The sequence below is a fragment of the Heloderma suspectum genome, chromosome 3 (assembly GCF_057233095.1).
Source record: "Heloderma suspectum isolate Gila_16-S chromosome 3, 16-S_ref, whole genome shotgun sequence".
Lineage (NCBI taxonomy): Eukaryota > Metazoa > Chordata > Lepidosauria > Squamata > Helodermatidae > Heloderma > Heloderma suspectum.
In genome coordinates, this window is record NC_139460.1 from 83,735,314 (window position 1) to 83,876,668 (window position 141,355).

Consider the following 141,355-nt stretch of genomic DNA (forward strand, 5'->3'; position numbering starts at 1 on the left):
AACTGCTGAGACCTGGAAGCACATGGTGACTCTTGCTGCAGGGAGTCACCATTTTTAAAATGGCAACCTCCTGGAACTTCCTGGAGGTTGCCATTTTAAAAATGGCGACTCCCTGCAGTAAGAGTCACCACACACTTCCAGGCCTCAGCAGTTGGCAGCGGCAAAGACAGCAGCGAGGGCAGCAGTAAGGAGAAGACAGCTCAGGTAAGGACCTGGAAGCGCCAGGGGGCTGGGCCGGGGGAGGGGACAAGCTCCGAAGCGCACCAAGTGCTTTGGAGAGCCCCCAATCCACTCCGGGTCGCTCCGTGCTCCCTCTGCTTCGCCTCCAAAGGGGCAAAAAATGACCTGAAGCATCCCACTTCGACTCAGGGTTCAGGCCTTTGGCCAAAGCAGTGCACAGCCCCAATTACTACATAGAATCATAGAACAGTAGGGCTGGAAGGGGCCTACAAGGCCATCGAGTCCAACCCCCTGCTCAAGACAGGAATCCAAGTCAGAGCATCCCTGACAGATGGCTGTCCAGCCTCGTCTTGAACGCCTCCAGTGTGGGGGAGCCCACCACCTCCCTAGGTAATTGGTTCCATTGTCGTATTGCTCTAACAGTCAGGAGGTTTTTCCTGATGTTCAGCCGGAATCTGGCTTCCTGTCACTTGAGCCCATGATTCCGTGTCCTGAACTCTGGGATGATCAAGAAGAGATCCTGGCCTCCTTCTCTGTGACCTTTCAAGTACTTGAAGAGTGCTATCATATCTCCCCTCAGTCTTCTCTTCTCAAGGCTAAACATGCCCAGTTCTTTCAGTCTCTCTTCATAGGGCTTTGTTTCCAGTCCCCTGATCATCTTTGTTGCCCTCCTCTGAACCCTCTCCAGTTTGTCTGCATCCTTCTTAAAGTGAGGTGCCCAGAACTGGACAAAGTACTCCAGATGAGGCCTAACCAGTGCTGAGTAGAGGGGAACTAGTACTTCCCGGGATTTGGAAGCTATGCTTCGATTAATGCAGCCCAAAGGAGCATTTGCCTTTTTTTGCAGCCACATCACATGGTTGGCTCATATTCAGCTTGTGATCCACAATTCCAAAATCCTTCTCGCTTGTTGTGTTGTTGAGCCACATATCCCCCATCTTGTAACTGTGCATTTGGTTTCTTTTTCCTAGGTGCAGAACTTGGCATTTATCCCTATTAAATGTCATTGTGTTGTTTTCTGCCCAGCGCTCCAATCTATCCAGATCACCTTTTTGTTTCTGCCTTCCAAAGTATTAGCTATCCCGCCCAATATCTTGTGGAAGTGAACAAAAAAGTTACATTGCTTAGCATGGAATAAGTCTCACTGAACACAGTGGGGCTTATTTCAGAGTAAATATGTATAGGAGGAGGTCTACAAGCCTATGCACATTTACCTGAGAGTAAGCCCCCCTGAACATACTGGTACTTGTTTCTTAGTAAATATGCACAGGATTAGGCTACGTGGTATTTCCTGCATCTTGTCAGATAACTGAAGCAGAGGTTTTATACAAGAATCCAAGGGCCTACTGAGAGCTTTTTATGCTCTCCCCACTGAAGCTTGACTGGCACAAACACTGGCATCATTTTGGCACCAGGTTAAAACTTATTTGCCCAGGCATTTTAAAGTGTAATGTTGGGTTTGAGCTTACCTGTGCTGTTTCTTTTTATCCCTCTGCTATATTTTTATTGTAATTTTGTTTTATGTTTATATTGTATTATATTTGTGGATACTTTGGTGCGTTTTTTAATTTACCATCTTGGTATCTTAGGACAAAGAGCAGGTTAAAAGGACTCGGGGTGCAATCCTATGCACGTTTAGACAGACTTTTAGCAGGCGATGTAACAGGCAGAAAGGTAGCTTCCTCCAAAATAGGTTCATGAATGCGTGTATCTGTTTATTTTCTGACTCTCTTACAACCTGGAAAGTCAACACTTCTGCTCTTCTCTCAAATATTTTAAACTCTATGTAGCTTTGTTTTCTACCATACACTTCTGTAGCTTTAACTCTAGATGAAAGGTAGGAATTTAACAGGCAAAACATCTCTCATTACTACATTTCTATCCGTTGAATTTCTATTTACCATGAGGACTTTTTTTCAAGCAAAGGAGCCCTGCCAAGGAAAGGGGGGGGGGGGATTGAGACCTACCAGAAAATGTATTTCATACATATAAAAATGTCGTTCTGCCTTTGCTTCGACTTTTGGGGTGGGGAGACGCTCATGAACGCTTCCCAGCCCCAGTTAAGATCACGTCTGGCTTGTCTCCTGTTAGGAGCTGCTACTTTTACCCTTCTAATGACGGCCACGGCGTCAAAAGCAACCGGGAAGTCTAGTCGGCGGACAAAATAACTTTACCACAAAACTAGAAAACAGTTTGGGTGAGGCGTAGGCTGAGCCTCGGTTAAAATGTGAACGCTGTCATCGGCTATTGATGGACGCCGAGTGGCATGGCTCTAGATTTAGGCCTTGGCATCTTTACAGGGAAACTCCCGCTTTGCGTCGGAGATTACAGTGAACTAGCTCGTTGTAGACTGAGACTGCCAATGGAAACTAGGACGGCGTGTGAGTCTACCCCTCTATCTCTATGGCCCGTTGCTACGTTCGTTCCTAAACCGCCTCAGCTGAGTTTCGGACGATGGCGGAAACGAACGGGAGGGGAGGGGCTGTAGTCTCCCAGGCGTGCGCAGGCGCGTAGGCGTGAGCGGCAGTTCTCCGCCTCTTTTCCTGACCCCGCGTCGTTGACGGTTATCAGACCACAGAGATAGTGCCGCGTATAGAGATAGTACAGTGCGACAAGTCTATGGCGTCTGCGGGGCCAATCCATTTCCGCTGCGGTGGGCAAGGCGGGACCCGCGAGGACGATGATTCCTACGCCGTGGCACCAGCACGTGAGCCCGCAGGGCCCCTTCAGCGAGGTCTACGAGCCCGCCGAAGACACTTTCCTGCTGCTGGATGCCCTGGAGGGGGACGCGGGGGAGCTGAGGAGCGCCGGGTGAGGGGCCAGTTGGGCGTGGCTTGAGAGAGCCAATAGGAAGGGCAGGATGGGGGGCCAGTTGAGGCGTGTGTGGGATTGGTGGTGGCCACGTGTTTTTCCTTCCCGCCTTTCCCAACCTGGTGCCTTCCAGAGGTCATAGAATAGTAGGGGCGGATGGGGCCTATAAGACTGTCCACTCCAACCCCTGCTCAGTGCAGGAATCCAAGTCAGAGCATCCCTGACAGATGGCTGTCCAGCCTCGTCTTGAACACCTCCAGTGTGGGAGAGCCCACCACCTCCCTACGTAATTGGTTCCATTGTTGTATTGCTGTAACAGTCAGGAAGTTTTTGTTGCACTTCCTGTACAGGGCTTCCTGTAACTTGAGCCCATTATTCCGTGTCCTGCAGTCTGGCATGATCGAGAAGAGATCCTGGCCTTCCTCTCTGTGACAACCTTTCAAGTCCTTGAAGAGCGCTGTCATATCTCCCCTCAGTCTTCTCTTCTCAAGGCTAAACATGCCCGGTTCTTTCAGTCTCTCCTCATGTTGGACTGCAGCTCCCATCATCCTTGAACATTGGCCATGCTGCCTGGGCCTGATCACTTTATTCTCACCTGCCCCATCTAAGCCACTCTAAGTACCTCTCATGTGTCTTGAGCGCTGCTTACTTGCTCACAAACACTTCGACAACGCCTGTTCTAAGCACATCTTACATCATAGCAGTATCTTACAGCAGATTTCCTGAGGGCCGCTTGGCCCACTCCACACCTCTTTTAAAGCACACCTGGAAGTTGTTTTCCATGCACATACACAGCAAATGCGTTCAGAACTATGTACATCATGCAGTGGCAAATGTGTCTGCTGCTTCCTACCTCCTGTGCACGTGGCAGGCTATGTGGTGTGGTGGTTAGGACCAGCAAGGCCCAGTTTCAAACTCCCACTCAGCCATGAAGCTAACCAGCCCAGCCTAACTTGTCACATCATAACCTATTGCGCAGAATTGTTGAGGGGAAGGAGGGGGCACAGGCCGTGTGTACGGCCCTGAGCTTCTTAGAGGAAAGGTGAAATAAAAATTTAACAGGTGGTTACATTTAATTATGTTCCTAATGGATCTGCATTTTAATTTTAATTAGTGTTCAAGATTTTAATAAGAATGTATCCATCCAGAAATTTTATAAAGCTATAACCCTATGTATGTTTAGACACAAAAAAAGCCCTACAATTCACTGTATTCCCCAGTAAGCTCTTTAAGTTATGTAGGCACTGTTTATCTGAACTGTATGTAATGGTGTAGCCCTCATAGTCATCTCCTTGCGACCTTTCTTTATGCCAAAAACATTTAGAATTGACATCTGCCTTGAAGTAGGATCAGGATCTGGAGTAGTTTCAACTTTTTTGGCTTCGATTGTTGGACCTGAAGCATTATACATGTAAGTATATGCTATTTTAAATTATGCAGGATAAGTGAAGACTAGGGTGTAATTGACTCCTTAAAGGCATCCCTGCCTCATAATAAGACCCATATAAGGGTGCAATCCTATGGGGATAGTCGGCTGCCTCCAAACTCGAGATCTCCTCCATGCTCTGGCCCCTGCATTTGTGGCTAGATAGCTGATTTCAGCTGTCTAACCAGGGCGCCTCAGAGCGGGGCGGGGTGAGGCTGGACAGTGCATAGGAAGTGTTGTACTGGCATTTCTGCGGCCCCCGTCCCGCCCCGCCCCAGAAACACCCCCTTTTCAGCCGCTGAACAGCACGGATCCATGTACGAACTGTGCCTCCTACGAGGCGGAGGGGGCAGGGAGTCAGATTTCTGGGGACCGAAAAATCCTGTGGTTGTCTAGACTCTGTCTAGCGGCCATAGGATTGCACCCTAATTGTACTTAAGTAGTATTTTTAGTTAAGTGATAAACGATAGTGTTTTCTTTCAAAAACGTTTGAACTGAATACGAGAAGTGTGATTATGTGTGGGTATCAGTAATGCCAGTGGATCCTTCATTCAGTAAAACCAGTTAAGTCAAAGAAGATGCATAGCTTGAGGGGAAAGCATTAATATTGTATACCTGTCAGTTCTGCAAGCTAATAGCTGAGGTCAGATATTATGCCAAATCATTTATTTATTTCATTTCTATACTGCCCAATAGCCAAAGTTCTCTGGGCGGTTCACATGGTTCATGTTAACTGTATTCTAGAACTTAAACCATTGAGCGAGCAAGCAAACTATACTTTAGACCTGTTTCAGTGCTTAGCTTTATCAGTTCACTTCCATCTTCATATGTAGCAGCTTCTGTAGGTGAAGCAATGGGCATCATTCATCATGCCAAACCATGCTTTGCAAATCCTCTTCAAACCATAGGTTCCCATTTTGGTTTACTGGTAGACTACAAATTATGGTTTGAAAATTAATGCATTGTATTGATCATAATGAAGCTTCATTCACCAAAGTTTGGTGTGATGTCTGGGCAAGCAGAAGCCCACTGTTTTGGGATATTTGATTAGTCTTGGTAAACGAAGATTACCACTGTGCTTTTTTTTAAGGCTTGAGTAGCATATATCCCTCCACCAGTTAGAACTGTCCAGAAGGCTATATACTAATTATTTAATTACTGCTACAAATACTTTGGGGCCATACAATTAGTTCAGTGTAGAATCGTGAGCAAAATTGCCTTATGACCTGATTAACACTGAAGAACTGGGGATGGGTAGAAGTGCGAAATTCAAACTAGGGGTATTTGAATTCTGCATAGTCATAGCTAACAGCATATCTTAATTCAGGGATTGCGAATGTGTGGCCCTCCAGATCAGCCCTCACTATTGGCTATGCTATCTAGGGCTTATGGGAGTTGCAGTCCAACAACATCTGGAGGGCTGCGTTCTCCAACTATCTTGGTAGTTACAAACTATAAGAGAACAAGAGTCTCTTACTAGGAACTGCCACTTGTAGATATTTATACGTGTTGAATTATGACAGTTTTAATACCATCTCATCTAAATGATATTCATGTCCAGTTCTTTTTCTCAGTTGACCACCGATAGCTTGCATTAACTGAGATGTGACTCATTACAGGTGTACTGATATCAACCCTGTGGCAGGTCTCTGCACGGTGGAGACAGCTATGTGTAACAACGTTGACATTCAACCCATTATTGCTGATCTGGTGAGATTCAAGTTATAATCGATACTTCTGATAGGCCAGCTGAATTTTTTCAGTGCTTTGTTTTTTAAATAATTGCATTGTGTCACTCGTCTTAAATCACACTACCACAAAATTGCTATTTTTAAAATGTATTTCCACAAGCTCATCTTAGTGCATATTTTCTGTTTTATCATTTTACTAGTTGAGTGCTATCATGATACAAGGAAGGTCTTCCTGAAATGTCTCGCATGACTTCCCCTCTGCCAGCTTTAGTGGTGGTTAGTAGCTTATCACTGTGGCACGCTAGTGGACACTAGCTTGCACATGGTGGGCATCATTAGCAAAAACAGGCAAATGTTCCTTAGCAGAACAGCAGCATAAAGCATGGTGAGGCTCAAGTAAGATTGTTGTAGCAAAGACAACACACCTTATGAGCACAGAAGAAGAAAAGGTGTGCACTCTTCTGGGGCTGCTCCTGTTCCCCATTAGAAGGACATTTTTTGAGCTGGAACTCTGTTTATCTCATCACAACAGTTATATAAAGCATGTTATCCTTTCATAATACTGAACGCATATCCCTGTAACCCACTAAGGTGTTCTATAAGCATTAACCATTTTAATGTAGAGGTGCCCTTATTTTTTACTGCTGTTGAAGAGTAGTTGTAGTGAAACTATTCCCATTTAGTTTGGTGAATTAGTTGAAAATCTCATAAGGCTGTTTTTGCTTTATATGTGGATTCATTTTGTACTTCTCTTGAAATAAAGACCACAAGACACCTTTGGGATGGATAATGAATATTGTTTTAATAATAAGTCAGTCTTTTCTACCTGAATAGAGGTCATGTGCTCAAGCTGAACAAGCTTGTATACCTGTAAACATTTTCTCCTATAACATCTTACTGACTCATTAAAGATTGGTTTTCGATAAGCAGGTGATACACGTTTTCAGTAAGTGATAATTTTTACTTTTATTACATTTTACATAATGTTATTTTGTTTCAACTTACGTCTAGGTAACTGGATTATTGCCACGATTACATGGGAAAGTTGATGTGCTGTTATTTAACCCACCCTATGTGGTAACCCCTTCTGCTGAGGTAAGAATTTTATGAGTTCACATTTGAGAAAAACTTTTTTTATCAACCTATTGCATGTCTGGGTTTATTTCACTTCTCTGAAAATTTCAGAGGTGGACTCTGGTTATTTGAATTTAGTTTCTCCAGTTCAGCTGCAGCATTTCTAAATCTGTCTTTCTCTTTAACGAGATAATCTTGTGAAGTATTTCCATATTTTTCTTGTACTTTTGCTAAGTTTGCATGTGCATTTTCTAGATAGTTGCAGCCCGATCCTATGCATATTTACTTAGTAGAAAGTTCCCCTGTGTTCAGTGGAACTTGCACACCTACCTGGGCACATCAGCTTTCAGCCATAAAGTTTTACATTATAGGCAGAGGCAGACACAAGAGTTGAATGGACTTGCTTTTTATAACAGTAAAGACGCAATCCTATGCATGTTTAGAATGAATAAAGTCCTACGACTCCCAGCACAGCTGGCTGGGAATTGCTGGGAGTTGTAGGACCTTTTTCTTTCTAAACATGCATAGGATTACACTCGAAGTGTGCTTAGGCTTGCAGACTTAGTGTCCCAAGAATTCTTCTGTAATTGATGACTGTAAGGCCAGCCTGCAAAAACCCTAGTCAAAAAGCTAAAGATGTATGTGTGGCTGAAATAAACAAATGAATTCATATATGTATTACTTCAGTCTTTGCAGAGGTCAAGTTGTTTCTTCTAAAATGTTGTGTGGTCTAAGTGCAACTTCTCTGATTTCATTTATTCTAGGTACAAAGTCATGGAATAGAGGCAGCTTGGGCTGGAGGTAAAAATGGAAGAGAAGTTATGGACAGATTCATTCCACTGGTGTCAGACTTGCTTTCAACAAAAGGATTATTTTACTTAGTAACAATCAAAGAAAACAATTCAGGTAGCAGTATTCCGGTTCATTTCCTTTTCTCCTCTTAAACTTACGAATTCACTGAACCACTTTGAAAATATCCTAAAATCAGTATAGTCTTTCATTTGTCATATTAAATCTTTTCAGACAGAGGAATTCTTTTGAATAATTCTTTGATGAGTCTTGCAGGGGTGGGGATTGGGGATGCTAAACTGTGTTGTCACTCTGGAATATGTGGTCTGAGCTCCATTATCCATTATGGCAACCTTCCCCAACCAGGTGCCCTCCAGGTGTTTTGAACTTCAGTTCCCATCGGCCCCAGCCAGCATGGCCAATCATTAGGAATGCTGGGAGCGGTAAACCAAAACATCTGGAGGGCACCAGGTTGTGGAAGGCTGCAGTATGGTCTGTCTAGCATTCAGCTATTGCTATTTAACATCACCAGTGAAAACACAGAAGCCCTTTCATGCATTTCCGTGATGGGCCAGCCCCATCTTCTGAGGTCCACACACTTGAGTGTGGACATCTGCAAAGTGCATCTCATGCATAGACGCCCCTTAGCAGACATCCATGTTTGATGCACGCAGGCTGGGATGCCCCAGAACGTTAAGGATAGGACCTGGATGTGTGGCCCTGCTTCCCTTTTATCACATGGAGCTCCATCACACAAGTAACACATGAAAGGGGCTAGAATTACAGTATTTCCTCTAATACCAGTTTTAATGCTAAATGGGACCACCTAAAAATAAGGTAGTGCAACCTTCCCCAACCTGGTGCCCTCCAGATGTTTTGGACAACTCCAGAAATGTCTTGGCGATGCTGGCTGTGGCTGATGAGAGCTGGAGAAGAAAACATCTAGGGGAAGCTGAGGTACTGGTTTATTCATATGGAGAGAGACTATTGAGGTATGCAGAAGTATATTAGTTTGTAAATTAAAAAAAAACATAAAAATCCAAAACATACCCTATCACACATTTTTGAGTTACTAGGACCTACAGAATGTTGAGGATGAAAGCAGGGATAAAAACAGGAAGGAGGGGGGCAGAGATTGAATTGTCCTGCTTGAGATTCTAACTGCCTATAGTAAAGATCCAGGATAAGGGTCAGGGGGATTTGTATCATGAGGTTAAGAAACACTTTATTGCACTCCAGAAGGGGAAAGAAAAAAGGTCACCTTTGCCCTTTCCCAGTCTCAAGAAACCTTCCCCAATAAAGCAAACCTGATTTAGGGCTAGCCCCCAATCTGCATTTTGTAGTACAGTTGGGGCAGGTTTCAAGAGAACAACAAAACAGGTATCAGATATCCATTTCTTCCTCCTGGAACACCCCACACATTCCACCCTGCGAGCTTCAAGCAGAGTTACAAAGTTCCTGTTCCAGTCTGAAGCTCTAAGCAGGAATACTTGTTTGGGGCTGCAATATTTTGTTGAGAATCTTCACTGGTCTATCATTGATTAAACACACAGTAAGAGCTATAGTGGTGAGAAAACGTTTGTGAGCCCTAATGTTAATTATGGAAATTTCATAGTCTTACTGAGATAGCCTTCGTGAATCAAAACCAGTCCTTTTCTAAATATCCAATATGGTTTATATTAACCAATTTATATTCCATGACTTGTGAAATAACATGATGTATAAATTAGGCAAACAATGAGTACTTAAGAGTCAGGGTATGTGCAAAAGTAAGTGAACCCTTGGTTGCATAAGCTCAATTAAAAGGAATAATTAGAATCATGTGTTGAAGTAATTAGGTGGATCTTCAAAGGTGAGTTTGGGAGGCCCCACCCTATAACAGGATCAGAAACTTCCTGTGTTTGGTCTTCACCATACGGTTGTGTGTAGCACGTCATGCCACAATCAAAAGACATCTCTGAGGACCTCAGAAAAGCAGTTATTGCTGCTCATCAGTGTAGAAAGGGTTACAAAACAATTTCTAAGGATTTGGGGCTCCACCACTCCACTGTCAAGACAGGTAGTCTACAACAGAGAAGGTTCAAGACCACAGTCACTACCCAGGAGTGGTCGTCCTACCAAAACCTCTCCTCAAGAACAAACCAGCGCATCATCCAGGAAGCCAAAAAGAAACCTAGAGTAACATCCAAGGATCTGCAGGCCATTCTCGCTTTGACTAATGTGAGCATTCACGAGAGGATAGCCAGGAGAAAACCTCTGCTTCCTAAAAAGCACATTGCTGCCTGTCTGAAGTTCACTAAAGATCACATTGTCTTGATCCCCAAGACTTGTGTAACAATGTTCTCTGGACAGATGAGTCAAGGGTAGAAGTTTTTTGGCCTCAGTGAGAAACATTGTGTTTGGCAAAAAACAAACACTGAGTTAAAACAGAAGAACCTCATCCCAGTAGTCAAGCATGGTGGTGGGAATGTGATGATTTGGGCCCACTTTGCTGCCTAAGGACCTGGATGGCTTGTCATCATTAACACAACCATGAATTCTGCAGTATATCGGAAGATTCTAGAGGAGAATGTCAGGCCATCTCTCTGTGAACTGAAGCTGAACTGAAAGTGGGTCATGCAACAAGGCAATGATGCTAAACATACAAGAAGTTCTACACAAGAATGGGTGAGGAAGAAGAAATTCCGTGTTTTAGAATGGCCTAGTCAAAGCCCGAACCTAAACACCATCGAAATGTTGTGGCAGGACTTGAAGCAAGTTATTCATGCAAGGAAGCCCTCAAAGGTCACTGAGTTGAAGCAGTTTGGTAAGGAGCAGTAGGCCAAAATTCCTCCAAACCGACATGAGAGATTGACCAACAGTTACAGGAAACCCTTACTTGGAGTCACTGATGCTCAAGGGGGCGCCACCAGGTACTGAAGCTAAAGGTTCACATACTTTTTTGCACATAGCTATTAGATGTTGAATTAGTTGTGGATAAATAAATATTGAAAAGGCATCACGTTTGTATGTCATTTGTTTAATTGTGTTATCTGTTCTTTGTCTAGGATTATGGGGTTCGATTAAGATCTAACAACATTTTAGGTTGGAAATATGTGACATTCCTAAAGGGTTTACAAACTTTTTCTTGCCACTGTAGGTGCTCTGGAAAGATACAGAAGCTCTGGGCAGCAGCGTATCTTAAAAAGATGAAGCAGAGGGAAGTCAGGACTGATAGTTAAGTAGTAGAGGTGTAAGTAAGGAAGTACAAATGTTTTAAACAATTGAGGCTCGGCTAGTTCTTGATAATTATTTTTCAATTTTTTATAGCCAAGTTATAGGTAGAGAGAAATACTTGGACGTGTTAGATGAGATAGGCCTGCTAAGGGATAAGGAGTTAGGGTAGAGCCTTGCCTATTTTTCTATACCCTCTCCTATAGCTGCTCCCTGCCAGTGTTGGTCATCTAGTGTCAATCCTTCTGCATTCCTTTTACTCGCCAAAAAAGCAGGTAATCTAAAAGGGGAGGGGGATGTTGCACAATTAATACTTGGAAGAATTTTGAAGATGATGCTGACCAGTAATTAAGATAGCCTTCTATGGCCAGCTGCTGCTTTGAACTGAACTGTAATTTTCTGTTTTTAATTGCAGATGAAATTATTGAAATATTACAAACGTACGGTTTAAAAGGCACCAAAATACTTTCCAGACAAGCAGGAAGAGAGAACCTCTCAGTACTCAAATTCCACAAGTCCTGAAGACTCCCTATGGAGAATTTTTCATATGCCAGAAGCCACCTTTTAAAACACAAAACAAAACTAGAATTTAAACTACAATCAGTGGCAGTATTTGTTACAGGCCATACAAATAGAGGTGTCACTCTATTTAGAAAACGAAATGTATACTGTTTGCGTATGTATAAACAAAGACTTGTGAGACAAATTGTGAATATTGAGTGAGCACAGTTGGTATTATACTCCACTCATCTCCACAAGATGACCTGCTAAGGAAGTATGAAGATGTGCTGGCTATCATACCAAATTGCTTCTCTGCAGCATCTGGTATTGACAGAGATTCCTTCCGCTGCTTACTGTCTTGCTATTAAGGAACAGAAGAATTGTCTCGCTGGATCAAAGCAAAGCTGCATTTGGTACAGCATCCCAATGGTAGCAAACCAGATGGTTCTAAGAAGACCCTCCTTGCAAATGATATGGGCTCCATCACAAGTCCCACGGAACTTAATGGGGGTTACTAATGAGTAGATATGCATGAGACTGCACGGCTAGTGTTCCAGTTCTCTGAGATGGAGTTAACCAAAGTGCACAAACTAAGATTTTTACACACCATCCGTTTCCATCTGAAATGTCGGAATACTTCGTTTTAAGAGAGAATAAATAAAGAATATAAAAATAACCACGTATATTTTTGTATGTCACATTGATCACCAAACAGATTTTTATTTGTAAATAAGCTAAAACCAAATTAGCTTGTTTCACAGCTAAACCCAGTTGTAATTGTCTGCTGATTTTGTTTAAGAAGCTCACCGAAGCAAAGACGGTGATGTATTTCAGAAGAAGGTCTCTCGACAAAGTGGACAGGTGGATTTGTTACTAGATGTAAACCATTTGTACTAGAAAATAAAAATTAGAAAGCATTACAACTAGTTTTGTTTAGTAGACATTTAATACAAAATACTAACTAGCTAGACAAATAAGGTTCTTCCTACTTTCTTATTGGCTAAACAAATTAGGGTTATTTGACTAGACTTCGCAAAATTCTGTAAAAAAATATCTAGTGAACCCACACATTTTAGAAGTTAGAAGTTCTAAAGACATAATCCTACAAAGTTCTTATGCCTATGTGGATACTTAGAAATCCAACTGTAAGAATCCTGCCATATTCCAAGGATATTGTTGCCCTTAAGTATATATGACCATAGGGCAGACAAAGTCTATTATGTTCATATTAGCTCTTTGCCATATGTCCCAGTACAGCTATTTAAGAAATTCAGCTTTAGTATATAACTTGCCTAGGAGTCACCATCAAAAGTATATGATACAGTACAGAAGTAAATTATGTTGTCTTAAGGAATAGATGGTTCTAGAGGATCCATCTACTAAATTTTACTAAAATGATATGGATTCAGCAGTTATTTTGATTTCACTACTGCTAGTGGAGTGGAACAGACGTCTTGTGTGTATCATGCTTGTGTTTTTTCATTTAAAGCTTGGTTCAAATTTTGTTTATTTCAGGTACTTACCAGACAGGCTGAATGGAACTTTTTCTTGCATGTTCTGCAAGCTTTTTTGGGGAGAGAGTAGTTAGAGCCATGTATGACTGAGAAACAGATCATGCAGTCTTCAACACCCTCAAAACGTTTATCCACATTGTTTTTCCATAATGCTAAGCCTTCCATAATGCTTCCATTCTAAAAAGAGAGGAAAGTCGTCTCAGTAATGAATAATGCATTATTTAATGTTTTTATAGTATTTTATTTGTTCTATAATGACTCTATACTGGTTCACAATCCTTACAAATATTTTACAGGAAAGGTATACTACACCTTAAAGATATTTTAATTAATGCTGCCTACATCAGTGATGTTTTTACTGTAGCATTCAGCCATATTTGGTGACCATTTTGCTCTATTCTTGGAGTTTAGGTGCAGTCACATTCCACAGGACAAGTTCACCAGGCAGACATTTTAATTAATAGCTATTAATTTCTGGACTTCAGAATATGTTTGGGAAAAACCTATACTGGACAATACACATTTAAGAGCAAATGGCTTCTATAAAAGTAGGAAAGTGCTAAATGACAAGTTACCAAGCAACTCAGTAATGAAGTACTGTATCCATACTCCTGACCATTGCCTGATGGTGCTTTTCCTAGTCTTCTACCTCTCTGAAATGGCTGTGAATATAAACAATCTGAGGGATACTAATAACAAAGATATCGCCTTAGTTGTATTGAGTTCCACAGGTGGGCAACTTTACTGAAATTGTGGGCCTCAGTACTTCGTGGTTGTGGGCTGCATCCCAGTATTGGGTAGGGCCAAATCCAAAATTGGGTGGGGCTACCCCTTTTTTCTTTTCATCATTTATTCTCCCACTTTCTTTTACACCCCACACATCCATTCATGCACCCAAGCACTGAAAAGCGGCAGGAACATTGGTCTCTCTGCTAAATTTCTGGATCAGTACAGAGTGAGAACAGGAAACAAAAGGACAAGACACTACACTCTCTTTTCTTTCTCCTTACAGTGGAGGAAAAGTGAAAACAGGAGGCCAAAGCAGTGCTTAGAGCAAGGGCAGGCAGCTTCGGGGGTCTGGAGGCCATTTCCAGCTCCCCAGAGCTGAAGCACTCTGCCAGGAAAAAAAGTTGGTCTGCCGCTGACTTCTGGTGGAAAATCTCACTTGTTTTCAAATGAAGTTTGGCCATTTTACGCCTCCATAGTGGTAGCAAACGGCTATGGAAGCCTAAAAGGACCATATTTTGCTTGAAAATAAGTGCAAGATGGATATTTTAGGCTTCCTTACCAGTTACCCACTGAAAATCGGTGGCATACCAGCAATGTTTTTGCCGCCACTGCAAATTTGTGTAGCTCAAGGCTTGGGTGGCTCAGGGGGCAGCAAGGCTGTGTGTTAACCACCCCCATCTTAGAGCGTCATTCCAAAGGATGCTACTCCAACTCTAGCTGTTGTGTTTGAGCCTGTCAGTCTCTTTATCGCCACAGTGGCAGCTCAATCGCAACAGAAAGTATGCAGTTGCTGCCTAAATATATAGGAGATGCAGTAGAGGCCACACATTGTGAGGCCAAGTGGACTGTGGGTTGCTCTAAAGTGACAGAGCTATACTCAGCTTACCAGAACAGAGCTAGGAAATGGTGAATAATGGTACAGTTCTCCTATATCCACTTGCTGCCTACAGCAGATCTAATTTATCTAATTTGTGGAGAATATTACATGGCAAGGACTGAACTACCATGGTGCTTTTAGAATTAACACGAAACATACCTGATGAGTGAGGTATGTGCTCAACTGCAGCATCCAATTGCGCCATTGCTGAACTGCTACACCAACTCTCTTTCCACTCTCAACCGTTATGGAGCCAAGCGGGTAATTTGGGGGAAGCTGTATTATCAATTCAATGAATATATCGTCAACTGAGTAGGTAGCAATGACTTCTCGAGTAGCAGATCGAGCTTTTACCTGTGGAAAAACAAACACTCAGTGGACAGAATACTTCTCATTTTCAAAAGACACAAAGTATTAGGTATTTGAACACATACATGAGAGTTATAAATGTACAGTAGTGTACTTGCTAGGGAAAGTGGAAGGCAAATGGAAGAGGGGCCGACCAAGGGCAAGGTGGATGGATATTCTGGAGGTGATGGGCTCGACCTTGGGGGAGCTGGGGGTGGCGACAGCCGACAGGAAGCTCTGGCGTGGGCTGGTCCATGAAGTCACGAAGAGTCGGAAGTGACTGACCGAATAACAACAGTGTACTTGCAGTCCTCTTCTATCCCACTACCCACAAATGTTGGTGTTCAACCAAGTCCAATCCTCCCTCCCGATCCCCTTTCCTTTTGTGCCATGTCTTTTAATTTGTAAGCCTGCAGGCAGGGACTGCCTTATTTCTTATCTTTATAAGCCACTCTGGGAGCCTTTTTGGCTAAAGGGTGGGATAAAAATGCTAGAAATAAATAAAAATAAGTCAAACTGTAGTTCAAATAGGATTGAACGAGTACTAAGCAGATTCAGATCATAGCTGAGAGTGTTGCTACTAGCACCTTATGTCCTATGGAAAAGGTGCTTCCTACTGCGATCCATGCAACATTTTCGACATTGGCCAGAAGACAAACACTGAAAACAACTGACTACATAAGCGGTCTGCCACTCAAAGGACAGGACAATACCAGCACTAAAAATACTAATTTTTACAATGTTACCAGATAACTCTATACAGCAAGTTGATTCTCACTTATTTCATATAAGCACAAAAGAGGCGCTATCCTGGAAAAGTTCTGCTTCTTATGTGCTACCACAAGAATTACAAGGCATTTCAGACTTTACTCTGTTCAGTGATGAATAGTCACTGCAGTACGTCACAGAACAAGAAGTACTTCTTATAAGAATGTGTGGATTGCGGGTGATAAGGTGGTCTAGTTCAAAGCATTGATCACGCATTAATCTCTATTTCTGGAAGCAAGCTCAAATATCACTTCAAGCATCTGTGCTTCCAAAAACCTTCAGATTGCATTGTCATTTATGGTGTACTGTCACACATACCATACAATGAAATAAATATATGTAGCTAAGATGACAAATGTATGTAGATAATACCAACCATCATCCCATTAAACAGCTGTGTACTGGTCTGCACAGAAGATATTTCTTGTGAAGAGAGGACACTGCTAACATATTTGCTTGTAAATTTATCTACTATGTTGAAGACTCGTTTCTCACAGCTATTCCACCAAAGGCGAACCATGGCTGGCAGATCTTTTAACGTCATGCAGTAAACGGAGCAAGCCAAATGAGGGATGTGCGATGACAATGCTGATGTGTCTGGGGAACCAATGGGGAAAGAGTTTGTAGAGATAAGAGCAGTTGACGCATGCACCTTCCCTAGTAACATATCAGTTACTTTTATCTCTCAATAACGTGGGTCCAATCCTATTCAGAAGTAAATCTCATTGAGTTTAATAAGGCTTATTCCCAGTTAAGTGAGCATCTAATTGCAGCTAGAATTTGTAATTTATAACCTGGATAGAGACTAAGCAAATTCCATGGGTGAAGCCTGCATCTACCCACTGAGAATTTTAACTGCTTCCATGCCTACAGGAAGAGAAAGCTTAAAATGGGTCACAATTACACAAAACAAGAAGGAAGAGTCTCTGCCTCCCTGCTGTTTATCTCTGCCTTTCTGTGTTAATTTTCCTTATTTGTCCCCCTTCAACTCTAAAGGGAAAATTAGCCATAAAAGAGAAAGGTGAAGTGGCACAGCACAGGAATTATTTGTGGGTAAGCACCCCAGCCTTCCGTTTAACAAGGGAGGCTAGGGCATTTACTCATTAAAAAAATCTGCTTGTGGGAAAGGATGCCAGGTGGTGGCTTAAAACAGAACAGGACAGAGCCTATTCACAATTCCCTACCCTGGGATTGAACGGGACAACGTTCTTCATGAGAAATACTGCAGGGAAGTTGCTAGCTCTTTAAGAAAGTTCACATTTCTGCACAACAAAACCTACAACTAGGGCCTTCATTTGGGAACCATCCACCATGAGATGCAGATTGCTCCAGCTGTTCCCATTATGACCTAGGGATATACAGCGAGTGCAGGCATGCCAAGAACTAGAAAACGTGTAACAAACTTTTGTGGGATGCAAAGTGACCCTGGAATTCTTCAGGAGATGCTTCTTCTATCACTATGTAAATCCAACAGAAAATAGGATACTATATTATACAATATAGTGAAATAACTGCCCTGAAGGAAATGTTTCATTGTAGTCCAACAATAGCTAGCTTGAGATGCCAAAGCTAAAGAGTGAAAAGGCATTTTAATCCTGTTTTAGTATTTTAAAAAAATAAGCTTTTAAAGATTCAACTAGCTTGCAATAAAGTTTAAAAATAATTTGGACTGACCTCTGATGTCTAAATCAAGCTCTTCAGTAAAGTATGTTTTTACATCTTTATTTGGAAGATCAGCTGTTGATCCTGGAAAGCCTGGATTTTCAGGCATAAGCCTGAACAGGTGATACAATAGTTTATTCAGACTCTTAGTTCTTCGAAGGTATTGTGAATAAAGAGCCCGGAGCTGGTGATGAAGAAAAATGTAAAAATGATTTCCAATAAAATTTGTTCTCAGAAGCTAATGAACTGAAGGCATGTACACAATCAGAGGGAGAAATGGTTTAGTTAAGAATGTTCTTGTATTAAGACTTAATACACGCTCGTAGCACACTAATGGTATCGCATTGCTCAATCTATTTAAAAAGCTAGATAAAACTCTCAAATGCATATCTGTATGAAACAATTTAGCAATGTTGAGATGAAGTAAGTTCTCTGGGCAAGGTGACAGCGCTGTATGCCATACAATGGAAAGCCCATTATAACATCCCTATAGGCATGGAACATGAAGAGAAGTGAACACAGAAAGTATCATGAACAAGAAACACATTGTACAAAAAGCTCACACAACAAAACACCACGCCACCATCGTACCACCAATGCAGGTGGTGCTGCAGTAGTCATCTTTTATAGGCACAGGTTGTTGGATACTAATGAGTTATTGGTGCACAAGGAAAATTGGAATAGTGCATTCTTCCACATTTTTTAAAAATACCTGTAGGTGTGCTTAATGTTTACAGCAGTGTTGGGGAGCCTCTGGCCCTCCAGATGTTGCTGGACTCCAACTCCCATCAGCCCCAGCCAGCATGGCCAATGGCCATGGATGATGTGAGCTGTAGTCCAACAACAGCTGAAGGGCCACATGTTCCCTACCCTGGTTTACAGATAAAGCCTGAATTCATATTGAGTGTGTGTTATTTGTCCACCAAATTTTAAACGCCTCTACATTTATTGCTAACATCCCAAAAAGTAAGCCTAGTAAAATAACTTCTGGGTAAAAGATAACAGAACTGATTTATGCAAGATAGTATTCCTGTTGTCAGATATGAAAAGGAAAAATGCCCTATGCACTTTCCAATCTTTCCTTCTCACAGCTGGAAGTGTGAGGTCCATAAATGCAGATTGTACAAGATATTTATCCAACAGGAATGAGAATGACCACAAGTCTTTTTCAGATACATGGGAGTACAGTTTTCACACAGGCTAAAATAACAGTGGTGGGAATACCGTTAAAACAGATAGTCCGAAGCTCCACTTTCTGGGCAAAAGAAACTGTAATGTGTTTATTAGTATTTATTAGTATTGATGGGTTTCAAATAAGATGCTTTTTAAATTTCCTACTGCTGCTGATTAGATTTAGCAAGAGAAGCTGTGTAAAAATTAGTATTGTAGCTGAACTGATTTCTCCCTAGAAAGATGCAAAGAAGTGAAAATGATTTACCTGAGAAGATGCTGCCTTGAAGAAAGTTAGTATTAACTTCCAGGTGAGAAGGTATCCTAAAATAAGACAAAACTCCTCACTCAATGGCTGAACAACTGCAAACTCTCCAGCTGGAATGCATTCTAGGATGTTTTCTAGTAAGTCTTCCTGAGTAGCAAGAACAGTCATAAGAGCTGCTGGTGGGGACCTAAAATGAAGGCAGGAAGGTGTTAATTTTTACACTCAGATCAGTTTCTATTGCACTGAGTATGTAAACACTGACTGGGTTCATACAACACGACAACCCGCCATGGTCAGCGAGCCATGGCAGGTTGTCATGTCATCCGGACCTGGGAGAGTGATTTTATCATAGGTTGCCAGGATCAACTACAGAGCTGCTTGGCAAACGCAGCAAAAACCCCCTGCGCCTCAGTCCATGGTATCGCCAGTGCCGCCTCCAGCTTGCCTTGCCAATGATTGCCCTTCCACCGATGCCAAAACAGCACTTTGGAAGGACCGTCATTTGTTCGCAACCTTTCTTCTCAGTGCCTGAAAAATGCACAAATGGGGTCATGCTTTTATTATTATTTTAGTTGGTCTTTGCAAGTACACACTTACAGCTGTCTGATATGTGGTCTTCCCTGGTCAATTTCCTTGTATGATTCAGCTGTCAAAGAGAGCTGCAAAGTAAAGTAGGTAACATACAAGGAAACTGACAAGGCAAGCCTGCATATAGGTTAATTTGCATATAGTTGCAAAGGTCCAGGGGAGAAATAGTAGTAAGACAAAGGAGGGACCCAGTAGCGTAATTCAGAAGCAGAAAATGGGAGAAAAAGGTGATGGAGTAAGTGAACCACAAGTGGGGGTGGGCAATATCTCCCCCTTGGCAATGTGATCCTCTCGAGAAATAATAAAATAAATAAGTAAATAATAGAAAATTAAAGGCATACCATGCACTTTTCCACAAGATTCCCATTGAAGAACCAGGGGTACTCTATATTGCTACTGAAGTTCACTATTATCATCTTTAAAACAACATAGTAAAAAGTTTGGCAAATGGTTGAAATACTTTAAATTCTACTAAGATACACAACACCATAATTCATCATAAAAATAAAATGAAACATACAATAATAGTTCCTCTTCTTCATCACCATAAGATTTGAGATCCTCATTGTCAAATTTAGGCAAATCAGACATTAACCTAGCATTGGAAGAAAGGAAAAAACAGTAAAAGAATGTATCCACATTTTTATGGCCCAATACTTATCAGATTCTGAAAAGTGAGCACATTGTTATGCATTCTAATTATCAATTTACAGAAGTGCATAACTACTTGGGGGGAAACTGGTGCCTCAGTCCTAAACATCTGTATTGGTGATTTGCAATAACGTAGTATTTTTTGTGATACTGAGCTTGCACTGCTGTCCCTCATCCTCAGCATTAGCACTAATATTTTTTTCACTAGGCACAGTATACAGCAAAGATAAACCCACAATAGCTCACAACATGGAGAGATGAAGGGGCAGAAAGAGAAACGACTCTCCATGCTTCCCTTTCCCCCTCTACTTCATGCCCACACCAATAGATCCCCCTACAACATAGGTGCAAAACCTCAGGCCCAGGGCAAAATCTGGCTCCTCTGAGGGCAAAATCTGGCCCTCCGGGTTCCCCATATGGCCACACCCTCTTTCCCTGCCCCCCCAGTCAAGTGGTTTCCTGGCTTTTGTGCAGTTTTTCCCCATTTTAAATGGCTGAAATGCCTCTCCTAAGGCTAAGTTACCAGCAACATGAGCTGTAAGCTAAAATATGCTGGTATTTTTGGTCCTGCCCATTTTACCTTTAGCCCCACCCACCACTGGCATGCAGCCCCCAAACACTTCTCTGAGATGGAATTCAACCCTCTGGCTGAAAAAAGTTAAACTCTGCCACCCTACAAGCTGCCTCTATGGAGCGAATTAGTAGAGGGATCAAACAGGTGCCCACAAGACAACAGTACAATAGTCACCAGTCCCTCTGAGAGGAGGCACACAACAGGAGCTATTGCACAAGCCTTCTTCAACCCAGGAATTTCCTGATTACATGGGCTTGAGAAAGAAAAAGCAGCCAGTCACTGTGTCTTCCATTCCCAAAGCAGGAACAGAACTCTGAGGTCGGAGGTTCAGAAAGCTGAGTACTCAGGCTTGGTCAGGTTGACCAAGATTGCTACTAGTATATAGGTAATATATCACGTTTGTGCGTTAGGCTGAACAGTAGTACTCATTATGCTAATACATTCCCTGATCTTTTTTCCAAATACAACTTCTAAAGATAAAGTGAAAAATGATACAACAAGACACTGAACTGTGTTGAGAGGAGAAGACAGAATAACTTACTTATTTAACATGTGGTATACTGTGATTTGAACAGGTCTAGATCTGAAGAGAAGTAGTGGAGAAAATGTATTTAACAAGGTCTGTAGTTTATTAGGGAGATTTGTCTTCTGGCAAGCAACAAATTTGGCAGGAAGTTTATGGTTCAATAACTGATCCTTTGATATGTACGTTAAAGCTTTACCCAAAGATTTCAACATGGAGCTCTGGAATGATGTTTCCAGTACATCTTTTTCTTTTCCTGTTCAGAGGAAGCGTACAAGACAAATCACATTTTTAATTCAGTTTAGCAAATTTACAACAGAGTTTATAGAACTATTATTTCCACCTAGAAAAATCCTTCCAAAATGTTACACAGAAATATGATATCTTTAAATACTAGATTTCCATGCTTTTTTCAATGGATTGCAAAAAGTGAAGTATTTCTAGAACACTGCTAAATTCTAATCTCTTCTCAGCTGGCTCAAATGCCTAACCAGGTGAGGGGATGACTAGAATGTGTGATAATACATTAAGCAAACAAGTATGGAAGTGGATGAATTTTTACTGTATTATAGTCAATTAATTTTTATTACGTTTCAAAGCATCTGTTGAGTCTGCTTGGTCATACCTTTAACAGACTGTGAAAGGACAGTCGGGGTGTATTATTCAGTAGCGACAGCTCTTAGATACTTCAGGCCATACAGAACTGAACTATGAAGATTCTATGTTCTTAGGACTTTTAGATCAAACTGCAACCTTAAGAGGCAATGGAGCAGAGCTGAAAATGCATTAGAAGGATATACTCCCCAGTACCTTTTTTCAAAACTTGCAGTCATAAGACAACAAGATTTTATTTAGCCAGGGAAGTGCAGTGATGAAGTTGACATTCTGTTTAGACAGGGGAGAGGCTGCACATACTGTCACTATGAGCTGTGAATGGGGGAGTGTAAAGTATGAAGGGAAAGGAATGCCATGACAGAGTGTGCAGAAGGCTTCCCATGTCGTACTGTGCATCACCCTGGAAACTTTGATTATAGCTTATATTTGTGTCTCATCCCTTGCAGTTTAAGTCTTATTAAAAGAATCTTCACCTATAAAATAACATGCCAAAGTATTTGTCAGTTATTATTCCATACTGCATCCGTCAGACTGCAACGCTATACTCAATGGGCCTTATTTCTGAATAGGCACGTACAAGAATGCAATGGCAGTATACTTCTCATTTGCCACAAACTTACTTGTGACTTTTACCAACAAAGGTAAAAGTAAACTATGAATGCCTTCAGAAAAGAAGTCCTGCCATTCAGTTATGAGGTTTGCTGGAAGTTTTTCAATGATTTCTGGAGTTGCTGCTTGGAAATAAGCACTCAAGGCAGCACTCAGGTCACAGCTGACACAGGCAAACACTTGCACCAACACAACAGGAAAGACTGCTTGGCTGTCACTTGTTGTCTGCAAGAAAAGAAGACAAAGAGAAGCTTTTATTCTTTTCCAGTTTTGGAATTTCAATGCCATGTGACACCTATTCAGATAACAATTTTTATTTCAGTCATAAGTTATACATAGACATGGTTCGCACAACACAGCTGGGTCATCATTTAACCCACGATGAGCCACAATGCGTTCCAAGCATCTGCAGCTACCATTTTTAATATGCAACCTCCGATTGAGATTATTAGGGGTTGTGTGTCATGCAAATCTAGCCATTGTGGGTTATTTGAGGGTTAAACAACCCTCAATTAGTAGTAGGGTCATGTGAGGGTTGTTTAACCCTCAAATAACTCAGAATGGCCACGTTTGCATGACTTGGCGCAACCCTCAATTGGGGGTTGCATACTCAAAATGGCGGCCGCATGCAACCGAGATAAGCTGCCTGTGTTGTGCAAACTGGCACACATTCTTAATTTACTATAATTAAGCCTTCAATAACAAATCAAAGCATGTGCCCCAAGAGCAGGTTCTAATTGTCAATAGACAACTTCCTCTTTTTCCTCTTTAAACATACTGTATCTCTTACCCTTATTTTAATTATACTTCTCCCATATTTTTATCCATAATTCTTTGTGTACGGGGCCAGGCACAACACTAATCTGTTATGGTCCTGTAGATTTTGATAAAATACAATGTCAGTTATTTCTGCAGAGTTATGCTGTAATGTAGAAGAACTGGTAAGCCAGACTAATTTGCGTTCAGATCATCTTAAGTGTTCTGAAAATTTTGCTCCATAAAAACTGAAAATATTTAATATAGCCAGTAATAATGAATAATTATCTAACAGTCTTACTTACGCTTACATGATAGGCTGTTGCAGCATATTTTAGATTTACAAAAGGCAAGAAGTGCCACCCAGTGGATTAAAAAAGAAAAATATAGCAAACGCTATTTTACACAGAGGTCATATCATTCTCTGTGTTTATACATACTTACTTCTAACCATGCCAGCATGGAACACATGACAAAATCCCACTCACTCTCCAGCAAAGAGGAAGGATTATTCAGCAACAGAGAAACAAAACGGATCATCTCTATATTGAAACCAAGCAACTGTGGGTTTCCTTCTTGTAGATTGCTGGGGGGAAATTGAGAAAAGGTTAGCTTCTTTTTAAGAAAATAAATATATAATTTCATACTAACATCTGTATCACTACAAAAAGAGGAACCACCTTTTTTCTGCAGATAAGAATTCATTACAAACTAGAAACATTAAGGCAGAAAGTACAGGGCAAATTAACATGCAAACAAAAAACAAAATATTACTGTGTATAGATCCTTTGTCTTATTAACTTTATTGAACTATCCCTAAGTAATAATAACCAACATTTTCGAGGGGCACAGCTAGTTAATTGTGAAAGTCTATATTCCTATACTGAAAATCCTAGCACTTGAAAAACAGGGCTGCAATGTTTATTCAATTAAGGCACAATTTTATGCATGTTTAGACAGAAAAAAGTCCTACAACTCCCAGTATTCCCCAACCAGCCATGCTGTCTAAACATACATAGGATTGCATTCTTAATTGGTTAGAATAAGACATTTTAAAACCTTAAGGGAGCAATCCTATGGCCCTAGTCAACGGCTAGACAGCCAAAGGATATGTGGTTTTCTGGGAACCAACCTCACAGCCCGTCCTCCGAGGTCAGTTCCTGGAGAACAGACCTTCTTCCCCTTCCGCGCTGCCTCACAGGCAGCATGGAACAGCCCTGTGCGCTGCACTCAGAACAGGAGTGCGGAGCAGCCAAAACGGGGAGTTCCAGGGGGCATTCCCAGGTGGGGAAGGCAGAAATGCCAATACGACACATCCTATGTGTCATCCGGCAGCCTCCTCCCCCACTTGGCCTTCCCGCAGCTAGACAGCCAAAATCTAGCCGCAAATGCAGGGCAGAAGAAGTGCGGAGGGAACGATCCCCTTCGTGCTTCTCCTGCCCTGCATTGCATAGGTGGTCGCCGCCATGTTTGGAGGCGGCCACCTATCCCCATAGGATTGCGCCCTAAATAGACTAAAGAGGTGTCCCCAATTAATTGGGTAACATATTTATTTAAAGAAATTCTTTTTTAATATTACTCATAAAGATTGTGGATAACAAGCACCATCTTAAGAGGCATTCTCCTTGCTCTCACATACAGAATGAAAATATTTTCTAAGATAATGCCTACTATGCCCTATGTGTATTATCTAAGAAAAGAAGGAAATATGATCCTTGCTTCAGAAATATTTTTACCTTTACACAAATGTAAACTTGATTGTCTAAAACACATATGAAACCCTATTTAATTGGCTTGCAGTCCTATTATAAATATTACTAGTTGAAACATTCAGCATAGCCCAGTCATTAAAATATTATAGCAAAATTACTCACCAGCTGAAAAGAAAGCTGTTCTCATAGTCATTTCGCCAGGATATTATGATTTTTAATATTCCAGGCATTAGTTCTCCATAATCAATGCTTTCCCAATTCAAGCAGGAATTTAAAATAGTAAGATATCCAAAAGCTCCTAAAACAAAGTCAAATACCAGGTTAAAAAGGCCACGTTAAATGTCTTGGAACATAAGAAAAGCAATAAAATAAAAGCAGGGACAATATCAGATTTTTAAAAGTCACCAATCTTCCCATCTTTGCTTTCTAGATTTTTGGTGGAACAAGGGTGTTCTACAAACTCTCGATACAAATCTATGCAGCAGCAGCTTCATTTTAGAATCCTGCAATTTTCAATCTATGTCTTAAGCATCATGGTTGCAGGGGTAAATTTGAAAATGTGATGGGACTAGATAATCAGAAACAAAGAGACAAATAAAAAGAAGATGCTTAATATGTTTTTCCAAGTATCATGTTTTTCACATTGACTGGTTCAATTTCTGAATTCACCAAGTTAGTGAAACATGTCTTTCAGTGCTAGTTCGCCAGCTGCCATATAAAGGTATAAATTATGGAGAAAGGCTGGCTCTAGAGAGGAAGTGGGTGATGTCTCCAGTCCAACCCCTTGGCCAAGTCCTCCTTTTATAAAAAGAGCCTGCATCCTAGGAGACAAAGAAGGGAGAACCCCAACCTTCAGTGTCACTGTCCAGTGGTCTAGACAAGTAGGAAGAAGGTATTTTATTGTATCTTGTCCTTCCTCCAAGACATTCAAAGCAATGTAGATGACTCCACCCTTCACTTGTCTCTTTACAAGCCTGTGAGGTAAATTAAGCTGAGAAATAGTGGCTGACCCAAGGTCACTCAGAGAGCTTCATGGCCAAGTGGGGATTTAAACTGAATCTCCTCTGTCCTAGTCCAAACCACAAAGTCCAGTGCACTAACCACTATACCTCATTAGTATAAATTCTGCATATTGACCTGTACCCAAAAGATGCATGAGCAGAAAAACATTTTTGCTTGTGCAAGGTGCCCTCCTCCCATTTTTGCCAAAGCCCCTTCTCCAGTGCTTTATAGAAAGCTGCTCCTGAGAGTTGGGGGATGTGAGAGTGTTTATAGAAAGCTGCTCCTGAGAGTTGCGAGAACAGCACAGAATGCAAGGGGGGGGGACTGTGGTGGGTAGGGGGATTGGTGAAAATCACCCCCCCTTTCACAAGAGAAGTATTTTATACTCACGTATGGCACCTTTGAATTCAAGTCATGATGTGCTACTAAATCTGCAAATAAGCAATTACCTTTCTACTACCTTTATATGGTTCAACAATGGCCTCTAGTGCAGCCTTCCCCAACCTGGTACCCTCCAGAAGTTCTGGATTTCAATTCCCACCAGCCCTAGCCAACATGGCTAATGGTCAAGAATTCTGGGAGTTGTAGTCAAAAACATCTGGAGAGCACCAGGTTGGGGAAGGCTACTCTAGTGCATAACAAGTTACCTGTCTTTAGTGTGTCCAAACCTTTTCTCTACTTTCAGGAATGGTGCTTCTCATCTTTTGACTAACTACTGTCCTGTCCTCCCTGACATTCCTAAGGGATATTGAGAGATAAAAGCAAAAACCTTCCAAAGTTGTTATACTCAACTGTTCAAAAAATAGGACTGGCCTAAGATTTCTAAGCCTAATTGTTAAATGTCCTTTTTTATTTAACAAACTCTTCTACAAGGAAGTTAAATTTACCTTATTTATCTGGCAGGTTCTCTTGCAATATAGGTGATAATATGCCTTTAGAATGATGCACTTAAGTGAAATCAAGAATACACTGGACAGAACTAATGGCTCTTCAAAAGTTTTTTTTTTACTGTCATGAATGGTGGTAGTAATTCTCAATGGCAAATGAAGATCTCATTAAATGTGTGCATGGAAAATCCTACCTCTTACAAGTTATTGTAGCACTGAAGATAATATTTAAGACACTAACCATCAGTACTGAAGAGTTCGGTTTCATTGCATGTCATTAGTTTAGCAGTACACTGAATGACAAGCTCTTCCTTATCTTCCTCAAGTAAAAATGGAGACAGATTCTGAAGTGTGTGCAAGTTGCCTTCTGTTAATGGAAAAAACCTGTCCATGGAAATGAGACATCAAGAGAGAATTTGGGAATCAATGCGATGTCCACAACTCATACAATGCAAAGTAATGCTGGAACCGAGAGAGATAATTTCATTTGATGCTTTTGTTGCAAAACTTTATGAAGAACAGGACTCGCCTACACACAAACAAGACACTGAATGGGCAAAGCCTTTGTTTGAAACAGACAAGAATCTAGAGCACAAAGATTAAAAATCATATAGGGAGGAAGGACAAAGGCACGTTAGGAACGTTAGGATGTTTTCCAGCAAAGGACATTCTCACAGTTTTTGTGCAATGCAATCACAATCCTACCTCCATTTCATTTATGATTCAACCTTCCACCCCATACACATATTTGACCTATTCCTAGTAAGGTTACTTTATTTCAACAAAACCTATTCAGCAATAACGGTGTTTTAGATCTAGGTTTGTACCAACATCAGGTGCATTGCAGTATCATTACTATCCTGTACTCATATGACAGATGTACTTCTCCTGGAGAGGGGGGAGATCTATATTATATTGTGGCTCCAATTTGTGCGGTGACATGATTGCTAAAATGCAGTTTTGTCTCTGCCATCTGATTTGGGACTATAGTGGTGCTGGCCACATCATCCCACAATATAAGACAATCAGTGTGGTCCCTTCTTCCCATTTCCTCCTTAATCGATGTGGCAGTAGTAGGTGCAATCACAGTCTAAGAAGTACTAGCCTACTATCATACCTTTCTGTTGTACTGAAAAGTGCTTTTATTTTGCAAGATGCAATATTCTCTGTATCTATCAATTTAGCCATGGTTAAGGCCCAAAGTCGTCCATTCTCTTTCGATCTATGAAAATATAAGAATGTTTCTGTGATTAATCTAGTTTATTTAAAGGAAAAAAACACATTTCTATTTATTCTCAGTGTGAACAATTCACTAGCAGACAACCTTAAGATTCAGGAGTTAAGTGATACCCAAACACAAAAAATTGGGACGTTTGATGCTTTTTAAGGAAAGCTATTTGAGAAGTAACTGTATTTTTCCCCCAAATACACATACTTACCTACTGAATAATGTTTCTAAGAGGCAGGGGATATTACTATATGTATGTAATTTTTCACATGAAATATTCATTACTTCAAGGAGATGAAGAAATTCAAGAAGCAGGCAAGGTGGGTTGGCTAGTTCTTCAATCCACTGTAAGGCATACAGCTGTTCTGTAACTAAAAAAAACCCAGAAGAGTATCCAATCAGCATAATCCATCATGTGCATTCCTTGTCAAACGTTGGTAAAGTTTATTAAATGTGCAATCCAAAATCTAAAATGTATACATTAATGATCACAAGGGGAAACTGGCAAAGAGTCAACCCATGGGCTGTTGTGGGGTTATTGGAAGGTTGTTTCCCCCTCCAACAAGCCATGCCACCTGGGTTCGGATGACACAACACGCTGCATCCAGGCAATAATTATGGAAATCATGCCCCGCATGCGCCATGATTTAAATGAGCCACCGTGGCTTAAATAAGCTACAGTGGCTTATTCTGATTGTGTAAACCAGGTCATTATTTTTATATAGCACTATAATATGTATGACACTTTGCATTCCTGCTGTGATTTCATAACTCTGCTATAATCTTATTTTATGGGTGGAGAACTGAAGCTGAGAGATAGTGACAGGCCTCTGCCCCTTAGTTCTAACTCCAGCGCTCTATTTACTGGACCTCACTGGGCTGCCCTGGGCAAGAGCTTCTTACTCATACGGGAACTTTAAAGAAACAGAAAGCTTACACACACACATGCACACTCTATTTCCCATTCATTTCAGTAGAAGAGTCACCTCTGGGTACTCGAAGTATCCCTTTGCCCTGTCACTGAAATGAATAGGAAACCCTGTGCATGCAGGAGTTGTGCATGGGCAGAACAAACACAGAGCTTTGTCTCAGGGCCACATCTTTAACAAACATGGCTATGCAGTAAATCACAGTGTAAGTCATAACACAGAAAAGAGACACAAATGGCACTTGATTATAATCGTAATACATCCTTACCAACTCATAATTTTTGAAATATCAATTCTCTTATTTAATTTATATAAAATGTTTATAAGCCACATTTCTGCTTGACAACAGGACTCGAGAGTGGCTGATAATGAAAGAAAATTAAATAAGATGTAGTAAGATGTTTAAAAAAGTTTGAGTTTTGTAAATGTATTTGCCACTTACTGATATTTTCAAATTTGCTTCTTTCCACTTCGTGGTTTTCAAAAACCACTCCTTTTCCCAGTATCAATAGTGCCATTCTACTTAAAAGAGCTGCAGTACACAGGTGGCTTGGAAGTTTAGTCATGACACAAGGCTTCCGATCTGTTCCAGATATCTCACAGTTCATACTCAGTCTTCCTTCCAAAAGTGGTTTCCTTAACCACTGTAACAATACATAAGAAAAAAAAAATTAAACAAGTTTTCTATGGGGTTGTACAAGATCTTAAATATTTCATTGTTGTTGTTGTTCAGTCGTTCAGTCATGTCCAACTCTTCGTGACCCCATGGACCATAGCATGCCAGGCTTTCCTGTCCTGCGCTCTCTCCCGGAGTGTGCTCAAGTTCATATTCATTGCATCGGTGATGCTATCTAGCCATCTCATCCTCTGTCGTCCCCTTCTCCTTTTGCCTTCAGTCTTTCCCAGCATCAGGGTCTTTTCCAGAGAGTTTTCTCTTCGCATTAGGTGGCCAAAATATTTGAGCTTCAGCTTCAGTATCTGCCCTTCCAATGAGCACTCAGGGTTGATTTCCTTTAGGATGGACTGATTTGACCTCCTTGCAGTCCAGGGGACTCGTAAGAGTCTTCTCCAGCACCACAGTGGTGCTTCTCCAGCACCCCAATATTTCATTACCATTCACATAATAGGAATATCACATACACATCTGAATAACTAACTGTAGTTCAAACCAGCACATGAAACCCTCCTGAGAGGATCGCCTGGCACCTTTGCTGAGCTCTTTTTGGCACCAGGTAAAGACCTTATTTTCCCAAGTATTTTAGCCTTTAGTTTCTGTCATTTTAAATCTGTTACTGTATTTTAAATCTTTGTACTACTGCTAGGTTTTATTTGGTTATTATTTTTATTTTATAAATAAAAGTAGTTTTAAACGTTTATGTTGTATTTTATCATGTTGTATTTTATGGTTTTAATGGTTGTGAACCGCCCAGAGAGCTTCAGCTATTGAGTGGTATAGAAATGTAATAGATAAAGACATACATACATACATAAAATGCCAAGCGACACATTTATGTTACATATGGAACTTGTTGGCCTGCTCATTCATATTATATTATACTGTAAGCCCTTGCTACAACAAGACTTTACACAGAGAGCACTTTAGCCTCATGTTTGCAGCACCAACATCATAAGGCGTGAATTGGTCCTGAGAGGTTAACTTACAAGTAATCCCATAACCTTTAATGGGACTACATTAAGTACATAAATGAACTTGGGAAACAACAGTCTAAAATACTGTAGTCAAGAAAAAAAGTACCTCAATTTCATTTTGGGCATTTGATGGTACTTTATAGATTCACAATTTTCTCAGCCAGTTCAGTTTCTTCTTTTCGAAAAGGCATTTACAGAACACACACATAAACAGACACATAGGATGTAAGTAAGTCTATTACAAAATGGCTTTATAAGACCAGTGTCTACTTAAAACTGATAGTAGTTTGATCCTAACTTTTTACTCCATCAAGGGAAGGACATTCCATTCAAGGAGGAAATCTTTCCATGGGTGCAACTCTCTTTCCATTAATGGAGTAATTAGTTAGCATTCAAGTCATTCACTATCTAAAACTAGCATATTTAAAATACCCTTCAGATAAATATGTAAAGTTAAATTATTAAAATGTGTATCTTATATTGGCAAAAACTGCTGTGTTTACATCTCGTACTGGTTTTACTTCTTGGACCAATCTACTACAGAATTCCTCAAATGCAGGAACCTAGGTAGGCAAATACTAACAATTACTATTCATTGTGCAATGACTTTCTAGAAAGTTATATACCTCACTGGATAGAGATTCCCGCATCTTTTCCCATTCCAACTTGCTTGGAGTGAGCCACTCAATATAGTCTTTCAGAATATAAGCAGAAACTTCATCAGCTTCCAGCAGTTTAGTCAATAAGTCACTGACTGTAGAGACCAAAACCTGTAAACTGAGAAGAAATCAATATTTTACTTGAAGAATAGGACACACAAAAAATCAAGTAATAGCAAAATACCACACTTAATATTTGTCCACACAAGGATGTATTGATGATTCTTGCATTTTCAGACTCACACATAGTTTAAAACACAACGAGAATGAGCAACAGGCTCAGGCGCTCCCCCTCTCCCCTCTTTTCCTCCAGCACAGCTGTGAGGAGTCTGGAAGATTCCACTTCCATTTTTTATTACAGAATTACATCAGGTGGTAGCAGAGGAAGAAAGCAAAGCAGGGTGACCTGCTAAGGAGCAATCATCATTAGGATTCTCCCTCCTCTAACTGTCACCTAGCAGCAGCTATTACACTGGGCTGCAGCACTGCATTGCGTTGGGCTGCAGCAGAGGAAGTGAAGGAAGGAAGGCCACCATCAGCTCTGCTGAGAAGTCATCTTCATCAGACTCCTCCCTCCTCCAACAGCAGCCATTATGTCAACCACAAAAGGACTTCCACTGGCTGCTGAAGGAGCAGGAGGGGAAAGATTGTTTATTTGCCATCATCACCCTGGGTTTCCCAACTGCCACTGCCATGGCAGGGACAGCAGAACCACCAGCTGTCCACCATCTTCAGGCCACTGAATCTGGATTCAGCGTTGGTGGCTAGAACAACTGCCAGACACCAGGAAGCACTGCAGCAGTCAGTCCATCAGGGAAGCCAGGGGAAGGATTATTATTGCCATCATCATCCACCCTGGGCTTCCTGGGTGCTGCCGTGGTGAAGATCAGCAGTCGTTCAGCAGTTTCTACCAGCCAAGAGAAGACCTCTGGGATGCCTGTAATTGTATTTTCATGTGTTTATAATCTTGTAAGCTGCCTGTGAGGGCAGCATGTCCTATAGAGCAGGTTAAAATTCTTTTTTTTTAAATAGATCAACCACAATTTAGCATATTGTCTGAATCCTAAGCTGTGGTTAACTGAATCAAGTCATTTTCCTAAACTATATTTTGAACCTGGCTTGTTTCAACTCACCATAGTTCAGATTAACCAGAGAGCATCCAGGGACTCTTTTTTTGGGGGAGGGGGGAGGCAGATAAGGAAAAAAAAACAAAAGACTACACCATGGTTTGCATCTACATGGGGAAGACAAATCAGTGTGATGGTTTGAGAGCCACTGAGATGTAGCGGTTAGATTGGAGACTCGGGATCAAACCCCCACTCAGCCATGAAGCTCACCAAGTGATTGTGGGCCAGTCATTATCTCTTGGCATAACCTACGTTAGAGGGCTGTGAGAATAAAGGGGAGTTGGATCATGTATACCATTTTGAGCTCCTTGGGAGAAGGGCAGGATAACAAAGTAATAAATAAATGTTTGGCTTCTAAACAATGGTTAGCACAGATCATAGCTGGTGTGTCATCTAACTGAGCCAATGTCACCTATCCCTTAATCATGGCAAAGAACTGAGAATGAACTGTAGGATCAAGGGCGCTCTCTCTCTCTCTCTCTCCATCCCCTTCTCAAGCACAGTTTCTTTACACCTAACCATGGTCAACAGTTATGCAAGCATGGGCTTTCATAACTATTAGGGTTAGGCTTTTAAATCAGTTTCAAATCTTGATTGCAAAACCTGGATAGAAGATGGAACTCTGGTTACAGGACAGATATGTTAAATCTGTACTAGCCAAAGCGAACAAATTGTGTGGTACAGTAAATAGATACCTTTTAACATCCAACACCGAAGACTGAAGCTGGTTCTTGACCCAGAATGCAGACCTCTGCAAGAAGGTGCTCTCTTTATGCTTATCACTAAGCTGATGCACAAGTGAAGTTAAACCACACAGCCAAGTGTGCTTCAGCTTATTTACAAGGAAATCTACATCAATGAAAAAAAATGGTCCACCATGTTATCTACTGAACATATGGCAAACGTTAATCACATTGACCAGTCTGAAAGTTGAAAAATAAGGCTCCTGTCCTTGAGAGTTACTTATGAAAGAGGGTTATCTTGTTCTTAATTCACAACCAATTTTAATATAAATAAGTTCATTATTAAATACTACGTCAGAAAAATTATTATGCATTCAGTTACAGAAATTAATTCTGTAATTACTCTGTAACCTGGTAATTATCCATTTTGCCATGACATAATTCAGTGATATACAAAAGGATGGTAGGTTTCCAATGTTTTTGAAGTGGCATAGCATATTTATTCTTATCCTGCTTCAAAATTTAATGCTCTGCAATGATTAATGATTAGAGAGACTATGATCATTAGAGACTCTCTAACGATTAGAGACACTAATCAGTTGAATAAATAAATATAAATAAGTTGCAGTACATACAGTTATAGCATTAAGGGATAAAAACATATGGAATAATCAATATGTGGTTGGTCTGGCTAAAATCAGATATATGATTGGCCTGGCTAATCTGGCCCACAGGACACCCCAATCTGGCCTGCACCGCCTCTTGGGATTTAGGCTCTAAGCCCCACCCTCTGGAGGAAACCCCTCAGAGGGCATGCCCACTGCTATCTCTGAACAGAGATTGGAGATCAGCAGGAATTCCTCTGCTGGTGTCCAGCAGTGGCATCCCCACTGTTATCTCCGATTGGAGATAACGATTGGAGATAACAGGGGAGATGCCCAGCACAGGGCTTAGAAGTAGAGCCAGCGCTCTTCCCCCCACCTTTCATCCCCGTTGCTGTTTCCAAACTCGGAGGTAGCAGTAGGGGTGAGAGCTGGTGGGGTTGGGACTCTCCTGCATGAGGAGAAGGCCTACTGCTCATCCCAACCCCTGCCACCAATGAAGAGGGGTGGTGGTGCTACACCTCCTGATGTCATCCAGCATGCACGGTGTGAGGACAATCCACCCCTCCACCCCCAAACAGTTCTGTACCCTTGGGATAAATTATATTTATTACCTGACAAACGTGTTGAATCCTGGCTCTGTGCACACAACTGGAAAATGGTGAACAACAAATCTTCTGATGATGGCATCAACAAGCATCCTTTAACTGAGCTGAAAAAGTTAGAGGCTATGTCACAGATGAAAGACACCGAAGGTTCTGTATTGCCAGCTTCCGAAAGATTCTTAGCTTTAGACAGAGCTGCTTGAAGTTTATCAATAATCCTTTTAACATAAACTTCACCAATCAAGGACTCTATTGATTAAAAAGAGACATGCTGTAAGTTATTCTCTCATCAATGTGTGCATTCTGCAATCATTCTGAGGTAACTGGACCCACAGCAATCAGGGACTCTTCCTTTTTAGTGATCTCGGGGAAGCTGTATTCCTGTCAGGGTGTCCCTGTTACCTACTGAATCCTCCAGTAGCCAGAATCAACACTCAGACAAAAGGGCTGCTTTCCAAGGTTTTAATTCCATTCACCCTAATGAAGCATACAGATGCTAATTGCCTGAGACTCACAGGAACTACAAAGGAACAGCCATCTAGGGGTTTCTAAGGGTTAGGACGTCAGCGGATCTCCGTTTGGGAAAAATGCGGCAGCTCTCTGAACTTAAGGAGTGTGAGGGGAAGATCTCCCCTGCTCCTGTGGGGCCTCAGGGCGCAGCTGTTGACGTCGAGCCAATCAGGCTGAGCGCCTAAGCTCGGCTCCTGCAAGCTCTCGCTTGTGCCTGCGCCTCGCATCTAAAAGCTCAAGTTGTCCCTCCCTTTCCATGCCTGGGTCACTTTCTCTCCCAGGGGTGTGAGTGGGGGGGGGGCTCCCCCTCCAGCTGTGCCTCTGAAGTCTGAGAGAGTTCCTCTCCCATGAATTGTATCTCCTCCTCAGAATCAGAGCTGCCTTGTGACTCTATGGGCTCAGATACAACCCTGACAATTCCATACCCTGGAAATCCTATTAATTGGCATATTATCAAGGACAAATGCAATATTATATTGAGCAACTTACTGATACCAGTGTCTCACATTTCCCACCCATGGCAGGCTAGTCCTCTACTTCTTCCACATGAACTTGATTATTCCTCAGGAAAGCCAAAGTTACCTACCATTTTTAATCAGCTGAGATAATACCAAGCTTAGTAGTGTCCATCTTTCCGAATGAAAGGATTCTTCTGAAGCTACTGTAGTTTTCAAGCTTGTGTTACACAGATCATCAGCCAGAGTTACAAGCTTCTCACCTAACACATCTCCTTTTAGCCAAGTAGAACTTAAGGAATGTTTCTCTGAGCTTGAACATGCCTAAATCATAAAAACATACTCACAGATTCTTTCAAAGTTTTTTAGAGTGGTCATTTACTTCCTTATTTAAATCTCCAAATACACTCAGTTGTTTATTATAAATATCTATATAAACATTAAGTGGGTATTGATTATGCTAATTTACACCAAGAGATGAATGGATTCCTTATTCACTTTCAAATTCTAGTATCAGGGGCTTGGATAACAGAGGTGGGAGAAGCACTGCATCCTTCGAGTTTACCTGCTTTTACCCAAGCTTCCAATGATGTTGGCATAATGCAACTTCATTGGAAGTGACCTCTTCAGGCCCACCATGAGCCACAGCACATAAGATGTGTCCCTTATGTCCCTAAATCTGGCTCAAAAGCTAAAAGTAAGAGGAATGGATCTTACCCAGAGGACTTTCCTCTACTTACTTGATCCATTTCCCTTCCACTTCAGTGCAAGATTCTCAGGAGATGAGCAGGTAAGAAATTATCAAGACGCATATATGTGGAAAAGGGACCAGTGTACTCCTATCTGCCTTTTTCTCCTTACTGAGTTTCTAAGCCATCTGCCTCCACTCATAATGGTGCAGGCAAAGCAACCACTTTAATTTGGCAACTGCCTATTCCACTGAGTAGGAGAAGCTGGTGATAAAATTCAGATCCTAGGGTGAGCGTTTTTGTTGTTGTATTTTAAAGTGACTCAACCACCCCACATGAATAATAATCTTCAGTTAGCTATAAAGCTAATAAACATAGGATGCAGCCCATTCAGGTCAATGCAACTTTTACAGTGCAATCCTATATATGTCTATGCAGAAGCCCCACCCAGTTCAATGGGAGTAACTCCCAAGTAATTATGTACAGTGGTGCAGCCTGTTAAGCACACTTAAATTTCTCTAGATGGCACCACTTACAAAAATTTTGAGTAGACACAGAAATACTTTGGGACAGAAACCATGAATACCAAGAGTTCTATTATGCTTCCCCCACATCCCAAGGAAGTGCTTTTTTTTGGTATCGTCACCACCAATGGGACAGGTATTTCTCCAAAAAATGAAATTTAAAAATGGCTGTTTTAATTTAGTGAAGATTACATCTTTTTCCAAAACAAACTCTCATAAGGTTGCTAAGCCTAACAATTTGTACCATTGCACACAAACAGCAGTTTCTTATTAATTTTGTTCCTGTATCCCTGCTCACACTTAAACTACAGGATTTTTAAGAAATGGAATTACAGACATTCACACGTTTCTAGAGCAAAACTGAGACGAAAATGTAAAAGTACACATACATTAGAGACTTGCCAGACTGCCGCCAGAACATTTAGATAAATACATAGGGGTGTATCCAATGGCGGCTTTGCCTTGGCAGAAAGTGCTTCCCCTCGCACAAGTCAGAGCACCTCATTTTCATTGATCCCCCCCCAACCCGCTTAAGCTTCCTATCCCTTCCTGAAAAGCTGCTCCTGAGGTTTGAGTGACCCTCCAGAAAAGAACAGAATATAGCACAGGGGCAGAATGGGGTGGAAAACAGGTGCCCCAACTTATGCAGCCATACTGAACTTGGCTGTGCGTGTGCAAGAGAAGGTCTGTGGGCAGATGGGGGAGGGGCAGCAGCTGGCTTTGTCCTGGGGTGTTGTTGCTGAGGGGGAAAGCTGAAAAGCCTGACCACTGAAGCAACGTTGTGCTTCTCTGGATCCAAACCTCCTCTGCATAAAAATGCACAAAAAATCATGAGCATACCTTTTGAATTATCTGAAGAATAATATTCCACTTCAGACCGATCTGGGGAAAGAAAAGAAAAGCTTCAATAGTGTGATGAGGAGAAACTTCCATGATCTCCCAGAACAGCTTAATATTTTATTCTTGCTTACACACACAAAGACTGCTGCTGTCTTTCTCTCCTGTGCATTTACCCAAATACAAATACATCTGCTGCAGGAGAAGCCCCTCTTCCTTTTGATCGGTATGACAGACTGGACTATTTCCTCATGAGAACTAGGCCCCATCTACAGGTGCCTTTTACTCCAGGGCAGCTGCAAGTTTAGGTCCCTCGGGTCAGATGACACAGTCACCACTTCGCAGCCATCCGTGATTTTCTCCCGGAAAATGTGGATTTCCAAGGAGGCGTTTTGCTGTGATGTTTTTCATTTGCTGCAGGTTTCCCTGCGGTTGCGAGTCATCTGTCCTTTCCCCAAACCAAGTTCGCATTTTGCAGTAGGTGTGTTGTGGGCATGCACAGTGCTTGTGTCACTCTGTGACGCCCCTTTACTCCCCCCATCCCTTTGCAGCTGTGCAGTTACGGAGGCACAGAGAGGCGTTTTCATTTATTTAATCACACTTTCACACATTTTTGAAGCTTTGTATCTTCGCAATGATTGCTTTTGGACTCAGTGCCCAAAGGCCGGGGGGGGGGGGGTCTTGGGGAAGGACCAACTTTGCTTCGGCACCCATTTCGGAGTGATGGGTAAGCACGTACCACTCACACTTGTGAATGCAAACCATCGTGAGAGTCTCAGGCTGGGGAACTTACAAACAGATGGCATGAAAATGACGGAGCACAGAACACCCACTTTTTACCTAAAAAGGGACGGAAGGACACAATAGAAACCCTAAAATACAAAACAGCCACTGAAGTGTCGCACCCCCATGCTCATGGGACTGCACAGCTGTGGATTTAAGTATAATGGCAAAAAAAAGGGCATGGCAGAGTCTGTTAGGGAAGCCCGCAGTAAATCGTGACTGTATCACAGCAGAAGCTAATTCGAAGCTGAAATGCTGCACAGTTACAACGAACTGAAGGGTGAAAGCAGTGCCATGTAGACGGGGCCCTAGTTTTATGACTACCAAACTGAGAGGCTCCGTTGTGAATGGATCTGCTTGTAGAAAGACCACCCTTTCCCTCTAGAAGTAGCCTCTTCCTTCATACCCTGTCACCTACAGAAGTGGTAGAAATGCAGGAAGGGCCTTCTAAATGGCAGAATCCAGACTTTGGAAGTCTTTGCCCCAGGAGACTCATCTGGCATCTTCCTTGCTGACCTTCTGAAATGAAGTGTAGACCATCAAAAGCTGTTGCAGATTTTGCTTTTGTGCATTATGCTGCTCTGGGTTTTTTATGGTATAGTTTTAACATTTGTTAATTTTATTTTGTTGGATTTTTAAAAACTGTTTTATTTTACTCTACTCTGAGGACACTTCTGGGTGTAAAAGCAGATTATACATTGCAATATGAAATGAATAACTCAGTGTGGTTAGCACTAGTTACTTTTAGAAAGCTAATAAAAAACCTATTTCTATGACTGTATTAATGATATTTTTATCCAACACTAATTCTAAATATTCAAAATATTTCATCCTCATTTAGAAGAAATTACCTAAAAGATGGAAACCATAGCCAACAACAAGTAAAACAACTGCCAATCCAAATTATTAAACTAAGCACAGTCCATAAAGTCAAAGCACACAGAATAGATTTTAGTTTGTTTTATAAAAAAAAAAACCTGTACCTTTGTTAAGTCATTGAGAATACTCTCTCTCTCTGTGGCACTGCTGCAGCAATGGAGAATGCTATACAAAATATCAACCAAGAAGTCCGTCTCTTTTCTCCAGTCTTCTTTTAGCCAATCTATTAGGTTTTCATACAGAAACTGGATAGATGGATTTTCATACTGAAGCTTTACAGCTTCCTGAATATTGCTCCTATCTTCCAACAACACTTGGAAAACTCTACTAGAAGCAAAGTTGCTGAGCAGAGCAGAGAGGAACTTTAAGTGCTGGTCAGACCTTTGTTCATTGGTATACACAATACTCAGTTCTGCAAGTTTACATACTAAATCTTCTAAAGGTTCATTCTGTAGAGACGAAAGATTTTGCCCATGAATCCCATGAATAAGAGTGCCAGGTTCATTGCTACTTCTCATATCGACACAGTTCTCACGTACAGTGTTGCTTTCAGCTTCACTGTCTTCTGCAAATCTGATTTTTACACCTTTTCTTTTGTTTGGCTTCATCTTGTTTTCTGGGTTCTGAAGGATTTGTAGCAAAGAGGACACAGCAACCAAAGATTTCTCATCTGCATCAATTACATCAACATGTCCCACGCATATATTTGAAAGGCCATCCCAAAAGTTCAACAACATTCTCTCAAAAGTGAAATCTGTTCCATCAGCACTTGACACTTCTGCTCTTGTTTTCCAAAAATTTAAAATGTCTGCTACCTCATAAAACAAAGGGCCATTTTGTAACCTGGACTCTTTAATCACTGTGTCAACGAGGGGAATTAACTATAAAAGAGAAAAACACATTAGTGTTAGTGCTAAGCTGAAAAAACTGGACATCTTTTCCAAATTCTTCCTGCCACTACGAAAAGTGCCCACCTTTTTGTTTGTTTTTTGTCTTTTTATATGTCCATGTTGCTGAAGCAGTCAACACTCTCTGACTTGTTGGGTTGCAGCAGCAGGCAATGAAATGGTCACAGCAAAACAAGACAGGAAATAGTGGCCTGGTTGCCTCAGCAACTGGGACATGTTTACTCCTGCCACATATCCAGACACCTACCCATGCACTTGGCTCCATTTGCCTCCCTGTAATGTCAACACATAGAGTATCTGTACACCAGCCTAAAATCCTGCATTTAAAATGGGGCTTTCTGCTTCCTTTTTAAATGCAGGATCACAATGACTCCCTTTTTCATGTGCTTCCTTTTCCTCCACCCCCTTCCCCCTCCTTCTCCCCATATCTGAGTCTTCCATTATCTTTCATTGCTCTCACTCCTCTTCTTGCTGCGTTTACTCTTTTCACGGAGGAAACTGAAGCAGAACACAATGGAGTAATTTGATAGCTCATTATCTGCGATGATTTAAAAACAGAACAAAGGGCATTTAGTGCAGGAGACGCCTAGAATGATCACGGCATCATGTAAAGAGCCCGCAAACGTCCATTAAAGAGCAATCTCAATCGCAGGATAAAAGCTCAGTGTGAAGGAGCCCATAGCCACATCTAATTGGCTGTGTGGCAGCATCCCATCAAGGGTGTAAACTTGAGGATTGCACAGTAAAGAGGAAAGAAACCCCAGCAACATTGACAGAGATAAATAGCTCTGAAATAGCAGCAGCAGTTTGGGGCTGTAAAAAGGCACAAAAACATACAAACATTCTGAGAAGAGAGAAGTTTTTTTCAGAGAACATCTCTGCTTCAAAAATCCATCTTTCACTCTGAAAATGTTCAGATGATGAACATTTAGTGCAGACCTAATTGGTTTATCTAACATGTTTGTCAAAGTCCTAGGAGGATTTTCAGCCATGTCTGTAAATGAGTTGCTGAAGGTGGCCTTTTTGGTTGTCGTTTCTTTCCTTTAAAAATCTGTGTAGAGAGCTTTTTTCACCCTGTTTTAAACATTAGTAAAATCATCAATCATCAATATTTTAAGATCCCCCATGACAAAATACCTGGTCATTTATAAGCATTTCTTGTATTTTAATTTGTTCTTCTCCTTCACCTATATTCTGTAGTACTGTAAATCGTAAACATTCCATAAATGCTGTTATGATTGCTGAACATTCTGAACAGCAAACCATAGCTCTTTCAGTCAACAACCTAAGCAAATGCAAAATTAAGAAACAGTACAAGGTCATTATTGATTTCATGTTCAAATGTAATTAAGTAACAGTGCAGTAAATGGTACCAACTAGGAAGTCAGTATCAGAAATAACAAAGAAGGCAAAAATGAATTCTGAAACATACAACACAAAGTAGAATTAGATTAGAACAAACAAAATAATAATTAAGAGCAAGATTTTAAAAACATTCACCACATTACTACCAATAGGTATATACATGACAGTATCCAGACCCTTCATGGATCACTGCCTTGTTGTGGCGAAGGGGCTTGCATAACTCAGTGAAGCCATAAGCTATGCCGTGCAGGGCCACCCAAGACAGACAGGTCATAGTGGAGAGTTCTGACAAAATGTGGTCCACTGGAGAAGGAAATGGCAACCCACTCCAGTATTCTTGCCAAAAAAAACCCATGGAAAGTATCACAAGGCTAAAAGATATGATGCCGGAAGATGAGCCCCTCAGGCCAGAAGGTGTCCAATATACTACTGGGGAAGAGCAGAGGGAATTTCCAAGTAGCGCCAGAAAGAGTGAAGCGGCTGGGCCAAAGCCGAAAGGACACTCAGCTGTGGATGTGTCTGGTGGTGAAAAGAAAGTCCGATGCTGTAAAGAACAATATTATTTAAGAACCTGGAATGTAAGATCAATGAATCAAGGTAAGCTGGAGGTGGTCAAACATGAGATGGCAAGATTGAACATCGACATCTTGGGAATCAGCGAACTAAAATGGACAAGCATGGGCGAATTTAATTCAGGTGACCATCATATCTACTACTGTGGGCAGGAATCCCTTAGAAGAAATGGTGTAGCACTCATAGTCAACAAAAGGGTGGGAAAAGCAGTACTGGGGTACAATCTCAAAAACAATAGAATGATCTCAGTATGAATCCAAGGCAAACCATCAACATCACAGTAATTCAAGTCTATGCCCCAACCACTGAGGCCGAAGAAGCTGAGGTTGATTGGTTCTATGAAGACCTACAACACCTTCTAGAGCTAACACCAAAAAAAGATGTCCTCTTCATCATAGGGGATTGGAATGCTAAAGTAGGAAGTCAAGAAATCACCGGGATAACAGGCAAGCATGGCCTTGGTGTACAAAATGAAGCAGGACAAAGGCTAATAGAGTTTTGCTAAGAGAACACACTGATCATAGCAAACACGCTTTTCCAACAGCACAAGAGGCGACTCTACACATGGACATCACCAGATGGTCAATATTGAAATCAGATTGATTATGTCCTTTGCAGCCAAAGATGGAGAAGCTCTATACAGTCAGTAAAAACAAGACCTGGAGCTGACTGTGGCTCAGATCATGAGCTTCTTATTGCAAGATTTTGGCTTAAATTGAATAACGTAGGGAAAACCACTAAACCGTTCAGGTATGACCTAAATCATATCCTTTATGAATATACAGTGGAGGTGACGAATAGATTTCAGTGATTAGACCTGATAGACAGAGTGCCTGAGGAACTATGGACGGAGGTCCGTAACATTGTTCAGGAGGCAACAACGAAATCCATCCCAAAGAAAAAGAAATGCAAGAAAGCCAAGTGGCTGTCTGATGAGGCTTTACAAGTAGCTGAGGAAAGAAGGGAAGCGAAAAGCAAGGGAGAAAGGGGAAGATATATCCAACTGAATGCAGAGTTCCAGAGAACAGCAAGGAGAGACAAGAAGGCCTTTTTAAATGAACAATGCAAAGAAATCGAGGAAAACAACAGAATGGGAAAGACTAGAGATCTCTTCAAGAAAATTGGAGATCTCAAGGGAACGTTTTGTGCAAAGACGGACATGATAAAGGACCAAGAAGGCAGGGACCTAACAGAAGCAGATGAGATTAAGAAGAGGTGGAAAGAATACACAGAAGAACTATACAGGAAAGATCTGAATGTCCCTGAGAGCCATGATAGTGCGGTCACTGAACTTGAGCCGGACATCCTCGAGAGTGAAGTCAAGTGGGCCTTAGGAAGCATTACTAACAACAAAGCTAGCCGAGATGACAGTCTTCCAGCTGAGCGATTTAAGATCCTAAAAGATGATGCTGTTAAAGTGCTGCACTCAATATGCCAACAAATCTGGAACACCCAACAGTGGCCACAAGACTGGAAAAGGTCAGTTTACATTCCAATTCGAAAGAAAGGCAATGCCAAAGAGTGTTCAAACTACCATACAATTGTGCTCATTTCACATGCCAGCAAGGTTATGCTCAAAATCCTACAAGTTAGGCTTCAGCAGTATGTAAACCGAGAACTACCGGAAGTACAAGCTGGGTTTCAAAGAGGCAGAGGAACTAGAGATCAAATCGCCAGCATTCGCTGGATCATGGAGAAAGCAAGAGAATTCCAGAAAAACGTCTATTTCTGCTTCATTGACTACGCTAAAGCCTTTGATTGTGTGGATCACAACAAACTGTGGCAAATTCTTAAAGAGATGGGAGTACCAGACCACCTTACCTGTCTCCTGAGAAACCTGTACGAGGGTCAAGAAGCAACAGTAAGAACCGGACATGGAACAGCCGATTGGTTCCAAATTGGGAAAGGAGTACGACAAGGCTGTATATTGTCGCCCTGCTTATTTAATTTATATGCAGAGTACATCATGAGAAACGCCGGGTTGGATGAATCACAGGTCGGAATTAAGATTGCCAGGAGAATTATCAACAACCTCAGATACGCAGACGATACCACCCTAACGGCAGAAAGCGAAGACGATCTAAAGAGGCTCTTGTTGAGGGTGAAAGTGGAGAGTGCAAAAGCTGGTTTGAAACTCAACATTAAAAAAACTAAAATCATGGCATGTGGCCCCATCACTTCCTGGCATATAGAAGGGGAAGAAATGGAAGCAGTGACAGATTTTATTTTCTTGGGCTCCAAGATCACCACAGACGGTGACTGTAGCCATGAAATTAAAAGACGCTTGCTCCTTGGGAGGAAAGCTATGGCAAACCTAGACAGCATAGTAAGAAGTAGAGACATCACCTTGCCAACAAAGGTTCGTATAATCAAAGCTATGGTTTTCCCAGTAGCAATGTATGGCTGTGAGAGCTGGACTATTAAGGAAGGCTGAGCGCCAAAGAATCGATGCTTTCGAACTGTGGTGCTGGAGAAGACTCTTACGAGTCCCCTGGACTGCAAGGAGGTCAAATCAGTCAGTCCTAAAGGAAATCAACCCTGACTGCTCATTGGAAGAACAGTTCCTGAAGCTGAAGCTCAAATATTTTGGCCACCTACTGCAAAGAGAAAACTCCCTGGAAAAGACCCTGATGCTGGCAAAGATTGAAGGCAAAAGGAGAAGGGGACGGCAGAGGATGAGATGGCTAGATAGCATCACCGATGCAATGAATATGGACTTGAGCACACTCCAGGAGAGAGTGGAGGACAGGAAGGCCTGGCGTGCTATGGTCCATGGGGTCACGAAGAGTCGGACACGACTGAACAACAACAATCCGGAATGCTGATGTTTGGCATCTGCAGCTTTCACATTTATTTAAATATTGTAGGTTATCCATTTCTAAATATACACAGAGGTGTAAGAAAATTATTGAATTGAACAACAAGAAGTAGCAGTTCATACCCTTGAATTATGGAAATGAAAAATGTTGTCAAATAGTCCAACTTTGGTTCTGCCATACCATGTGGTATCTTGCTCATAAATGGCAAGAGATTAGGATATATAATAGTAGCAAGACCTCGTCCTCCTTCTCGAAGCACTGTCCACAATTTTGGCAGGACTCCCTTTTTTGCATTCACATGGCTCCAACAATCCTACAGAACAATATAAGGTGCAGAAGAAAATTAAAGAGTACTTAGCTAATTTGGAAACAGCTCTCTAACACAGCATTGCTCAATGGGTATCCACCTGGGCCACTGCAGAAGAAGCATGCCACCCTGCTATCTTGATCAAAATAATAAATTCTACAAATGTAGTTCAAAATTAGTGAATCCTAAACAGTTTTAAGTGATATTCAAACAATTACGTACAAAGATGTCGGAGATAAACCTGAACTTGACCTCTCTTCAAGAAGAGATCTATAAAGTATATGCTTTCACCCGGGGGGGGGGGGGGGGGGGCTACCTTAGGTCAGTGGCAGAGCACTTGCTTTGGATGTAGAAAGTCTTTGGCTCAATCCCCAGCATGAAATCCCGGACAGCCACTACCAGTCAGTGCTGACAATACTGGGGTAGATTGCACAATAGTCTGATTCAGTATAAGGCAGCTTACTAATAAACTGAATTTACTAAATTTCTTAAATTTTCAAGTGAGTGATCAAGTTAACATTACAGTGGACAATCACCTCTCCATACATTCATTCAGTAGGATGAGCAAGGCTACACTTATTTAAACCATTGGTCTTCAGCTAGTGGCTCAGAACCCAGGAGCAGGTTGCGCTCCAACTTAAAATCAGTTGATTAGTGATATCGCTGCCATTTTCTTGTTTCTTTAAGATTTTGATTTTTAAAAAATAAAAACAGAGTCATCAGATCAAAGAAGCATGGGCCTCCTGTACTTTTAATAGTTGTTTAAAAGAGGGTATTTTGGCAGGCCTAACTTTTTTGATTCATGTATGGCAAGTTGCATCTAACAAAATTCTCACTTTTGCGCAATTAGTAAAGTTACAGGAACTTCCCTGGCATCTCTTCACCCATACCCACGTACAATAAAAAAAATTAAAAGTGGGTCATATATTGTAGGTTGCAGTTAAAAACATGGGCCTTAGGTCTGAAAAAGTTGAAGACTACCCATTCAAAATCATTTGTGAATTATCAGTGCCTGTAAAATAGTTAAATCTTTAGTATTTTTTGAAACACATACTAGAGACAAGCTTTTGCCTACATGTTGGTATCAAATCTTTTTCCATAAGTACAGTCTGAAAGGTGAGCAGGTCTCTGAGAATTGAGAGAAATAATGTCTTCATTTAGCTTCCTGGATTACCTCAATGGTAGTAAGGACATGAAGTACAGCTTCCCAAAGAGCAGGGCATACAATGGCATCACTGTCATCAATACTGAGAAGAACTGCTGGGCAAACCCTTGACGCTTCAGCATTCATGGACTCAGGAATGTGCTGACAAAAAGCAGAAATCAGCTCAAAAAATGCTGAACGAACCTAAAGTAGAGGAAAGGGAGGAAAATTAAATATTTTCAAGCACTGACAATGGGCTATAATAGTTTATCACCTTCATATTGGGCAACCACAAACCATTCTTTAGAACAATTAATGACAAAGCCTAAGAGCCTTTTTAAGCATGTAAACTGGAATATGCACGGGCAGCAACATTTTCAAGTCTTGTTTTTTCTCCTACCAGCAGCTAAAGGACTTTGGAATTTTTTTAAAGTTCAAAAAAATAGCTTATCTAACAGTGCGGGACAAGGAAAAGGATAACTCAGAGCTAAATCTTGTCTTAAAAACAACAGGAAAACAAAAAGTAGTAAAGTTTGAAACTAGTTCAAGAATTATGTTGCTAAGTGATGTAACTGGTTTTCTTATTATGCCTTAAACAACACAACTTATTAAAATGCATGAACCAAGAGTACTAATAAAACTTCTCATTACGTACTAATGCTTACTTTACAAAGCTTAATGCTCTTAGGAGAACTACTATCCACAATGTACTTCATTTGAAGCTATCCCTTTAGTACAGGTATTCTGGAGTAAGTGCTTTGCAGATTGCAAACTCAAGAACTTGCAACCAAGGAGACCGTATATTAAATAAAATAGACAACATAATCTTCCACGTTGTTCCAGTAACTCCAAACTTATATTTTGCCCAAGACAAATGCTTTGAGAACTGGCGCACGTAGATATGAGTAGTCCTGTACATGACGAAAGGATAAGCAAATTTGGAATGCAGTATTTCATCCTTTGACTTTGATAGAACTTTTAGATATGTTCGCAGTCCAAACAGCACAGTACATTAACTCTTTAGTAGCAGTTTGTTATTTTTAATCCGTTTTCAAGAGCTGCTTTCATCCAAATCCTACAGATCAACAGATACCACGTTCCAAGAAATAAAACAGCAATGGATATGGGAAGGCTAAAATAATGTTGATTAAAAGGAAAAAAAATAATATAGATAGTCCAAATGCCCACAACTGATGCAATTTTATCTTTAAGGTCCACTTTGTAACAAACTTCTGATGATTGTAAAAAGGTAAAAAATACCTGTGGTGTGTTATGCTTCCCATATTTCCAAAATTTGTTTTGAGACAGTAGAGGCTTAAACTTCTCCTCCAACGAGCTATTCTCATTACTGGGCAACATACAAAGCAATTTCTTTAAAGCTAGCAAAGAACAAGTCAGTATTCGAAAGAATTTGGCTTCCCTTTCTTCCTCTGGCACAGTTCTGGGGGGAAAATTGAATAATAAGCTGTGTAGCTTTAAAGTTCATTTGCCAGTATATTTTTCATATTTGATTTTAAATTCCTTGTTAAAACAAGGCAGCACAACCTTACTATGAAAACCAGATCTTCTCTGTTTTTTGAATATCCCACACTGTACATGTACATAAAAGATCAGTCAGTCATAGAGGTTAGTGAGAAACATTATTTGTGTTAAAAATAAATACTGGCCTTCACCACCAATATTCCATTGCCAGGCTCAATTCATTTTCTCATTTACTATGGACATACTACACTCCTTATCTAAAACTAAAATTAGAAAAAAGATTCCCCAAGCACAAATTATGAGTAACGGAGGGAGCAATCCTATGGCCAATAGACACTATCTAGAGGGCCATAGGATATGCTGTTTTCTGGGAACCAACCTCAGAGCCCGTGCTCCGAGGTCGGTTCCCAGAAAATCGACCTCCCACCATGTCTGCACTGTGTCAGAGCGCGGAGAAGCCCCGTCCTCTGTGCTCGGAAGAGGAATGCGGAGCGACTGAAAAGGGGTGTTTCAGGGGGCGTTGCGGGGCGGGGAGAGCAGAGCTGTGTGTACAACACATCCAACATGTCGTGCAGCAGCCTCCTCTCCCGGTCAGCCCCCCCGTGGCTAGACAGCCGAAAACGGCTGTCTAGCGGAAAATAGCAAGGAAGGAGAGACGCGGAGGGAACGATCCCCCCATGCCTCTCCTGCCTTGCTTTGGATAGGCGGTCACCTCCGAGTTTGGAGGCGGCCGCCTATCTTGATAGGATTGCACCCTTAAATTACTAGATCAGACTGTACTGATCGAGAAACGGCAGACAGAAGGCACCCTTCTCAACAGACTACTACTTTGATCAGGCAGTCCTTTTTGGGAAAGACAGATATGAATTCCTGCATGTGCAAGGGCTTCCCATGCAACAGTGAAATGAGTGGGAAGCTGGGCACATACAAAGGGATGTGTGAGCTGACCTGTCAGTGAGGAAGTCTGCTCACACAGAGAGGCCAGCGTACGCGTACAAAGCTCTGAAATGAGAAAATGTGTCCTATCATTTAGCATGATTGATCTTGAACATGCTTTACTTCCTATGTTCAAGAAACTTCTTAGTTTTCCACACCTCTTGTGAATTAATACAAAATAAATATATTTTTCCAAAGGAAAAAATATATGTTTACATAGAAGTACATACTGTGGGTCACTTAGTGTATCAGGTGTTTCTTTCAAAAGATTGTCTTGTAGTACCTGGACAAAAAGAATAAAATAATAATTAATAGACTTTGAAAGAGGATGTATTTCTGTCCAATGACGGACTTTTTACACTTCTAAAAAGACAAAACACCACCTGCTTAAAACTTTAAAATAGTCATACAAACTGGAAAACTCACACTCAGAATTTCATCTTTACAAAACACAAGGGCTTCAGGTTGTTTACTTGGTGGAAATGCTTTTTCAAATGCCACTTTTGCTGCTGATGCTGCTGGAGAGTAAATATCACACTGAGCTATCAGCCAGTATCCCATAAGACTTCTTAAATGCGGAGCCAAATGTTTCTTCACTTTCAGAATAAGCTGCTCAAAAGCTTGCTGTGTTGCTTCTCGGACTCTGCGATCATGATCCTGTAATAATTATTTAAAAGAACACAATAATTGTATATGTGTGTGTGTAAACACACACACACACATATATTATTATTATATTATATTACATTATATATGTACACAACTCAAAGCTGTTTCTCTCTCCTGAGCAAAAACAAAAGTTATTTGCATCCATCTCCCACATTTAAAAATTAAGGTACCCAGATAACTTTAATCTAGGTTTTCCACACTGTTCTGTTAATATGGCTCAGTCTTAAAGCATAAGTAGCTCTATACCAAGTTTTAAATGTCTTTCAAAGCAAATCAAGTCACCCATCAAAATAAAATAAAATTCTGTAGTGATTTCTTTGACAATTATTGTAGCAAATTCTGAAAGGCATAACCGTGTCCATTTTTGTTATATGTAAGTCAATACTTACAATAGAAATTTTACAATAAATTCTGGGCCAATAAGGTAGAACTCCTCTAACGATCTCTGTTTCTCTCTCTTTACACATTGTTCCAAATTCCTGCATAGCCTGTAATTAAAAAGAGAGAAAATTAACAGGACTTTGAAAAAATAAAACATATCTTATTATCCTTTCCATATTCTTCCTCATATGGTTATTATTTTGAACTGAGCTCACATTAGGTACCTGGCTTTCTTTGGATTGCACTCAAAGACTGTCAACCCATCCTTCAGCAACCTCTGCTTATCAGACCATGATCTGCCAACCTCTTATCCTATTCACATGATCAATTTGATTTTGTGAGTTTCTGACACATTTTCAAGTCTATGGCTCAGGATATCCTATAGCTCAGCTCACGTTTCAGATATTTTTCCATAACATGTTACAGTATTTACAAGACTAGCTACCATACAGAATGGAAGCTCATGAAGGCTTCAAAACATCGCCATTCCCTGTATGGTTTACTCTTTTCTATATGTATCACATATATAATCTTGTACTACTTCCAATAATAAAAATGAAATTAAAAGAGAAAATATATTTCTCCGTTTCTTAAAACCCAAGACAGTTAACAAACATTGAATGCAAACAATAATAAAGTAAGGATCCAAGTTCAGCAATTATAGCACAAATTTCAACCAAATTAAACAAACTAAACAACAGGCTATAATGCAGCATTATTGGTCTGAAACACCCTGAAAGTGACTAATTCTTTCTCAAATTATTTCTCTTCTCATGTTGTCTGTCTAAAGATGCTTTAAATGCCCTTTCAGGATAGAAAAGCAGCCTGAAAATGTTAGTACAAATAAATAAATGCTGAACCTTTCAGAGCAATACTACAACCCTACCTTTAATTTGGTTATCACATCTCTTTTGGAAAGTTTTCTCAGCACCATTCGAAAGTCGGCATCTACAAGGCTATCTATTTCTTCAGCTCCTTGAACTGCAGGAACATATCCTAGGTCACTTGAAGATGTGCTAAAGCCAACAAACCCAGGAACAGTTCCTCGCTCTTTGGCAAGAAGTTCTGCTGCTCTACCACTGCTTGAAGGCTATTTTTGAGAGAGAGAAAGAGCGGGATTACTTTTAAAGAACAATTTAAAAGCTATGTATACTCACAACCCTGCTTGAGTTCATTTTTATGCCAGCTGCTGCAAGTCCGCATCTTAAGGCTTGTTTACCAACCTAAGGACACATTTACAGCCGAAGTGCCAGGAATGACTAACATCCTGAATAAGGTAATCTTCTTAGCCAGATACTAGTACATTAATATTCTAATCTCTAGCCACATTCCTTTTTCTTCATGTTTTCACCCTCCCATTTTCTTCTTTTTTCACGACTCTTATCTTTTCCCACTTGAGTTCAACATTTAGGATAAATTCTAGAAGAACAGACATGCAAGTCTACTGTACCAAAACAAGGAGTCCTGTGACACCTTAAATGACCTCAAGACATCTGTTAGTCATCGTAGTGCTACAAACTCCATATTCTTACATTTGGACAGGATAGATTTGGACTGTATTGTAAGTGACCTCCTATGCCCCATCCCTCTTCTGCTATATAGGGTACTAAGGCTGCAACAATCCTATGGTCCATGGGAGGGCATCCCAGGGGCCATAGAAAAGATTGGATCACCCCCTCGGAGAGCAGGAGGAGAGGGCTTCCCTCAGAGGGGGAGATCCAACCTCAAATGCCCCTTCTCACCCCTGCAGAAACTTCTGTGGCCCTTACCTCTCCAATGTTGGATCCCCAATGTCAACAGAGGCAAAATGGGGAAGGATCAGTGGAGGTGTGATGGCCAGAACAGGGGAGGCTTTGGATATGCAAGATCCAAAGCCCTTTCCAGTCCCGAGACAAGCCCTCACCGGGGGGGGGGGGGGGGGATTGAGAGAGAGAGAATGAATATATACCAGCCTTATAGCTGGCATACATAATTTCCCATCCACTGCTTCCAGTGGGAAGGATTTTTTAAAGGAAAAGGAAGGAAGGAAAACATTGCTCCTTTCTCCCCTCCACCCTGCCAGTGTGAGCCCCAAAGGGCTTTGGATAAGGCAGTTCCTTTACCTTCAGACCTCCCATCTCCGCTGGTAGCATTGCTCTCCCCATATATGTAATATTCAGATATGCATCATTTACAGCATTCCCAAGTGAGACAAGTTTAACAGAAAACTTCAGAGAAAGATGAAAGGAAGGTATGTAAGTGTGTCTACCTTATTCATGTATTTGACTCTTACTTTTGAGTTCAGCTTCTCCTCTGACTTGCCCATGAGATGCTTGATATTATTTTATTTATTTATACAGCACCATAAATTTATAAGATGCTTTATAGAATAACATATGCAAAAAAAAAAAGTCACAACGAGTTTACAACCAAATTTTCAACAATAAGGGAGACCAGAGATCGACAAGAATACAGGAGAAGCAAGGGTATCCAAATTACAGAAGCCCTGTTCAGGTAGGAACGAACACATGAACATAAGGCTTGGGGACACACCAGCTGGCCCCACCTCTGACTTCCACATATTTACCAGAACACACAAGGATTCCCACACATGAACACTGCTCCTGATCTTTTTTTAGGGCACAGAGCGTGCATACAGGGGCCTACACATGCAGGCTCTGCGCACAAGTTCTAAATAATTTCTGGAGGTCTAAGGTAGGACCACTGGACATGTCCCTGAAGCCCCCACCTTCCACTTTCTCTCATTCCCAAAATGAATACCTAAACAGAACTGACAAAGAAGAGAAATGTGAGACTGAAGGATAACACTGGATGAACCTTACGCATGAATCAATATTGTTAGTTGCATTTAAGCCTATTGAAAATCAAGGATCTTAAGCTCGTTTAACTCTGCATAGGACTGGACTACTTTATTCTCACAACAAACCTGAAAGGTAGGTTAGGTTGAATTATTAGATGAATATGGACAACCCCTTACCATGTGATAATATATGATAACAAACAGTTTACCAAGCAATACATGTACATCTGTATTGCCCTGCAATGGTAAGGAGAATTTTGCCACTTTTCAACACTTAAATTAGAAATATGGGGAAGCAGGGAAGTGGTAAAATTGTCCTTAATGCTTGTCAGGACAACACAGATTACAAGATTACCTGTTTGGAAAATTATCACTTGGAGTCTGGCTGTCTGTGAATACCCATAGTGATGTGAGCTTCATGGCTAAACAGAGAAGTAGACAGGTCATGTCCAGTAGTCTTATCCACCACACTATCTAGGGCATATACTCAAAGACACTTAACACAAATTAGTTGTACTCACTATGGGAATCTGTGAAAGAAGCTAGTGTGTGGTAAATGGATGGATCCTTTCTTTCCATTACATGTTTATGACAAAGTGGGGACTCGAATTCTTGTTAGTACAAGAATGGAACCAAGAACAGCAAGCTACTCTGCACTAGTTATCAAGTACAAAGCCAGGATAATCATTTACAGGTGACATGCAGATGCCACTACACCACGACCAAAGGAAGTCCACACACCATGGCAAAAACTTGTCATCAGAACTCACCTTCTTGACAATTATGATGTGTGTGTTTTTTACTATGTGATTCTACAGACTTCGTATGTTCATGTGTGTCTACATATATATCTATATAGATAAAGATATATATCCAGGTCATGCTTGTATCAAAATAAAACTTCTCAAAGGCCCAAAATACCACTAACACTTTTTTCACTCTTGAGGGTATAAGGGTACAATCCTACGCATGTTTAGACAGGGAAAAAAAGGCCTACAACTCCCAGCATGCCCCAACCAGCATGGCTGGCTGGGGCATGCTGGGAGTTGTAGGCCTTTCTTCTCTAAACATGCGTAGGATATGCGCCTTTGGGCAATTTCTGTTCCCCTAGACCCGGTTCCCCCACCACCTTTAAATGGGGGGAAGAAAGAAGAAGAGTCGAGCACCCCGTCCGTTAAACATGAGGAGGGGCTGTGGGAACAGGTCAGACACGCGTCAGTAAAGACAGAACTACGCACTCAGCAACTAGGAGCCCTGTTCACCAGAGCACGAATCCAGCTCGTCTGAACCTGTACCAACCTCCCATGGTGGGGAAGCTGTTTCTGCCAGGCTTCTCCCAGCCTGGCCAAGGGCCCTCCATGCCCGCCGCAAAACTTGATAGCCACAGGAAGGCGACCTCCGGGAGCGGTTTTCCTGGCTACCAACCGCAATATGTACGTATGTATTAAGAAACCCCACAAGGGCGCCGACTTGCTCACCCGCACGTTGCCCTTGGTTCGCTGCTTATTCTTGCCTCCCATAGTAGCGGTCGCGGCGACGTCGGGAGCAAGAGAAACACCCCGGCCGAAGACAGCTGGTCCGGGGCGAGAGTCGAGGAGGCGCCGGATCGCTTCCGGGATAGACGGAGGAAACCGAGGAGATGGCGGAGGCCGGGCGCCGGAGACTGGAGTCTCCACCCCTCCGGTCGGCGCTCCGCTGCGCCGCCCCACGCGGGGGAAGCGGCCGAAAAGGCTTCCCTGAGGCCGGTGGGAGGGAAGCACGCTCCGCTCTCTCCAAATCACAATCGTTACTTTTTCTCTCTTTCAGAACTGTGGCCGCTTTTGGAGGCTCGTGAGTCGTGATGAGTGCCGACGATTTCTCACACTGAAAAGTGTTTTATTATCACTTTGCCTCCTGCTCTTCTTCCAAGGAACTCAAGACAGCTTTCATGGGGGTTACAACTTTAATGGAAGCCTAAGTACACGTAACTGAAGCAACCGTATATATGTCTTTTCTTGCTGATCTCTGCTCTCACTTGTCTCAGCTGTGTTGATTTTAGATTGTAAGCTCCTTCGGGGCAGAGACCTGTACTTTTGTACTGTAGTCAAGGGCCATGCATATGGATCCCTTTTTCTATATGTGTGCGCATGTGCGCACATGTGTGTATATATATTGGGTTAAAAGCTAGTGACTTGCTCAAGGTCAACCAGATAGCTTCATGGCTGACTGTTCCATGGATTTGAACCCAGGACTCTCTGATTTTAGTCCAAGAATCTATCCACATCTCATGAGTATTTTGATTCTACAGTGCGCAAGAATTTGTCATTTTTGAGGAGTCATCTTTTAAGGGTTAGATGCTTGGGTCTACAACCTTGGTCACCAAGGTTCAGTTAAAAAAGGAAGAAGCAGCTCTTTAGGATTTATTCTGAACAGGCACGATGCCTCTGATACTCCCACCCCAAACCAACAGGCACTAAAACTAGGGCTTGGGGATGCCCTGATGAATATGGGTTTATGAAAATGAGATCATATGTTGGCATACTTGGAACCAGACAGGAAGATTTTTCAGTTTAGGGTTTGTTTTTAAAGTATGTACGTTCCTTGCAAGTTTTTTTTAGGACTTGCTTAGTGGGCAGATTAGTAATGGAGGATGTTTCCCTTAAAGACAGTTTGGCCATCATTAGTGATTTTCCCCTGTAACATACAGCTGCAGGAGAGTATTGGATGTTTTTTAGGTTGTATTCTTGGTTCACATATGGCAACGACAAGGCCCAGTAAGTCTGGCCAGGCTTTACATACAAGATCATGCTCTGTGATCCTGTATGAGCTTCTTCTACAATTCAATCCTGTGCAGAGTTTAGGCATGCCTAATTAAAAGCAAAGTTGTTTGGGCATCCATGATTTCTCAAGTATAAAAGATTATTATTACCCACTTTTCATTATAAAATAATCCCAAAGCAGGGTACAACTAATAAAATACAATAAAATCATACAAGACCAACTTAAAAAACAAACACACAGGGGAGAAGAGTAACACAGATGAATAGCATATTATTATTAAAGTCTAGCAATCCTTTATTGCTTTTTTTTTTAAAGGAAAAGCAATGAGGTTTGACAAAGCTTTCATTTAAATTTCCATGTGTTTCCCCCCCACTTCTTGATGATCTATTGTCCTTCAACTCCGAAGTACAGTTGAAACATATCGGCACATCCGCTGTCAAGTAAAAAATGATACAGTTGTCCCAAATCCATATGATTTCCTCTGGCACCATGAGCATCAAATATTTTTTCTTCAAAAGCAAAAAACTTGTTTTGTTTTTCCATTTCCGCTTCAGCCCCTTCTAAGTAAATGTCTTCTCTGTGACGGATTAAGATTCGCTGCCATGATAATCTTCTGATTCTAAATACAATGAGAATATTGCAAATTCAGAAAACACAGTAACCTAATCCAGCTAAAGTTACTCCTGACAATGTCCCATTGAAACGAATGAAACATGTTCATTGTGACTAATTTAATTTCCATTGAAAGTAATGGGATTTAAGTCACAACTGACAGTAGATAGATGGGAAATGATCTATTCTGAGATTGATAACGCAAGTCATAAGCCCCACTGAGACATTCTGAATGTGGTTAAAGTCAATGAACAAGAGGCAGGGTGCTAGCCCAGCCCCCTCCTTGTGCATTTTCATCACCCTATACTTGTGGAGGGCAGCTTTCTGGACAGCCTTCTGTATCTGCAGAGGCCCTCTACACAACCGAGAACCCTGATCTTCCAGATATTCTTCTGTCATTAAGATCTTGGACTGTAACATCACAGAACCAGCTCTGTACTCAGATATGAAAGGCGTGTGTGTGTGTGTGTGGGTGTGTCTACGATTACTCTAGTGTTATTGATTTAAGTAAATTACCCTGCTTCCCACTCCTACAAGGCCCTGTGAAACCATGTATCTCTTGTTATTGGTTGTATATGACTGATATTGTGGGGAAAAGGGAAAATCCCAGCATGTCAGAGGGGAGTATAAGGGTTAAGCTACCTCAATACTAACAAGGTAGCTTAAACCCATGATTTACTTAAAGGCAGAGATGGTAAGGGCTCCTTTGAATATTATGCCCATATATATATACACTCATTAAAATTATATATAACTTATGTTTTTATCTAGTAATTACAGAAAAAAAGTTAGTTTGTACAGTAGTAATGATGGATTTAGATCCAAGAGCGCTGAACTCAAATCTCTGGTCAGCTGTGAAGTGAACATGTGAAGGAGGATTACAGATCCACAGTAACAAAATATTAAAGTTTTAGGAATTTACTAACATTGAAATTAACCAACCAGAAGTAGAAACCCAAGAGCCTGAAATACAAGATATAACATATGAAAAACAAACCTTGCCCAAAATTCCTCACACATGCTCTGTGGGCCTTCTACGCAAATGATACCTGGTTTTCCAGGCATGCTGAATCCAGACAGAGAAAGTTCCTTAGACCAGTCAACAATATTCTTTCTTTTTTGCTTGTTATAAATGTGATGACTGTAAATCCAGAGTCTAGTGAAAATATTTTCTGACTTCTGAATACTTGATTTCTGAACAGTGGAAGATGAGGGATCCTTGGTCATGTAAGCAGCAGCATGATCTTTAACCCATTCTCTAGCGCTTAATATGCAGACCTCACCAGCACAGTTTTTCTTCAAGTAGCTTTTGAGATCTGTGTTCAGCTGACCCTGCTGTGATCGGTTTATGGATGGAGATCTAAAGAAAAAAAATGGTGTTGTTTGGAACATAGAATGAAAATCAAATTTCGGTTGTGATAAAATGCAAAAATTGTTCTAGATTATGCTTAATTTTCACTGAAAATGGGGTGGAACCAGACTTATGGGACTTGTCACATTTATTTCAATGTGTCTGCTCTAAGAATGACAGACAGAGCAATCCTATGCCCCCCAGATAGCATTGGGGGGGTGGGGATGGATAGGATAGTTGGGTTTCCTGGATCCTTCCCCTCCCCCACATAGCTGGTGTGGAGAGAGCCATATCGGCTACTTCTCCACACATGGAAAATGGAGCACCAAGACGGGGAAAAGGGGGTGTTCCTGGGGGCAGAGAGGGGAGGAGACCGGGCACCTGAGATACGATATATTCTATGGCTGCCCCAGCCTCCTTCCCTCCTCCTCCTCTGAGGTGCCACCGCTAGAAGGATGAAATCATCTGTCTATCAGAAATGCAGGGCAGCTGGGGTGCAGAGGTAAAGATCACCTCTGCTGTCCTCCTGCCCTGCATTGGATACACGATAGCGTCCAAGTTCGGAGGCTGTCGGCAATCTACATAGGATTGCCCCTGAAGTTTGGCTCCAACCCAGTGGAACTTAAATGAGCTTAACTTTAGCTACACCATGCTGAGTATTTGTGAGGTTCTGTATGAACCTCATACAGGTTCATGTATGAACACATGCTTTAGTTAAAACGTTTGCTCACCAACTTGGGCAAGCTCATGGTTTTCATGACCATGCTCATGCATACTACAAAACAAATAACTTAAGATTGTAGTCTTAATACTATCTGCAGATGAAATATATATGATAATCTACATTGGAGAAGATTATGAGTGTAATGTTCCTAGGGATGGCTGTTGCAGAGTAATCCTGTATGCTTTTGGCAAGCAGGATCCCCATGGCACCAGTTCAGCGAGCGGCAGGTCAGGTCGCAAAACTCGGGAACTTTCCCACCCCTTTTAATCCGCGACTTGCAATTTCCACAAAATCACATGTATAAATATTCACAGAAGTTGTAATTTGCACAAAATCACAGCCGTATATAGCACAATTTGCTCAAAACTGTACTATTTACAGCCACAAATTTGCACAAATCGCATTTGCTTTAAATATTCATACCTGCAATTTTGTGCAAATCATGATTTGCACAAACAAAAAAACAGCAGAAAACCATGAGCCTGCCCGAGTCGGCGTGCACTGAGTCAGGCCGGCTCGGGGACCCACGAGCCAGAGTCCGGGGGGCTGAGCTGGTGAAAACCCGCTGAGCTCCACCCTGCAACCAGATTCCCCCAACATCCTAAATGTTCCTGCCTTAATAAACTTACAGAGAAGCACAGTCATGATGGCTTTATGTACACATGTAGTTTGTGTTCTATATTTGTTTATTGGCATCTCGCTGGCACGTTGGCTAAAAATATCCATTTTGTTCTCAGACTAAAAGCCATTTGGTTTAAAGAATTGAAGGCACACAGTCTCAGCACTCATTCCTGGCTTAACAAACGATCATTTATCAAGCCAGCAATGTTATGTCTGAATCAGTCCAGATAGTAACTTGCTTCTTAGACAGGCTGGGGAATGCTGAGAGTTGGAGGACTTTTTTCAGTCTAAACATGCATAGGATTACATCCTTAGTGTCTTAGGGTGGAATCCTATACCTACTTAACTAGAAGTAAGCCCCATTGAACTCGGGGATTGCACTGTTAGTGTCATTATTTTGTAGTATGCCAATACTTTAGAAACAATCAAGGAATGCGATAACATCACACCTAAGTCCAGCCTTCCCCACCTGACCCTCCGGATGTGTTTGACTACAACTCCCATCATGGCTATACATCAGCCAGCATGGCTATATATCAGGAGTGGGCAACTTCGGGAGGCCCAGGGACAATTCCTCCCCCACCACCCAATCCCCTGGCAAAAAATAAAAAATATTTTTTAAAAAACATTGCATCCAGAGTGGATACGGAGTGTTGAAAAGGTCAAAATTAGCTTAAAGGGTTGACAAGTCTTCAAAATGGCAGTTATGGATGCCATTTTTATTGTTCCTTTCCTGGGTGAGGGTCCTTCAGTGGACTGTAGCCAACCAGCTCCAGATGCTCTTGGATGAGACGGATTATTTGGATCCATTTCAATTCGGGGTCAGGCCAGATTTTAGCACTGAAACAATCTTGGTCATCCTGAACCTATGTCGGGAAAGAGACAGGGAGTGTGATCCTGTTGATACTCCTGGATCTCTCAGCAGCTTTTAATACCATCTGCCATGGTATCCTTCTGGGGCAACTGTCTGAGCTGGGAGTGGGAGTTGCAGTGGTTCCGCTTCTGCTTCGATAGCCGGCTCCAGGAAGTGGTGCTTGGGGAATATTGCTCAACCCCATGGATTTGCCAGCACAGGATTCCTCAGACATCAGTAGTATAGAAATGAAATTAATAATATGTGCATAAATAAATATATGGTATTGGGCAGCAGACTTGAAAAAGAATCTGTTGAACTGTGGAGCACAAGTAATCCATAATAGAGTGATTTCCTCTTAAACCAAAGATGAGATGACAATCTTATTTAGTTGGGAAGGATCAAATCTTGCCACTTGTGATGGTAGAGATAGGAAGGGTTTTTTTAAGAATATACCTACATCAATAAGGAGTCACAAATTCAGATTTACATGTGATCGCCTTCTCAGTATATTAAAGGGTAGTGCTGATTGGTGAAAGCAAACTGATTAAACTTACACTGATAATCTACCACTTACTTGGGTTCATGTGTGGAAACACTTATTTTTAATTGTGGCCTGCAAATGCAAATATGTTACCTGATCCTGATATATTTACATTTATAACGCGCAATCCTATCGATTGTGCCCTCAGCGATCAGAAGCACCTGAATGTGGAGGTATCCAATCATCCAGTGCAGGGCAGGAGGAGCAGCGGTGGTGATCTTCCCCTCCATGTCCTCCTGCCCTGCAGATTTCACTAGCAAAGGCATTTCGGGGGGGAGGGGAGGAGGCTGGAGGAGGCTCAGGATAACTTGTATCCTGGACTCTCTGGTCCCCTCCCCTCCCTGCCCACCAGAATGCCCCCCTTTCCTCTTCTTCTGAGGTTGCTTTTCCGATCTTGGAGGGCAGCCTGTGCAGTTCTTTCCACGCTGGCTGCAAGCCAGCAGGGAAGTGGGAGGATATCCATCTCCCCCTTCCAAGGTCGGAGTGCTGTCTTTGACCTCGAAAGGGGGATTCCAAACAATCCTGTGGTCCCTAGGATGCTCACCCAGGGACCTTAGGATTGCACCGTAAGTCTCTCTGCAGTCATTAGGATCATTATTCTCTATGGGAAGGTTAAATGTGCACATTATGCTATACTATAACAAGCATAAAACATTTCAGCTTTTAGCCCATCTCTCTCCATTATGAAAATATATAGTACCTGATAGTGATTTCTGGAAGAACAGCTGGGTATTTTAACGGGAAAGCACAAGACAAAGCAAGTGGAACCTATAAAAATATTTTTAAAAATCAAAATAAGAGATTACTAAAATAAACCTAGTCTCCAATACCATACATATTTCTTTTAGGACAAGAGTACAGTACCTTTTCTCCATCAGGAGTTTCTAATTCTAAATTCAACATAAACTGTATTTTTGAAGATGGCACTTCCAAAGTACATCTTTCAACGTGATCTTTCAGTTCTGCTAAAGCCAGCTGGTCAATCACCTTAAATTCATCTTCATTAGGAAACATACTAGAAAGCAAATCTAATTCAGAAAGCTGTAGTTCAGCCTCTTCCAAATTGCTCATTTTGGATATGTTTATGTGATTCCTAAACAAGTTAGAGAAAAATAATGTTAGTATTGACAGCTTCTAGTGCTTCTAGGTCTGTCAGTGGCTATATTTAATGGGACAAACACTTGAAATCTTCAAGTGGTTCCAGAATAGTGGCATTAATTTCAATGTCAATTACAGTGTTCAAGGTTTGAAATCACAGATTTCCACCATCTGTTTTATTGGCAGCCCAATCCTATGGATATTTATTTGGAAGTAAGACCCAGTGGATTGGGGGGGGACTTACTCCCAGGTAAGTCTGTACAGGATTGCAGCCTTGCTTCCAAATAACTCATAGGCTTGTGAACTTACAATTCTATGCCTATTTACTGTGTTCAGTGGAGGTTACTGCCAGGTAAGACTGCATATTATTGCAGCCCTAAAGTATAATCCATCCTATACATGTCTATTCAGAAGTAAATCCTATAGAGTTTAATGGGTTTCCTCCCAAGTTAGTGGGTATACAATTGCAGCCATAGGCTCAGTAATGAGTGTACCTTATATGATATATAATTTTGCAAACAATGGACAAAAAGGTTTTTAGGACTGCACTTCACTCACCCTAGATGTTCATCTGAAAAAGATTGCATATGATTGGGCTGCATAACTTGTGTGAGAGAAGTAACTGCCACCCAACCAATTGTGCCTAAATTGCACTGTCTTTTATCTGACGGAACTTTGTCCAAACGTGTTCTGACACACAGTGTGTGTCACAGTGTGTTCTGACACACATGGGCAAATCTGAAATCGTGCATGCTCTGTTGATATCTTTTCATAAACACAGTAAAAGTGTAGAGCTATAATAAAAAAGAATCTGAACTTCCTGGAGCCCTTTGGCAATATTTTCCCCCTTTGAACGAAGACATATCCATGAAAGCTTCCCACAGAAAACAATGGAGAAAGCTAGGATGTTAGTGAAGCTGTGACTGGATAGCAGCAGGTTCACCCAGAATAAAAGGTAGCAGCAAAGACACGAGGTTGCACTCTTTCTAACTCAAAGACTAATGTGAAAAATATGAGATGTGTGTGGGTTTTCTACGTTTTAAACATTAAAAAAATGGTGCTGCCAATGCTAATACAGGCCATTATTCCCATAAGGCAGCTTAGGCTGGGGAGAGAGTGGCTTACAACAGCCTTGCTGGGTTGTCTATTACTAGTGAAGGGAGGAGCGTGAGGCTGATTTGGATTTGCAGCCAAATTCCACCCTGCAGAGCACGCTTTTAATTGCCTTCATTATCAGCCTTTATGAACCTGAGCACACTCCGGGAGAGAGCAGAGGACAGGAAGGCCTGGCGTGCTATGGTCCGTGGGGTCACGAAGAGTCGGACACGACTGAACATCAGCCTTAAATTGCCTTCAGTATCTGCTTTCAGCCCCTCGCAGCCCAAATCCAACGCTCAATTGCATGCAGAAAGTTTGTGCTCCATTGCGTTGCATGGAGACACGTTGCGTTTTTACATGCTTAAAAGGAGTGTTTAAGAAGGTTGTCATTGTGGCTGTTTTGTTTTTATATTTGCCTTTTTATATTTAGAAAAAAGAAACAGATCTTGGATGCGCCCGATCTCGTCGGCTCTCGTAAGCTAAGCAAGGTCAGCCCTGGTTAGTACTTAGATGGGAACTGCCTGGGAATCAGGCTTCCTCGTTGAGCAGGGGGTTGGGCTCGATGGCCTTGTAGGCCCCTTCCAACCCTGTGATTCTATGACTTCCTGCCTTCGTTGCTGCCTTGGGGACGGCGGTGAGACGCTGCTACCCGATCACAGCTACACTAAAATTCTAGATTAGTCCAGTTTTTACTGGGCAGCTCCCGCTTCCACCCTGAAAAGGAAGGGGGGGGAACCGGCGTCCAAAGTGAACCCGGATGCAGGACAATGCCGCGGTCCCATTATATGTTTATGGCGTTTGTCAGCACCGTAGACTGCCCCGCGCGCTTCCCCGCCTCGTGCGTCCCTTGGCTATTTCTTTCCCGACAGCCAACATACCGGAAGTTCCTGATGAGCGAAGTGGCCCCTCTGGCATAAGTTATCTATGCTCGCGGACCTCCCGGCGCTTTTCGGTGAGGCACAGGACCGTCGTCAGGTAGCCGTAAATCCCCACTTCGGACGTGGAGATGTGTCGTAAAATATTGAAATTTAGGACGACTTGCCCAGGGAAGGCGCGACAGCAGGCGCTTCGGGAGTCCCTCGCCTGCTAGGCGCATTGGCTCCGTCTCCAGCCCTGGCCGGCCGCTTCAGCTGCTCCCTCTTCTTCGCTGGGACGGAAGGTAGGGATGCTTTCCCATTGGTTTCGGCCGTTGTCAGTACGGGCAGAATAGGCGGGCTGAGAAGCGGCCAATCAGAGGACGGCTGGTTCTGACTCGATTCGGGAAGGTGCGATGCGTTCTAGTCGGGATTGCAGCAGCAGCAGGCCCTTGTCTACAGGGAAGGTAGAAGAAAATCAGAATTAGGCCATTTCTAAAGATCTGTGTTTTGTTGTCTCCCCACGCCTTTCGAGGGCGGCCCTCTGCAAAAGCTGCCACAGGACCCCCTATTATCATGGTGACCGTTCTTATCCCAACGCATGCTGGCCTGCTGCTTTCCTAATTTCCTTCCCCCACCCCCCTCATTTTGCAGGTGTCTTGGTTTAAAGAAGGAATAGGCAACCTGGTGCCCTCCAGAAGTTTTGAACAACTCCTGTAATCCCTGACTATTGGCCATGCTGGCTGGGGCTTATGGGAGTGGTATTTCAAAACACCTGGGGAGCGCCAGGTTGTCTGCTGCTGGTTGAAAGACTTGGGAGTTGGCAAAAACAACAAATAATCTTGTGGCGCCTTAAAGACTTAACAAATGTATTCTGGCGTGAGGTTTCATGGACTACAGTCTGCTTTATCAGATACACGTGTCCACAAAAGCTTATGCCAGAATAAATTTGTTAGCCTTAAAGGTGCTGCAAGACCGTTTGTTGTTTTTGCTGCAGCAAACTCTGGAAAGTGGGAGTTGGCATCACTCCTCTAAGCACATGTAGTAGGGGAAAAGGTGGCAGTAGCAACACCACTTTTGTATTGATTTTGCCTTCGAGAAGCAAAATGCTTTGCCCCTGTACCTGAAACTGTCAGCTTCTTAATAGTTCTGTCCCTGTGTGAAAAGGCTGCCAAAGGATCTATGGAACCCTGAACAAACATTAGCTTGGACCCGTCCCTCTCCCAAGGCAGTAGTATCTCCCCAAGGGACATCTGGTTATTCAGAGTTGCCCGCTCTCAACCTGGACCTTTTAACTATCACTCAACATGGAAAAGTTTATCACATAAATCTTTTCCTGGCATGGAGATAAAAGTTAGAGATAATTTTTTCCACTTGCTTAATTTCTGTATGCCTGTGTTAATGACACAGGCGAATAGCCATTAAATGAGTTGGCAACCCTGTCTAATAACAGATAAGTTCCCCTACCTCATCCCCAGCTTCCTAGTCTCTTAACTGGCACACAAAAGAAGGGAGGCGAGATATGCCTAGAAACACCTTATAGCCATGTACACATGAATGGTTACTTGACCCATCTAATAAATGAGCTTTAACTTACAAACTTTAATGCCAGTTCTCATTAACTCCTAGCTTCATACTAAAAGAAAAGTTAAAAGTGAGAAAGAAATGGAAATACAGACTTCTGTGAATGTTGCAGTCTTTGTCTCTCTGTCTTCCTAGGGTGCTGTTCTCCACCTCAGACATCATGGTTATTAGTATTGTAGGAAGCAGAGCAAAGAACAGCTCGGAGATAGATGCCTTCACAGGATTTGATGGGGGGGGGGGGCAGACAGGACAGACAGACAGGAGTATGTAATACTGTTCTGAAAACATTTATGTAAAGAAGCCAAGGTGATCACACTTGAATAATCCTCACAGATGGATTGTTTGCTAATGCTTTTGTGAATACATATATGTGATTGTCAGTATGTATTCCTATTGTGCAGGCACCCTAGTCATTAGGTACTAGTGGGAGTGAAATCTGAATGGACCTAGGCTGGTGCTTGTTTCTAGCTGACCTACATGAAATGAGACTTGCCTTGGTATGCATAATGACATACATAAAGACTAGGATCCAAAAAGCTACTGTAGATATCGCCACTGGGTCTTTGTTCAAATATTTTTAAAGAATTCCAGAGCAGTTTGCCATGCATCCTGAGGGTTACTATTTAAGAAGTAAAAGTCCAGACCTCCAATGGACACATGGAACTAGTCATGTGTTTCTTTGGATCCTTGCCAAAATCCAAATCCGAATGTCGGTTTTATATAATGGTGGCTGTCATGTAACAGGGAAATCAGAGTAAAAGAAAAATATGTATAAACATGTTTGGGATTGGCGAGGATGGAACAGCAATATAAAGCACAGAGAGAACAATAAAGCACAGAGAGAACAGCAAAGCAAGCCAGCCACAATCTGAAGTACCTGCCCACGTTACTGGACTGGCTAACTAGCTTGTTTCGTAATATCTTCTGTTGCAGAATGATGCAGTGCTCTCTGAGTATTCCCAAGTCAAAGGATACACTTTAAGAGCACAATCCTATGCATGTTTAGACAGACAAAAGTCCTAAAACTCCCAGCATGGCTGGCCGGGGAATGCTGGGAGTTGTAGGACTTTTGTCTGTCTAAACATGCATAGGATTGTGGTCTAAAATGTTTAAACGCACATCCTTCTTTCATAGTATGTTGTGGCTTAGTTTACAAGATCCCATCGGAGCAGCTTAACCTGCAATACAAGAACCTAGCTTAAGGGTGTAAACCTATGCATGTTTAGACAGACCCATGCTGGCTGGGGCATGCTGGGAGTTGTAGGACTTCTTTCTATCTAAACATGCATAGTATTGTGCCCTAAATTGTTAGCATTACCATCAGATGAATATTTACCCTCTGGAATATTGTCTCCAACACTTGTACATTCTTTTATTTTATTGAATTTATATCCCACTTTTCTTCCAAGAAGCTCAGAGGTTATCTGGGGTTATCTCATTTCACCCTTACAACACTAGGAGATAGGCTATACTGGGAGAAAGTGACTTGCCCATCAAGTTTTTGGTTAAGCAGGGATTTGAATTCAGATCTTTGTAGTCGAAGTCTAACACTCTAGTACACCACATGGGTGATCTCAATGAGTTGTGACCTTCCTGCACGCAGTATGCGCCTAATGTGCACCTTGCTGCTATAATCCAATCGATATGCTCTGGCCTGCATAAGTTGCTTTGTGGAGAGATGTGTAAACCTTGCATCTGGGTGTTGGATTTGGTAGCCCTTTTGTGCCTTCCGACTCCCATTCTTCTGGACCAATAAATAGAGAAGGAAGAAAAATATGCCTGGCAATGTGTACCCCATCCCTCCATGCTAATAACATTTGTTCTATGGTGCATCATTATGTTCCAGGTATCTGTTCACCTTGAAGAACTGAGTCTTCAGTGTCTGGTAACGCAGCTGCTTCTAGGTATTGAGGTGTCCTTGAAAATAATGATAATATCTCTTTCTCTCTTAAGCCATAATTGTTTGATATGAAGTAAAACCCTGGATTGCTAAAATGGGAAAGAGGCGAACAAAGGGAAAAAACATACAGCCGGATGACTCACCAGACATACTGGGTATGCTTTATGTGTACAAGTAGTATCGCACTATGATATAGTTCTGGAGAAGATGGAGTTTATAATCGCTACTTATTTCCTTGGCAAAATGTTTAATATCATTACAAAGAGGGTTGCCCTATTACAATTCAACTCCTGTAGAGAGAACAACAGTGTGTCTTGCTAAACCTGATTCTTCCGATTCACATTAAAGGTGTAATCTATGTATGCTAGTGATCTAACTTTCAGTTAGCCAGTAACAAGTTGGGTAGCAATGAATTTGCCAAAGGCTACAATCTAGAAAAAAAGTTTTCCTACCCTAATGAAAAGTTTGGGAGTTAAATTTAATTTTGCAGTTGATTGAATACTGTTGATTTCAATACGTAATTTTCTCTGAATTGGGCAAAATGTCTGACTGTTGCCTTGGAACCTTAATGCATGCTGACAGCCTTCCCCAACCTGGTATCCTCCAGAAGTTTTGGACTTCAGCCACCAGCCTCAGCCAGCATGGCTAATGGAGGGCACTAGGTTGGGCAAGTGTGCCTCAGGGACATAACAGGTGGTGAAAAGATTAATAGTAGGATAACATTATCCACAATATGACGATTATCAAAATAATGGAATTAATTCCCCTCTCTTGTCCACTCCATCCAGTATAAAAAACCTCTCTGTCATGCTTGCGATCCCATTATATCAAATTACTAAATGACTAAATCCTTTTGCTTAGTTATTAATGCAACCTCTTGGGATATCCATGTCTGCATTGAGTGTATGGACAGTAAATTAGTGACAATCTTTCTGTAGTGATCCTCATAAATGAAACCAATGTATGAGATGAGGAAAAAAGAGAATAAGAGAAATGTACCATTTTATTATATAAGGTAGTTTCTAATGGTGTCCCAGTACTAACACTAATGATGTTGCGCTGGTATAAACCAATCCTTGCAAACCAACTAGTGCTTGCTAGCTCAGTGAGGAAAAGCAGCAACTTGCTGCCAAAGCTCAACAACACAGCAGCTAAAGAATCACCCCTTTTTTGCTGCTGTGCTGCCGAATTTCAGCAGCAAGTTGCCATTTTCCCCATTGCACTAGCAAGCGCTAGTCATGCGTGCAAGCATTTTATTTATTTATTTATTAAATTTATTAATCGCCCATCTGACTGGTCACCCAGCCACTCTGGGCGATGTACAACCCACCATAAAACAATTTAAAACAATAAAATTTTACCATAAACATTTTTTTTTAAATACCCTAACCCACCCCAAATGCCTGCCTGAACAACCACGTTTTTAATGCACGACGGAAGCTCATTAAAGAGGGGGCATGACGGAGTTCCCTAGGGAGGGAGTTCCACAGAGTGGGGGCCACCACAGAAAAAGCCCTCTCCCTCGTCCCCACCAGTCTAGCTGTCCTGGCTGATGGGACAGAGAGAAGGCCATCTGAGGCTGATCTTGTTAAGCGGCCTGTCTGGTGTTGCTGGAGGCGCTCCTTAAGATAGGCTGGGCCGGAACCATATAGGGTTTTAAAGGTCAAAACCAACACTTTGAATTTGGCCCAGAAAACAACTGGTAACCAGTGCAACTCCTTCAGCACTGGAGTGATGTGATCTCGCCGGCGGCTGCCTTTAATCAGGCGAGCCGCCGCGTTCTGTACCAGCTGCAGCTTCCAAACCATCTTCAAGGGTAACCCCACGTAGAGCGCATTACAGTAGTCTAAACGAGAGGAGACCAGGGCATGTACTACCGATGGGAGCAGATGGTCGGGAAGGAAGGGGCGCAGCCGCCGTATCAGATGGAGTTGATACAGCGCTGTCCGGCTCACAGCTGACACCTGAGCCTCCATGGACAGCTGGGAGTCCAAAATGACCCCCAGGCTGCGGACCTGGTCTTTCAAGGGTAGCTGTACCCCATTCAACACCAGGTCAACATCCCCCAGCCTCCTCTTGTCTCCCACCAAAAGTACCTCGGTCTTATCAGGGTTCAGCTTCAGCTTATTCCTCCCCATCCAGCCACTCACCGTCTCCGGACATTTGGACAGGGATTCTATGGCCAACCTTGGTGAAGATTTGAATGAGAGGTAGATCTGCGTGTCATCCGCATATTGATGACACTGCACCCCAAACCTCCTGATGATAGCCCCCAGTGGCTTCACATAGATGTTAAATAGCATCGGGGAGAGGATGGAACCCTGTGGCACCCCACAAGTAAGTGGCCACGGGTCCGAAACCTCCTCTCCCAGTGCTACCCTCTGGTACCTGCCGGAGAGGAAGGACCGGAACCACCGCAATACAGTGTCTCCAATGCCCAACCCCTCCAGGCGGTCCAGGAGGATACCGTGGTCAACGGTATCAAAAGCCACTGAGAGGTCGAGGAGAACAAGGAAGGAGCATTCACCCCTATCCAGAGCCCTCCTCATATCATCCACCAAGGCGACCAAGGCCGTTTCTGTCCCATGCCCAGGCCTGAAGCCCGACTGAAATGGGTCTAGATAATCAGTTTCTTCCAAGTGTGCCTTCAACTGCACCGCCACCACCCGCTCAATCACCTTGCCCAAAAATGGCAGATTTGAGACTGGGCGAAAGTTGTTCAGAACTTGAGGATCCAAGGAGGGCATCTTTAAGAGTGGTCTTATCACTGCCTCCTTGAGGGCTGATGGCATCACTCCCTCCTCAAGGGAGGCGTTCACCACCGCCTTGATCCCCTCACCCAGTCTCTTTCTGCAGCTCATAATGAGCCAAGATGGGCAAGGATCAAGTAAGCAGGTGGTCGGCCTTACAGATGAAAGCACCTTGTCCACTTCATCAGGAGGAAGAAGCTGGAACCAATCCCACAAAACCGGTTTGCCACAGGCCGCCTCTTGCTCCCTAACTGTATCCACAGTGTGCAGAGTAACACACCTAATCTGATCAATTTTATCTGCAAAGTGCCTTGCCAAAGCCTCACAGGAGGCCTTAGAATGCTCCAGTGGTTCCGGAGCCACAGGACCGACCAGGCTCCAGACCACTTGGAACAGCCTCCTGGGGCAGCACTCTGCAGACGCGATGGAGGCAGCATAATATTCCTTTTTTGCTGCCTTCACTGCCACGTGATAGGCTGAAGATACAGCTCTAGCCCGTGTCTGATCGTCTTTGGAGCGAGACTTCCGCCACCGGCGCTCTAGCCGTCTCACCTCCTGTTTCAGAGCTCGTAACTGCGGATTGAACCATGGTGCAGTCCGAGCCCTGTTCAGGGGGAGAGGGCGTTTCGGAGCCACCCGATCTAATGCCCCAGTGATTGCGGCATTCCAGCCACCCACTAGGGTCTCGACCGAGTGGCCGTTGGCATGCCCCAGAGAATCCCCAAGCGCGTTCAGGAATCCATTTGGATCCATAAGACGCCTGGGGCGGACCATTTTAATGGGTCCTCCACCCCTGCGGAGGGGTTGTGGAATCGAGAAGTCCAACGTCACCAGATAGTGATCTGACCATGACAAGGGGGTGGTGGATATACCCCCAACTTCCAGATCACTCCCCGCTTCTCCAGAAACAAACACAAGGTCTAGTGCATGATCGGCTACATGGGTGGGCCCAGTTAGAATATGGTGCAGCTCCCAGGAAGCCATGGTCTCCATGAAGTCCCGAGGTGCTCCTGTGAGCAATGCAATATAGCATTGGTATATGCTAGCACAACATCATTAGCACTACCACTGGGACATAGTTGGATACTCTCCATATAGTTGTACTTATGTTTGTAACCTCATAAAAAGTTAATAATAAAAAAAACAGGACATTGCCATGTGACCTGGGTAGGGAGGGGGTTCCTGTATGACAAAAGTGGCAGTGTTACTGGCTTTAAGTTCATATACTTAAAAAAAAAAATCCAATGCCTTTCTTTAAGGAACACACACACACATTTTAAACAACAAATAATGCAATCTCTTGCTCAAGTGGAAGCATGAGAATTGTTTTAGATCCAACTTATATATAGGACTGTACAGGGTCTGATGGAAGCATTTCTGGAACACCAATAGCAGCTATTTCCATTCTGCTCAGTTCTTTGAATATTATTAAATATAAAGTAATATTGAATATTACTAATATTATTAGTTTTTCACCCCTGTCTCATCCTTCATCCAAGGAGCTGTGTGTGGATTCTGTAGGGCTGTCCTGCTTCATTCTCATAATAGCCCTGTGGGGTAGGTTAGATTGAGAGACAATCTGTCCAAGGCCACCCTGGGAGCTTCTTGGCTGAGCAGAGATTTCAGGCCAGGTATTTCCAGCCCTGCACCGCGTGAGTTCTAAATAATGCCCCTTCACCCACTCTAATTGTGGGTCTCACCTTGTTTAAACTTCCTGATAGAACCTGTGTGCAAACATCTTCGCAAAGGATTGGAACAAGGTCACCTGAAAAAGGTGTTGCAGAATGTGGACTGGAACTCCTGCCAGGATTGCCGGATGTCTGACAGTGGGACACATGAGAAGTCTGAAGAGGAAGCTGATGATAGACCAGCGATATGGTTATGTCTAAAATGTGGCCACAGGGTATCTCTCTTTCCCTATTATAGACATAACAAGTTTGGAAAAAGTGTAACTGATTTGTTTAATTAGTACTTAGTGTTATTCTTAACGATAGTAATTCAGATATTTTAATCTTGCTGTGATATAGTTTGCTGTTTTTATTAAATGTCTGAAACTTCGTACATGGGTATTTAGAAGGCTTTGGATCTGAGCACCATCTGGAGAGCATCTGCTCCTTGTAATATCAGACTACCTTTTCTGTACTGTTGAATGTTAGTATTTTTCCTGCTAGGTTTCAAAAAACCTGTTGGGTTGGATCCAGAGTTCACGTGGGCAGAGTTCTGCTCAAGTTTCACTCCCACTGGCAGAAGCAAGTTTCACAGAGTCCCTCTCAAGTCTCTATACCCCTCAAAAATCTGTTCTGGAGAACTGGGGGACCCTCCAGAACAGTCTGGGAGGCTGAAGGGGGAATTGATGAAATCGCCTGTGCCCTTCTCCAGTCAGACCTTCCAGTAGATCTCAAATCACTCCTATGAACGGAAGAGTGTAACTGGATCCAACCCAATAAATATGGAATTGCTTATGAGATACATTGCAGCTATTTTAAAGTCTCACTTAATATATCTTAATTCAATACGGATGCAATCCTATGGGGATAGGTGGTCGCCTCCGAACTTGGAGGTGACCACCTATCCAATGCAGGGCAGGAGAATCACGATGGGGATTGTTCCCTCCGCGCTTCTCCTGCCCTGCATTTGCGGCTAGACAGCCCATTTCAGCTGTCTAGCCACAGGAAGGCGGAGCGGGGGAGGAGGCTGCCAGACGACACATCGGTTGTGTTGTACCGGCATTTCCGCCTTCTCCGCCCCAGAGCGCCCTATTTTGGCTGCTAGTGCAGCTCGCGGGGCTATTCCATGCTGCCTGCAAGGCAGCGCAGAAGGAGGGGAAGGTCAGTTCTCCAGGAACTGTCCTCAGAGCGCAGGCTCCGAGGTCGGTTCCCAGAAAACCAGATATCGTATGACTGTCCAGCCACTGACTAGCAGCCATAGGATTGCTCCCTAAATATGGTACATTTTGTTTTAACTGAAAAACGTTTTTCACCACATGTGCTTGTTAAGTGTGGTTTAATCCTTGCGGTTGTCAACATTACAGGGCTGTGGCAGAAATTCTGAAGAACAACATGCTTTAAAACATTATGAAACACCAAGATCAGAACCTCACCCTTTGGTTCTCAATCTGGACAACTGGAGCGTGTGGTGGGTTTCTCAGTTTTCCAGTATCAGTTGGAAGGACATGTGGGGGGTTCCCTAAAAGCTATTGGAATGATATTTATGCAGTGTACTTGGTTGTATATAATTTGCTCTCTGTGTCTTGTACAGTGTCCTTTACACCATCTACATAGAAGCTATTACGAAGGCCATTACACCACTGATGCCCACATCACACATGGAGCACAGTACATTAGAAGAAATTAGACATGCTCAGACACCATTGGGATAAATAAGAAATAAGCTGTGCTGCATACCTTGGCCCACTTTATTGATCTAGAACAGCCTTCCCCACCCTGATGCTCTCCAGATGTTTGGACTACAACTCGCAGAATTCCTGACCGTTAGCCATGCTGGCTGGGGCTGATGGGAGTTGAAGTCCAAAATATCTAGGGGGTGCTAGATTGGAGGAGGCTGGTCTAGGACTTGAAGGCAGCTTGTCATCACTGTTTTGTGGATGTCTGCTGCTGCAGTCATGAATTCCAGCTGCAGTGGGACTAACTGAAATGGAACACCTGTTCTGACATATCAACATTCCTACTACATATTGTCACCTACATTCTTGGATTGGGATACTAATGAAAGGTTTTGTATTTAGCCCCAAGTACAAAAATATTCAGATTTTTAATGGCAGTGACATATATTTCGTAAATGTGTTACATATTTTGATAAGCTTCACTTCTTTAATGATTCCTACCCCTGTCTTATCATTGTGCTGTTCTGAAAAATAATGCTATCTTGCACACACAAAAATCTTATACATTAACAATTGAGGATTGCAGTGATAATGCTAGGGCTATTAATCATAGACTGGTTTACTCGGTTAAGAAGAATATGTTAGAAGTAGCTTCCAACAGGCCTGGCCCAAGGTATGTTGCCACTTCAGGTGAGGTGGCGGTGCGGGCCCACCCAGCCTACTCACCCACCTGCTCTTCTTGCTGCCACTGCCTGCACTCCCAGCCACCAGCCATGCTCTCGCATGCCCTCCTCCCTCCCTGCTTGGCTGGCCTCTCCCTTCCTTACTTGGCCAACCAGCTCAGCTAGTCACTCGCTCCTGTCTTGTGCCCCAACTATCGTGAGAGGTCCCGCAAACTCTCACAAGAGGTTGCCCAGGGCCAGCCTCTCATGATAGCTCATAGGAGCCCCGCAGGTGGCTGGGGCACGAGGCAGGAGTGACAGGACAGGCAGGAGCAAGTGGCCAGCCAGGTACCCGAGCAAGTGGGTGGCTGGCCAAGCAGGTAGGTGGGCAGGTGATGGCCGCCCACAGTAGGAAGAAGGCGTGGCCCTCCTGGCAGGAGCAGGGCAGAGAGCAGTGCAATTCACTGCTCTTTCCCGCTTTGCAACCTGATACAGGCGCTTGACCCCACATGATGGTGGGGCCGGCCCTGGCTGCCAATATAGTTGTAGTTACTGGGTTTTAAAAATCAAGCTTAGTTCCCACCCCCTAAAATTACCTAGGATTGCCTATTATACACCATTGTCGCTACTGGAAAAGTGAATCATAGTCAAAGAGTTCTGATAATATTTGGATATCAGAGATCTTGCTTTAAAGAATGATGAAGATGATACCTCTAGCCCAGGGTAGGCGAGCTTTTGGGCCGTGAGCATGTTCCGCAATTTGTCCTGGGCACCAGCAGAAAATGGCTGCCATGGGAGGTGTGGCAAAGGACAAGTAACCTGGCCACAAGACTGAGTACAAGGCTGAGGTGGCGTCTGAGTCCCAACACTCTATACAACTCCTTTGATCCCACAGTGTTCAGCAAAAATAGAACCCTATTTCACAGCAAGCCCAGCTACCAGTAAGAAAAAGTGTTAATATTTTTTTAGATAGGAGGGATAGGACATCTTGGTGGGCACCAGGAAAGATATCCAGAGGCGCATTGGTGCCCGCAGGCACCATGTTGCTTACCCCTGCTCTATCTTTTCTCTTTTTCCTTTTTTTTTTAAAGTTTTGATAATGATAGTTGCATATCAAATGCAAATATACCTTTATCTAAAACTTGCGTGTGTTATGCTGTGCCGCAGTATCATGACACTGGAGTTTGATGATAGCCACACTCTTAACTGAGAGCCTTTAGGTGGCGGCGTTTTTAACTGACCTGCTTTGCTCCTCTTTCTGGAAACAGGTGCTACTCGTGTGATAATGAGGTCCAGTACAATAGTTCTACCCAGTTGGGCCAACTTGTGGGTTATGTTAGAAAGCAAGCTCGTATGAACACCCAGGATACAGGTAAGTTCCTAAAAAATTTACAACAAGCCTACTTATAATGTGTGCTAGTAGTCAGTGAGTGATGGTGGGGAGTGCTTAGAGCTTTAAGTAGTTGCATCCAACTGATGTTAGAAATATGGTTGTTTTTAACTGCCACCTTTGAGATTAGAATAATGCCAAATTTCATCCATACGTTAAATAATGAATAGCCCCTGGGGCTTGGGAAGGAAGAAGCAAAGAGAATGTGGACTACCATATTTTATCGGCATTTAAATTAATTTTGACTAATCTCATATTGAGCTTGAATTTGTAATTATTATAGCCCTGATAATGGATGCCTTGGCAATGACTTTTTTGCCTTTACAAGTTATCTTATTTATTGACCCACCTCTGGGCATTTTTAATATAGTAAAAGTCTCCCAGAACTCTCTCTTACCTTCAACCGGTGATGGGGGGTTTCTGGGGGAAAAAACCCTCCCAGTCTCTCATATGAAGAGGTCAGTTCCAGCATGTGCAGTGGGTAACACACTTGTCCATATGTGTTTTACCTTTTCAGAGAAGAAAGGACAAGTTTAATGGTTTTCTGCTGTTTTTGGTGCCAGCCCTATGTGTGTTTTCATAATAGCTAGTTTTGCCCTAAGTAGTGTTTGCAATTTTGGCACTCCAAAATTGGGCGTTGCACTTTGATTTATAACGCAAAACAATTTGTTTATTTCAGCTTCTAAAGATGAAGAAAACAAGCCATTGGAAAACAAAAAAATAAAAGACCACATAAATGAGGAAGAGAGGGAGAAAAAAGAGAACTTGATCAAAGACGACAAATTTCATTTAAATGGCAATGCTGAAGTGACGGTGAAGGGTCTCAGTAACTTGGGCAATACATGTTTCTTTAATGCTGTTTTGCAGGTATGGTGGAAATTGCTGAGTTTCCCAGATTTTTACTTTGTCTGCCCTTATGTGTATATTGAAGGGTCACCAGGAGTACCACTATTTCCCAGTTTTATTTCTGGGCTAATTTCAAGGGTGGAAGGTCTTGCATCTAAAGCTCTGTGTAGCCTGGGCCCAAGCTACCTGATGAAACACACACTCCTGCATGTGCTTCCCTCATCACTGAGTTCCCTTAGTGGGACTCTGGTGCAGGCGTTGCCTTGTTTGGAGATTACATGGTCTTTGACAAATTATAAAACTTTCTCTGTTGGAGCCCTAAGCTCATAGAATTCATGATTGCGTCATATTTGCCTGATCCAGTTTAGATGAACAATTAAGAATTTCATTTTTAAGCGAATAGTTGGACATGTATTATTTACTCTGGGTTCACACAATGGGGCTTTCTTGCCTCGTCCCCAACACTACAGCCCCCTGTGCCAACCTGCCAATGTTGAACAGCAGCCAACAGACTTTAGTTGGCAATCTATAGGCTTTAGGTTATTGGAGAGAATGAAGAAACATCTGAGAAGGTGTTTTAAGGAGACCTTGGCTTTTACGCAGCTGATGATCCTTTTGGGGAAAGAACAAAATGTGTGTGTGTATATGGAGGAAGAACCTTGGTTATTCGATGGAAGTACCTGATGAAGTATGTAACGGGGTGCTACTGGATGCCTGTAGTTTTGCTTTCTTTGTAGATCTGTTATTTCTTTAAGAAAATACAGTTAGGGCACAATCCTATCCAGATAGGCAGCCGCCTCCGAACTCGGAGGCAACCACCTATCCAGTGCAGGGCAGGAGAAGCACAGAGGGGATCGTTCCCTCCATGCTACTACTGCCCTGCATTTTCGGCTAGATAGCTGATTGCAGCTGTCTAGCTGTGGGAGGGCTGAGCGGGGAAGGAAGCTGCTCTACAACACACTGGATGTGTCATACAGGCATTTCCATCCGCCCCGGAATGCCCCCAGACACTCCCCTTTTCGGCCACTCCGCGCTCCTCTTGCGAGCGCCGAGGATGGGGCTGTTCCGCGCTGCCTCCAAGGCAGCGTGGAAGTGGGGGGAGGTTGGTTCTCCGGGAACCGACCCCGGAGTGCGGGCTCCGAGGTCGGTTCCCGGAAAACAAGATATCCTATGGCCATCTAGCCACAGTCTAGCGGCTGTACGATTGCTCCCTTATTTATTAAAGAATCTAGAATACAGTGCCTTTCATTCCAACATCACTGCATTTGGGTTGTTGGATCTTTGGGTGGGGTTTATTGTTCATTAGCTTTAGGTATTATGTATTTGGATCTTACTACATGTATGACACATATGTATACACTTTGTAATAAAATGTATGTAGGACTTTTGTGTGCATATTAGAGTTCAGTGGTTTACTTATAGTAGTTGTGTGCTTTTTAACATGTGAAAGTTGTTGTTTTTATGCAACTGTTGTCCTCATCTTGTTTTGGTTTTTTGCTTTTTCTTACAGAATTTATCACAGACACCAGTTCTGAGGGAACTGCTGAAGGAAGTTAAAATGCCTGACTCAACCATTACAATTGAGCCACCAGAATTCTCAATAACAGTATGTAGGCTGCTGCTTCGTGGTGCGTTAAGATTTTTAAGAGATGGATTTAATTATCCGAGCAATTTTTTTCCAATAGGTCAATATTGCAATTCTGTAGACTTCAGGCATGTTTCAACACTGTCAGCTTCACCTTGTTTGCAACTTTGTTGCGATGTTTCCCCAATTGCATCTTCTCCTTTTCCAGTTTCCACAGTGCTTAAAATCCCAGCTTATCATTGCTATAGCCTGTTTCCACTGAACTCTCATCGAGTTCCACTGTTTAGAGTTCCACTGAACTCTAATTATTTTCTTGATGGCTGGGTGGAGTCTGAGTGGAGTGTGGGTTGGGTCTGATTACCTCATCAGTATTCCCGCCTCCTCGGCCATATTTCCAGGACAAAGGAAGGAGACTCTAATGGAGGAGTTTGGGATTTTTAAAAAGGAATCAGCTTTGCTCTGAAGAGAGGCTTTCCCCCTCTCCCCCCCCTTTCTCCTTTCCCCTGAAAGTCCAGATGCACCTGCATTTCAGGAGCACGCCTCATTGAGCACAATGGAAGTTACTTCTGAGTAGACATATATATGCTTGCACTGGGAAAGGGTGGGGGGAGAATACAAAAAGGGAAAGTAGCCCCGATTTTAACCCAGAGGACCGCATTGACCACAATGGGAGTTACTTCTGACAAGACAGGAATGGGTTTGTTGTGGGAAAGAGAGCAAAACCAGCTCCCATTTTAATGCACAGGATCTATATGGAAGCTATGAATGAGTTACATCCTAAGACAATGGGCCAAAGCCTTGAGAGATTGTGCTTAATCGCATTTAAGGAATTGGGCTTAAAAGTGTGCCATTTCAGTTGAGGGGGATCTCTGTAAGTACTGGTGTGGGCATTCAGAGGGCAACCCTCACTCAGCACAGTGGGAGTTACTTCTGAGGAGACAGTAATGGGTTTGTTGTGGGACAGATAGTAGTAAACACAAAGATGGAATCCAGCCCCCACTGTAACCCGCAGGATAGCTATAATGAAGCTGCAGAGTACTTTCTTCCTAAGGCAATTCATCAGCGCCTCGCTTGGTCGCTTAAACGCATTTAAGGAATTGGGGTTTAATGTGTGCCATTTCAATTGAGGGTGAATCGCAGCCTAATCCACTGCAATGGGAGTTACTTCTGAGGAGACACTAATGGGTTTGTTGTGGGAAAGAGACCGAAATCAGCCCTCATTTTAACGAATAGGATCTCTATATAGAAGATGTGAATGAGTTACGTTCTAAGGCAATGGTCTCGAAGCCTCGAGATCGCGCTTAATTGCATTTAAGGAATTGGGCTTTGATATGTGCTGTGTCAATTGAAGGGCTTCTCTGTTATTTCTTGGTCATTGAGAGGGCAAGCCTCATTCAGCACAGTGGGAGAAAACACTCCTTGACTGGGGTCATGGGCTGTGTTCTAGTGCTTATTTTCAATGATGTTTTAAAAGTTGGTCCCTCAGCATCCTGCTCCAAAACAGCAATGAAACTTCTGGAAAACAGGAAGGGGAGGGGTTGGGTCACTGAGGTCAGAGCAACACACCCACCGGGCTACATGCTCCATGGGCAGGACTGTGATACCGGACCCAGTGCGATTGTGGAAACAGGTCAGTAATGGAGCTGTGGTAAGCTGGAGAAGTCAGACTATAAGCAGTCTCAGAAGAAGCAGTTTTTCAGCGTTAAAATGCGGGGCTGGTGCTGAATGGCCACGACGTCATGGAAGCACGAAGACCTCACCGCGCAGCCAGGTTGGAGTACATTGCTGGTGAAAACACAGTCTTAGTCTCTGAATCAGGATTGTAATCAGGTCACAGTGATTTATACAATGGCTGGTTCAGAAGTAATGCTAAACTATGATTAATATTACATGAACAATCCTTGGGCATGTGCACTCCTCATCCCTTCTCCTTGGGCATGGCCACAAGGAGGGCAGAAACTTTTGCACCATTTTTAACCAACCACAGTTAATATTCTGTCCAAACCTGGATGAACTGTGGCTCATCTTAACTGTGGTTTAGGGAGAAAAACAAATTCCATAAAGCATGGTTTGAAGTTTGCTCATTTCCCTAAACCATAGTTAAGATTAACCACAGCTTATCCCCTGAACCTCATCAGAAGGTTTTCTAGGGGGCAAAAGTGGCTGCAGTGTAGAATGTCCTTTTGTGAGTACTTCATTGGATAGAGTCCATTTCATTTAGAAAAATATATATGTAGTTTGCTTAGGAGAGTAGAGTTATTTGTGTGTGTCTCTGCAGATGAGTTGTCAGATTGCTGCTTAAAATATATATGTTGTTCGTGTTTTCTTTATGTGGCATTTTAGGAACCTCTGGTAGTTATTCTGGATCAGCCGAGACCCCTTACATTAGCAATGTGTCAGTTTCTGACAGAAATGCAAGAGACAAAAAAAGGAACAGTGACCCCTAAAGAACTCTTCTCTCAGGTCTGTAAAAAGTAAGTATCTTCCCATGTAATAACATTAGTGCCAAAAACCTACTTAAATACCACATATTACACGTACTGGTTGGTTTATAGTGAAATTGGATTACTGTTAAGATATCTTCCATCATCTACATCATGAGACGTTAGCATTGTTTTATCAGTGCTTGAAGCTGAAAACATCAGTACAGATCACTTGAACGCATAGGGCCAGTTCAGACACAATCATCTCTGCTTAGTAAACCATGCTCACATGTGCTGGTTTTGACACTTCTATCATAATTTATTTAAACCACAATTTCCCATTATTTCTGAACTGTAAATCTGTGGTTTTAATGTTGGTTTGCTCAACAGGATATGACATCAGGGTATGATTTCTTAAGCAGAGATCATTACATCTGAACAAGCCCACACAGAAATACTTTAATACCGATTAAAAGGTGTAGTGTACTATGCAGTTGTTGGTGCTACTTATTCCAGGAGTGGGTAAAACAAGCTCTTTTAAAATGTATTTCCCCCTTTTGACATGACTCCTTAAATTCCACATCAGCTTCTCACATGCTCGTTACATGAATTGGGGACATCTGCCTATTGGAAAACACATTCCATAATGGTCATGCACTAAATCTGTTTAAACTGGGCGCGGCTGTACCTTTCAAACTTGGGCTACAAGGTTTAATAGATTAATTTACCGATTCATCAACTCAAACTTCATTTAATGGGTATCGTTTTGAATCAGCAAGAGGAAATTGTAATTGATGGAACTGAGTTAAGGGCACATCTATTTATTCTGAAAGCTATTTTTAGGCTAGGTATTGGTTGTGATAGAAAAAGAAAATGTGGTAGTTATAGGTATCTTGCAATTTCAATATTTCATGGACATTTTATCAAGGTTTTGATAATTTGCCAATGTATTTAAATTTGGTCATCTGCTTTTTAATTGAACAACCAAAAATTATTTAATTGTTACCAATTCCTCTATACATTTTAGTATTCAAACATCAGGCATGTTATACAATGTGCAATATGCAATCCTATACACAATTACCGGGGAATAAGTCTGGCATTTCTAAGAGGAAGATTGTAAATCTCTTAAGAAAACCATGTGTCTGATCTTCTGAAGACTATCAAAATTATACAGGGAACACTAAAATGAAATACTTGCAACATTTCTAGGATGCTTGTTATAACTTCCTAGAACAGGTTTTTTAAGCCCTGGAGATCTGTTAAAGTGATGTGAAACTTTGCTTTTCCCTACCAAATTTCTTTTGTCCATTGTCTAAATGTTTCTACAGAAAATACACCTTCTAGGAACACAGGTTTGTATATACTTTAAACTGTATCCATGTAACTTTGTTTTTTAAATAGAGCTATAAGGTTTAAAGGCTATCAGCAACAGGACAGCCAGGAGCTGCTTCGTTATTTACTAGATGGGATGCGAACTGAAGAAGTCCAAGTAGGTATTTAGTACGGAATGAATACTGTGACTGCAGCCTGGAACTCCAGATCCTCTTTTGTGCATACATAGCATTGAGGAGAGTGAGGCAGTTCATTGGGGAGTTCATCCAGCAAAACCTAGTCATGAACTGATGTGGCAAATCTTCCATAATTGCACCACCTTATCCCCGCTGTACAGTTAGGAAATTCAATAATTAGATCCCTCTAAGAGTTTTCTGGATTAAATTATGGGTTTCCAAAAGCTAATGCAACCAAGCGTGGCCTCTTAGCGTGAGTGTAATTAAACTCATCTTATTTTTTAGGCTTCCCAGATCGAAGACAGAAATGCCAAGCAATTTGCAATTGATGATTGGCTCTTTACTAATAAGAAAGGAATCCAGAAAATAGGTGCTAGGTTTTGCACTTTGAGCGTCTTGGGGTCAGTAATAAGATAGGCACTCTGTCAATGCCCGTATTAGATTTACAATAGCTTAGTACACATAAAATTGCAAATAGCCTAATAAAACATTTAGGCTGATAGTAAAACCAGGAATGCCATCGGATAAGGAGGGAACTTCTCAAATTGTAAATACAAGAGATGTTTTGTATTTGAAAACGCACAAGACAGGATGGAGTCAGAGAAATAATTCTTAAGTCAAATTCACATCTGTAACATGTCATGGGATTCTGGAATGTTTTATATGTATGTTATATGTGTCAATCTTATTAAGAAGTTTGGATTTCAGACATAGGTGATTTTGGAATAGAAATGTATCCTTAGGAATGTATTTTAATGATATATAAATGAAGTATAAATAAGCTAGATACATAGCCTCCAGAACGATATAAAGAAGATTCTGAACACACAATACTGGGAACTATCCTTTGGATCAGCTACTCCCAATGCGTTGCTTGTAGACAAGCCTCATAGGCGTCATCACTGATACTGATATTCTTTTTGCTCTACTCAAAGCCTTGATTTAAGATGATGTTGAATGTATAATGTGTTTGAATCTATGCAAATATAAGCTTTTTATTTAGTATTGTTATGCTTATATTTTGATAGGAAAGAAATACACAGATCCAGTATGAGAGAGTGATTTCTGGAAAATAAAAAACTTGTATATTCTATATCTAGAGTGAAGAATTTAATCTTACTCTCAGATGGCATCTTTGTTGCACGAGGGATCTGAATATGTTGAGTCAAACAGGGAGCCTAAAGTTGTCTACATACTGATAACATATTTTGAGAGAACTTCTGAACAAGGGCATAAGCCAAACTGAGTCCTCTTGAAAGCAATGGATGGTATTTAGGCTGCAGTCCTATGCGCACTTACTGGGGAGTAAGTTTATGCTTACTGGGGAGTAATTCTCAGTAAACTTGTAAAGAATTGGGCTGTCACAACTTTTTTCCTATTAATTTTATTGAATTGAACTTCAGCATATACAAAAAAACCAGTACCAGAAATAAGAAAAAGATACTTCTCTGAATACAATAGAGAGTATTTCCCCCACACCTCTCAGGAACAAGTAATATGAGCTGTCCAACCACATTGTATAGTCACAGCTAACTTAACTAGCAGTCACAGCTAACTTAAGTAAAATAGATTTTAATGAAGCTTCATTACAACTAACATTGGGATTCTGTCCCATATACATAGTGGAGCTCCTGTGTGCTAACCAGAAATATTGGTCATATTTATATTAATGGGTTGTATCTAATTGTTGTCACTCCACTGATGGAAGGCTCTTGGATCCGGCAGAGACTTCTGTCAGCAGTAATTTGCAGTAATTTGCACTCCAACAGGAATGGAGGCAATTTGCAGTAATTTCACCCTTCTCCCTGCAACCCCCTGTGCCCCCCCATTTGTTCTGGAGAGTTGGGGGACTTTTCAGAACATCATGGGGAGTTGCACTAGGGGCTGTTGGAGGAGGGGGAATTGCCAAAATCACTTCCCCATTTTACTGTTGGACGTTTCCACTGGACCAAAGAGCCTTCTGGCAGTGGAGGGACACCAACTGGACACAACCTGGTATACGTACATGTGAGTGAGAGGGAGAGAGAAAAAGAAATATAAACATGCACAAGTATTCTACATTAAGCACCATGTGTTCACAAATAGGAGTAACATAGCCTATAGTATAATAATCTGTGGAACAGCATTTCTGTTTAACTGTTATGATGGTTGCTGAACTTTAAAAACCCCAATTACCTACCTTTGTAAAACATTTAAAATTATACTTGCTTCTAGCGGACTTGTGCTGGAATTCTTAAGGCACTGAATAATTCTATTGACAAAGAAAGTGAAGAGCTAAAAAAGAAAATCAAAGGTAACTGCTTCTAATCCATTCATTATCTTGGGCATTCTTTGGAAAGACACCATGCAAATATTGTCTGGGATCCAGGGAGCTGTGTATGGAACAAATGCATTTTCCTACTTTCCCCCAGAAAAGCCACTCTTGAGGGTCAGGGGACAGAGCATAGGGGGATGCATCTGTGGGTTTAATTAAACTTCTGCCCCATGTGCACATTGAAGTGCCTTCCACACAGGCAAATTCCGAGTTTAATAAATAACCAAAAGTTGCTTTAAGAACTATTTGTATTTCTTTAGATCAGGGGTGCAAATTTGGGTGTAGGGCTGGATGATCACCCATCCAGCCCTCCGCAGTCCATATAATGTCAGGTGTTCCATGGCCCAAGTGCCACGTGGATCTTCCACCCAGTGCTTGGACCAGGGACCATGCCTTGCTGTCTGTGGGCTTTCCCGATTAGGGAAGCCCAATGTGCAGCGAAGCCCCGTGCACAGAAAAGCCAAGTCCTTACCCCTTCTCCAATGGCAGCGCTATGGGGATTAGGTCACCCCTTCTCCAGTGGCATTGCTATGGGGATCTACCCCATCTTTGCATGCCCCACCTCCTTCTCACAATGGGGGAAGGAGGCAGTGCTGACAGAGGAGAGCAGCTGAGTCCCCTGCACTTCTCTGCTGGAGGAGCAAAAGGGATTTAGCCGCTTCGCCTGCCTCACTTCCTTCTCCCATTACCGGAAGGAGGCAGGGTGAGCTAAGTAGAAGGGGACTTGGCCACATGTGGGGGGAGCAGCCACTTTCCCCGGCACAGGAGAGGCCCAACACCTGCCGCCCCCAGCCCTCTCTTGCTGTCTCTGATCAGACATAACCGTGGGGGCTCTGCTGTTGGAGTGTGCCAGCAGGGGAATCCCTGGTGTTATCTCGGATCAGAGATAGCGGCAGGGTGAGGGGATTCCTCCAGGGAGCCTAAGCCTTGCCCCCTGGAGGAACCCCAAGATACTTTGTGGGCCAGATTGGGGACCCCACAGGCCAGAGGTTCTGCACCCTTGCTTTAGATAGTCTCCTGATAACATCTGTAGTTCTGTTAGTTTACATTCAGCTAGCACAGATATAGAATTATGCTTTTCTTACCCCAGCAATGCTTCCCTGTGTTTGGCCCACGCAGTACACTTCTCTGTAGTTTATCTGATTCGATCTCTGAATGACATGGATTTGTGTGCCCCAAATTTGGGGGGGCTTCGCCATTTTGGCCTCATGTCTTCACAGGAAATGCTTGTGCTTAAGTTGTGGAAAAGTCAACAGTGCAAAAGAAGTGAAAAATCTGTCTTGTGTCATTTTGTTTCAGCAGGCAGCATTGCTCTTATGAAACTCCAGTTGCTTGCCAATTCTGTTTTGTTTAGTGAGATTGGATTCAGAAAGTAATCTTGAAAGCAGTGAAAAGTTGATTAAAATCAGAAGTATTTGTATAATGCAGTGTAGCATCACAATAAATAACCACTTATTTATTGCTTTATTAATACATTGTCTGGCATTTCAGAGTATGAAAAGAGAAAGGCAATGCAAAGCTTTGTGGACCGGATTTTTGGTGGAGAATTAACAAGCACGATCATGTGTGAAGAGTGCCAAACTGTAAGTGCCTTTCCTTGCGATGTAGTTCATAAAATTCTGTTTGGTGGCAAGGAGAGTGACACAGGCTTGCATATAATGTCAGCAAAATGTGGGTTAATTAATCAGTTGTTAGGTTAACTTTGGGTTGTTTAACCCACGATCAACCCGTAGTGTTCGGATTCAAACGGTTGACTCAGGCAGTATTTTGCAAAGGAGATGGTGGACACATCCTGGATCAATATGTGAGCCAGAATGCAGTTATGCTTTGCTATTCCCTCCTCTCAGAACTTCATGATGAAAAATTGTGATGCAATTCTCCAAACACACAATGCATAGAAACATGCATATATTGGGGGAGTCTATACATACACATGCAAAGATTACTGGGAAAATGTACAAAAAAGCATGAATGAAAAATACTTGCAAAATTGTGCATATGAGGCAAAAATGTGTACAAAAATGCATATATTTGACAACTGCACACAAAAATGCATTGGGACTCTTTCAAAAAGTCCCAAACCAATGAGGAAACAGGATGGGTTTGAGGACTAGAAAAATAAGAAACTGAGAGAAACCAACATTGATAGATTTTGTCCATCCCTGATGATGGATAATATGCCCAATTCCTTTAATCCCACCCAAACACACACACTAAAATAGAAAGAAAACAAATATTTGGGTATTTGATCCCTCATTCAATTACTGTTGAGAAATGGCATACTTGTCTACCTTCTGGTAAAAGCAAGTGGAAGCTTATTAATTAATTCCCCACTCTAATACAAAGCAAGTTAAGTATCCTAAAGCAAATTGTTTACAATTAGCTATGCTGTAAGATAGTCTCGATTAATTTGTGCTTCCAGATGGTTCTGGAAGCTTCTCAGGTGGTTCAGGAAAATAGAGAACCAGTGTGGTGGTTGGAGTGTTAGACGGGGATTCTGAAGATCCAGGTTCTAGTCCCCACTCAGCCATGAAGCTCACTGGGTGACTTTGGGATAGTCTGACTCAGCCTAACTTACCTCACAGGGTTGTTGAGGATAAAATGGAGAAGAGGAGGAATATGTAAGATGCCTTAGGTTCCTTGCAAGAAGAAAAATGGCGGGATATAAATGTAATAATAAATAAAATAGATATGCAGTCTTTGGGATGCTAAGTCTTCCAAAGGTCTTCTAACCAATTACCTAGGGAGGTAGTGGGCTCTCCCACACTGGAAGCATTCAAGATAAGGCTGGACAGCCATCTGTCAGGGATGCTCTGACTTGGATTCCTGCATTGAGCAGGGGGTTGGACTTGATGGTCTTGTAGGCCCCTTCCAACCCTACTATTCTATGATTCTATGAACTAAGGAGTGCTTTTATACTATCCTCTGCACAATGTTCCAAGTTCCTGTGGACTACACACATGCTCAGTTTTCCAGAAACTATGAGTTCTGCTTGTTTTTCAGTAAATTTGATTTCATATGTCCTGATTTCAAGATCTAATGTCTGTTCTAAAGTCAGGCAATTTTTCTAATAATAGGTTAAAATGTTTATTTCAGGTTTCTTTAGTGCACGAGTCGTTCCTTGATTTGTCACTCCCTGTTTTAAATGATCAGGTAAGCACAGAGGAATCTGCTTTTGTTTTTAGCTTGTAAAATCGAGGCTTTATTATCAAGATCCTGAAGTGGGGCAGTGGGGAGGAGGAATGAAAATACATTCCCCCTAAAATAATCAAACATAATAGTAACTAATAAGAGTGCTTCTTTTGTCACCCCTCTGTGAGCAGTCTTTATTGGAAGGAAGGCATGATGATAAATACTAAGTTTGATATCTGACGTTTTACAAAGAAAAGTGTAATTTCATTGGCTGGGATCCAAAGGACTCTGCACATGTGAGCGGATGGGTTGCTGTCTTTTCTTCTTCCAGCAGAAATGCCTTGTGCCTCAAGGAATGTGGGAGTCCTCAGCCTTCAGGTGTGGTTTTCCAGGGGAGCGGGGAAACACTGGGCTTGCAGTAGGAGAGAGAATTCTCAAAATCAGGCATTTGGTTGTACAAATGTATGTGTATCGTGCCATTGCTCACATGCTGTGGGTGCTTTCTCCCATGCCCCCCGCATATATAGAATTCCTAAAAGGCTAATGGAGTAAACCAGTCCTCCACAGTAAAACAGCAGGACATGCTGGTTTCTCCTGCTTCCTTTGTGCAGTTAATCCAGTGGTTAACTTCACAAAAAGATTTCTGTGCGATTGCTTATGAAGGAAACCCTTTGTTTTAGGGTTTGAACAACGCCAAGCAGATGGAAAGAAAATTCCACTTCCCTGCAAATTATTGTGAATAATATCAGAATCCAGTTGAATATTTGCTTTTTCTTGTTTTTCTTCTACATTCGTTTGATATGCCAGTCTGAAACCTATAATGTAGTGGGAGTGTCTTCCCATCCCTTATCTAAGCTGTTCATATATTTTTTAAGGCCGGTAAGAAAAAAACAAATGAAAAAAATGTTAAAAAGATACAGGAAAAAAAGATAGAAAATGATGAAGACAACATGGACAATGACTCTTATTCAATGGAGAGAGAGGAGACTCCTGGTACAAGTAAGCACCTCCAGAAAAAGGCAAAGAAAATGGCAAAGAAGCAAGCAAAGGTTAATAACGTAGAAAAGTATAAAGCAATTCAGTACACTTGTTTTTTAAACATGAGTGGGTGACTCTCTGATTGACTGGGGTGTTTTTAAGTAGATTGAAGAATTGCTACTAGTGCTGTGGTGAATTTTGTAAGGTTCGGTTTTTATGCAAAGTTCTCAGGGAGGTGGGGGAGAGATAAGCGGTCTCCAAAAAATGTCCTCCACTCTTAAGCAGTTCTCCACTCCTGTTTACATCTGTTGCTTCTCTGATGCCCTGCTGCTTCTACACATGTTTTACTTTACTTGAAAGGGCTTCTTGATTGCAGAATCAGGGATCCCAAACAATCAGAAATCACTTAATGTACATGATGATGTCATCGTGCAAAGTAGCCACACAACTTAGGGCAAACATAGTCCTCTCAATGTTCTCGCTTGACTGAAGGGAAAGAAGAGCATATGTATTTCTGTTGCCTCGGCATTACAGCCAGTTCTCCATCTTAACACGACCAAGTGGTTTTATTGCCCAGCAGCACTGCATGACAAGATTTCCATCTGTCCTGTGCCCATCTTTTGGCACAAATTCTGGTAAGCTAACACAAAACACCAGAAACAGTTAGAACTTTTATTGGTAGCAAAATCAGGTTACATAGATGAGCTTTGTAGCTCTCACGGCAAAAAGTAATGGTTACAACTCTCCAGAACTCGTATGTTGTTGTTCAGTCGTTCAGTCGTGTCCGACTCTTCGTGACCCCGTGGACCATAGCACGCCAGGCCTTCCTGTCCTGCGCTCTCTCCCGGAGCGTGCTGAAGTTCATATTCATTGCATCGGTGATGCTATCTAGCCATCTCATCCTCTGCCGTCCCCTTCTCCTTTTGCCTTCAGTCTTTCCCAGCATCAGGGTCTTTTCCAGAGAGTTTTCTCTTCGCATTAGGTGGCCAAAATATTTCAGCTTCAGCTTCAGTCTCTGTCCTTCCAATGAGCACTCAGAGTTGATTTCCTTTAGGATTGACTGATTGGACCTCCTTGCAGTCCAGGGGACTCGTAAGAGTCTTCTCCAGCACCCCAGTTGGAAAGCATCAATTCTTCGGCGCTCAGCCTTCCTTATAGTCCAGCTCTCACAGCCATACATTACTACTGGGAAAACCATAGCTTTGATTAGATGGACCTTTGTCGGCAAGGTGATGTCTCTGCTTCTTACTATGCTGTCTAGGTTTGCCATAGCTTTTCTCCCAAGGAGCAAGCGTCTTTTAATTTCATGGCTACAGTCACCGTCTGCGGTGATCTTGGAGCCCAAGAAAGTAAAATCACTGTCACTGCTCCCATTTCTTCCCCTTCTATATGCCAGGAAGTGATAGGGCCAGATGCCATGATATTAGTTTTTTTCATGTTGAGTTTCAAACCAGCTTTTGCACTCTCCTCTTTCACCCTCAACAAGAGGCTCTTTAGATCCTCTTCGCTTTCTGCCATTAGGGTGGTATCGTCTGCATATCGGAGGTTGTTGATAATTCTCCCAGCAATCTTAATTCCGACCTCTGATTCATCCAGCCTGGCGTTTCTCATGATGTACTCTGCATATAAGTTAAATAAGCAGGGTGACAATATGCAGCCTTGTCATACTCCTTTCCCAATTTTGAACCAATCGGTTGTTCCATGTCTGGTTCTTACTGTTGCTTCTTGACCCTCATACAGGTTTCTCAGGAGACAGGTAAGATGGTCTGGTACTCCCATCACTTTAAGAATTTGCCACAGTTTGTTGTGATCCACACAATCAAAGGCTTTAGCGTAGTCAATGAAGCAGAAATAGACGTTTTTCTGGAATTCTCTTGCTTTCTCCATGATGCAGCGAATGTTGGCGATTTGATCTCTAGTTCCTCTGCCTCTTCGAAACCTAGCTTGTACTTCCGGTAGTTCTCGGTTCGCATACTGCTGAAGCCTAGCTTGTAGGATTTTGAGCATCACCTTGCTGGCATGTGAAATGAGCGCAATTGTGCGGTAGTTTGAACACTCTTTGGCGTTGCCCTTCTTTGGAATTGGAATGTAAACTGACCTTTTCCAGTCTTGCGGACATTGTTGAGTGTTCCAAATTTGTTGGCATATTGAATGCAGCACTTTAACAGCATCATGTTTTAGGATTTTAAATAGCTCAGCTGGAATACTGTCATCTCCGCTAGCTTTGTTGTTAGTAATGCTTCCTAAGGCCCACTTGACTTCACTCTCGAGGATGTCTGGCTCAAGTTCAGTGACCGCACTATCATGGCTATCAGGGACATTCAGATCTTTTCAGATCTTAATCCAGATTCCAGAAATCGTATAGCTGATGATAATAAACTATAGGCTCATTACTTAGTTCCAAGAACAGTCAAAAGCTAATAACTATACCCATGTCAGAGATCAATACAACTTGGTTTCCCTGTTGCAATCTCTGCGGTGCAGAATACAGGGCATGGGGCTCAAATAATTCCTGGCGTAAGCCATCCCAGACAATCAAAGACAAGGGTTCTAGGAAAATACCAATGTAAATCTACACACACATAGAGATTTAGTCCAACCTTGAAAACTTGGTACCTCCCTGCTACATGGGTCAACACCTATCAAATCCAAGAGTCAAAGCATAGATTCAAAAGTAAGTACAAAGAAAACCCACACATTCAGAGATTTCGACAACCATAGCTTCCACTTTGGTACCTCCACGCTACACAGGTCAAGGCTTAGAAAAATCAAGGAGTCATGATCAGTCCAAGCCAGCAGGCACTCTGGGCTAGCAATCCATAACAAACAAGAATTCAGGATCTATGAAAAGTATAGCAATACCTTCCACGGCAGGTTCTTAATGATTCACAGATCAAACAGACAATTCAGGTGAAACACACTGAAGTCCAGTTGAGAAGTGTTTCTCACTGCTCGGACGGAGGAAAGTCCCAAACCTGAAGGGACAGTAAAAGATGAAGATTAATGATGACATTTGCAACAAAGTCTCCCAGCCTGGGTACTGGCTTAAAAGCAAGGGTGGGGCTGCAACAATGCACCTCCTAGCTGTCAAGTGCTCCTTGGCGGCCTCTTTCAGTTTAATCCAGTAGCCAAGTCCAGACACAGACAAAGGGATTCTTTTCAAAGCTTTATTCCTCTTTTACAACTTAACGACTCTACAGTTAGCAACTAGCTATGAGCCGCAGAGTACCTATGCCCTAAGTGGGAACAGTTGGTCCCCGTTTGAAGGAGAATCACTGACAGACCCTAAACTTATGGGCTAGGGAGAATCCCTCCCCTTTTTCCTTGGATCCTCTGGGCGCAACCGTTGTTTGCGCGCCAACCGGGCACTACGCCTCCTTTCTGCGCCCTCCATTTGGCGCCGCTCCCTGAGTCAGCATCGCGCGTCCAGTACGTCTTCTTCCCGCGCTCTCTCACTCCTGGGACTGCTATCTATGCTAGGAATGCCGGTGGGAGGAATCTCTGCCAGCTGTTGGCCCTGGGAAGGATGAGTGCGCTCCTCTCCCAGGAGTGACTGCTCTTCCTCACAATCAGAACTACTCTGGGATTCCATGGGCTCAGTGTCCACCCTGACATCAGCTATCTAATTGACAGGGGATTTTAGCCCATAAACAAGTTCTTTGCCAAACAGGACGTTTCTGTTCTGCCCTCTTAACCTGATGTATCAGCCTGTGTGACACCTCTGAAACCACCCACCCCTGCTGCTCATTTCTCATGGAGAGGCGGTTAGCTATCTTAACTATAGGCATGACGTTCAAGGTTGACGGCTGGACAGGAGATACTCCCTCCCCCGTGCATTCCTCTGAGAAAACTGACAGAGATAAGCTCATGTTTATGGGGCTGATTAGGCCTAAACCACCCTTGCCATTGCATGAATAACTAGGCATAGCCAAACTCTCAGGCCTTGGGCTTTTCGCTACTGAACTGGGCTCCAAACCCTTCAGGATCACTTCGATGGCAGTCTAACTGTAAAGTACAGAGCCCACTGCCGTGCTGGGTGCCGACACCATCCCAGTCCAGGTCCAGACACAATACATGACTAATTTCAGCAGGATGCAGATGTGCATCTAAGGGCACAATCCTATGGCCTCTAGACAGTGGCTAGATGGCCATAGGATTGGTCATTTCCCAGGAACCGCCTCCCCTGCCGCCTCATAGGCAGCGTGGATCGTCCCCACTCTCCGTTCTTGGAAGAGCAGTGTGGAGTGGGGGAAAGGGGATGTTCCCGGGGTGGGGTAGGGAGTTTGTAAGTGCTGGTACAACACTTCCTATGTGTCATCCAGCCTCCGCACTCTGATGTCCCATGGCTAGACAGCTGAAATCAGCCATCTAGCCATGAATGCAGGGTGGCTGGAGTGCGAAGGAGACGATCCCCTCCACGCTCCTCCCACCATGTATTGGATAGGCATTTGCCTCTGAGTTTGGAGGCGGCAGACTATCCCCATAGGATTGCTCCCTAAATGTATCTATCATCTATCTACACACTTTTACTTTTCAATGAGAGATGTATTCAGATGTGCATTCCTATCCGTACTCTGAATATGGGAAATGCTTCCCTCCCCACACAGCACCTCATCCCATATTATTCAGGAGCCACCCCCACCAAACCCTCCAGAGAGGATTTTTAGGAGGTTCAGGAGGCTGCATTGGGGAGGAAGGGACAAGAAACCTTCCTTGAACTTCCTATATTAACTCATCTTAGGATCCAAGCCAGTGGGATTAACCTCTGAATAAGCATGTATAGGGTTGCACTGTAAGGTTTCTTTTGAGAGGAGCACATTTATATCCTTGGAGGGAGGACAGATACAAATGTGGCAAGTAAATGCTTACCTCCTTAAGCTCTTACAACTCATTATTGAATTCAGAACAAGTTGTTCTTTTAAGCTCACACCATTTCCAAGTACTCATTCCAACTCTTACCTTCTGTTTCTCCCTACTCTTTGTAAATGAAAACAAGAGATAAATAGTAGGACACTGTTACTTCAATAAAGCTAGGGTATCTCTCTTTCAACTTGGATATGTTTCCTTCTATTGGCTACCCCATAGGCTGCTTTCAAAGAGAGCACCAACCCATGGTTTGGAGTTACATGAAGAGCACTGGTGAGTGTTGTGCTCATGCCCTCCATCTCCTCGGTAAACTATCACTTGCTCAAACCTTTGTTTGTCTACAAAACAGTATTTGATCCCAGTTTCTCAGCCTGACTTGTAGGTAAACTATAGTTTGAACATACCATAGTTTGCTGCATTCACAAGCACATGCTGCATTTCATATCATAGTTTGCCAAGAAACTGAAAGTCCTCTTGGAGATTGAGGCATGCAGGGGGTCAGCCCAAGGCTATCACTGCTTGCTTGTGGTAACACCAAACCATAATTTGGCTTTGATGCAGCCATATTGCTTATAACTCATAAGAACATACCATTATTTAACTCAAAATCTCAGTTTATATACCATGAGCTATATCACTTACATTTCTCTGTACAGCACAAATGAGTGTAATTTGCCTTATGGTATAATTTCTCCACTGTGTATCTCACTTGACAGAGCCAGCGCCGCCAGCAAAAATTTCAAGAAAAGGTGATTCCGCTGACGGATAGCTGTGCCACTGAAAAAACTGAAGTTGATCATGATTGCACTAATGAAACAGTAGAAAGCAATGAAATGGTAGAAAGTAACTCTAAGGTTACTTGCCTAAAACAAGAGGAGGAGCCATTAAATCCATATGAAGAGCATTGTGTGGATCAAAAAGATAGTAGAAATGGGCAAGAGATAACAATGGAAGAACAGAATAAAGAAAAACACAATGAAAATACGGACGGTTCTGACCAGGAGGCAAACAATGAAATCAGTATGGATGTTGCCACAGAAGGATTGGTCTCTACTGTAGAGTGTGTCAATACATTTGATCATCTGTCTCTCAAGGAAGATAGTCTTGAGAAAGAAGAGGCTATTGTCAATGACTTCAACAAATTATCCTTGGATGAAGAACCTGGTGATGATATAGACAACTTGAATGAAGTTCATAACTCTGAGACAAAAATGTATGAAATAGTGAATGAGGATCCAGAAACAGCTTTTTGTACTCTTGCGAACAGGGAAGCTATGAATGCAGAAGAAAATTCAGTCCTTCATTGCTTATATCAGTTCACTCATAATGAGAAACTTTGTGAGAACAATAAACTGCTCTGTGATATATGCACACACAGGCAACTTTGTGGACCAAAGACAACTGGAAAAAGTATGCTAAGTATCTTACATCTTTTCTTAATAAGCCAGCCTAGTATAAATGACTTCACAGAGCATTTGTTTTAGTAGAGCAGAGATGGAAGTAGAAAATACATGTCTACCTGTTGTAAAGGTATGAGACTGTTTTCATGTAGCATTGTCATAAGTAAGCCTAGACTACTTGTGAGCTTTGAGTGAGTAAAAAAATTGGCTGAAGGTGTCACTTTGGAAACTGTAAAAATTATATGGCAAAAATGAATGGGGATAGCAATTTTGTCTCTAAATACACTTCATAGGTTGGGGTACTTGCTGTGGTCGAGAGCTGATTCCAGCGTACAGTTCTTGTACTTCTGAGGCAAAAGTAGAGGATGATATCTCATAACCAGCCCTCGGATCTCTGTGTTGCTAACTGTAAAAGTTATATTGTTCTTGTGAAAGAAGATGCAGAGGTGGCTCTTGCATTTGCCCCATAGCATGCATGAACTTGTTTTGAGGATATAATTTATTAAAGTTGTTACATCAAAGAGAAATCCACCACTCACCATAAACTTGGGAGGAGGGTGGCATAAATGGTGGTGTTTTCAAGCAATCTTAATGGAAGGTTGGATCTAGCCAAAGTTGAGTACACTTAAGTCTTGTGGAACTTTGTGGGGAGATAAGCATGTGCTTAGTTCTTTACATTGAAATCAGCAGGGCTCAAAATGCTTAATTTGGGTGGATTATGCCTGATTCTGTGATCAGCTCTGTGCTACATTAGAACAATTTCCCAAGAAGTTGTATTCTTGAATATCTAATACATCACATTCTGTGTTTTCTTCTTTCCTCCAGATGCCAAGAAACATGTATACACAAATGCCAAAAAACAAATGCTTATTTCTCTCGCTCCTCCAATTTTAACTCTTCATTTAAAAAGATTTCAGCAGGTATAACTTATTATCTCTGTAAAGTAAGTCCTAAAACCTTGGCTTGATCACTCCCCGGTAAGCAGCATTTGCTAATGGTTAGAGCAGGGATGCAGAGCCTCAGGCGCCAAATTGGGTGCACCTGGGGTCTCACTCTGTCCTTCTGCGGTTCCCCAGATGGCCATGTCCACTTCTCATGGCTCCCCCTAGCCACCGATCATTTGATGGCTTCCCGGCTTTTGTGCAATTTTTCCCTCCATTCTAAAAGGTTGAAATGCCTCTCTTAAGGCTTAGCTACTGACAATAAGAGCTTTAAGCTAAAATATGCTGCCATTTTTGGCCTTGTCCCTTTTGCTTTCAGCCCCATCCACATCCACCACTGGAATGCAGCCCCTGAGAGCTTCCTCAAAATAGAATCTGGCCTTCAGGCTTAAAGAGGTTCGATACCCCTGAGTTAGAAAAGTGTTCAGGAGAGAGGCACTAGTGAACAGGATCTCTTCACTTATTGCCATATTACATTTGAGCTATAAATCTTTTAAATTGATCATTAGACCTGTTGCCTTTAAGAACAGAGCCTTTTCTGGTCGTCAAGGGCATAAGGTTCTGCCATTTTATGTATTTTATTTGTATCTTTTCCCCCCTCTGGTTTCCTCTTAGACTGGATATAATCTCCAAAAGGTAAACAAGCACATAAAATTTCCTGAAGTAATGGATTTGGCACCTTTCTGCTCAGTTAAGTGCAAGGTAAGCAAGAGGAAAGTCTATTTGACTCCTTTTTCCTGCTAGGCATCCCTGAGTCTGTCCTTAATTGGTTCTCTTCCTATCTGTCTTTCCATGTTTCCATGCAGAGAAGCTTTCCCTCCCTCCATTGGAGTCCCCTAGGCTTCTGTTCCATTGGCCCTCTGATATTCATGCTCTCTACACATTGTCTCTGGGTGGCCTCCTCACCGCTCGTGCTTCTCAGTGCTATCTACAGCAGTGGAGAACCTCCGGCCCTGGGGGACAAAACAACCCTCCTGGGGTTCCGATCCAGCCCTCTGGGGGGTTCTCCAGATGGCTACCCCCCTTTGCCTGGTCCCACCCCCTTTCCCCCCAATCACCAGTTGTTTGGTGGTTTCCTGGCTTTTGTGCAGTTTTTTCCCCATTCTTAAATGTCTCTCCTAAGGCTGGCTTACTGGCATTAAGAACTTTAAGCTAAAATATGTTGGGATTATTGTTTTCTTATTTTGGCCTTACCCCTTTGCCGCCCTGTCCACAACTGGAATTTGGCCCCTGAAATGGAATTCGGCCCCTTGGAATGAAAGAAGTTCTGCACCCCTGAGCTACATGCTGATGACACCCAGCAATACTATTCATTCATTTCTATGCCACCCAGTAGCTGAAGTTCTCTGGCAGTTCACAAAAATTAAAACCACAAAGTGCAGCATAAAACAATATAAAATATGAAAGCCTAAAACCAGAATATAATAGTACAACCAGAATAAAACCTACCAGCAATGCAGAGATTTAAAATACAGATTTAAAATACCAAAGCTAAAAGACTAGGAAGCTAAAATGCTAAAATCCTGGGAGAATAAAAAGGTCTTCACCTGGCTTCGGAAATAGTACAACATAGGTGCCAGGCAAACCTTTCTAGGGAGCTCATTCCACAACTAGGGTGCCACAACAGAAAAGGCCCTCCACCTTTCTGTGCTAGAACTTTCCTCCCTCCTTCCAATCCCACATCTCCCAAGCGCGTTTTTTTTTATATTTCTACTTGAATGCTTCTTTATTATCTCAGCCTCAATATGTTCAGGACCAAACTTCTCATCTTTTCTCTCAAAGCCAGCACTCATAGTTTCTTCTGCTTATCTATTGACAACATTATCCATCCTGTTCAACAGACACATAGCCTGGGCTTGCTCTTTGACTGCCCTCTCTCCTCCCCCACATTACTAATATTCAGTCTGTCACCAATCGCGCCACTTTCCCCTTAACATTTCAAAAAATGGGCCTTTCTCTTCGATCCCCCAGCAAAACAGCTCTGGCTCATACCTTGGTCATCTCTCAGCATGACTATTGCAATTTTCTTCTTTCTGGTCTTGCATTATCTCACCTTGGTCTCCTCCCCTCTATCCAGCTCTCTGCTACCAAAATCATTTACCTGTTATTGCTCTGAGCATATGACGGACGCTCCTTAAATCCTTGGCTTTTTACTCCTGTACCTGCACAAGCTTCTCATCCTTCCAAAAAGAACAACCACCCACCTTCCATGGCCTTGTCCCCCTTACCTCTCCACTCTTCTATCCTAACACAACATGGCAAGCTGTACCATAGATTTCAGTATACGTATCTATCTGCCTTGTATCCCGATACATCCCTTTCTGTGACCTTTGCTCCCCCAGCTTCACTACCCTCAGCCACCTGAAACTCTCCTGCTCCCTGAAACTAGTATAGTGGGCAGCAAGGGTCTTTTCTCCCTTGCTGCCCACTATACCTGAAACTGTCTCCCAGAAAAAAATGTGGGTTGCTACCCCTTTTATATCCTTCACATCCCTCCACAAAGCCTTTGGCACCACCCCCTAGTCCCACACCTTACTGCAACTAAGCCCAAGTATGTGTAAGTGCAACAATTGCATGTTCATCTCCTGTTTTCCAGTCTGTTTCCCTACCCTTTTCCTGTTGTCTCCCTTGTGTCATTTTCTAGATTGTAAGCCCCTTGGAGCAGGGACTTGCCCGTTTATGGATGGCACTGTATAATCTAGTCCAGCACTGAACTGGTGCCCAGCATCATGCCCCTGGGAAGCTCACAAGTCCAGCATGATGGAGGTAGCTACCCCCGATTGCTTTCTACCATGTGCCCATCTCACAGTTCCAGTGGCTTTAAACATTGATGAAGTCCAGGCCTGCGGTAGGACCTTGCCTGGATACCTCATAGAGTGAAATGTGATGTAGGGAGCAGTATTGGTGCTCCTTCGGCTGGTGAGACATAGATTGGAGATGGCCTGGGAACTATGTGAAGGCTGTTTTGAGCTCTTTGGATGAAGGCCGTGGTGGAAGCGAAATAAGATGCATTCCTTGCTGCCTCCCTTCAAATGCCCCAGTGTGGTTTGAAGAGCAGTAGTCTGATTCGGAAGCTAGGCGTATGTTTTCTGGGCCGCCCTGCTGTTGGGGGAGCTAGGGCCTACTGGGATATTTATTTATTTATTTATTGCATTTATACCCCGCCTTTCTCCCTCTCGCAAGGAACCCAAGGCGGCTTACATTATCCTCCTCCTCACCGTTGTATCCTCACAACAACAACCCTGTGAGGTAGGTTGGGCTGAGAGTCTGTGACTGGCCCAAAGTCACCCAGTGAGCTTCCATGGCCGAGTGGGGACTAGAACCCGGATCTCCCGGCTCCCAGTCCGTCACCCTCGCCACTACACTACACTGGCTCTCAGGGGAAAGCTCCTGTGTCCCTCAACACTTGACTGCGAATCCTGTGTAAATCATTTTTCCAGCTTCCCCATATACTGGGTTCTAGGACAGCCAGGAGAGGCTGCTCATAGTGTGAGATACCCCCGTTTTCCCATTTACTTGGCCCTTCTGGGTCAGCTCTTTGCTTTCTGAAGCAAATACCTTGCCTCCCCCCGCCCCCCAATATATTCAAGAGCTTCCTAAATGGGCATGAGCATTCTTCCAACTCATCACACAAAATAAAGGAACAGGCATGGAATCTAATAAACCTTGTTTTGCTCCCTTTCCAACTTTTTAGACCAAGGTTTTGGAACCGAACATCACCTTAAGGCTGTTCTTGGCTCAAGGCACCTTATTCCTATATGCTGTTATCAGAGGTGTGAAGTGAAAATCTTCCTCACAGCTCACGGGTAGGCAACTTGTGGCCCACAACTCCCATCAGCCCTAGCCAGCATAGCAAATGGTGAGGGATGATGGGAGATGTAGGCCAAACCATCTGGAGGGCCACAAGTTCCCACCACTGTAGCTCGTTAGTAGAGCTTCCTTTTTGTTTTAGAGAAAGAACATTGCTACTTTCCTGTCTATGCATGACCACTTTGCTTTTTCTGCATGCTTTATGCCAATTTTAACTTTTTAAAGTGGGATGTGCAGTTCAGGTTCTAGTTTCTGCCCTTCCCAGATAGATGCCCGATCACCCACTCTTCAGCCTCTTCCATGATTGTAAATTCCTCTTTCCCAGCATTCCAGTTACACCCCACGTCCTCCTTTTGGGCTCAGATTCAATTCCAGTAAACTATTTCTTCCTAGGCCTTGTTCCTTGCCACCAGTCCCTTCCATAAAGCTTTCCACCCTCTATTGTCCTAAACACTGTGGATGAAGTAAAAGGAAATACAGTTGCACCCTTAGAACAATTTCATTTCCCAATGCTGGAGAATTTATACCAGTGGGTTGGGGTTTAGTATATGTAAACTTTGGCTGTGTTATGTTTGGAATACTGGCTATGCCTTGCATTTTTTCCCAGGTTTTCAGCAAGATGCAGCTCCCTTTTATTTTTAAACACTCTTGCTAGTGAATACATTACCACTTCCGTAAAGGGTTTCCTGTTTAGTCTACTTCAGATCAAAATTAAAAATTATACTGTACGTAGATGTAGAGGAACCACAACATTCCACAGTGTTTTTTGCCGATATGTAATAAAGTCAAGCTGTTTCAAATACTTTGGAAATGTATTGTCCTTTCACAGAATGTTGCAGAAGGGAGTTCAAGGGTATTGTACTCCTTGTATGGAATTGTTGAACATAGTGGTACTATGAGATCCGGCCACTACACTGCCTATGTGAAGACAAGAGCTACTAACAACCGAATTTCTGATCTTGTCCTCCATAGCAAGATTCAACGAAGTAAGTAGAACCAGTATTCTTTTGCCCAGAAGACTAATGTTAAACTAAACCCCTATGAATTGGCCAGACTGTAATAATTAAGCAGAGTTCTTTGGATTTTTTTTCTCTCTTCAACAGCTTCAGAGACCGAATCATCCAAAGGACAATGGTTTCATATTAGTGATACCCATGTGCAAGCAGTGCCTATATCCAGAGTGCTGAATTCGCAAGCATATCTCCTATTCTATGAACGACTACTGTAAATGACTTAAGGAGTTGTCCCCTACAGATTTTTTTTTTGAAACCAAGGAAGTGCAACCAAAAATTATCATGTTCAGTTGAATATTCTCTCTACCCTGATTTTCTTTAGTCCTAATTTGTATTTGAACAGAAATTACTATTCATGCTTTTAAATAAAAACACATCCTTAAGTAATTGTTTTATCTGAGACAGGGAATTAAATGTGGCAACTAACACAAATTTACCACATGCTATGGTACTCAAAACATTTTCATTTTAAAATGCATGCACAGTTAGAGGAAAGGGACAATGAAGTGGCTGGCCAAATGGGGAGACGAAAAAGACGGCAAGATAAAGCAGCAGCAGGGGTGGCTGTACCTTTTGGACATGGCAACTGCTACTTCCTCTGCCTCAGAAGAGCAAACTGGTATTGGGGAATGACGCTGGAAACTGTCGTGTGTGCCGTGGAGGGAGATGGAAGGGGCGTCCTCATCTAAAAAGGACCAGAGGGAACTTTGAAAGAAATTAGAAAGAAATAAAAGGATAGTAATAAACTAGGTATAGAGAAGGGAAGCTGTTATAGGAGGAAATGAATGTTGGTGGGAGGGATAAAAAAAATGGCAGCTTAGGGACAGAGGGGAATCAGGTAGATTGTCTACTGATATGCACTTACACATCTCTGCTATTTGCAGGCTACAGGCTCCTCAGTTTGTGTACAGTATGAACAATGAAATATGCAGCCATATTTCATATAAGCCAGCTCTGAATTGAGAATTCATGTTTTCAAATGGATTTTATACAGCAACTTGCATTTAGTATCCATCTAATAGTTTAAAGGGTTTAAACAGCAATGCGTACTCAAACAGAAGGAAGCATCTTTTACTGAAACTGCTTTTATTGAAATAGTACAAGACAAGCATCTAATAGAGATTAGTCTCATAATTTAAAGGTAAGGAATTCACATGACAAAATACACAAGCCCCTCCAGAAGTACACTGAACAGTTTCAATCACTTTGGTCATCATCCAAGTCCTTCTTTCCTGATGGCGGTTTGGGGCCACCAGCTGGTTTTGCCATGATGATCTACAAGAGAAAGAAGAAACTTGGGATTTTTACCTACAATTCATGTAGCCTGCAGTTCACCTGAATTAAAGTGTTGGCATTCACGATTATTTGATATGTATCTTTATTACCCTTTACACACTGACAAACAGTTTGTATTATAAACAGCTAGAATAATTAATGCTTTAATTTCTTCAGGTATGATCATCTACATATTATCATGCCATGGTTGATTGGCAGTGTTTAATAGGTTTTCTGCTCTTTGTTTTATAAAATATTAGAACAGCTATCAGTGAACTACCAGAACTGAAATACTAATTCTTTAAAACCAGCAAAACAAAACCTATTAGGTACATATATTCATGTTAGTGCTCCATTTAAAGAAAAGTGCATTTCAAGGCACTATACTTCCATGTGAGGAAAATTAATGCCTTCATGAAGCAAAAGTTCTGTGGCTTGGCTTTGCATGCAGTTTTTAAAGCCTAATAATTGTAATATTTTGACTCAATTAACAAAAAATACTTAAAGGCCAGTTGCCATTGTCAATTTCTACTCTATCCAATACTCCTGAGGTGCCCAAAGATGTTTTGAAATTAATGTTATTTATGATTTCTGATCTCTATGGTTACAGAACACACGCGAATTGTCTCCAAAAAACTGACTAAATCCTATGGATAAATTCTCAGCATAAATGATCCCAGGTATACTTTTGAGTGCATTATATGTTAACAAGTGTCAGTCAGCCAGGCCAAAGTGCTATAGAATACCCTTCACAAAATGTTAAAATCACCAAAATAAAGGGTCAGCACAATATGGGCAGTATCCAACAGTCATTCTGCAAACTCCACTACGCTTGCGCAACTGGGTGCACAATGGGTTGTGCAACCATAACTTGCTTTATTTATTAGTAATACTTGTATACTGCTTAATATTGTAAGCTCTCTCAAGTGGTTAGATTCTCTTCTTGTGCATAGTTTGGAACCTAATTTCTGCTAGCACAACATCACTGGTGCTAAAAGAATAACACCATTAGATACTGCCCCTATGCATATAATACTATAAATAGAATCATGCATATTCATTTTTAAAACCTTATTTTAGAAATATCTAATACAATATGCAGCACTCTTAACTCAAGCAGGTTGTTAGATGGTGATGTAGCCTACACACGTGTGATCTTGGAAGCAAAAAAACGCCCATCAACTTCAGGCAGTGTATAAAGGTATTCATGCAAAGTCTCTGTTATCAACAGAAGACATGGTACCAAATCTTACTGCATGCTACTGTTCAGGACCATCTTTCCAGTCATCCTTGTCCCAGTATTCTGGTGCTTTGGGGGCTTTTGGACCACCTGCTGCTTTTGCCATAATAATCTACAGAAATTTCACATCAAATACAGATTTCTGCTAAGTTTCGTTAAAAGAAAGTCACTGCATGCCAACATAAGAGTTTGAATGCTGCTTTTTAGTGTGCAGCTGATCATTCGAAAATACACAGAAAAAGTTGTTACCTGTGGTTCCTAACAAGACTATATACCAACACGGGATACTAAGTTAACCACAAAAAGCAGAATTTCCAACCATTCCTAATTTCTAGGAACCATACATGAGCATTACAATTGTTTGCATAATGTATTGATTTGGTATGAAACCTAAGGTACTAAAAAGTCCATCATGCGAACTTACCTGATCAACTCTTAGTACAGTTACTGCAGCGTTTGTAGCCAACTTAATGCCCCAGTATTTCCCAAGATGTGTATCTAGTACACCAGCTTCCAACATATCTTTCACAGCTGCTGCTTCAGCCTGTCAAATATTAGCAAAATTGTCATGGCTAGAACACTTCACAGCCCCCTCCTTTACATCAGGCCTTCTGCTCTGATAGTATCTTCTAATAGCCTCAACTTTAAAACTTTCCTCATACTTTTCAGTACTGACTTATTTCAATAATGTTCCGTTTAATAAACTTATCAAAGAATCATAGGGTTGGAAGGGGCCTACAAGCCCATCAAGTCCAACCCCCTGCTCAGTGCAGGAAGCCTGATTCCCAGGTGGTCTCCCATCCAAGTACTAACCGGGGCTGGCCCTGCTTAGCTTCCGAGACTTAGTATACATATCAGAAATTATCACTGTTGCCCTCTATGATTAAATATTTTTTCATCTTTCCCTTTTATTACTCTTGTGAACATTTATAAAAATAATTAAAACGGGATCACTGTTTTGATATGAGTCTTCTTGTTATTTCCCAGAATTAAGAGGAATCTGCTTTTTTTCCCTACACAATTATTTACAGAATTAAAATGGGGATCCCGTTTCAAAAATCAGTAAGCCTTGAGTCATAGTCCAATCAACGTTAATACACCAAGTTCCACTGATTTCAATAAATGAGTTCAGTATGTGCTTGGAACCTGCCATACTGAACAAGAAGGAAATAACATGTTTAAACATTATGGGTGGTACAAAATAGCCATGGTACTTTGTATTCAACTTGAAGAAAACATATTTTTCTAATAAGGTTGATATTATTTGCTTTTTTTCAACACCTCATTTCATCAAAATATTTGCTACATTTCTAAATCACCCAACAGCCAAAGCTTTCTGGGCCCCAACTGCATGACTGCTCCACAGCGCTTTGTACCACGTAAGAATGTTACAACCGATGGACAATTGAACGGAAGGCAACCAATAAGGCAGCATATATAATCCAAACACGAAAAAGCATGGCATAAAATTCTAGCTGTGCTGTAATTCCAGAACACTGTATGTTTATGATGCTGACATCAGGATGTTCCAGCAGCTTGAAATCTGGACCAGACAGTGATTGGTGAACAAACGGTGGCAAACGTTTTTTTAAATACAGCAGATGTTGCGTGATTAAATACCTATCTTGTTTGTAAGCTAAACAACTCACGATGGTGTGATCATCCCAAAAGATGCGTCTTCGAAGTAGACCTGGGTCTAGAGCTGATCAAACCCTGGGCTAACTCTAAGGACATACCTAGCTTGCCTGGGATTGTTGACAGACCCTCAGAACTGGTAGGGCTTGTCACCAAGAAAAGCAAAAGGTACCATTTCTGCAGTTGATGCAGTAAGAGAAAATCACACCAAACATGTGCTTCATGTAACCATTCTGTCTGTCCTATTCATGCAGTTATGAAATGTGCATAGGCCGCTCATGTAGTGTGTCCTATGGTTGCAAGACCTCAAAAATGTCTTGTTACAAGTAATTCACAACTCATCATTATCACACTGCTATTCCAGTGTAACATCATTAAATCAGTTTCATGTATGTTAGTGGCACATTATTTTTTAAATATGGGGTCAGTTAAACCCACATATCATTTATATAGGCCTTTTGTATTTTACATTTTGGGCTATTATTGATCCCAGTGACTTATGTGCAACTATACTGTTTTACTGGAAAAGAGAAGGTCAATAAAGGCATGATTTTTTTACCTGCAAATTAAGTCATGCTTAATAACTTCCACCACGTATTTTATTTGCCTGGCACTCTTGCGGTACATTTGAAACTAAAACTTGTTTGGAAAAATTGACTGTGCCACTGATGGACGGTTAACAAAACAAGTGTTTTGGTCTATTATCTAAAGTTATAAATAACTGTTCCCTTGCAGACCCTCTCTCCCCAGGAACAGCATTACAGAGCTAGAAATTACCACTGCTGGAAGTCATACAAACTTAGTCTTACCTCAATATCAAACCCAACATTTTTGTTGCCTTCTTGATGTACTGCATAGAGCTTAGAAATAAGTTCATTCGCCTTAACTCCAGAATTTTCAGCCAGTGCTCGAGGAATGGCCTCAAATGCCTCAGCAAATTTTTTGATAGCATACTGATCAAGACCTGGACAAGTCTAAAGATAGATATGCTTGTTAAGTTCCATTATATGAAAAACTAAATTTCATAAGGAAAAGGAATTTACAGCTTACCTCTCCATATGAAGTGATCTGTTTAGCCAACTCTATCTCTGTTGCACCACCACCTGGAACGAGGCGCTTATCCTACAAAAGAATGGTAGTAACCACTATATGAAAGGTTGGGGCTTCAAGGGTTAATTCAAGCACAAAGGCTTCAGAAGAGTTTTGGTTTTTAAATGCTGCTTATCAAAGGTTGCTATCTCGGTAAAACAGTATATAAATTCTCTGTATGGTGTGAGGAGCAGTCCGAAAGACTGAGTTGTCATGGTAAGTTCTCCCATTTTGTATATACAAACATACCTACACATACCCACAAGTATACAATGTATAATACTATATAGCATATTCAAATATACTAGTCTTTCTGCAACTGCACCTGATCAGTGTCTGCATTTAACAAAACCCACTCCACATTACTAAGTTATCTGCACAGAGGACTTTACTCACCCGAGTGAGTACTTTGAAAGTGTTTACACCATCGTCCACTGCTCTCTCTACATCATCCATGAGATTCTCTGTAGAGCCACGAATTACTATTGTAGAAATAGCACCATCTTCCTTTTCTGGAGGCGGGGGAATCAAGATGTGACTTGTGAAATGTGATTAAATGCAAAGGTTGTATATGCAACCTAATAAAAACCATGAATCTAATCCAGTATACTAAAATGATACAAAACATACCATGTTTAAATACAACTACTTGTGTTTCTCCAACTTCTGACAGGTACACACTGTCACAGTAGCCCATTTCTTCTAGATTGGGTGGTGTCTGGGAAAGAAAGGAAGATGAATTATGCCTATGTCAAGAAGTACATCTACACTAAGAGAATCTTTGTTGTTTTTACATACCAGTCTGGGGAGGGCTGTAGCACCAACTGTTTTACACAGTCTTCTGAGATCCCATTTAGAATTTAGCCTTCAAAAAAAAGTATTTACATATGTTAATATAAATCATGGGGGAGGGGGACTCTCTCCATAATCTGAAAATTCTTGTTAGTACAATGGAATAAACATTTTCAGATATGTTTGTTCACAATCAACATTTAGTTGGTCAGTAGAGACCCTATTGTAGGGCTTCTATCAGAAAGAGCACAGCATTTAACAAATTGATTTCCCCTCACCCCCAGCCCACACACACACACACACACACACACACACACTTGCATAAACACTGAAAGCATATACTAATCTGTGTTAAGCCTTCCAGAACTCACATTCTTGTTTAAGAAGTGGTGCCTTCCTGGATCAGATCCAAGTGTACCAAAACCAGCATTCTTTGCAATAATCCCAGCAACCAGCAAGAACTAGATCAGCCTCCACCAACCTGGTCCCCTCCAGGTATTTTGGACTTCAACTCCCATCAGACCCAGCCAGCATGGTCAATGGTCAGGAATGCTGGTAACTGTAGTCAAAAACATATGGAGGACACCAGGGTGGGGGAAGTCTAGCCGGTCCACCAGGGCACCACGACCTATCTGCCTCCCACCACCTTTCTTCTTTAGGCACAAGTTGGAATTCTGGTAATGGATTGAGCAGAGTGCCTCTCCTTTACCATGTCGTGACTTGTAACAGCAACCCTGAAGTGTCCCCTTAAAGCATTCTCCGCTACTGAAACTTCTATGGTGCTTGCAGAGTAAGAAAACTCCTGGCAAATAAAGTGTGCTTCACTATACTACACTGCATAATACAAGTACATACCAATACTGCATTTTCCACTGTAACGTGCATCCCAACTGCCTGAAAACCTAAGCTGGATCTGCTAACCATACACTGGACGTAGCAAATAAAACCCCACCTCCACTAGAAGACGAGTGACCACCTCCTTATAATTATAAACAATATTTGAAGCAAATAGTGAGAAAATGGTGCACAGGCAAGAAATGAAGTCTCCTGTGCTGTGATCCCAAGCTCCTGTTAAGGGGTGGGAGGAAGGAGAATCTCAAGCAAGGGATTCAAAGATGTATTTAACCAGTTTGACCCTACATTATCACCTGAAGTTGAAGTCACTGTGTGATGAACATGCATATTATTAACTCGTACTCTGAGATGAGTATATTATATAGTTTAGTTAATATGACAGGAAATTTGGACTATTTACATCTTTGTAAGCCTTACCTGATTAGCATAAGATTGTATTTGTTAGCATAATGAAGGGCCATGTCTGCCACTTTTCCACCTGTAACTATAACATTTGCACCAGCATCAGCAATGGCCTTGACTTGTAACTCCATTAGGTTCTCCTCTCCTTTGCTAAAACTCATCAGCTCTTCAGCATTTTTGATCAGTACAGTTCCCTGCAAACATAAAACATTTTTCCCATCACTCACAAAAGCTGTATGTCAAATTTCTGCATTAAAAAAAAATTAAACTCTCTCATTCTATAAATGATATGCTTTAAGTATACTTAACCTGAAAAATGAAGGAACAGGCAATTCCAGATCTGACATCTATTACAGTAGACAGAACCATGATCCAAACGATACACACTATAAATCAGTAGAAGTAACATGTGTGTCCAAGATCTGTTCTCTTACCAGCAGTACCCTGTGGTTTTCTTGCCTAGTGATTACTATTGGGAACAGCCTAGTGATTACTATTGGGAACATTCCAGCTGATCAGATGTTGAGTGCATTTATCTAAAAAGTCTAACACAAAGAGGCTTCAGACATACAAGAACCCAAGTGTCCTCTCCAGGATTACATTATGCTTCAGCCTGTTTTGCAAAGGTTTTACTCTAGGCCACCAGCATGTATTTCGGAAAACCAACTGAGGTTAGCAGTCTACAGAATTCCAGAAGCCAATTCTAATGAAGCCAAATGCTTAAAGAATAAAAAAATAAGGTAGAGATCTACATATACAGGATTGCCTGCAGAAACCCCAGCACAGATATAACCAGCCAAGATTTGCAGTAACTGATCTCTCTACCTCAATCTTACGGCATGAACAGAGCATATAGGGAAAGATGGAAGGACAGGAAACAGGGCCACTCCACTGGCTCAGCTGAGACACCAGCTATTTTTGGCTCTTCTTTCCTTTTAACTGCTTCCATTCCAGTTAGCCATGATAAGAAAACTAGTAACATCCAGCTGCATTGGAGCAATGTTACAACTGGTCATTATTTTTTAATTTATTACATTTCTATACCACCCAACAGCAGAAGCTCTTTGGGCAGTTCACAACAACTAAAACCATAAAATACAAGATGATAAAATACAATATAAACGTTTACGAGATTACAAGAACCTTATAGCATTAAGAACTGGTGCCTGAGTTTTCTGATTTTCCTTTTTCTTCCCCATCCCTTTTCCCTTTTGTGTCATGTCTTTTTAGATTGCAAACCTGAGAGCAGGGGCTGTCTTAGTTTTTTAAATCTGTAAACTTGTTTGGGAACATTTCTGGCTGAAGAGCAGTGATACAAATGCTTTAAATAATAATGATAATTTCCAGAAGACACCTATAACATACCTTAGTTTCTGTTATCATACCATCAAAAGGACAAGAATACACAGCTATTTTAGCATCTTTGACAGAAGTAACATCACCTTCAGTTTCTTTTTTAAAAACCATGCCATGCAATACTGTAGATGCACAAATGCCAGAACCCTGAAAGAATACAAGTGAAACAATCATTATATCCCAAATAAGTCACTGAAATAACATTTTAATTTTTAAAGTAATTCATTATTACTATATTTTATACATATATATATAGTTTTATATATACATATACGTATATAGAGAGCTTATTATTATATATTCTTATATATAAACTATGTTTATATAAAACTCTGAATATTTCTCCTTAGAAGCATTCAGCCAAATAAAGTGTGGAGTACTGATTTTATCTCTCTCCATCTATTCCTTTCTCCACACAATAAAAGGTGACTTAGTCCAAATTTGGTCCAATATTTCCCATTTATGCACCAATAGCATAAAATAGGTTGTCACGATTCACCATTATATTGGTATTATCAACTCTTCCTTTTCTGTAAAATCGACTTAAGAATCTCAGCTTCTGTATTTATACATATATCCATCCATGAAGTCTCTACTCTTTGAGAAAAAGTTTGAAAATATAGGAAAAATGTCTGCTGAAGCCTCAAAGCCTCAACTAGTACATTTAAAACCCTCTCTTCTACTTGGCTCCAACTCAAAGTTCAAATAATTTAAAAGATGAGTAATATTAACATTTGGTAACGTGTGTACACACACACACACACACAGATGTTCTATTCCTAAAACTCTAAGCTTATCGAAGTAATGTTTCAACCAATAAGTATAGTGATCAGGAAGTAAATTCTGATAAAAACAATGACACTTCTAAGTATAAGCCCCTTTAGGTTTTAGTCATACACTACTGAAAAGATAAACAAATGACAACTTACTAAGATCTTGCATACTCTGATGTTGTCGACGTTGAAGTGGCCAGATTCAGGAAAAATAGATACTGTGAGAATTTAAAACAAAGAACACATGATTTCAGGAAAGACTGTTATATATTAAATTCTAATCCATCAGACCTCTAATTTAGTTACTTCAGTTATACATTAGGCTTGTATGGGAAAGCAGCCAGTGAAAATATTATGCTTTATATTATGAACAAGTAAGTTTTATTCTCCTGTTATAGGTATTGTTGCAGATCTACCATGCAGGGACAGAAATGCATGTAACTGTGAAAAGCAACATTCAATAACAAGAAATTCAGAGTTAAGAGGAGATCAGGGAGTGACTTCAATCTTTGTTCCTGTTACAAAAACCATGTTTGGTCCACATTAGCAAGAAAAAATGGGGAGAGCAACCCTATGGCTGCTAGACAGCAGCTAGACAGCAACAGGATATGTGGTTTTCCAGGAACTGACCTTCCCCCCCTTCATGCTGCCTCGCAGGCAGCGCAGAACAGCTCCATGCTCGGAAGAGGAGCACCAAGTAGCCAAAAGAGGATGCGGGGGGGGGGGGGGGGCATTCCAGGACGGGGAAAGCAGAAATGCCGGTATGACGCATCCTATGTAGGCAGCCTCCTCCCGCATTCCGCATTCCCGTGGCTAGACAGCCAAAATCAGTTGACTAGCTGCAATTGCAGGGCAGAAGAAGTGCAGAGGGAATGATCCCCTCCATGCTTCTCCTGCCCTGCATTGGATAGGCAGTCGCCTCTGAGTTCAGAGGCGGCCTCCTATCCCCATAGGATTGCACCCTAAAGATGTTACAAAACAAAGTTTAGACAAAACAATACTAATATTCACTCACCACATGCCTGAGCAATAAGCTTAGTTAGAAAGATTTCACTGCCACATTGTTTACTCATTATTGAAGTTTGCAGCAAAGATGCAACTTCTTCAACATCCCGAAGGTTTTTTGCAGAGCAGCACACTAGATCAGGTAGAATCTCTAGGGCTTTCTTGCAAGCTTTCTCATAGCCTTCAATTACCTGCAATTAAATACAGTAACACATCGGTACCATCGTACACGCTGTTGTTACAAGTCCAAAGTCAGTCCGGTATCTTTGAATTGAAAACAATCTCCCTAATAGCCTGCAAAGGACTCTTACAAATCACAGTGGGACAAAATCAAAGTGTTTTATTGCATTTTAATGTATTATGATTTTAAAGGTGTTTATATTTTTACTTTACTTTACGATTGCTTTGGTATTTTATGTTGTTAGCCACCCTGTGTTCCAGAAATGGAAGAAGGGTGAGATACAAAAATATTGAATGAATATAAAGTATTAGTGTTCTTCAAAGATAATTCAATTAATTTGAGAAAAGAAGAAAATGAGGTTGAGGCTGCAATCCTATGCTCATTTGCCTGGGAGTAAACCTCACTGAACTCAATGAGAGTTTACTTACTTCTGAGCAGACAAGTAAAAGATTGAGCTGTGAGTTTTACACATGGTCCTGGAACATTAATTTGAATTACAAACAAAATAAAAATTACCTCTGAAACAGAAAGACCCATTCTTAGAAGCTCCTCTGCATGTTCCAGGAGAGCTCCAGCAAAAACGAGAACAAAATTTGTTCCATCACCAACTTCTTGCTCTTGCATATGAGAAGCCATGACAATCATTTTTGCTGCAGGATGCTGAACCTATTCAAGATTGTTTATCAAAGGAAACTATTAAGCATATTCATGAATATTCAATATATAATAGCATGCTCCACTATGTATTACATTGCAACAAGACTTCAAGACATTTAGCTCATACGCTGCTCCTAAATCTTTTGAGACAAGACATTGTACACATGCGGAATGTAGCAAAGCTGCACACTTCTCCATATGCTCTTAACAGCACACTTTTCTTATAAATAGCCTGAATCAATTCACTTGTACACACAACTGCCTGTAGTTCAAACTTCTTCCAACACTATGCTGTCCTATCTTTCCCCACTCCTGCCCAAAAGGTGTTACTTCAGATCCTCTCACAGGAAAATGCAAGTTAAAAAAAGCTTAGCTTGGTAATGGATAGCATATGAAGTATCTAAAGAAATCATTTCCATGTACAATCCAGCATACTTTAAGCAGATTCTGAAAGAGACAGGCAAGAACTTACCTCCAATTCTCTTAATATGGTAGCCGCATCATTAGTAACAAAAAGCTTTTCCAAATGATTTATAACCATTTTATTCATTCCTAAAACAAACAAAATAGTATTCCTCAAATACTGTTATGCATTTTTGATTGAACATGTAATATAGCTAGACAGTCAATTGTATAGGCTGTTAATAGGATAGCCATGGTAATAATGTGCAACTGAGAAGCGGAAATGAATTTCAAAATTAGAAGTTTACCAAATTCCAGTTAATTCTTCAAACACATCATGGCTTTGTTTCCTGGGTTTGTCAGCAAACAAAGATATGATCAAGTTATTATCTAAGGTGTTATCAGATATTACAAAGGTGACGATACACTATATAGTCACCTTTGTAAGGTAGAAATATATTTATGAATATTTTTTTAAAATCTTACCATTTGGTCCATAGGCTGTGCGAGTTGTTTGGGCAAGCTCTTTACATGCCTGAATGTTTCGAAACACAGCTTCTTCCAAACCTGAATAATGCTACAGATACAAAAAAAAAAAAAAATCAGAATGAGAGACCTTTACATAAAATAGTAAGATGCATGCCAAGAATTTAATCCAAATTCAAACCTAGTATTTCTAAACTACCAAAACAGAAGCTATGCTCATTAATGCTTTCTAGTATACAGTTTAACAACCAGAACGTTTGTTTGTTCATGTTTAAAATGTCTTTGTATAAATTAGAGATGTCAACCATTGAAAGAGCTTTCTTCAGACATGGATCATTTTTATTCAAAGCCAGAGCTGAGAGTACTTTTTGTTGGGGAACAAAGGAGATCCTCAGGCAATTCTTGGATGTGCTTGTAAAACTCATGGAGGGAGTAATTCTATGCTTCCCCACTCGTCCGCCAGCAGCATCGGGGAGGACAGGATAGAATAGTTTGGTTTCCTGGCTCTGACCTCAGAGCCAGGAAACTGTGCTCCCCGCCCCCTACCCCTTGTAGCCAGCGTGGAGAAAAACACCCCGGCTACCTCTCTGCACTCGGAAAACGGAGCACAGAGATGGGAAAAGGGGGCATGTCTAGGGGAAGGGAGGGGAGATCAGGGCGGCTACAGTAAGACATATCCTATGGCCACCCCAGCAGCATATTACAATTTTTGAGGAAATTAAATCTCTTTAATTTCTTGCTGAAATTTAAGGTAGTAATGTGTAGCATCAACTAACTGAATGCAATTCAATATGGCTATTTTTCAAACCCTGAACTGCAATACTATCCTGCAATAGTATTCTGAAGTGTAAAATGTTGTTTTAGTGACCTCACATTGTATCAATATGCCCAGTTTCCCATCACAGCTCTTCCATGCAACAGATTATCAAATGCTGCATGTCCTCATGTTTAAAGATGATAAAGGATTATTTCTATTCCTTCTTATCTTCCCCATCCTGACCTGTCCTTGCAAGAAAGTAAAACTGAGATCGGAAGCATGTGTTTAATCTCCCACCCACATTTTTCCCTCACAGACGTATACACACTTGGAAAAAGTTGATTTTTTTTTTTCATTTTGACCTCTGTTCCCTGAATGGAACAGGGAAGTTTCTCTTTTGCCACTAGTAACAGGCATGGGTGAACTACTAAATTCTGCCTCTTTTTCCATTACCACAGGCATCTGCTACACAGCCTTCACTATTCCCTCTCTCTGGTTTCCAGTGAAGTTAAGCAGGCTTGGGAAAAGCCTTGCCAATTTCAGAAATGCTTTTTCTGTTGGTTTGTTTGTTTGTTTTGTTAAAGTGGTATTGTATACAACAGCACTTGTGCACATATACAAGAAGGGAAGTAACATGTTCTGATGACAACTGGATAAGCTTTTCCCTGACTTAGCCCATTTCACTGAAGACTAGAGAGGGGAGATGGTAGCAGTAGGACAGACAAGCAGACATTACATAAAGGATGGTTACACAGTAAAAACTCCTTCCAACCATGTCATGATGACACTGCATCCAAATTTACACTTACATACACTGAATGACATTTGCCATTTTGTTACCCATTTGCCCACTTTAGAGAGATCATTTAAAGGATTTAACAATCCTTTTTTTTGTTTTTACCACCCTAAATAATGTGGCGTCATCAGCAAACTTGCTCACGATAGCTCATCCCTAGCTCCAGATAATGTATGAAGTTTACAAATTACAGAACCTTTGGGGACCTCCCCCCATTCTTGTTGTTGTTGTTCAGTCATTAAGCCATGTCTGACTCTTCGTGACCCCATCAACCATAACACGCCAGGCCTTCCTGTCCTGCACTCTCTCCAGGAGTGTGCTCAAGTTCATATTCATTGCATCAGTGATGCTATCTAGCCATCTCATCCTCTGCCGTCCCCTTCTCCTTTTGCCTTCAATTTTTCCAAGCATCAGGGTCTTTTCCAGGGAGTTTTCTCTTCGCATTAGGTGGCCAAAATATTGGAGCTTCAGCTTCAGTATCTGTCCTTCCAATGAGCACTCAGGGTTGATTTCCTTTAGGATTGACTGATTTGACCTCCTTGCAGTCCAGGGGACTCGGAAGAGTCTTCGCCAGCACGACAGTTCGAAAGCATCAATTCTTTGGCACTCTCAGCCTTCCTTATAGTCCAGCTCTCACAGCTGTACGTTGCTACTGGGAAAACCATAGCTTTGATTATACGAATCTCTGTCAGCAAGGTAATGTCTCTGCTTCTTACTATGCTGTCTAGGTTTGCCATAGCTTTCCTCCCAAGGAGCAAGCGTCTTTTAATTTAATGGCTACAGTCACCGTCTGCGGTGATCTTGGAGCCCAAGAAAATAACATCTGTCACTGCTTCCATTTCTTCCCATCTATATGCCAGGAAGTGATGGGGCCAGATGCCATGATCTTCCTTTTTTTAATGTTGAGTTTCAAACCAGCTTTTGCACTCTCCACTTGCACCCTCAACAAGAGGCTCTTTAGATCCTCTTCGCTTTCTGCCATTAGGGTGGTATCGTCTGCGTATCTGAGGTTGTTGATAATTCTCCCGGCAATCTTAATTCCGACCTGTGATTCATCCAACCTGGCGCTTCTCATGATGTACTCTGCATATAAATTAAATAAGCAGGGCAACAATATACAGCCTTGTCGTACTCCTTTCCCAATTTGGAACCAATCGGTTGTTCCATGTCCGGTTCTTACTGTTGCTTCTTTACCCTCGTACAGGTTTCTCAGGACACAGGTAAGGTGGTCTGGTACTCCCATCACTTTAAGAATTTGCCACAGTTTGTTGTGATCCACACAATCAAAGGCTTTAGCGTATTCAATGAAGCAGAAATAGACGTTTTTCTGGAATTCTCTTGCTTTCTCCATGATCCAGCAAATGTTGGCGATTTGATCGCTAGTTCCTCTGCCTCTTCGAAACCCCGCTTGTACTTCAAGTAGTTCTCGGTTCACATGCTGCTGAAGCCTAGCTTGTAGGATTTTGAGCATCACCTTGCTGGCATGTGAAATGGGCGCAACTGTACAGTAGTTTGAACACTCTTTGGCGTTGCCCTTCTTTGGAATTGGAATGTAAACTGACCTTTTCCAGTCTTGTGGTCACTGTTGAGTGTTCCTAATTTGTTGGCATATTGAGTGCAGCACTTTCACAGCATCATCTTTTAGCATTTTAAATAGCTCAGCTGGAATACTGTCATCTCGGCTAGCTTTGTTGTTAGTAATGCTTCCTAAGGCCCACTTGACTTCACTCTCTAGGATGTCCGGCTCAAGTTCAGTGACCGCACTATCATGGCTCTCAGGGACATTCAGATCTTTCCTGTATAGTTCTTCTGTGTATTCTTTCCACCTCTTCTTAATCTCATCTGCTTCTGTTAGGTCCCTGCCTTCTTGGTCCTTTATCATGCCCGTCTTTGCACAAAACGTTCCCTTGAGATCTCCAATTTTCTTGAAGAGATCTCTAGTCTTTCCCATTCTGTTGTTTTCCTCGATTTCTTTGCATTGTTCATTTAAGAAGGCCTTCTTGTCTCTCCTTGCTATTCTCTGGAACTCTGCATTCAGTTGGGTATATCTTCCCCTTTCTTCCTTGCTTTTCGCTTCCCTTCTTTCGTGAGCTACTTGTAAAGCCTCATCAGACAGCCACTTTGCTTTCTTGCATTTCTTTTTCTTTGGGATGGATTGAGTTGCTGCCTCCTGAACAATGTTACGGACCTCCATCCATAGTTCCTCAGGCACTCTTGTCTATCAGGTCTAATCCCTGAAATCTGTTCCTCACCTCCACTGTATATTCATCAGGGATATGATTTAGGTCATACCTGAATGGTTTAGTGATTTTCCCTACGTTCTTCAATTTAAGCCGAAATTTTGCAACAAGAAGCTCATGATCTGAGCCACAGTCAGCTCCAGGTCTTGTTTTTACTGACTGTATAGAGCTTCTCCATCTTTGGCTGCAAAGGACAGAATCAATCTGATTTCGATATTGACCATCTGGTGATGTCCATGTGTAGAGTCGCCTGTTCTGCTGTTGGAAAAGAGTGTTTGCTATGATCAGCGTGTTCTCTTGGCAAAAATTAGCCTTTGTCCTGCTTCATTTTGTACACCAAGGCCATGCTTGCCTGTTATCCCGGTGATTTCTTGACTTCCTTCTTTAGCATTCCAATCCCCTATGATGAAGAGGACATCTCTTTTTTTGGTGTTAGTTCTAGAAGGTGTTGTAGGTCTTCATAGAACCAATCAACCTCAGCTTCTTTGGCCTCAGTGGTTGGGGCATAGACTTGAATTACTGTGATGTTGAATGGTTTGCCTTGGATTCGTACTGAGATCATTCTATCGTTTTTGAGATTGTACCCCAGTACTGCTTTTCCCACCCTTTTATTGACTATGAGTGCTACGCCATTTCTTCTAAGGGATTCTTGCCCACAGTAGCAGATATAATCGTCACCTGAATTAAATTTGCCCATGCTTGTCCATTTTAGTTCACTGATTCCCAAGATGTCGATGTTCAGTCTTGCCATCTCATGTTTGACCACCTCCAGCTTACCTTGATTCATTGATCTTACATTCCAGGTTCCTAAACAATATTGTTCTTTACAGCATCGGACTTTCTTTTCACCACCAGACACATCCACAGCTGAGTGTCCTTTCGGCTTTGGCCCAGCTGCTTCACTCTTTCTGGCGCTACTTGGAAATACCCTCTGCTCTTCCCCAGTAGTATATTGGACACCTTCCAGCCTGAGAACGCATCTTCCGGCCTCATCTCTTTTAGCCTTGTGGTACGTTCCATGGGGTTTTCTTGGCAAGAATACTGGAGTGGGTTGCCATTTCCTTCTCCAGTGGACCACATTTTGTCAGAACTCTCTGCCATGACCTGTCCGTCTTGGGTGGCCCTGCACGGCATAGCTTATGGCTTCACTCAGTTATGCAACCCCTTCACCACAAGGCAGTGATCCATGAAGGGAGCCTCCATTCTTACATCCCTCCATTGTGAGAATTGGTCATTTATTCCCCCTCTCTGCTTCCTTTTCTTTAATCAGTGACAACTCCATAAGAGATTCATCCTCTTCTCCCACAACTACTAAGTTTGTTCAGAAAAAAATGATATAGTTAATGTGAAACAATGGCATTTACTTATTTTAAAATCATAATTTATTAGATTTGTGTTCCGTTCTGCCTCCAAAGATCTTGGTATGGCATAGTCTTTCCCCACTCCCCACCATTTTAGCCCCACAACCACCCAAGTTAGGCTGAGAGGGTGTGACTGGCCCAACATCAGCCAAAGCACATCTTACTTACATCTGTATGACTTAGTGTGCTCAACATAGGGTTGCCTATGAATAAGGTGCAGAATATTATGGAAAGGCTGTTAACTGGGGGCCACAAATAGGGAGCATGTGACTCCCTTATTGAAACATCACCTGCTTTCAACTTGTTTCCAGACCCAGTTCAAAGTACTGGTGATTACCTTCAAAGCCTTTTATGGTTTGGGGCTAGAATATTTGAAGGGCAACCTTCTCCTGCATGAATGGGCCTGTTTGTTAAGATCTTTAGGTACAGGGCATGAAAGGACCTGGATCCTTTTCCACATGCGTCCTACGTTCGAAATACAAGGGCCAGGTTTGCCTCCGGGCAGTAAGGTATTTATGCTGTTGAAAGAACAGCGTGGTCCTCATGCCCATCAGTCGCCACCAGGCTTGTAATCAGGGTGCACAGTTCATGGTAGCTGGGTGAATTCTACATAATGCTAGCAGAGCACCCTGGGCCTCCGGCTGCGGAGGTGTACAATATGCGGGTGGCAAGAAAGGGAAGCACCGGAAGCTGCGCAAAGTCACTGACTGCGAGGCAGCGAAGTTCGAACGAGAGGCATTAAGCCGGGCGGCCAAACCACGACTGACCTTCCGTCTCTGCCATTTTGGGCCGGTTGTGCCTTCAGAACCAGAACGTAGCAACTTCCCTGGATGAAAAAGACCGGCCCGGCCGAACCTGGCGCGCGCCTCTGACGTCAGCGAACACAAAAAACGGGGGAAGGGGGTTCTTGCTGCTGCTGCTACCCCCACCCCCTTCGTGCGCGAGCCCCCTGCCTACTAGGCAACGGCGCGCCGGTGAGCGCGACCAGAGGCCCGTCAGATGGCTCGAAGGCTGAACCCAATCGCTGGGCGTATCCCTTAACCGACGGCGGGGGAGGGGGGAGAGGAGAGGAGCCGCTGCCCCAGCCGCATCCATGCCTCAAGTGCCCCGCGCGCTCGTGCCCGCCTATCAACCGCGATCGCGCGCCTCGCATTAACGGGTTTCCAGCCCACGGGGCGATGAGGCCCAGTAGCCCCACCTCCCGACAGGCGCATGGAGCCGGCGCCGTAGAACGGCCGGGCCTAGTCTTCGCTTCTGGAACCTTCCGCGCTCCTTCCACGCCGCCACCCACCCGGGCTCCCCTCTCTCACCTTCGCCCCTTCCTTCAGCATCTGGGCGAAGCCCGGGGCCTTCGGGACGTGCAACGCCATGTCTGCTGCTCTGGGCCACGCGCGGACGACACCCGAATCAGGGGGCCTCGCGGCTGCGGCGGCGCGCGCAACTCACGCCGCCTCGCCCCTTCTCACGCAAGCGCGGAGAAAGGCGAAGCCGCCGAAGCAAATGGCTGCGGGGAGCGGGGCGGAGCGGGGCATGCGCAGATGGAGATCAGCCTCCGGGTTCTCGCCCGTCCGCCGAGTTTGGCCTCTGATCGAGGAGCGGCGCCAGAGGCCTGCTGTGGCGCGCCGTCCCGTGCCCGCCCTGTGGCCCCTACCCAGCCCGCTCATCTACGTGTAGCGGCGCGCTTTGGGCGCCCTCGTGTTTTGTTGTTGTTCAGTCGTTCAGTCGTGTCCGACTCTTCGTGACCCCACGGACCATAGCACGCCAGGCCCTCCTGTCCTGCGCTCTCTCCCGGAGAGTGCTCGAGTCCATATTCATTGCATCGGTGATGCTATCTAGCCATCTCATCCTCTGCCGTCCCCTTCTCCTTTTGCCTTCAGTCTTTCCCAGCATCAGGGTCTTTTCCAGGGAGTTTTCTCTTCGCATTAGGTGGCCAAAATATTGGAGCTTCAGCTTCAGGACCTGTCCTTCCAATGAGCACTCAGGGTTGATTTCCTTTAGGATGGACTGATTTGACCTCCTTGCAGTCCAGGGGACTCGTAAGAGTCTTCTCCAGCACCACAGTTCGAAAGCATCAATTCTTCAGCGCTCAGCCTTCCTTATAGTCCAGCTCTCACAGCTATACGTTACTACTGGGAAAACCATAGCTTTGATTAGATGGACCTTTGTCGGCAAGGTGATGTCTCTGCTTCTTACTATGCTGTCTAGCCCTCGTGTTACGCGCGTTATAAAGAGAACTGTGGAGTTTGGTCTCGCTTTTAATTTTTATACTCTGTATCGCTTCTTGTTTTTAAGAGCTCCCTTTCTCTGAAGAGTTGTACATTCTGGCAGGTGCAGCTTTGCAGGTAGAGGCGAGGTTGCACCTGCTGATTTTCCCTCTCGTGGAAAATATGTAAAGCAAAGCCGTGTCTCGGCTTCTACGTGGCAGATTCCTTAAAGGCCTGAAACTCTTGTCTCTGTTTCTTCCATATTGAAGGAGAAACTGCGAGGACAGTAGATTATCTTGTTGGCACAGCAGCTCACCCCGCAGCTTTGAATCGTCGTGCTTCCGAAGTAATTGGGTCATAAATTTTAAGAAAGTTGCAAGACTCGCAGGGAGGGAGGAACCGGGGGTGGGGGGGTTCAGTAAAAGTTTAGTTGATGATGAGCAGACATGCGCGCTAGGCTTGGCTGATATCACTTATTTAGCCACACTATGATCATAAATGTAACTGGTGAGTGTTGATCTGCACGGCCTCTGGGTTGACAGAGCTGCCTTCGTTGCACACAAATAAACTCGAGCTGGATCTTACCTGCGTGTCCAGAGCTTAATTGGAGGGCAGCTGGGCACGGACCTCCAAGTCCAGTTTTGGACTTTTACCACACTCTGCCCTACAAATTGATGTTGTGGCCATTATTGTTATTACTACTACCACCACCACGTATGTATGCTGATTTTGCTGTACAAAGAACAGATCCCAGGCCCAAATACCCACAAAGGACTTACAAGCTAAAAACAGACTTGGGAGAGCAATAGAGTAGGGGTGGGCAGAAAGTACGCCTCCAGATGTTTGGGATCAGCCCCCACCATCCCTGACCAATAGCCATGGTGGCAGGGGCTTCTGGGAGCTGTAGTCCACAACATCTGGAGATATACTTTCTCCCATCCTGCATAGAGGAAGGAAAATTGAAGCAGGGATGAATGGGGAAGAATATGCGATTATGTCAATTACACATACTTTGACTTAAGATATTGCAAGGGATAAAGACCAGAGGATTGTGACACAGGCTTTGTGGAAAAAGTGGGTTTTGAGGAGGGATTTTATGAATGGGGTGACATCATGCAGATGTTTTGGAAGGCAATTCTAAACAAAAGAGGCAACAAGGGAGAAAGGGTGAAGTCATTTCAGGGAGCAGAAGATCTTCAGAGCTGGGTCACAAGCATGATGTGTCAGGTTATAGTAAAACAAGTGCGGGGTAAGGTTGAGACGAGAAGCCAGTGTAGTGATTCATGGGGGAAACACACCCTAAGGGTGCAATCCACTGGTGACATGTACCTTAGGTATGGATGCAACCCACGTGTAGGTCCCAACCGTCCCTGTGAAGACTAAGGAGTTAGGTCAATTGGCTGCATGAGAAAAATACTTCCTAGCAGGAGAAGAAAAGGCAAAGTAGATTCGGAAGCAGTAAATGCTTGTCTGAGATGTGTAAGCTGATACAGAATAGTGCAATCTCCATACAGAAATCAAATATTTTTAATAAGGCACAATCCTATAGGGATAGTCAGCCACCTCCGAACTCGGAGGCGACTGACTATCCAATGCAAGGCAGGCAGAGCACAGAGGGGATCTTCTCCACCCTCTGGCCCCCCTGGATTTGCGACTAGATGGCCAATTTCGGCTGTCTAGCCAGAATCAGTTCAGAGCAGGATGGGGGGAGGCCGGACGGTGCATAGGAAGCATCATACCAGTGCTTCCACCATCCCTGCCCCCAGGAATGCCCCCTTTTCCCCCACTCTGCACTGCTCTTCCGAGCGCAGAGCCGGGGACGAACCATGATGCCTATGGGGTGGCGGGGGAGGGGCGGGGAGGTGGTTTTCTGGGAACTGACCTTGGAGCACGGGCTCCGAGATCAGTTCTCCAAAACCAAAAAATCTTATGGCCGTCTAGCTGCTGTCTAGCGGCCATAGGATTACGCCCTTAAGGGCACAATCCTATCGACTGCACCCTTGCTGTTCAGAGGCCTCCAAGTTTTCTATGCCCTGTTGAGCTGAAGAAACAAAACAGGAAGTACCCCACAACCCTAAGCAATATAACAGCATAATAACTGTGTTGGGCTTACTGGTGATAATAAATACATATAACATAAGGTAGTAATGTTTTTTATCTGTGTAGTTTAAAAGCATACATCTAAACAATAAAAGAGAATACAATATTATTGTGCTGAAAAAAACTTACCATGCCAAAAGTAACTAATACCATATGGACCAAACGCATTTCAATATACATTCTTCCTCCGTGGTCTAGTACAATTAGGATATGGTCTACTATATAAAAGGTATGCCAAAGAATGAATCAACGTATGTATGCAAACACACTGGATGCAACAGATTCCTCAAAATTACAGACAATAGACACTGCAGTGGTTAAACCAAATTATAAGTCTTGCTCAACCTCCTCTAATGTACCAACCAAGGCATGTACATGTTATGATAGCAAGTAAACTGCAAAGGGACCAAAGGTCTACTATAATGAACTGTTTTTAAGGATGGCAAGAAACTGCACTGTCACACAGATGGTTAACCGATGAAATAATAGGGTAGCTCAATTATATAAAAGGTATGCCAAAGAATGAACAAACATATGTATGCAAACACATTGTATACAACAGATTCCTCACAATTACAGCCTCCCCATCCTCCATCTTGGGTGATTTTTGCTAGATGGACTTTTTAGCCTGTCTAGCAAGGGTGCTTTGGAGGAGAAGGGGGGGCTGGAGGAAGCTCAGGATAACTCACATCCTGGCCTCTCCAGTCTCCTCCCCTCCCCACCCATGGGAATGCCTCCTTTCCTCCTCCTCCGAGGTTGCCTTACCAGCTTCAGAGAGGCAGCCAGAGCAGTTCTCTTCACGCTGGCTGAGAGAGGGAGGGGTCTGTGGTTGGATCTCCAACTCCTTCCAAGGTCGGAGTGCTGTCTCCAACCTCGGAGGGGTTTTCCAAGCTGTCCTATAGTCCCTGGGATGCTCACCCAGGGACCATAGGATTGCTCTCTTAAGCATAGTTAGTTAAGACCCCAAAAGTGGAAAAACTATATCCTTCAAAGCCAGCAGACTAGAACAATTTTGTCCTCCATATCTTTAAATGTTTGCCAACACATGACAGAAAGGGATTAAAACCTGTATTAACATGAGTTCTGTGCAATCTGAAAATAAGTTAAGGGCACAATTCTATCCATGTTTAGATAGAAAATAGTCATATAACTCTCAGCATGCCCCAGCCAGACCGTACATTATGGAATAAAAATTAAAAGAAAAGAATGAAAACAAATATATGCTGACTTTTATGTTTTGAGGAACAAGATAATGAAACAAAAGCATCACAATGGCTTTGAACAGTTATCCCAGTTGTTATGGTGTGATACAGAAAATGCATTATTTTAAGCAAGGCATATTGATCGTGGCAGTTTAATCAGAGTAGTATCCAACTGTACCCCAGCGTTAGTGCTAATGACATTGCACTAGAATAAATAAATGCTTGCACGACATAACTAGCACTTGCTAGGGCAATGGAGAAAAGTGGGAATTTGCCACTGAAATTCTGTGGCGCTGCCACAGAATTAGCATCAGTTTAAGCTCACACAACATAATTAACACTAGTTCTGGGGTACAGCTGCATACTACCCTCAGTTTTTCCATGCATTGTTTTTTAAAATGTAAGAATTTTTGTGTGGTGCTTAGTATTACAATTTCACAGTGTGTAATGCAATAAAATATATTGCTTAAAGCTGCAATACTGTTACCTGGGAATAATGGAATTGCACATAACGCAACCCGATAGCTGATATGCGGAACATAAATACAAGTTCTGAACAGAAATGCAGTAACTGTATTTATATAATACACAACCTAAATAGATCCATACTTTCTACCTTCAGGAAACTTTTTGGGGAGCTCCAGAAAAAAGCATGTAAACCACTCTCATCACTGATAAAATGCTTATTTTATTGAAGGAGGCACAATTACCAAATGTCAACAACAATTTATAGACATAAATAATTCAGCTGATAATCTAGAGCTTTATTTTCATGCTTGTAATAAAACCTATACTAAAGAAATATGTCAAACTAACATCTTTGATGTGTCCTTATTCTAAGGGTTCCTCCACTAGCACATATTACAAACCATGACATTAAGGTGGTGCAGATCAAGCATGCTGATGTGCTAGAGTTGGGTTTCCAATGTCTTATTCAAATATTAAGGTATCTTCTTAAAATGTCTTCCTAATAACATCTGACTAAAATAACTAAAAGCATATGTTCCCACACACTTGGAATGTGTCTTGAATATTTATTTGGGGCTCAACGTCTGGTCATGACTTTGAGTTGGCCTTGATCTTTATTTAGCCACACGGTTTATATTCTGCAGGGTGGTTGGCCTTGATAGAGGACCATCCAAAGGTCACAGACTTGACTGTTGGCAGTTGTCCTCTTTTTACCAGCCAAAATCTATTACTGTACAGATGGAAATCCCCAGCTTATCTGCACACACATTTTGACAAATTTCATTGGTGGTTGCTAATGTTTTTACAAAAATTTGCAAAATTTTGGGAATGAGAATGTTAGAAGCTTCTTGTTTCACTGTACAGCCTAGGATTTGCTGCAATTGGTAGGTGGAAAACTTTAAAAGTATTGAGAAAATGAAAATGATACAATATGTACAATACAAACGGTATTTAGGGCAGGGTTAAACTGACAGCAGTGCTTACTTTCTAGAAATATAAGAGGTCACAAGTCACAAAAATTATCGAAGATTCTTTTTTACCATAAAATTGTGATCAGAAATAATGCGTTGGAAGTTGCTGTCGTGACCCTCACCCTGGGCAGCAGGTTGGACTCCAACCTAAATGAGGAAGGATGAGCCATATCAGAAGAACCAGCATCAAAGGGCATGCTAGATCCAGGCCCCAACATGGGGCCAGAGCTTATGAGTCAAGAGAACCTTCATGGGGATTCCCAGAGAATGCAACCCTTAAGCCTGAGGCCCCCAAGAAACTGACTGCCTCCCACCTGGGACATCACATTCCCCAGATCACCAGTACAGACATCCAACCAGCAGAAAACTAATGGAGAGGAGATGGAGTGCTAGGCTCCAGGCAAGGAGACTGACCCTTTTAGTTCACCATCTCTAGGAAAGAGATGAGAGCCAGGAGGGGTAATCCATGCTGAGTAGGATTTAAAAAAAAAAAATTAATTTGACTCCAGACTTTATTGGAGCAAGTTTCTGACCTGGAGTTCTCTAAGGTCCTGCAACTCTGACCATACCTGCTGGACTGCATTGCCATCAGGTGACCCAGTGTGTCCCCTGCTCAAGGACAGGTCAGAACAGCTCCAGTATTAAGTCAATCTGTTAGATTAATTGATTAAAGCATGTTTAATTGTGATTATAAACAAGCTCCCGGTTAATTGGGCAACGGCTTTTTGAAATAGTTACCTTTAAAATAGGTATTTACAAAATCTTAAGACGGCAGTCTTCACCTTAGAACAAGCATTCCTGTCCCACACAGATGGGAATACCTCTTCTACTATGGGGCCTGATTCAACGCATGCAGGCATCTTAAAAAGAGAAAACATGAAATCCAATTACTGAATGGTTCTTCTGTCTAGCATTGACTCAGAGGGGCTTCCAGCACACATGCACGAGATCAGGGACAGTAAAAGATGAGAGAAGGAAAGGTAATTGCAGAAAACACCTGAAGAGTTCAGAATCAGAAGTTCTATACTTTCTAACTTCAGGGAACACTTTGAGCGGAACTCAATGAGCTATCAAATTACAGCATTTATCTCCGATCTTTTGGGCTTCTTCACACAGAGCTTTTACCCCGCTACTGAGATTGGTTACTCGCTGAGGTCTGCAGGTCCTTTAGATGATGTTGTTAACCTCCATGGCATCTCCCACACTAAATGACCTTTATTCCATTTTTTTTTTAAAAAAAAAACAGAAATTATGAGCTATCAAATTACCACACTTGAATTCTGCTTGAGTTCCCTCATGAAAAAGGAAAAGCGGCAATAAGAGGAGCTAGACCGCAGCGCCATCTAGCAGCTGTATAATGAAACATATGGAAGACTCAAATAAGGGGGGGAAAGGAGGGGGAAAGGGGGGAGCGAGGAAGCATGTGTAAAGGGAATCTGTCATGATCCTGCATTTAAAACTGAAGCTGAACACACCGTTTTAAATGTGGGATTTTAGGCTGGTGTAGAAATGCTCTTTTAAAAATGGAATAAAGGTAATTTAGTACAGGAGATGTGCTGGAGCTTAACGACATCATCTAAAGGACCCGCAAACTTCTGTGAGTAACCAATCTCAGTAGCAGGATAAAAGCTCCTTGTGAAGAAGCCCCTAGTCTCACCAAAGAATAGTCTTTCAATATGGCTATACCAACCAAGCTATTTCTTCCCAGATCTTGCACTCTGCCAATTACAGTTAGAGTAATATTTGGCCGATGGGTGTGAAAACATTTCAGAAGCCCACAAAATGTTTAGAGAAGTCACCTGCATTTTGGCTGACAAACATGTCCCTTTGGTTTCATCAGTCACATCAAGCAAGGTATCTCCATTTTTATGTCCTGTTCTGCATACCCAGCATACTAAAAGTCCATGGTTAATGTTACAAACATAAGTTATGCTGTTGCCATTCCACTGGTGCTATAACCTCCGCTCATTTACATGGGGACAATGTCTCTATGTTTGTGAATAGTTGCTTACGTGCAGCTGTGTTATTAATTGATGGGTAGAGATGGATTGTCAGTGCTCTCCAAGAGCTAGGAAGGAAGGGATTTTTCCATTTTACAGTTACAGTAAACAAAGTAAAAGAAACACATTTTTGCAAGTTAGTAGACCTTTTGCATATGTTATGAATGGTATGCATGTGCATACCCATTCCTAACATGAATGGTATGTTGAGGAGGTGGCTCTCTAAAGTGAAGCTGGAAACAGCATTCCTTACTATGCAGGCCACAGTTAGGCATTTTGGACATGAAGAAGGCATGGGCATCTGTAAATAAACATCTCCATAAAGATGGGATACAAACCTTTCTTTTTTGCCCTATTCCTACCTTGCATTGCTCCGGATTTCTTTGTTTTGGCCCTAGCATCCTCCAGACGTTCTTTGCTAGGTCCCCTGCTTCTTCTCTCCCTCCTTTTCTGGGTAGGGTGGCCAAAAAGAGGAAATGCATCACCAAAAAAGAGGCGTATGAAAATGTATATGTATAGGTGCAAATTTAGAAATAATAACTAGAATTTAAATTAAAATGCAATATATCTCACCATAGTATATCAGAATAGGTGACCTGTGTGCCTGCTCAGTCTTCTGTCCATGTAATAATGAGTGATGAGAATCTTCAAGGCCTCTACTCTCTCTCCTTATGGTACTTTGACTTTAAACCGGATACAGACTGGACACCTCTTCAAACAGAAGACTGTTGTCTGTCAGCTCTCCAAAATAGAGGACTGTCCTCTGTAAAGTAGGATACCTATCCATCCTATTTCTGGCCCCTCTGTCCATATGTGCACCCTTCCTTCAGTCCCCTACATTCAGGACAGGGATCTCTTCCACTTTCCCTCTCCTGGGGTGGTGGGCCCCTTCCTCGCACCTTGACAGCAGGCAGACCCCGCAGCAGCACAAAAGACGGTCTACCAACAAGTGCTGCTGCTAATACCCACCATCTTAATGCCCCTGCAACACCGCTGGAGGCCCAACATAGTGTCTCTCTAGACTGGTGCTACAGTGGGGTCCCAGAGGCATTCAGGGGGAATTAGCATGGTGGGCCCCAGCAGCAGCAGCCCAAGCTCCAACACTGGGCAGAGGAAAATCAGCACAGGGCCATCTTGGAATAAAAGATGGCCCCGTGCTGATTCTAAAAGGAATTTTTTATTCCTTTTATAATTATTCCAAACTTGGAACTTGCCAACTTCCTGCCAAGATGTCACCCTCCTGCCTATTTTGGGCTCAGCATGAGAGGACTGCTGAGCCCAAAAGGCTGTAGGCAGCGTTTCAGGTCAGCCATGGGCCCAACCCTGCATGCAAAGCCTGCCTACATCTTCCTGCTCAATCCTTATTCAGCTACAATTCATCCCCATAATCATTCTAGTGGTGAAATATATGTTCATGTTGTTGCCACCTAGTGGTCAAAAGGCAAAAGCATTTCTTTAGACAAGTTGGAACTGAGCATTCTTCACTGTGGAACTTTTTTGGGTGTGGTTCCACCTTGAATGCCAAACTGAGACCAGTATGGAGAGGACCAAGAAATAAAACCAGCTACTGTTTCACCTTACTGGTGTAGTTTACCTATGTTATAAGCAGGATGTCCACAAAATGGCATGTTTTTGAAAAATGTGGCCGATAATTAGCAGAGTTTGTTTTTATTTTTGTTTACCCAAACGTCTGGAAAACATGGCCCTGCTTCCTCAAGTCTTGCACTGTCACTCAGGTGTGCATTTTCAGTAACTACTTGTTGTCATGCCTCTCCGCACTCCTTCGTTTTCAGTAACTGCTTGTTGTCATGCCTCTCCGCACTCCTTCGTTCATTCCTGATCTTTGCTTCCAAGCCTCTTAAGCAGGGCAGTGTTTTAGGTTGAGCTGCTTCTTCTAGATTACTTCTTAATTTACCCATATGGACCTGTACCTAACTACAAATTGGTCTAGGATTATGATGGTGGTTGGATTAATTGCTGCTAGTGTCACAGTAGCACTCAAAGCTACATACTCAGGCTAGCTTGCAGTGGTTTTCCCTGCAGTTCCTAAGGGGAAAGGGAATTGGGAGGGGAGGGGGCTCTCTTCTGGACAAAATATTTCAGGTTATCCAAATGCATCCTATTACTTTCCCCTCTCTCAACTTTCTAACAGTATCTCTCCCACCTGCACTGATAGGTGCTCACCATCTAAGGGGTGGAGGCAGGCACTGTCCATTCTAGCGGGTCAGAACTCACAAGAGGGATCAAGCTAGGTTTACTCCACCAGGGATTAGGAGGCTGTAGGCAAGTGCCTTCTGCCTAATATGTGAGCGGACCTTCAACATGAGACTAGGCCCAGTAGACTAGTCAGAAAGCAGAGTTCAAGCACATGGTCAGGGAGAGGTTCTGCAGAACCCAAGTCAACTCCTAGGGAGCAGTCAACTTGCTCTGAAGAGCTCCACAGCTGGATTGAGATTTTATATGATCCTCATCTGCCCTGTTATCTGTCTGAAGCTCTACCTCTTGGAGGAAGAAGAAAAAGATGCCTTGTAGTCTTGTCACTATTCTGATGTTTCCAGGTGGGTTTGTTGTCACGCACAGTGAGGGAGAAAGGATCAATCATGAGGCCTTGCTAGTAAGTGTGGTAGTTCCTTGGCTTCAAAAGCTGGGATATCTGGTTTGGGGGGTTTCTGGTGACTCTCACACAAGGTACCAGAATGGTATCTGAATCACAGTCGTACCTGCCTCTTCCACATCCCAAGCTGCAAAAACACAGTGCCTCTGCCCTGTGCTCTCTGGCACCCCCTTTTCTAAATAAATGTCCCAAGGCCAGGGTCCTGACATCCAGATTAATTTGCACCCATGTGAAACATAATCATAGAGAAGAGTGCCTTATCCACTGCATTGTAGTATGAAACTTCTGGTTGATATTAATTCTCTCCTCAACAGCTTGGTCTTTCTCTAGTGATTCTGATGCTTCATCCTATGGACAGTTGGCCATCAGAAACTCAAGTGCTTTATGGGATGATGTAATATTTCATCAATATTTATGAGATTTCAACTGGAAGGAATCACAGAATGCTGTGCTTCTCCCACAGGATGATACTGTAACTACCTTGGTTAAACACACACACACACACACACACACACCCTTTGTGTGCCATGCCCTCAAAGTTGCAGCTATCTATAACACTGAAGGAGCGCGTTCTCCATTTCTGCCAGATTGCTAAAATAATCTTCTGACGCTCTTTTATGGGTACTGCTGCCCACAATGGTGTGATGGGTGGCTACAAGGGAAAGAGCCTTCTCTGTAGTGGCCCCCTGTCTGTGGAATGACCTTCCCAGAAAAATCCATCTGTCATCCTCACGGTATACACTTAGATGCCAGGTTAAGGCCTTCCTCTTCCAACAGGCATGTAATCTTCAATCTGTTGCTCTGATTATTAACTTTACTGCTGGGTCTTTAATATTTTTAATGTTGTAATATTTTACTATTTTGATATTTTAAGGGTGCAGTCCTCTCCAGATAGTCACCACCCTCCGAAATAGGAGGCTGCCAACTATCCAATGCAGGGCAGTTGGAGTACAGAGGGGATCCTCTTCTCTGCACTCCAGCCACCCTGCATTTTGGCTAGACAGGCAATTTCACCCATCTAGCCACAGCTTCAGGGATGGGGAGGGAAGGGGCCTGGAGACCTGATAGGAAGCTACATAACATGGCTTCCGCAGTGTCCTCCCCTCCCTGCTCCCAGGACCTCCCCTTTTCCCTATCTCTGTGCTCCGATTTGGAGCACAGAGACATAGCTGGCGATAAGAGAACCATCCTGGCTACGAGGGGGAGGGGGAAGGAAGCGTGGTTTCTGGGCTCCCAGGTTAGAGCTCTGGTTCCAACCTGTGATCCCAGAAACCGAACAGTCCTATCCCCCCCCCCCCCCCGACGCTGTCTAGGAGGCATAGGATTGCTCCCTAATTGTAGTATTTATTGTTTTGGCTGTTATTGTGTTGTCGTTTTGGTTTTATTGTAAACAACCCTAAGGGCATCTGCCAGTAAATAATTTTAAATATAACACTGGGGTGTAAGATCCTGTGAAATGTAAGGAGTAATACCTACAGACAAGAGAGAGGTCTTGCCAATAAGCAATACTGTCTGGATAGCTTCCAGTCATAAAATTTATTTATTTATTTATTTAAGAAACGTCTTACCTGCTTTTCTTTATAAAATAGCCCCAGAACTGGGTACAAACAATAAAAAAACAGTAAAATAATACAGCTTTGCCAAAAAGAAAAAAACCCATGAGGTTGCAATCCTATCAGGATAGCCGTAAACCTCTGAACTCGGAAGCTTATGGCCATCTAGTACAGAGCGGGAGAAGCAGCCGAGGTGATCTCCACTTCCAGAGTCCTCCCACTCTGCATTCTGGCTAGACAGGCTTTTTTGCCTGTGTAGCTGGGGCATGTCTGAGCGGGAGGGAAGGAGGCTGGGTAGGCCCAAAGATACATCATAAGCTGGCCTCCTCAGGCCCCTCCCTGCCCACTGGCACACCCCTTTTCCCTCCTCTCCGAGGTTGCCTTTGTGAGCTTGGAGAGGCAGCTGGCATGGTACTCTGCTCCAGCTACAAGGGAGAGGGGGTGAGGAGCTTGGATTCCTGGGTCCAAGGTTGGTGCACTGCCTCTACCTCGGATCCAGGAATTCGAAATATCATATGGACCGCCCAGACTCTGTCTAGGGGCCATAGGATTGCTCCCTAATTTGTTCATTTATTTATTACATTTCTACACCTCCCAATAGTGAAAGCTCTCTGAGCGGTTCACAACAATTAAAACCATAAAATACGATAAAACATAATGTAAAAGTTTAAAACTACAGTATAAAATTAAAAACCAAACTAAAACCTAGAAGCAATGCAAAGATTTAAAATAATCAAACAAGGAAGACACTAAGAGATAAATAACAATTTACATGATGCAGCAACAGAAAAAAATTAAATCAAAAGCCAGGGTAAACAAATAGGCCATTAGCTAGCTATTATTATAACTATTAACATTTACTTTCACCAGGAGATGATGGTAAACAGTCTCTTTTAAAAAAAAAAGTGTTTATGGCAGAAGAACTGCTCTTCTCATGAGAATCCAGTGAATCTCTCTGTATAAAGAACTTGAGCCGTTTCTGCACCAGACAGGCACATTTGGCTGTAAGAATGCAAAATAATGATGACAGTGCATAAATTGGAATCTCAGCCAACTGTGAAACCATGAAACATGGACCATATGCCTTAAGGGTACAACATATGGTTTGGTGAAGAAAATGTTACACACTATAATTGGCATGATTTGTTCAGCTGTTCTTCAGCTATGTTAGTTGAAACAAGGGAATGCGTTCAAGATTCTTCTCAGAGTGAATCTGCCGTAGCTGAGCAATGTAAGAAATTGCAATGTAAGAAAATATTGGACGTTATAGATACATTTATATAGGATAATTTTTCTACCCTGTTTCTCGTATTGTGGCTTCCTGAGAGCAGGAATAGTTTTATAACAATATGAGATGTATGCAGAGGGGGGAATCTTATGAAACATCTGCAGAGCAACAGATAGGATGGATGGCATTGTATCCTCTGATTTCCTTTAGGAAACCTAAGAAAAGATTCAAAATGAATGTGGAGAGAGAGAGAGAGAGAGAGAGAGATGAGCAACAAGCAACAAGCAGGGTGTTTCCACCAGTGATTTACTCCAAGCTGGCTGTGTGTTAAAGTCATTAGGGATACATGACATCGTGACCATCCAGCAGCCACCCTGGAGCTTATCAGGGAAAAACCGGATTTCCTGAGACTGCTTAAGGTCCAATTCTTTTCCTTAAGTTGGGTTCTCTTCAGTGTAGTTGCTGTGCGCCCCAACCCCCGCATTTACCTTGGGTATCCTAGCCCTGGCCGGGGGTGTGCCTTTCACCGTGACTTCAGTCAAGGGGTATTTCCTGTGTGTTTCCTGTCCCTGCACAAACCAGTTAGTGTCTCCTCAGAAGTAACTTCCATTGTGCTGAAAGAGGCTTGCTCACATCAGAACTTACAGAGATCTCTCTCAATTGACATGGCACAGCTTAAAGCCCAATTCCCTAAGTGCAGTAAAGCCCAATCTCGAGGCTCTGATTCTCCTTTGTTTGGTTAAACAGAAATCCTGCCGGTTCAAATGGGGCTGGCTTCCATCTGTGTGTTTATTGCTTTCTTTCCCTCAACAAACCCATAAGTATCTCCTCAGAAGTAGCTGCCCTCGTGGTCAATGAGGCTTGCCCTCTAAGTGTTTGGTTTATTGCCTTGGGAAGTAATTACTTCAACCCTTTCATATAGAAATCCTGCAGGTTACAATGGGGGCTGGTTTCCCATCTTTGTGTTCTCACCCCCCTTTCCCAGCACAAGCATATGTGTGTCTACTTGGAAGTAACTCCCATTGTGGTCAAGGCTTGCTCTGAAATGCAAGTGCATCTGGACTTTCAGGGGAAAGGAGAAAGTGGGGAAGAGGGGGGAAGCCCCTCTTAGTGGTTGAGCAGCCCCTGCCAGTCAGATGACATTCACTCCAACCCCCACCCCCACCAGGAAGTATGTTCTGTGAAGCGATTTTTACTGGTGCGGAGAACCTGCTCATGGAGCCCTGCATGGACCAAAGTGCAACAAAGCTGATTCCTTTTTTAAAAAATCTGGTACTCCTCCATTCGTTTCTTCTTCCGTTGTCATGGAAACACGACCAAGAAGACTTGACCATGCAGGATTTGGGGAAGCAGGGACAGAAGTAAGAGTCCCCCAGAACAGAGAAATGGAAACAGAATGGTCCAAATGAAAGTAATGTATGGCAAAGCCAGCTGGGAAGAGAAATTGGGTCTGTAACTAATTCTCCACTCACCCAGTTACTGCTCTTCTTTAGGCAACATTTCTACACACATTCCTACCATTTGGTGGACACTTTAAGTTACGCTTAGGGCTGGATCCAGATTTACACATGTGTGACTTCCCTGGCCTCTCCTCCCCACAGCAGCCCCTCCAGCCTCCTGAAAATGCTACACAGAGGGTCAGGAGACCCTGCTGCATGGGGTGAACTGTGGTGCAAGGGGGATGGGGGCACCTTCTGTGAGAAGAGCAACATCAACAAAAGCAACATCCAACCCTTAACTTTTAAGCAATTAATCACTTCTAGTCTTAAAACAAATCAGCTCGTCTCTGATCAAAATACGTTGTACCATTTTTTTGTATAAATAACTTCTCAAGTGTGTTCTCTTGGTGGCAGTATTGGAGAGGAAATTCATTATGAACATTACTCTGTTTGGTGCCCTGTTTATCTGGTGGTGTTAAAGAAACTGCTGTAGGGTGATAAAAAGTGTACTAAGAAGGAAATCTGCTTTGGGTTCTCATTTTGCTTTTGAACCTATAAAAAAGGGGGAGTCAAAGGTCAGGAGAGTGTTTTGTTGACCTAACATCAATGGAAAAAATAGTGTAATTCTTCTCAGGCGACGTGTTTCTCCAAAGCTATTTCTACGGATAGCCTCCTATCCCTGACTGATACCAGTTGGTTGATACTGGAATGCCACTGCTTTTTAAACACCATTGTTGATTTCAGTTTCTGAAACTTAGGGCGCAATCTTAAGTAGATAGGCAGCTGCCTCCAACCTCAGACGCAACCGCCTATCCAAAGCAAGGCAGGAAAGGCACAGGGGGATTGTTCCCTCCATGCCTCTCCTGCCTTGCTCTTTTTCACTAGACAGCTGTTTTTGGCTGTCTAGCGGGGGGGGGCAGTCCGGGAGAGGAAGCTGCCGTATGACACATAGGATGTGTCGTACTCACAGCTCCACTCTCCCCACCCCAGAATGCCCCCCCAGGCCCACCCCTTTTCAGTCGCACCGTGCTTGTCTTCCAAGCACGGAGGAAGGGGTTTCTCCATGCTGGCTTGGAGGCAGCGCGGTTGAGTGGGGAGGTCGGAGTTCTGGGAACCGACCTCAGAGCATGCGCTCCGAGGTCGGTTCCCGGAATACAGCATATCCTATGGCCCTCTAGACAGTGTCTAGTGGCCACAGGATTGCTCCCTTAAAGTACTGAAAATTAAAGACCTAGATTTTCTGATGACAGTATGCCTTTTGAATTGTCTCCACCCCTCTGTTTGGCATGAGCTTCTGGACCAATTTACATGAGATATTACTCACATATTTAAATAAGGGTTCCTAACTTGACCAGTTTTAGTTTTGAGGAAAAGCACCCATGGATTGAGGTCCATGCTGGTTTTCTACTGAAAATTGCTCCCTCTTGGCTGCTGTTTGCCCCCTCCCCGCTGTTTATTGCAAACCATACATTTGGGGGCAAATAGCAGTCAGGTAGGGGGCTATTTTCAGGAGAAAACTGCAATAGGCCCTGAAATAAATGCAGCCAGTTTAAGCACCCTTGTTTAAACACATGGCTATGTCACATGTACAACAATGAATGCCACAATAATGCATTTCATCTCAATTCCTTCTAGCCTTTCTATTGAATACCTGAAGTATCAGAAGTAGTTACCTTAAAAAAAAGTTACTTAACTTTTTTTCCCCCCTGTGTTTTTCTTTATGAACACAGGATGCTTTAATCCTTGTATCTTCTTCACAACAAGCATTCTTTATTCTTTGCCTCTTTGTAGAAAGTCTCCTGAAGAGTATAAGCTCATCATATCTAGAATTATAAAGGATCAAAAGATGTGAGCCAATCCATGTGGCTCAATGCATGGTGTTGGAGTAAGACTGGGGAGACCCAGGTTCAAATCCAGCACTGCCTACTTCAGCCCTTTGGCAGTCAAACCTTTGACATCTCTTTATTGTTAAAAGTCAGCAATTTAGTTCTAATGGGAGAAATACTGAATGCAAAATTGTACTTAAAGTACCTTTTCATACATTTATAAATGCAGTTTTAAATTATCAGTTCATAGGGGATGTAATCTGAAAAAAAGATACCTTGCTCCCAGCTACAACAGAACAGACTAAAGAGGATTCTTAATTTCCCATCCTGGCAGTCAAGATATACAGCTAGTAGTCTACTCATGAATGAAGCAATCTGCCTACCCTTTCAACCCATTATGTCATGGATATTGGTCCAGAGCAGGTACATGAACATCAGAATGGGACATCCTGGAACAGTCTTTGAGGACAGCTAACTTCCTATTGTCTAAAAGAGTCCTCCATGATTAATTCATATTCTCTCCCTTCACTTCCACTCTAAAAGTGCTTCCAGACAAGGTTTGTATTGTGCAACTTCCCAGGCTCATGCACAGAATTTTACTGGGGTTCCAAACATAATTATTGTCTATTTGTAACCCTCCTTTGTTTTCCCACCATTTTCCCCATCTTTCTTTTTCCCGCAGAAAATCAGTTACCCAGAGAAAGATGGAATAGCTGCATACTGTTTTGAATGGTAACTCTAGGAGGTGCCCATCTGGAGGCACCCAAAGACAATTTCTTGCTCTGTCACACCAAAAAAACCACAGAGACTCTTGTGGCACTTTAACCCACGGATTTATTGTGGCATCAATTTTTGTGGATTAGAAGCTTCATGCAGCTGATGAAATTAGTTCTACCTCATGAAGGCTTATGCTGCAATATATCTGTTAGCCTTGTAATGATGCAGGAACTCCAAAAGCCTGGGACTGGAATGAGTCCCCAAGAACATGGCTAAGGATCTAAGCAGAAAGACCATGCCAGAGAGACTCTGGGGATGGAAAATGTCTAACAGCATATGGGGTAAGATGGCCTATGTCCACCCTCCCCAACCTGATGCTGTGCAGATGTTTTGGACTATAGCTTCCAGCATCCTAGACCACTGAGGGTGCTGGCTGGGGCTGACGGGAACTGACGTCCAAAACAGCTGGCGGGCACCAGGTTGGGGATGACTGGTCTATGTGCTTGACTGAAGGTAAGACAATGGAGCAAGAATAAATTTATTAATCTGTGGTTAAACTGGTCAGTGGTACAATATACATTATCTCGGGTTCCCCTCTGCATGAAATATATTAGGAAGTAGGGAACTAACTACAATTTGGACAATTAAGCTAGTGCACAAATAAAAATATAAAGCAGTGTTCCAAGGATCATGATGGCTAGACTTACCTATCTTGCTCAAGCCACTGTCATGAGAGGAACCTGCTATTGACCTTTGTACATGGCTTGATTGGACTGTATGGGATCTTTTGCCCATAATAACCAGTCTGGACTGAAACCAGGTCAGGTAGCCAGGAAAGCAGACAAACCCAGAGAGAAAGCATATTGTAAGAAGCCCCAGTATAACTGTGGGTACTTGCCTGGGGACTTTCTCACCATCACTGTGAAACCAAAGAGCAGACACAACCTTGAGTGTCTGATCTCACCTCCCTGCTACTGTGAGGAGACATGATCCATCTTTGTTCTCTGTGAGTGGGATCAGGGCTAGTCCCACTATTAAGCAGACAGGGGTAGGTGCCTCAGGTGGCAGATACTGAGGGTGGTGCCATGTGCCCCCTAAACTAGCCTGCAGTGTGGTGAAGACTCCAGTGTTGAAATCAGATTAATCTGCCATTCTGATCAGCTTCTGAAGATGAGAGGGGCACCATCTTGTCCTTTGCTTCAGGCAGTAAAATGTCTTGGGCACGCCCTGGCTGGAATAAAAGGACTGACCCACCTATCGAACCCAGAGGGGCAACGCACGATCTATACAGGGGCGGTATAATTTGCTTTGTATGTGCTTTTATTAGCTAGTTATTTCTGTATGTGTGTTGTGCTCATATGCTTAAATAAACCAATTAATTTGTGAAGTCTTGACCTAGTGTGAAGTCTTGACCGTAATTCTTACGTAGCCTATCACGGCTGCCTGGCCGTCATTTGCTGGCCGCCATTTGCATCCGCACCAGCCAGTCCGCAGCCGGAAATCCGGGTGCGGACAGCCCTGGCTGCCTGGCCGGCTGCTCCACGGAGCTGCTGCGGAGCAGAGCCGGCCGTCAAGGATTCCGGGGAGAAGGACCGGATCACCTCCCCCCCGTCGAGGATTCTGGGGGGAGGGACAGAGCGCCTCCCCCCCCCATGAACAGAATCCGCGAAAAGGTAAGTGACTTTTGGACATCCCTTGGGTGGATGCCAGTGCAGATGTTTTTATGAATGTATACTAAGAAGCACTTCATTGACAACATGCTAGTTGCTCTCCCTCCTTGCCGGCTCCACACTCTCTGCTCTCAGCGCCTCTTGAACTCCAGCTCATTCTGCTCAGTGTCTGGGTGGCAGCGGCTGCCTGCTTGTCTGCCTGCCTCACAAATGTGTGTATGTATGTGGGGTTTGTCATGAATGTCTACTCATAAGCAAGTCCTCTATTGCACTTCGTTGAACATGCAAGGGAGGGGGAGCAAGCCTCTGCTCATTAGGTGCCCCACACCTACGCAATGGCTGACATTCATTTCTACTTGTGGCGGGACTCCCCCAGAAAGGCGGAGTTTCTTTACCCCAGAAAGTTTCTTTATCCCAGAAAGGCGGAGGGAATACAACACTGTGTGTACCATAGAAAGAGCTAATTCGATTCTGTGAAAATGTAGATTTTGTCCAATCTCTTCACAAAGTGTTTCCATTTAGATTGGCCCCTAGTAAGAAAGGGAGAAGTTCTTCCTAACCACTTTCTCCACACCATGCAGAATTTTATACACCTTTATCATGCCCCTCTTTACTCACCCTTTTTCTAAGCTAATGATCTCCAGACACTGTAACCTTTCCTCATAGGAGACTGTAGCTGTATTGGTCTGTTACAGCAAAAACAATAAAGAATCTTGTGGCACCTTAAAGACTAACAAATTTATTCTGGCATTAGCTTTCATGGACACTGTCACTGCATCTGGACAGTGTCCATGAAAGCTTATGCTAGAATAAGAGCACAATCCTATGCATGTTTAGACAGAAAAGAGTCCTAAAACTCCCAACATTCCCCAGCCTGCATGGCTGGCTGGGGAATGCTGGGAGTTGTAGGACTTTTTTCTGCCTAAACTTGCATAGGATTGTGCCCTAATTCTGTTAGTCTTCAAGGAGCCAGAAGACACTTTGTTTTTGATAATTTTGGTTGCCCTTTTCTGTACCTTTTCCTGTTCTGCAATACCCTCTTTGAGGTACGGGGATCAGAACTCTACACAGTATTCCAAGTGTGGTTGCACTGTAGGCATTATGATATTGGCAATTTAATTTTTTATTCCTTTTATAATGATTCCAAACTTGGAACTTGCCAACTTCCTGCCAAGATGTCACCCTCCTGCCTATGCACACTTGTTCTGTGTGTGTACAATGCATGAAAAGGACAAGTGTTTTCCTCATCTCCTTTGAACACTGTCATCCATGTGTCAGAATATTTTGCAAAGTTTATTTTTATAGGCTGACTAACACCCCCAGACACCATTTCAGCTTCAGTGAGGTCATACACTACCAAAATGCTAATCCTGCTAAGCGACTCTAATGAGGTGAAAGGAGTGCAGTTAAAAAATAGAAGAGGACAGGTGTTTTATTAGGCAGAAGATCCTGGACTCTATTTACATATGCAAGGCACTGAATATTTCAGGCTAAATAAATAAATGAATAAAATTACAAGCCTGCCTAACTCCCAGTGTCAATAAGTTGTAATGTTTCTAATTCAGGAGATGATAACTTTGGAATGCGTGATGACTAAAACATGATATGTTGTATGTCATCCTTAGAGATGAGCTTACGTTTCATAATATGATCCGTGATTGAAAGAATTTTGCTCGGGTACCAAACATTGGATGACTAAAGTACTTTGGCAGGAAACAGGGCATAACACCATGGCCCTTGTTCCTGAAAGAAAAACAAGAAGGATTATCAGCATTCTGTCCTTCTCATAGTACTGAGAAGGTACTCTACTCTGTAGAGCCTTTTAGAAGGAAGCATGTACTCTTTTTTTTTTTTCAAATCTGGAAGTGACTCTTCTAAGTATATATTGATATCAGGACAACACATATGATTAAGAATTGCAGGGACTTCCTGTGTCTTTCTCTCCAAATGTTTGCAATACACATGGATGGCTAGAGAGAACCCAGAAGTGTTTTTAAAGTGTCCAGTACTACATTAAAATTAAGTTCCAAAGGGATCCCAGCCATACTGAAAAGACACAGTACATGAATATTATAAACAGGCCCAGCCCTATCATTAAACAGAGTGAAGTGGCTGCCTCAGTGTCAAATGAAAGGTTACATTAATTGTGTAGGGTATAGATGAGCCTTATCTTTTTGGGTTTTTTTTAGAGTAACTGTGCACTATCCTGACCTGGATCAGCATTAGCATGCACTGGAGGGGAGGATTAAACCTTCCCCCCACAATTTGCTTCTTGAAATACACACACACACACACACACACACACAGTGTGGGAATTTAAAAAAGAAAAGAAAAAAGATGGAGTCAAAGGAATCAATGGAGCTTCTTTTTTTAAATCCCTGTACTGGGTGTGGAGGGATTTCCTGATTTCTCCACCGTTCTCAATCATGTGGAGTGCCTCTATCAATACAGGAGCTTTCCTCTTTAGAAAATTCCACTCCACAAGTACAAGGTAACGGAAACACATGAGGAGGAGAGCAGGGTTTGAGCGTTCCTTCTCATGTGTTTACACAGATAAAGAACTTCTGAATAAGGCTTAAGTGTGTGTATATGTATATATATATATATATATATATATATATATATATATGGGCCATTGCTTATAAGTCCAGTTTACAACCTACTGGTAAAATATATTCCCAAGGGGTGTAACCAAGGCCAATAGCATAAAGGGAAAAAGGAAATAAGGGAGCCAAGTACTGCATCATCATGCTCTAGACCAACCTGAATTGCCCATTGTGATAAATGCAACATGAATATTAGAGAATGACATACTTAGCATTGCCCTGTGCTTTTCACCTCCCCCTATCCAGAGACAGATCATTGGTCTGATGTAGTCACTCTGCTCCTATGTTGTCTGCCACCCTTGTCATAAATACAGCAGTATTTCCGGATGACTGCTCATTGTGTGAAGTCCTGGAACTTACATTTAAATCTGTTTCAAGTCCTCTAGGTATGTGTTGTCTCTTTGCCCAGGTGGGTGACTTGCTGCCCTCAGTAGTTAATAATATCTGAAAATAGATTAAAGTTGCCATTTGGGTGGAGGACAATAAAAACTGTTAAGGGTGTCTTTGGGAATGTGTGAAAATCCTTATGTAATTCTTTCAGACATATGGTTAGGAGATAAATATTATGAACATGGAACACAGTTATATTTTCAACATGGGATTATGTAGCCACCATTTTACACAGTTGCTTGACAGCTGTGTTCTGCCAATCAAAAGTTCAAAAAATTAATAAATGCAATCACTTATTCAGTATAGTTGTGGCATGGACAGGGCAACTCCTGGTATACATTTCTCCACAATGCTAGTGTCTTGAAGTAGCTCTCTAAATATGTTGACGTGCAGAGTGCTTTGTAACTTATCATGTTTTGATTCAGCCCATTTTCAGAATTTTTCCTTGATGTGGCTTGTTGCCATCTCACGTGTCAGCATTCAAACTGAGATGGAGGTCAACTTGTGACAAGTTCAGTTTACCATGTGCCCTTACTATTATGTGGCTGGCACTTGACAGAGCAGTCATTTGGCATTTATTGCTCTTTTTGCCCTGGGAATGGGCCCCTTGAAAAAGGTGGTGCAGGAGTATTTGACTCTATGGGCCACTTCACATGATTGCGGCACATGCAGGCGACCATTATGAATATTCCAGCTGTGGCAGGCAGTCACTGCAGGTTATCGCTACATCCAAACCCATCAAGGGTGAGTTGTTGCCATGGTTAACAAACCAGCCCGTCAGCTGTTGTTGTGTTGGGGGTGGTTTGTTAACCACAGCAACAACTCACCCTGCTTCTGATTTGGATGTCACAATAAGCCGCAGCATCCACCCACTGCAGCTTGAATATTTACAGTGGCCACCAGCACACTCTGCAACCCACCGTGGCTTAAATAAGCCATGGTGGGCTGTGGTGATCATGCAAATCAGGCCTATCTGTCCTCCCAAACATAAATAATTGGATAGCATTCTCTGTTCTGAAGGCCTCAACCTCCAGATATTGTTCTTTAACATGTATGGATATGTCTCTACAGTTCTCCTTAATCTTCAGGAAGAAACACAGAGGAAGGGCAATAATTTAATACCTATTTAAGTGACTGTGCAAATCGAAGAGAGGTATTCTTATAATAAATTATTTTTTCTCATGCAAAATGAAGAGGGTCTTCTCTCTGCACTTTAGCTTGAAAGGATTTGCTTAACAGCCTAGTGCTGCTCCAAACTACTGGAATTTGTGTCACAGCCTCACCTGCCTGGGTGGCAGCTCAAGGAAATAGTTGTGTACTTCAAATTCAGCCAAAGAAGCCGGAATTTTGTAGGTAGCTGTCAAAAAGCAAACTTGGGAAGCTGCAAAGTTGTGCTACTGCTTGTGGGTGAGGGGGTGGAGAATTGTACTATTTCAGGACTAGTATTGCCTGTCTAACAGCCCACCTATCTTTCCCTGTTTAACTTGCATATCTCCAAACAAACAAATATTACAAAACACTTTAAATCTCCAGTTCCATGTCTTCATATGGAAATTGATGCTATAAAGCTGCTCCAGAAATTTCCTCCCATACAAGGCAAGGAAGCGTGGAGTGTAATGC

At 42.4% G+C, this 141,355-nt stretch overlaps 5 protein-coding genes across 16 annotated transcripts; 2 read left to right on the plus strand and 3 right to left on the minus strand.

Moving 5' to 3' along the window:
* The first annotated feature begins 2,749 nt into the window (after positions 1–2,749).
* Positions 2,750–12,610, plus strand: HEMK2 (HemK methyltransferase 2, ETF1 glutamine and histone H4 lysine). Its single transcript, XM_084843581.1, has 6 exons — positions 2,750–2,991; positions 4,316–4,402; positions 6,037–6,127; positions 7,120–7,203; positions 7,947–8,088; positions 11,600–12,610. The coding sequence occupies exons 1-6, from the start codon at positions 2,861–2,863 to the stop codon at positions 11,704–11,706; spliced, it is 642 nt and encodes a 213-aa protein (XP_084699707.1). The 5' UTR covers positions 2,750–2,860; the 3' UTR covers positions 11,707–12,610.
* LTN1 (listerin E3 ubiquitin protein ligase 1) lies at positions 6,885–54,354 on the minus strand. Of its 7 annotated transcripts, none has more exons than XM_084843568.1 (31): positions 53,961–54,354; positions 50,569–50,772; positions 49,691–49,789; positions 49,059–49,289; positions 48,863–48,915; positions 47,475–47,655; positions 46,245–46,418; positions 44,886–45,076; positions 41,144–41,291; positions 39,203–39,979; positions 37,440–37,481; positions 35,518–35,710; positions 34,431–34,670; positions 33,227–33,380; positions 31,372–31,522; positions 29,538–29,739; positions 28,378–28,537; positions 28,056–28,160; positions 27,180–27,322; positions 25,212–25,347; positions 23,782–23,923; positions 22,593–22,806; positions 21,376–21,613; positions 20,130–20,204; positions 19,022–19,208; positions 17,596–17,767; positions 16,298–16,518; positions 14,965–15,159; positions 13,209–13,376; positions 12,493–12,578; positions 6,885–7,977 (listed from the first exon to the last, which is right to left on the minus strand). In XM_084843568.1, the coding sequence occupies exons 1-30, from the start codon at positions 54,000–54,002 to the stop codon at positions 12,516–12,518; spliced, it is 5,301 nt and encodes a 1,766-aa protein (XP_084699694.1). In that variant the 5' UTR covers positions 54,003–54,354; the 3' UTR covers positions 6,885–7,977; positions 12,493–12,515. The 7 variants fall into 7 exon arrangements, with proteins under 7 accessions (XP_084699694.1, XP_084699693.1, XP_084699692.1 ...); XM_084843567.1 differs by lacking the exon at positions 6,885–7,977 and adding an exon at positions 11,021–11,745; XM_084843566.1 differs by lacking the exon at positions 6,885–7,977 and having other exon boundaries at positions 12,371–12,578.
* Positions 54,355–55,194: 840 nt separating this feature from the next.
* RWDD2B (RWD domain containing 2B) lies at positions 55,195–63,292 on the minus strand. Of its 2 annotated transcripts, none has more exons than XM_084843580.1 (5): positions 63,022–63,292; positions 60,812–61,040; positions 60,648–60,715; positions 56,852–57,214; positions 55,195–55,861 (listed from the first exon to the last, which is right to left on the minus strand). In XM_084843580.1, the coding sequence occupies exons 2-5, from the start codon at positions 61,016–61,018 to the stop codon at positions 55,627–55,629; spliced, it is 873 nt and encodes a 290-aa protein (XP_084699706.1). In that variant the 5' UTR covers positions 61,019–61,040; positions 63,022–63,292; the 3' UTR covers positions 55,195–55,626. The 2 variants fall into 2 exon arrangements, with proteins under 2 accessions (XP_084699706.1, XP_084699705.1); XM_084843579.1 differs by having other exon boundaries at positions 62,952–63,146.
* USP16 (ubiquitin specific peptidase 16) lies at positions 63,088–100,804 on the plus strand. Of its 3 annotated transcripts, XR_014789095.1 has the most exons (19): positions 63,376–63,464; positions 66,535–66,636; positions 70,953–71,134; positions 72,263–72,366; positions 74,505–74,608; positions 75,306–75,493; positions 76,983–77,078; positions 79,401–79,531; positions 80,885–80,972; positions 83,206–83,284; positions 84,797–84,888; positions 86,402–86,458; positions 87,313–87,486; positions 92,998–93,691; positions 94,507–94,601; positions 95,238–95,324; positions 97,267–97,388; positions 99,262–99,418; positions 99,536–99,830. XR_014789095.1 is itself a non-coding variant. In XM_084843574.1 (18 exons), the coding sequence occupies exons 2-18, from the start codon at positions 66,576–66,578 to the stop codon at positions 99,658–99,660; spliced, it is 2,514 nt and encodes an 837-aa protein (XP_084699700.1). In that variant the 5' UTR covers positions 63,088–63,302; positions 66,535–66,575; the 3' UTR covers positions 99,661–100,804. The 3 variants fall into 3 exon arrangements, 2 of the variants coding, with proteins under 2 accessions (XP_084699700.1, XP_084699699.1); XM_084843574.1 differs by lacking the exons at positions 63,376–63,464; positions 97,267–97,388 and adding an exon at positions 63,088–63,302 and having other exon boundaries at positions 99,536–100,804; XM_084843573.1 differs by lacking the exon at positions 97,267–97,388 and having other exon boundaries at positions 99,536–100,804.
* Positions 100,515–118,221, minus strand: CCT8 (chaperonin containing TCP1 subunit 8). 3 transcript variants are annotated; one of them, XM_084843576.1, is made up of 15 exons: positions 118,058–118,221; positions 111,594–111,684; positions 111,178–111,257; positions 110,565–110,714; positions 109,878–110,058; positions 109,019–109,080; positions 108,099–108,236; positions 106,749–106,927; positions 105,483–105,549; positions 105,315–105,402; positions 105,081–105,196; positions 104,646–104,717; positions 104,405–104,569; positions 102,385–102,504; positions 100,515–100,720 (listed from the first exon to the last, which is right to left on the minus strand). In XM_084843576.1, the coding sequence occupies exons 1-15, from the start codon at positions 118,115–118,117 to the stop codon at positions 100,643–100,645; spliced, it is 1,647 nt and encodes a 548-aa protein (XP_084699702.1). In that variant the 5' UTR covers positions 118,118–118,221; the 3' UTR covers positions 100,515–100,642. The 3 variants fall into 3 exon arrangements, with proteins under 3 accessions (XP_084699702.1, XP_084699703.1, XP_084699704.1); XM_084843577.1 differs by lacking the exon at positions 118,058–118,221 and adding an exon at positions 117,515–118,032; XM_084843578.1 differs by lacking the exon at positions 100,515–100,720 and adding an exon at positions 101,888–102,072.
* Between the last annotated feature and the right edge of the window lie 23,134 nt (positions 118,222–141,355).

What these genes read in the sequence shown, in the direction of transcription:
- RWDD2B (XM_084843579.1), bottom strand. Translation starts at nt 63,058, where the DNA reads ATGCCAGAGGGGCCACTTCGCTCATCAGGAACTTCCGGTATGTTGGCT. An exon ending in AGCGCGCGGGGCAGTCTACG is followed by an intron (nt 61,041 to 62,951) that starts GTGCTGACAAAC and finishes TAACTTGTTTAG; the next exon opens with GAATCACATAAACATATCCA. An exon ending in TGTGAGGAATTTTGGGCAAG is followed by an intron (nt 55,862 to 56,851) that starts GTTTGTTTTTCA and finishes CATTGTATTTAG; the next exon opens with AATCAGAAGATTATCATGGC.
- HEMK2 (XM_084843581.1), top strand. Translation starts at nt 2,861, where the DNA reads ATGATTCCTACGCCGTGGCACCAGCACGTGAGCCCGCAGGGCCCCTTC. An exon ending in GGACCTGAAGCATTATACAT is followed by an intron (nt 4,403 to 6,036) that starts GTAAGTATATGC and finishes GACTCATTACAG; the next exon opens with GTGTACTGATATCAACCCTG. An exon ending in AATCAAAGAAAACAATTCAG is followed by an intron (nt 8,089 to 11,599) that starts GTAGCAGTATTC and finishes TTTTAATTGCAG; the next exon opens with ATGAAATTATTGAAATATTA.
- CCT8 (XM_084843578.1), bottom strand. Translation starts at nt 118,117, where the DNA reads ATGGCGTTGCACGTCCCGAAGGCCCCGGGCTTCGCCCAGATGCTGAAG. An exon ending in CCATATTAAGAGAATTGGAG is followed by an intron (nt 110,715 to 111,177) that starts GTAAGTTCTTGC and finishes AATCTTGAATAG; the next exon opens with GTTCAGCATCCTGCAGCAAA. An exon ending in GCTTATTGCTCAGGCATGTG is followed by an intron (nt 109,081 to 109,877) that starts GTGAGTGAATAT and finishes AAATTCTCACAG; the next exon opens with TATCTATTTTTCCTGAATCT.
- USP16 (XM_084843574.1), top strand. Translation starts at nt 66,576, where the DNA reads ATGGGAAAGAGGCGAACAAAGGGAAAAAACATACAGCCGGATGACTCA. An exon ending in GTCTAAAATGTGGCCACAGG is followed by an intron (nt 71,135 to 72,262) that starts GTATCTCTCTTT and finishes TCAACATTACAG; the next exon opens with GGCTGTGGCAGAAATTCTGA. An exon ending in TCTTTAATGCTGTTTTGCAG is followed by an intron (nt 75,494 to 76,982) that starts GTATGGTGGAAA and finishes TTTTTCTTACAG; the next exon opens with AATTTATCACAGACACCAGT.
- LTN1 (XM_084843568.1), bottom strand. Translation starts at nt 54,002, where the DNA reads ATGGGAGGCAAGAATAAGCAGCGAACCAAGGGCAACGTGCGG. An exon ending in TTAGAAACATTATTCAGTAG is followed by an intron (nt 28,161 to 28,377) that starts GTAAGTATGTGT and finishes ATATTTTCATAG; the next exon opens with ATCGAAAGAGAATGGACGAC. An exon ending in TTTGTTGGTAAAAGTCACAA is followed by an intron (nt 21,614 to 22,592) that starts GTAAGTTTGTGG and finishes TCCTCTGAACAG; the next exon opens with GAAAAGAAAAAGATGTACTG.